This window comes from Rhea pennata, chromosome 23 (genome assembly GCF_028389875.1).
Source record: "Rhea pennata isolate bPtePen1 chromosome 23, bPtePen1.pri, whole genome shotgun sequence".
In the NCBI taxonomy this organism is placed as follows: domain Eukaryota; kingdom Metazoa; phylum Chordata; class Aves; order Rheiformes; family Rheidae; genus Rhea; species Rhea pennata.
In genome coordinates this window covers 8804080-8926553 of record NC_084685.1, presented here as the reverse complement: position 1 = coordinate 8926553, position 122474 = coordinate 8804080, and the positions used below count along the sequence as shown (strand labels likewise).

General features: G+C 48.9%; 3 protein-coding genes across 3 annotated transcripts; 2 read left to right on the top strand and 1 right to left on the bottom strand.

Annotated features, from left to right (window-relative positions):
• Positions 1–32717: 32717 nt before the first annotated feature.
• EPHA10 (EPH receptor A10) lies at positions 32718–93192 on the top strand. The gene is made up of 17 exons (XM_062594280.1): positions 32718–32802; positions 34711–34775; positions 36288–36957; positions 59713–59868; positions 60780–61121; positions 73373–73497; positions 76371–76533; positions 78315–78423; positions 79543–79598; positions 81971–82096; positions 84598–84783; positions 88101–88162; positions 88297–88500; positions 91026–91175; positions 91451–91635; positions 92224–92379; positions 92931–93192. The coding sequence occupies exons 1-17, from the start codon at positions 32718–32720 to the stop codon at positions 93043–93045; spliced, it is 2955 nt and encodes a 984-aa protein (XP_062450264.1). The 3' UTR covers positions 93046–93192.
• An 18065-nt stretch (positions 93193–111257) lies between these two features.
• On the bottom strand, positions 111258–117212 carry CDCA8 (cell division cycle associated 8). The gene is made up of 10 exons (XM_062593760.1): positions 117131–117212; positions 116802–116930; positions 116517–116557; positions 115918–115993; positions 115451–115590; positions 114711–114790; positions 114312–114410; positions 113477–113603; positions 113137–113223; positions 111258–112816 (listed from the first exon to the last, which is right to left on the bottom strand). Exons 1-10 carry the CDS (start codon positions 117210–117212, stop codon positions 112772–112774), a joined length of 906 nt encoding a protein of 301 aa, XP_062449744.1. The 3' UTR covers positions 111258–112771.
• A 263-nt stretch (positions 117213–117475) lies between these two features.
• On the top strand, positions 117476–118583 carry AIRIM (AFG2 interacting ribosome maturation factor). The gene is made up of 4 exons (XM_062594158.1): positions 117476–117738; positions 117823–118002; positions 118110–118228; positions 118444–118583. The coding sequence occupies exons 1-4, from the start codon at positions 117476–117478 to the stop codon at positions 118482–118484; spliced, it is 603 nt and encodes a 200-aa protein (XP_062450142.1). The 3' UTR covers positions 118485–118583.
• Positions 118584–122474: the final 3891 nt, after the last annotated feature.

Genomic DNA, 122474 nt, shown 5'->3' with positions numbered 1-122474 from the left:
GTCATGGAATTGTTATGTGTCTCTACTGCTCACGAGCAGCTGTCTCAGTCACTGCTAATGAACTGGAATACGCACAGAGCTGACCCCAAAATGATGTCTTTATAGAAACAGCCTGTCTGTGGAGCTTTGCTGTAAAGCCCAGAAGTACCAGGCTGTGTGAATTAGTGCTCTTTGCAAAGCATGTGTGTGAAGGGTCTTTGAGTATTTCCCTTTCCTGAGCCTTTGCTCTTATTTTGTCTTTCCAAATCACATGTCCTGTGCTGCAGAGGCCTCCTGTCTGGAGGACAGAGAGAAAGAAAAGAGAGATCACTTCCTTTTTGTCTGCCTGCTTGGACCCTGTCCCCTCCAGGACTGTCCTTGCCATGCTGATAGGCAGGTTTTTGAGCGTGAGGTGTGAGTTGGTGGAGGAGATGGAGCAGGGCGCAGGAGATGGGTTCTTGTGTCAGCTGTCAGGTGGTGGGTGGGGACATCTGCACTCCAAAAAACCCACTTTGCGGCGATACTAGGTGAAAACAGAACTAACTGTCTCCCAAGGCCTGTCTCCTCCCTCACTTGTGGTATGGATATGAAGGCTCTTCAGGCACTCACTGTAACATCTCACCTTAGTGAGCAATTTCCCTGCTGATTCTGCTGCTTTCTGCATTTGCATAGTGAGTTTGCTGCTCCCCCCGCTCTGTTCCTCAGCTCATCAGCTATTCATTGATCTTTGCCAAGCTCCTCCACCACTCATTCATCACTCTCACACTGCCATCCACTTTCCAAATGTTTCCAGTTTTTCCGGTGATGTATTTCCCTGTTCAGATAAGCTAATCTTGCACCATCAATAACCAAGGTGCAACTGTGCTCCTGACCTCCATACTGGAGCAGGCACAACACAGAGTCTCACAGTCCTGCCACGCTGTGGATGGAGCTGGCCAGAGCAAGCAGAGCCATGGGAACTGCTTGGATGCATGGGAACTGGGTGAGCGGGGCAGCAGCCGGGGCCAGCAGGCTCTTGGGAGCTGCGCCCAGCTGCCTGCTGAATCTCTGGTGCAGGGGTTTCTCTCTCCCCTCGGAGGCTCTGAAACAGCCGCAGACCCACGTGATGCCCTCGTGTCCGGGAAGAGCCGCTGTCCCCGTGCTGCTGGTGGGAGCCCGTGGTCTTTGAGAAGCCGAGGCAATGCCGTGAGGCAGAGCGACCTTGCTTGAATGGGGCTGGCTTTGCCCTCTACTCTTTGGGTGCCTCAGAGCCTCAGTCGTGGCTCCTGTCTCCGGCGCAACGTGGCATGGCCTTTGATAGCAGCCTTGGTGGGCAGAGAACTCGGGCAACATATCAGCATCTCAGCTGGTGCCTCTATTTTTGGCTCACTCCAAGCTGTTGGTGTTCAATGGCCCTGCCTGTGACAGCTTTATTGTGCCACCAGCATGAAGAGGAGGAGCTGTGTGTCAGGCATGGGTGAAGTGGCTGGTGACCTTGTTCCTTTGCAGGAAATGCAGGCGCTGTAAATCAATTCTTTCCTCTGGCTTCTGGTGTCTGCAGGCCACTGTAGCTGTTACAGTGATATACGTGGTACCAGTTAATGTCACGGTGGTTATGTCAGCATTTGGGCACTGTCAGCACTTCTGGAATGCGCCAGCACAGAGCAAACCCGGGTGGATGCAGGGGTGGAGGGGACTGGGGTGTGAGAAAACTGCTCCTCACTGGGGAACAGCTCAGTGCTTTCTGTGAAACCAAAGGGTGCCATTTAATTGCATGTGCTCTAGCCAGGTCTCCAGATAGCTGTTCCGTGGGAGGATGGAGGTCGTTTGATCCCTGGTGGCTACAGAATGCAAGGCATAGGTCACCACTGCATGACACTCCCTCTTCCGTTAAGTCTGAAGTGTCTGAACAGGCAGCAGAGGTGCGAGTCAGCACCAGAAGTGAAATACCCTTGTCTGACCAGAGAAATTTGGCAGCAAAGATCCTCTCATGCAACTCGTGGAAGACTTAATTCCTGTGTGCAAAATGCTTTAAGAGCCTGGGTCAGATGGGATTAAGACGGGAAAGGGGATTACTGTTCCTAGTGTTATTATTTATGCTGTGCTGATTGGACCGAGCAAGCACAGGCTGTGCAGCGAGATGAGCCCGGCAGCAAGTGTCTCTGCTGAGCAGTGCCAGTGCAGCGCGAGTGGCCAGCGAGGCGGATCTGCACGGCAGTGCTGCCCAGCCCCTGGTGCTCCCTGCCCTGCAGGGCCGCGGGCAGCGCTCAGCTGAGCCTTGGAGGTGGGGATGTGCCAGTGCTGCAGGCAGGGACCAGACCTGTGTGCAATCCCGGCTGCATTTCCCTCCTCCTGCTCGTGTGATGCTGCAGCAGGCACGTGGTAATGCTGCCCTGAGCCTGATTCATGCAGGACCTAAGTTCTCACACCGCCACGTCTGTGCAGACGGTCAGGCGTAAGACAGGCACGCTGCAAAGCCAAGAGGTGGTTGCAGACAGCTGTGACCTGTCTTCGTTCTCCTTAGCGCACAGGGCCGAAGCAAGCATCTTACAGCCTGAGGCAAAGAGGAAGGCACAGGACAGAGCTGCCTCCAAACTGGCTCTCTCATCCCGGGCCTTCCTGTCACAGGATGGCTCTGTGCTGAGCTGAGGTGCCTTGTCCTCTGTTGAAGAGCACTGCAATATTGTTCTTGCTGTTTATTCAGGGTGGTGAGTGCCTGAAGGAAAGCACAAGGTTGCCAGCTCCTCTGGGTCAGAGTGGCTCAGAGATACAGCCCAGGCAAGAGCGCTGTGGGGTTGCAGCAGGCCATAGCTTCACTGCTGTATCCAGGTTTCTTTAATGCCAGCGTGACATCTGCCTTTGGGGCTGAAGTACTGTGGATGTCCTGTGTGGCATGGACTTGCTCAGCTGTGGGTAGATTTGTCAATAATTTTTAATGAGAGCTTAAAAGGTGACTTTGAGGAGTGATTGTATCTGGTTGCCTCTTTCACAAATGGCAAAGGAGTGCAGACCAATGTTTCATCCCTTTTATGAGCCTAAACCACATGAAAATGCATATGATTCCAGCTGCCAATAACACAGAGACCTCAGAGAGGTTCAGCAGTTTTGGGGAAGAGCTGTCCGATCTATGGAGCTGGTGCCCCATCTCATCCATCCAGCTCTCGGGTCATGCGGGGCCATGGAGGCAGGCAGCCCTCTGCTCCGGCTGGCCTCTGCCTTCAGCCGCACTAGTGTTTCCTCTGCTCTAGAGCAGCTGGGCAGTGCTGCCCAGCTCAGCGCGGCGTACGCAGCAGGGAGGAAATGCGAGGAGCAAGTCTGTTTCCAGACAGCACTAAAGCAGCAGCTGCTCTGCGCAGGAACTTGAATGCTGCCCACTCCTTGTGGCTGAACGGTCTGCAAGGGAGCTTCTTCAGAGCAGCAGGTGCCCGCCCCGGCTGCCCCGCGCGTCAGACGTGCTGCCGCTGCTGGAGTGCTTCCCATAGCTGCCGTCGTGGTAGATGGGGAACTGCCCAAGAGGGGGCCCTGCTGCTGTGCTGAGTGACTCTCTGGAAAGACCCAGTGCCAGGAACTGTTGTGTGTGCAGCAGTCGGCCGGATCTGGAGTCAGGACCGACCACAATAGCCAGCGCAGTGAGTGTTTGAGATGTTGCAAGCTGCCGAGTGTGAAGCTTTGTGAGAATACAGTCATCACCAGTTAGCACACGCTGATCAGGCAAATAGATTCTGCTGGAGTGCAGAGATGCCTATTTAGATCTTGTAGGTGGAACTACACGCCCTTTCATAAACCACTTCTTCACAGGAGCAGCACGCATTCAGGGTGACTCTTCTGTTTGCAACCCTTGTTGAAATCACATTGGTGTGAGCACTCAGAGCAGGAAAGACATGGTTTGCATTTTAATTAGTGCTTGACCTCCAAATCAAAATGCGTCTTTAGAGCCTCATTAGCAGAGCAGTTCAAACCCACATAGCAATGATCTGAACAAGTAACGACAGGCCTGGGCTTAGGCAGGCTTAGTCTGTGCTGATGCTGGAGGTGAAGCTGCTGAGTGCCTGACCCTTTGCATCCCTGTTGAAGCTTTTGTGAAAAAATATTGTCAGGAGCTTGTGTCCAGAAGTCTTGACTGAGTAATCAGTTCTTCTGGCAGTCAGGAAGTTTCTGAGTAACCCTTGCTTCTTGCCTGTGATCTTATCTAGTGATGTTTATTGAGTGCTTCCTTGTGGCAATACAATGTGATTCTTACTGTTGCAGTTGGAGGTTTGAGGCCTGTGGCTTTTCATAACCTTTTTATCTTCTGCAGCTGTTACATGGCAGCAGTGGGTGTACTGAGCATTTGTTACAGCAGAAGTAGTTGGAGCATTGTGGCGTTTTGGCTGTGCTTTGGAGTGCTGTGGGAAGCAGGGTGCAAATTAGAGCAGCCTGGGAATGACTCCTGTTACTGCCAGGTGCCTTAGGGAATGTATTTAATTATTTTAGAAAAGTGTGTTTTTAAATAGCATTTTTAATATTTTGAATGTATTTCTGGCCATCTGCAGTTATAACTGGGACTAGATTCACTGTGTCCTTCCTCAGGCTCCACAGGCCTGAGTGAACGTGTGTGGCTTCCCAGTGCAGGCACGGTCTACCGGGGCAGACGTACCCCGAGTCCTGTCTTTGATGGGGTGGTCTGGAAGTCTCTGGCAAAACTGAGCTGTGCATTTGTTCACAGAACAGGATAGGAAGCTGCTCTGCCCTTCGTGGCCCTGTCTGGAAGAGCCCTGTAGTAGAAAGGAGGTGCTTTCCCTGGGAGCATGCTTGTACTCCCTTCAAGGGGAGTAGAGGTAGTAGAGGCACAAGCAACAGCCCCTAAGATCTTGGCTTGAGAGAGGAGAGCTGCATCTGCTGCAGGCCAGAGCTGGGAGTTGCAGAGCCGCTCGGGCACGGCTGCAGCTGCGAGCAGCACCCGTGCGGTTCCCGGTGCCTTCCTTGCCTGTGTGCAGTTCAGTACTGTTAGACGCTTCTTTCCTCCAGCTGCAGAAAATGCAGATAAACGGAAGGGAGGTTCATTGCTGCTTGGTAGAAAACTGTATCAGCCTCCAGATCATCCTCCTTGTGTTTCCCGTGGCCACTGTTGGTCCACGGTGCCATCGCTTACGGGTTGGTAGTGACAACGGCTGAGCAGAGCAGGCCATGCCGTGGAAGGCTGCTTGGAGCGCAGCTCAGAAGCAATGTGACAGTGAGCTCCAACAGCAGAATGCTGCGTGCTGTCTGTGTAAATTATTTGAAGTCCTTAAATGATGCAAAACCAACTGGCTGGATGGACTCTGCAGCTGTGTTACATTATGTATCCCTGCTTATCGCAGGGAAAAGAGCTAATAGGTGCAGACCCGTTAGTTGTGAGCACGTATTAACAGGTAGGAAAGGCAAAGCCTGTCTCTGTGCCAGCAGCACAGGTACGGCAGCGGCACCGGTAGGGGCTGGTGGGTCCGACTGTAGTTGTGGCAAGTCTGGGACTGCTGCGTGCAGGTGTTTGCTGGCAGAGATCTAAGCAGTGCCGTTTGCTCACCTCCGCTGGCTAGAAGGGATGGTTTTGTCCACATTACACGTTTCAAACCAGGCTGGAGGTGGTTAGCAAACAGTCCTGGCTCAAAGCACCTCTTTGGGTATGCTGGCCATCTGGCTCCATCTGGCTGTTGCTACAGCCCTGAAAACGTGGGTGATGCTTTAGCAAGAGGTAGCTCTGCCCCAGGAGAGAAGGGCCGAGCCAAGGCCTGGGCAGAGGTGAGGGTCTGTGTCTGGCAGAGGCTCACAAGTGCCACCTGTGTGCCACAAGGGCTCTTTGCCTCTTGAGACGCTGATGCTGGTGAAGGCAAAACAAACTTCTGCTACCGGATGTAGCAGGAATGTGCCTGAGAGGCTCGAGCCTCCTCCTTGTCCCAAGGTCCTACAGGAAGCTGCTGAAGCACCACTCTCCCAGCCCAAAGCAGCCTCTCCCTGGGAGCCAAGCTTCTGCCAGCACCAGCTGGGAAGAGGTTTCCTCCATCTTCACCCACTTGCAATGCTGCTGCTAATGCCCTCACTCTACTCCATAATACAGAGCAAAGACAACTAGGCTTGGGCTAATTAAGCTGGAAACATAACATTACAATTTGTAGCTGATTAAGTCTTTCAAACAATATTTATGTTAATCTCCTCCTGATTTATTTTCTCATAATGCCTTGACTAGGAGATCGTCCAGTGCATGGGGAAATGGTTCCAGATGGAGCGCAGTCCGCCTTGCCAGATGCTTGAGGTTCAGCATGAGGATTTTTCACTGACTGTGGTTACAGCCAAGAGAGTTAGTCCTGTCCATTTAGGCCATTTTTGTAGATAAAGAGAGATGCTGAGCTGTGGCCCTTGTGTTTCCTGCTTGTACCAGGAAACGACTGTGAACCGGCACAGAGAGGGGGCGTCCATGAGACTGCCTGAGGCTCTTCTCAGCATGTTCTCCCTCTCTCATGCCTGCTTTGCTATCTCAAGAGCAGGCTGCTGTTTAATACTCCTCTGAGTATGTCTCTGGAGATTACAGAGGGCTTTTCCAGAATCCAGCTTCCTCTTAACCTGCAGCGTGTGCATATCCATTTACACTGTAATTGCTGCCTTCTTGCTAGTTGGCAGCTTACAGAATGCATGTTCCTTGCTGCCTTTTACTGGTTACACCTCTTTTTGCCTGACCTTTCTGAGAAGCAGCAAACAAAAGCATAGCCCAAGTGCAGCATGTCTTTGTGCTAAGCTGAAAAGCGCGCAGCAAAGCGAGTGTCTGCGAGCGGCTCTGGGGTTGACGATCAGATAAAGAATACAAAAGATTGGATTCTCTCGTGAAGGAGCTGCGGTAAAATACCCCCACTGTGGAGCAATGTCATTGCTTATGTGTTGGGATGCGCCACGGGCCAGCACCCCGTGTTCATCCCCTCGATGGAGCTGGACTGCTTCTCCCAGTGCCGCCTGTTGCTGACTGGCACTGCAGCTTGGAGTCTGGTGGCCGCGGGGCTCTCTCCGCTGGCGCTGCCGTGGTCCCTTCCCAGGCAGGAGCATGCAGCGTGTTCCCCGAGCCATGCTCTGCGCAGAAACGTCCCTCAGCCAGGAGGGCACGCTCAGCACAGATAACGGATAGCTCCAATCAGCCGGCGGCTCAGATGACCTGGAGAAAGGGAGAGCTGCCGCAGATAAATTCCCTGCCAAGCGGGAGCACCAGACAGTTCAGTTTTATGACTTGGGGAGAGCAATTGCTCATCTACTTTGATGGAATAATAGCCCGCTCAGGTGGATGGCACGGTCTTTGCATAGGGAAGCGATTTTAACCTTTTCCACGCTGCAGAAAAGTCCTGTCCCTCTTCCCTCCCCTCTTGTCTTTGCAGACTGTTTTCCATCAGCTGGGCAACTGATTTGAGGACCTGCTGCCATGAGCTAGCCTCTGCACTGGCATGCTCGTCTACCAGCCTCCCGGCTGGTTTGCAGCAGGGTTAGCGAGCCCAGGCTGCCCCTGCGGCATTCGCGGCATGCCTCTGCTCAGGGACCGTGCTGGTCGCTGCGGGAGCTGTTAGCTGGGGAGCAGAGTCCAGCATGACCGGAGAGGCCTTGGGATGCCGCTGCCGCGTCATGCGGGAAGAAGTGGTGGAGATACGAGCCTGTCTGCTTGGGCAAGGGCAGGGCCCCTGCAGCGCAGACGTGCCGAGGGCTTGGGAAGAGGGTGCTGTGGGGTGCCCACAGAGGTGCTCTACGGAGGAGCTTCAGCGAGGCACAGCCGGTGCTTGCAGGGAAGATAGCTCCAGAGGTCAAGGGGGTTACACGCGGAACTGCTAAATTAACTATTCATTTAATTATATTTTGATTAAATTAGGTCTGCTTTTTTTTTTTTTTTTTAATTTCACCAGCAAATGATTCTCTGCATAATTAATGCTGGCTGATTCTGATAATTCACTTACTGCTGCCGAGGGGATGGAGGCATCGCTTGCAGGCGATCTGAACCCTGTGCTGGTTTCTAGGGGTTGGTGCTTTTCTGAGTTGTGCCGTGCTCTCTGTGGAGCAGCCCAGCAGGAAGCTCTAAGTTTGCATGGCCACTCAGTGGCTTTGGGGGTTCGCGAGGAAGTGTGCTTGTTCCGGGGGTGTCTGCAGGACAGGGAAAGCACGGAATCAGACCCATCTTTGCATTGAAGCTATTGGTTTTTATTCATGAGCCAGCTCTCCCCTGGGTCCGTAATGATGCTCTCCATTAACTCTGCCCACAAGTAGCTAGCAAGTGGGCTGGCTACAGCTCTGTCAAGTGCAATTACTTCCTTATGCCATGACACAAACTGTCATTAGCCAAAGCCTGTTTTGACAAGATTTCGAGGGAAGTGAGAACTTGCGGCTATGTCTGGTGTGGCAGCGAGGTCCCGCGGCAGCATCCGTCCTGGCCCCGTCATGTGCAGAGTGTGGGAATTGCTGCGTGAGCTTGGTGACTCGTGGGGCTTAAACAGACGACTTTCTAATGGGCAGAGATGAGAAGGCAGGTTCATGAAGTGCACCTTGGACCTGGTGCCACTTGGTGAGGTCTGAGATGGTCCCCAGCTCCCATGGGGGCAGGTGGCTATCAGGTAGCTAGTCACAGAAATGACTCTACTTTGAAGTTCCTGTCTGGCTGAATTATTTGTAAGATGTTAGTGGCATTTGCTGCCCCTTCTGCAATGTCGTGGTGCTGATGCATAGGTCAGATAACCTGAGCTCTGGTGCTGGGTCGGGCCACAGCCATCTTCCATGACACCTCTGTCCCAAGGTTTTCTGGTTCCCCCAGGCTGACCCAAGTGAAGCAGCTCTGCACTGTCTTGCAAACAATCTCATCTCCCGCGGGAGCTCTGGTAGAGAGGCAGAGTCTGGCACAACTTCATCCTGCTATATTGCAGAAGCCTCCTCTTGGGGACAAAAAATAAGAAGAGCCACTTTCCTCTCAGGGACTCACAAGAGCTTGCGTAGCTGTCATCGTGGGCTGAGCTGATGAGCTGTCTCCTGGTGAGAAACAAATTTAGTTAACCTCAAATTAGTTAGGAGAATATGAGACTTCTTTGAAACGATGTCATTCAAACCGTTGCACCTGAAATTATCCCCACTAGAAATGCAGCTGGAGGTATTAATTAATTCACTCTGCTCCCATATTAATTCTGCAGCCATTCTTCTGCACTGTGACTTTGACAAGCCGTGCCCAGCAGAAGTACTGGGCAAAGCGCCCTGCGATGGGCAGCAAGGGTCCCTGCTCATTTCTGTGTAGCTGACCATCAAGAGATAATTTTCTTTTTCTTTTTTTCGCTTGGTCTAAGTTGTGTCCTTTAAATATCCTTCAGACCCTAATAAGCTTCCTGAGGGGGAAAGAGACCATTTTCCTGCCTCCAGGTGTCTGAAGTGTTGGGTCCATGGAGACTTTTGGTTTTGATCATTAAAGATCATCTTTTAAAGACCACAGTGGGAGCAGGAACAATTGGTTTAATTATTCTGTGGCTGTTTGGCCCAAATCCTTTATTGTTACAAGATGCATCTTCCGCTCCCTGCTCGGGGCAGAGAGGAGAGCACGTGTTAGTGCCGGTACCGGGGAGGTCTGCCCTGGAGCCCGGGGAGCTCTTGTGTCTCCCTGGCCTCAGGGTTGTCCCCAGCAGCCGGGAGGGAGGAGACGGCTGCTGGGGACGTGACGGGAGAGGTCGGGCTGCAGGAGGGTCCTGCAGCGGGGGCTGCTGGCGGCCGTGCTGTCGGGCTGGCTGTCGTGAGCTCCCGTGCCGTCTGGCACCCGGGCTTTCCTTCTGCCCGCCCTTGGCGGGGCTGGGAGCGGCTGGGCTGCTCCGTCGGTCCGGGCAGTGCCTGCCCCGATGGAGGCTCATTTGCAGTTGGAAGATTATGATAATCAGTAAAATTAAGATCGGCATCCCGCGTGTTCCTCAGAGAGAACGTCACGAGGTCGGCGCAGCAGCCTGCTGGGCGCCCGTTCCCGTGTGCCGCTCGCCGGGCCAGCGGCCACGGCGCTGGAGCGGCTGGGGGAGGTGAGCGCGCAGCTTGTGCCTTCCACGGTTAACACGTCTGTGAATAACCTTTTAGAAATGATTCCAATTAGTCTAGCACATCTCTTTGTAATCTGCATCCCTGTTGTGCTGTCAGACTCGATTCAAATTTAATTTGCAGAAGGTATATATCTGGCAGCTTTTTTACTTAGCACAAAACTGAGAGGAAGATAACATTGATGGAAAAATAATACAAGTTCATATTCTTTTTACCTTAAGGAAGGAAAAGAGATGCCAGAAAACTTAGCCAAATTTACATTTTAATGGGAAATGTTACGACTGCCTGCTCTGGGAGACACAAATTGCTTTCCGGATTGGACCCTGACTATATACCAAAGTGCATGGAATTAAATCTAGCAGCCTCTGACGAGACGAAGGGGATATTGAGAAACGCGGCCGCTGCCACCAGCCAGCCGCGAGGAGCAGGCCAGGCGCTGGCGGCGCCTCTCCGAGATGCCAGCCCGGTGCCTCGGACCGTCACGCTGGGACGACGGCCGTGCCCAGGCAAAGCTGCCTTTAATTTCTTAACATCTTAAAGCTCTTTGAAGACGAGAACAGAGCGCACTGCTGAGCAGGCTTCTCCCTCCGGCGGCGCTGGTCACCTGCAGCCATTTCGGGCACGTTTGCAAGCACGGCAAACTCTGGTCTCTGCTGGGCCCAGTCTGGGCAGTCGCAGCTGCGTACGTGTCTCGTGTCTTCCTGCAGCTCTCTGGGCTCGGGTGCAGCTGAGGTGCTGTTGTCTGGCCTCTGGCCCAGCCAGGAGCACGTCCCTGTCCTGGAGCAGTCTGTTTCCTCCACTCCTCGCGTTGGCAATAGAATATTTGAGCAGTTCTTAATTTCCCTGGGCCCCTCACTGCTGCCGGGGTCCCATGGGTGCCCCAGCTGTCCCCAGCCCCAGGCACGGCTCCTTCTTGCAGGGTAATTGCCCCATTATGGTGATAATGACCCAGCCTGTGCTATGGATGCGTTGGGGGATTCACCAGCTTCTGAGCTCATTTTTCAAATAATTTCTCTGCACCTGAAGGCAGCTGGTTTAATATACACGTTGGATTCCTTCTCTCGGCAGCACAAATGGCAAAGGGTTTTATTTGCATCAAATATTTTTGGCAGTAATGACCGAGGTGTCTGAACAGTTGAACTGACCATTAATAATTCAAACGGCTGAGCTCTCCAACTATTTATTTACTTCCGAAAGTTGCTGGTAATTGTTTTTTGGGCTCACAGAAGTTAGAGGTTGCAGTTGGCAGCGTGGGCTGGCAGGGTGTTTCTGCAGAGTGCTGGCCTGTACCGTGGCTCCTCGCGGGCTGCCGGGGCTCTCCCAGCATCTCGGTGTGGCCAGATCCAGGGTGGGCAGCAGCGCCAGGGAGGCATGTGTATCCCTCTGGGGAGGGGGATGCTTCCAATCCAATAACATATGCAAAAGCATCTCTGTAAGAGGCTCCACCAGAGCAGATGCTCCAGCACCCAAGTGGCTGCTTCCCTGGGTGAAACAGTGTCACCGTCTGGAATCTGAGGCAGTGATAAATCATAGGTGACCTTCAGTAATTTATCGCTGCCTGTGCGAAACACTGCTGTATCTCTGGGCCAGTTTCTGGGCATCTCCCTGGGATCACAGTAATTCCAATCTTTAGAACTGTAATAGGTTTGTCATGGGTTAGATAATGATAAAAGGCTGGGGACGTGGGCAGGCTGTGCTAGTGCCGGGCTGCTGGAAACAGGGAAGTGCCTGCACAACTGGCAGATGTCAGTAGCGTGTGCTGATGTGTGAACTGCCATCCCGGGCTGCCCTTCTTCTAGGGCCAGGCAGGTGCTCTCCGTGGCACCAGCCACTGCTCTGTGCTGGGACGGAGAGGAGTTGTTTCCAACCTTTGCAGATTGCCAGGCATTAGCAGGCTCCAGACTTCTGCTGCACGCTCTACTCATAGAAGAAAGACTAATGCTATTAGTGATAAGTGATGGGAGAAATGCTGAAAACCCTGCGTTGTTTGTGGCGTGGCAGATGTTCTGCTAATGACGCGGAACAGCTCCAGGAGAGCACTTTGGATTTAGGTTTCACGGTGACATTCGCTCATGCCTCAGTGTCGAGTTGGGCTTGGAGGTGGCCGGGCAGCAGCCCCAGAGCTCGCTGCTTGCAGACACGGGCTGTTCTCTGGGTGAAACTGCAGGCCAGGACTTGCACAGGGCCATTGCAGAGCAGCAGCTGCTTGGTCCTTCGGAAATCTTGGTGGGCACCTACTTATGTCTGAAATACAGATTTAAGTGCCTCAGTTTAGACAAGTTTTAAAATCCTGACCAGCTTTGGAGTGGTTTAGAGCAGATGGATTACAGAAAGGACTTCCAAAGCTGCGGTCTGGATCCCAGGAAGAGAGGTAGAGGTAACAGCACCCACCCACCAGCCAGTTACCCACTATAACAAGCCACCGGAGCGTTGTCCTCTGCAGCCACAGAGAGCCGAGGTCTGACGAAGGGAGCGAGGGCCACCTGGCTGCGGGATCTGGGTGGGCTGGGGGGGACGTTTGCCACCAGAGTGCGGAGCAGCACCTCGAAGTCCTGCCAAGCAGCAGGGATCCGGGGACGCAGCCAGGGCTTGGGACCTTCCTGCCAGCCCTGATCCAAGGAGGGGGCAAGAGTGCTCGTAGTGCTTGTGGTCCGCAGGGGCTTGCTGAGATGCTGCACCAGGCCTTCAGGCCCTCGTCCCATGTTGCACCCTGCTCTCTAGGACGCTCCGTGTCGGCGTTTCTGCTGCTAGGAGGGCTCGGAGGGCTCGCGAGATCTTCTGTTCCAGGCCGTACCCCAGGTCTGGGATCCTGAGTTTTACCAACCTCCTCTGCACCAGTCAGCATAACGTGGGCTTGGCTGGAGTGAATGTCATTTCCCCCTGCCCAAAACCTTGCAAGGAGGGAAAAGCCTTTCTAAAAGCAAAAATTTCCCCTGAAACTTCAATTGTGAGGCAAAATTTACATTTTGATTTTGGAAATCAATAGTAATTCACAAATAATTCTCCTGTGTTGCTACAGGTCATTCATCAGCTTTGATCTCGGCTCGATAGGAGCCATTATTGGGTGTTTGTTTGTTTGCTTGTTCAATATTAGTGGTTTATTCAGCTGTTCTTCAGGTCTGTATTATAATGACAAATTACAGACTCTTGGGCTTTTCTTCCAAGTAATCTTAGAAAATACAGATGGATGACATCGTTAGAGTGCCCCCGAACCAGGACACACTCGGCAGCCGCGGCACCAGCGCCCGGCGTGCCGCGCGGTGGGGGCAGGACGCCGGCCGCGAAGGCGAGGGCCGGGCAGGCGCGTGGCTCGCTGGCCGGGCTGCCGGCGGGCGCGGGCCGGCTCGTCGTGGCCGCCTCTGTTTGCCGGCGGAGGGCTCTTTGCTGCAGTGCGGAGGGCGATAGTTGATCTGTAGCTTTTCCACCCGAGCTTGGGCTTGCCCCTGGACAAATCATCCTGCAGTTTAGTACTGGAGAGAAAATGCGGTGCAAGGAGACGGGAACAATGTTCGTGTGCGTGCCGAGAATCTGCAGACGGCCGGGAGACACCGAGCTCTTTCCTGTTAACGGGCCATGCTTCCTAAGCGGGGCCATGTAAACGCGAGCTGTGCAGAGGTGGCACGTCCTTAACGGTGGGGACGCAAGACCACTCGGGTCTGCCATGACATGTGTGATATTGCTGGTAATGTTTTTAATGGCAGTGGATGTTTAATAAAAATGTTTAATACCGTGGCTGGCCTTCAGTGCAATTGGAAATTGCACTGTGGGGGCTGAATCCTGAGGAGGTTATTATTAGCCTGCACTGCTGGGTTTTGTTTCTGTTTAACAAACCTGTAATTTTGTTCGGTTCTGCTTTAGGCTGAATGTAGTGAAATAAAGACATTTCCACATGTCAAAAGACTTTTAGCCTCTTGTAAATTTGGCAAAGGGGGAATTGGGATAGATTCTGCTCAGAAGCACTGCTGTAACTCTGGAGTCAAGTGAAGCGTTTGCCAGCTGCAGCCGAATGGCCATGCCTGTGCACAGCTGTAGGAGAGCCCAGCAGTAGTAGCAGTCAGACGGACAGCTTGCAAATCAGCCAGTGGCTGTGAAGAAGTTTGGTTGATTTACCCAAGTGAAGGTCGCCTAGATTTTTAAACTATCTCCAGCTTTTGGGTGCAAAAGTCCTGCTTCAGGTATAAAGTGAAAGCAGCCCACTCTAATCATTCTTGGTGTTTCTTTGGTGCCTACAGTTGCTGTGGCCAGCGCTGCAGTGGATGAGTGCCAGGTGGGATCACATCACTCGCACTGGTTCATGCACTTGGAAGAGAGGACGAAGAGCGCGGTGAGCGCTGCGGGGGCACGTCTTGAGGGAAAGACAGCCCTGCCTGGAGAGCGAGGGAGCAGATGTGCCGAGCTTGTGTGCGCTGTTTTTCCTCCTCTGGGTACCACGGAGTTAATCCTAACCTGCGGTGATGTCTCGGGGAGCAGAGCGGGGCCGAGAGGCGCCGGGGAGGCCGAGCACTTTGGGCTGGCGGGTGGCATCGCGGCGGCCGCGCTCGCGGGGCGATACCGGCGCAGAGCCCGGCGCTGGGTCTTGGGGATCACTTCTGGGAGCATCTGTGAGCGCAGACCTGCAACCGCAGAGATCCTCTGGAGTCTGTAGACCGGCGGTGGTTTGTCAGTCCTGGCCCCATGCTATTAAGGGCAAATTACCTGTGGAACTTCTTTTTAATAGTGGAAGAAATAACTTGATTAGTAATTATTGGTGCAGAACGCTTGGGGAGTCTCTGCAAAGTGCGAGGACAGGCTGCTTCATTGGCACTGCCTGTCAGTTTTGTCATCTAATTATAAAACTGTGCAATGCCAAGGCTCTGGACAGAAAGAGGATAAAAAAGCTCGGTGTAATTGTATTGGTTATATTTTGTAGCCACTAATTACTTGCTTAGCAATTAATGTTCCCACGGCTGAGTAAGGAGCTGTCGCGGTCCTGGCTCGGGACACGCGGCTCTGCCTCTGCTCGCTGTCCGGAGGTGGTTCGGGGCCGGGCGGGCGGGAAGGGGAGCGACCCCTCTGCGCCGTGCCGTGCCGGGGTGCCGTGGTGGGGTGCCGCAGCGGGGTGCCGTGCCGGGGGTGCCGTGCCAGGGTGCCGCGCCGGGGTGCCGCGCCGGGGTGCCGTGCCGGGGGTGCCGTGCCAGGGTGCCGCGCCGGGGTGCCGCGCCGGGGTGCCGTGCCGGGGGTGCCGCGCTGGGGTGCCGCGACGGGGTGCCGTGCCGGGGTGCCGCAGCAGGGTGCCGTGCCGGGGTGCCGTGCCGGGGTGCCGTGCCAGGGTGCCGCGCCGGGGTGCCGTGCCGGGGGTGCCGTACCGGGGTGCCGCAGCGGGGTGCCGTGCCGGGGGTGCCGCGCTGGGGTGCCACAGCGGGGTGCCGCGCCGGGGGTGCCACGCCGAGGTGCTGCGCCGGGGTGCCGCCGCGGGGTGCCGTGCCAGGGTGCTGTGCTGGGGGTGCCGCACGCCGCCGCGGCGGAGCGGGGCACGGCGTTCGAGGGCCGGGCGCCCCGCGGGGAGCGCGGCGGGACCCCCGGCGCGGCACGGCGCGGCGCGGCACGGCCCAGACAGCGCGGCAGGCCGTCCCTGCGGTGCTGGAGGAAACCAGCCCGGCCTCTGCTTCGCCTTCAAGCTCCCAGGAGGCGAAAGGCTGGCGGAGCGCGGTGCGTGGAGGGCGGCGCGCCCGGCGCGCTCAGCCGCGGCACGTCCCGGCGCAGCCGGCGAGGGGAGGGCGGCGAGCTGCCTCGCGAGCCTGCTCCTCTCCCGAGGTGAGAGGTGTTCGTGAGCCCTCCCCGCGCTGGGCGGGCAGGGCCTCCCCCGCCCTCGGCTTAGCAATTGTGGCGGAACCTGAAATGGGTAAAAATTGGCTCGGACCGCACCGCCTAGGCGGCCACACGGGCAAGGGCCTGCGTTACGCTCTCTAACCAGGCATGGTAACTTTTCCCTTCACGTACTGTTTTACACCAGCTTAATTCCAACAGTAAACTGAAATCAAATGAAATGCAGCTTGCCAGCCCAACAGGCCTTTCTGGCACGTGTGCGGGCGAACAGCGTCCCTGCCCGGGAGATTGTCCCGAAGCGCCGGGAATCGTGAACGGGAGAACGGAGCCGCCGGGCGGGCTGGCAGCGGGGTGCTGCCTGCGCCTGCGCCTGCGCCTGCTTGGTTGCCTTGTCTGAGCGAGCTCATGGCAGAGCTGCTGCTGTCGTCCTGCGTGGGGCTATTTCAACGTAAGACCGTCTCTGACTTCGCAGATGGCTGAGTCATTTTTCTGTCTCTTTTGGCCTTGTTCGCCCCATGTCCTCTCATTTCTCAGCCTTCCTCGTCTGCCTCTTCTTCCTCCAGCCGCTCCAGTTTAGCCTGGGAGCTTTCCACAGCCTGCCTGTGCCAGTTCGGTGTCCTGAGTTCTGCTAATGCTCAGACAGACCTGCCGCCTGTCCACCCACACACCCTCGTGGGAGCTGAGAATAGGTGTTTGCTGATCAAGTCAAGAGAATTAGACAGACCAGGAGAAGCATAAACTGAGAAAGGTGCAGTTTGGACAAGGGGAAGTTATTTTTCACTGTGCAGAAAGAAAATCTCTTGCTGTCCCAGTTGTCTGCAGCGTGGAGGTGAGAGGAAACAGAAGCTGGCAAAGGAGGTGGAAGCCGTTGGAGCTCGGCCCCCCACTGCAGTCCGCTGGCCCTGGTCCGTGGGGCTCTCCAGCCCTGCCACGCAGGAGGGAGATGTGGGGCTGGCAGCAGCCAGAGTGCAGGAGGAGGCTCAGGTGTCCCAGTCTGGGAGAAGATACTGGACCTGCGGCTGATGGCTCCACCTGAGCTCAGCATATGCATAAATCAAAATCTTGATGTGAACTTTAGCAGCATCCATAAATTCTTCATTTATCATTATTAAAGATATGTCAGCATTCAAAAATTGATTTATAGCTGATAATTTAGATCATGAATTGTTTTTGATACAATACACTATTCATATCCAAAGCCCATCATGCAGTTTTCTGTGTATTAGGAATTAATGACTCATAAAATGGGACCCAGAAGAGACTGTTAGCATGAATGAAAGGAAGACTGGGACTGTTAGTATTTCCCTCCTGAATAAGTATCCAGGAGTCCCTGATAAACAGCTAATTGGCTCAATACAGCCTTTTAAACACGCCCCTGAACGGTGCAGTGCAGTGCTGTGCGTTGGTTCTTGCTCTGCTCAGGGCAGCTGGGGCTGGGGAAGGCTGGCACCTGTGCTGGCCACTGCTTGGTTGTACCACCAGTTGCTCTCCTCTTAAATTTTTACAATATATACATTAAATCTGCAGTTCTTTTCTGCACTGGCAAAGCTTTGAAGTCCTTTATCTTCAGGAAAGACCATCTGCTGCTTCAACACCATGGAAACAGCTTTCTGCAGATAAAAACTTTAGTTTATCATTTTAACTCAGTATCAAGTGCCATAAAGTCAATAATTTATTGTGCAGTTTACAAGATATTTCTCCAAGTGTCTGGTGTGGCTGTTGTATTTTTCTAATGTTGTAGTGATTTTGCATTTATGTAAGTGCTTCAGAATTGACATTATACAGCGAGACAGATTGTCCTGTCTTAAACAGTGTCTCATAGTAAACTAGCAACAGCTGCTAAATTGATATGCTGTGTTGACATACCTTCATAAATAAAATACTAAGTCCTGAGATAAAACATCTTCTTCTAACATCTAAATTAAATGGAATCAAAGCTTAAATCATCAGTTAAATGCACTTACACGCACCAAGCCACAGTGTGGACGGTGGGACGATGGTGCTGGGGTCACCAGTGTGAGAGATGCTGCCCTCAGAGCCAAATGAATCTATGGCTGCAAACAAATGCAAAGGCACCAGTTCATGTGAGATTTACTAGTAAGTCTCATTAAGCAAAGAAGATGATTCCTTGTACATTACTTTCCTTGAATGCCAGGAGAGCTGGGAGGGGTGACATAAACCGTGTTGATGGCCTCACCTCCTTCAGTGGTGCCCAGCGACAGGACAAGAGGCAACGGGCACAAACTGAAACACAGGAAGTTCCACCTGAATATGAGGAAGAACTTCTTTACTGTGAGAGTGATGGAGCACTGGAACAGGTTGCCCAGAGAGGCTGTGGAGTCTCCTTCTCTGGAGATATTCAAAACCCGCCTGGACGCAGCCCTGTCTAACATGCTCTAGGTGACCCTGCTTGAGCAGGGGGGTGGACTAGATGATCTCCAGAGGTCCCTTCCAACCTCAACCCTTCTGGGATCCTTCTGACTGTTTTGTAACAGACGCTTTTTGAAGTCTGCTGGTGGTGAAATGAGGCTCCCAGGAGAGGTGCTGCTCTGAAACTCCCGTCTTTATTCTGGAAGCACAGTGCTGGCAGCCCTGCATGTTTCTAAAAACATCAGCAGGCAAATCTCCTGACTATTTAGAGAAGTGGCATCTGTTGATCATATTTTTGTGTGGCCTGTGTTGGCGATTGCAGGCTCTCAGCAGAAGTGTTGAGTTGTGGGTGCCGTTGTTTGTGTGTGCACAGAATATCTGTCCGTGCATGTGCCTCATCCATGTGTGCAAATGTCCAGATATCTGTCCCCTGCCCCGCAGGCACACGCTGCCCGTGTGCAAGACAGCGGGGAGGTGCAGTGGCAGGAGGTAGCTCCCAAGGGTGTCGCTGGGCGGTCCAGAACAGTTACTAGAACAGTTGGTTCTCTGTAAGCTTGGAAGGAAGGTGGACATGTGTGGATGTTGGAGACCTTAGTCCAGCAGAGGACGAAGGCTTCTGTCCCAGAAGGACAGTGGAAGGCACAGCTGTGGCTGAAGGAGTCTCGAGTGTCCTGTCCCGGTTGGTTTTGAAAGGGTAAATGAGTCGGGGAGAGTGGGTTGGCAGATACAAGCACAGCTCAGTGGTCTGTTTGTTGCTTAATTTTGGCTATGTGGAGGATGTTTTGCATCTCAGTATCTGATTAATAAAACCTCTGCTCACCCACTGTGACATAAACTATTGTATTTTGGTTAAAATATTACAAAGAGATTCTGGTGTTATGGAATGTGCAACATTATCTCTAATAACCAATTATATTTTATAATATGAATTAATTGAAATCTTACACTTAAGCCACGTAGCTAATTACAGACCTTTTAGCTTAATAAAGACAGAATGTGGAAAGGGATAATATATACAGTAATTATTGAGCTCAGCAGAAGGCATTGTGCACCCGGGGCTCACTTAGGATAGTCTTGGTCAATACTTAGTTACTTTGCTGCTCCCTGAAGTCTACGTGGCAGCTGGTTGCTCTGCTCTTGCTCTCTGCTCCCGGGAAGCCGTTGTCACGAGCTGCCTGCGGCTGATGTTCCTGCACGGCCGAGGTGCCCCCGGTGAATGCCGGAGGAGGAGGGAGCGCGTCTCGGGCACCCGCGAGCCGCGGAGCCGGCTCTCACCCCTTCTGCGCGCTGCCGCGGACCCGCTGCCGCGCTCGGCGCAGCCTGTCCGTCCCTAGCAGCACGTAGGTTGCTCTGCCCGGCGGCGGCGCGGCTCTTGGTGCTGGACACGGACCCTGCGTGGAGCTGCTTCCCTGCACCGCCGTCAGCCCGCGTCCTGAGACTGAGTGGGCTGGAAGCAGCTCCTCACCCCCACCCTCCCCGAGGTTCCCGCTGTCGCTTTGTGCTGTGGGGAGGTAAACGTGTGCTGGGCTTTGCGAGGGGCTGTGCTGGGTCCGCCGGGGGACGCGGCTTGCCCACAGCCGCCTGCGTGCTGACGGTGCAGCGTGGCCGCGCGCGTGGCCGCGGAGCCCCGCGCTGCTCTGCCTTGCCTCAGCTGGACCGCGCGCCCCGCGCCACGCAGCCCTCGCGGGAGCACAAATTCTGTTCAGCAAGGCGTAAGGTCCGGTTTGGGAGTTAACGGCTACGCGGCTGGAGAAAAGGGAAAACAAAACATGAAGCAGTTCCAAGGCACCTGCACGAGCCGGACTTCTCCCTGCCGCTTTGGGATTTGTGCGTCGGGGTCCCGGGGCGGGCGGGCGGCCGCGCGCGGCCGGGGCTGGGATGCTCGGAGCAGCGCTGGGGCCCCTGCGGCCCCGTATCAGTTACGCTCGCCTCCCGGGCTGGGGGCAGTGCCCTCGTGCCTTCCTCGGCGGAAGGGCCGGAGGACGCCTGCCTGCCTTCCGGGCGTGTGAATGATCCCGGGGAGCAGTCGACGCTGCGTGCAGGCACCTTGGGGCGACAGCGCGGGACCGAGAGCGGCGCGCGGGCTGCGTGCGGCCTCGCGTCCCTGCTCCGGCCCCGGAGCCTGGAGCGCTCTGCTCCCCTGGGCTCGTTAGCGCTGGCTTGTTGGGAAGAGGCCCCTCGTGCTCGGCAGGACGTGAGCTAGCTGGGCAGGACGAGCTGCCCTGCTGCGGCCTTAGCATTATGTAAGGCTTTATAATTAGCTCAAAAAAAAAAAAAAAAAAAAAAAAAAAAAGAGAGAAACAGTAAATGGAGAATGGGATAAAATATACGGCAGAGTCCTTGGCAGGCGGTTGTGGCTGACTCCTGAGCGCACCCTGTGGCAAGGTAGTTACCGAAGCAGTTACTTCCTAGACGATAGTTGTGGAGGAGATCTAAACTAAGTGCGTTTTAGTAAAATGTGAGATTGAGGAAACTGTTGGCTAAAATTAAGAAAAGTGAGGTTAGAGCTAGAATAGCAAGGAGAGTAAGGAACCGGCCAAAGAAGACAGAGCTGCTGGAGGCTGTGCAGGGGTTGTAGGCAGCTGGCCAGCGTGAGGAAACGCACTGGGGACCCAGGGCTCAGAGGCACAGAGAAAAATGCAGGAATGAGGGAAGTGGGATGCAGTTCCTTAGTACAAAGTGCAATGCCACTCTTCAGGACTGGCAGCAACGATTTCTGCCACAAACAGGGAGTTCATCAGCTGGAAGCAGCTGCACTGGAGGAAGACCTGAGCTGATCAGTGTATCCTAAGAAGATTCCCTCTGGCGTGCAATGTCACATCCTCCCAGGCTGCAGACAGTGGCCCAAGCTCCTTCAGAGGAGAGTTTTCCAGCAGACGGTGGTCCAGTAGGGCTGGGCAGATGGGCCCCGAACATTGTGCTCCTCTTTGCAGGTGACGGTTTACTCTCTAAAGCCGTGGGCTTGCTGGGCTCTGAGCAGAGCGCTCACTCCTGTCCCCCAGAGCACAGGGCAGAGCCGGTGCTGGGGGGGAGCTGGAGAGGAGGGGATGGAGCACGAGCCGCGTCTGCGGCGCCTGGCTGGTCTGCTGCTGCCGGTGGTGTGGGAGAGGGTGGCGTGGGGCTGGGGTCCTGCATGCATCTGCCTCTGCAGCAGGAGCTGTTACTGCAGCAGAAGCTGTAGCCTTCCTAGGGAAAATGCTAACTTCTGTTTGAGAAAGTAGAGCCACTAATTGTATGTAAGGACCTTCCTTGATAATTGGGTTTGTGCTTCAGACAGCACTGCTGCAAAGGGTTTGAACAGGATGAAAGCCCCCTTTTAGGCAGAGAGGTGTATGATTAAGGAGCTCTCTTCCTTTTCATTCGAGTGCTGTGCTGTTTGGCAGCTGGTCTGTGGCTGGGATAATTGTGTCAAAGCCTGGGGTGCCATCAAGGGCCTCTGACCATCTGCAAGTGAAGAGCTGCTTCTTTCCAATTACTAGCACTGGCATCTGATGTTCTCTCTGGTCCGAACTCCTGCTTGCTGAAGGATCTCGGAAGAGTTAGCAGATATATTCCCCTCTAATTCTGTCCCAAGAGACAGAAAAATCAAACTAAAAAGTGGCAGATCATGTGCTGTTGTTTTAGGCAATAACCCAATGGTATTAAAGAAGGTTTTTATCATTCTGGGGGCTGCACTGGTTTAGTGAACAGAATATCCAAGGTAACAGAACCAGATGAATTGAAAGCTTAACAGCTTAAAACCGTATTATAGCACAGCGCATTCTTTGGCACTTGTCTGGGCTCTTCGCTGCCTCTGAGAACGGCGTCCTTGCCCCGGGAGGGCTCGCGTGGCCAGTGGCCAGTGGTGGGATTTCCTCCCTGGAGGAAGGAGGCATCCGGGGAAGGCAGAGCGTGGCGGGGCGGTGCCTGCCCCCTCCTTGCCCGCTGCGGCTGCCGAGCTCCCCGGCGGCGCGGCGCCCTCGGTGCTCCCGGAGCCTTGTCTGACGCGGGGGTTTCGGGCTCTCCGAGAGCCGCCTGCGACGCCGGATCAGTGGCGCGTGCGCGGTGCGCTCGGCAGGAGCGTGGCGTGCTGAGGCTGCGGTGAGGGGGATTCGGAAAGCCAGGAGAGCATTTGTTGCCGTCTGTACTTTGGTTCATATTTGGTGGCATATTTGGTCAAATTCCTGGACTGTATTTTCAAAGGCGATGCTCCTGCTTTTGTAGCTGGGATGAATGAGCAGCACTGGGGAAGAATAACAAGGAAGGGATGCGTCTCAGAATCATTTTCTGCCCTTGCTCTTCTTTCCTGGCAGCATGAGCAAGCACTCGAGCATCTCTGCTCTTTGATCTAATCATTCTGCAGAAGAGAGACCCCCACCAGCAGGTTAAGTACCGGTATATCTTATGGAAATGGCCCAAAGCTCTGCCTGAGCCTTTTAACCTGCAGAGCATCCAGGGCCGGTTCTCCCGCTTGTGCTGCTCCTCCGAACTCCAGAGGCGCTGGCTTTGCGCAGGGCCTGGGCTGGCGGATCTGCAGATACAGAGGGGATATCAACTGGGAGGACCCCGGCACCAGGCCGTCATTACTCCTCGCTTGCGGTGCTTGTAATGACAACTGACACAGCAGCTCTGCAGACATCTCTCTACTGATGCTTGTGTTTGTTTATAAGGGTAAAGGCAAAAAAGCTTTTTATTTCAAAGAGTGTGAACAGCTGCTTGCGATCATAGGCCAATGACTAGAAATACTTGCAGCCTTTGCGGTTAAAAGATGTTGCTTTGACAGTGCTGCTTTGCTCATCCAGGGCTCTGAGCTCTGCGCCGCCCTGGCCGTTGCCCGGATCCCCCTGCCCGGCCCCTGGAGCCCTGCGACTGCCAGCCCTGCTCTGCTCCGGGAGGGCTTTACACTCCCAGGGCACAAACTCATGTGGAGGACGAAATTCACCCCATCTAACACCATCCGTGCGGGCTGCAGATGCCTCTGTCGGAGCTAGTGTGCCAGGCACGATGGGGAGTGGACTCCGGGGCATGCAGGGTAAGTCGGATGAATCAGTCCGGGGGGTGCCAGCCTCTGCCCGGCCTGTGAAGCCGGAGGCAGCAGGTGGGCTGAGCCCGGCTGGCAGCCTGGGACACCTCGCTGCCGGGACGCCTCGCTGCCGGGACGCCTCGCTGCTGGGACGCCTCGCTCCCGGGACGCCTCGCTGCCGGGACGCCTCGCTCCCGGGACGCCTCGCTGCCGGGACACCTTGCTCTCGGGATGCCTTGCTCCTGGGATGCCTCGCTCTCGGGACGCCTCGCTCCCGGGACACCTCGCGGGCGCAGTCGCCCAGCCGCGGGGCACCTGGCTGCGGGGCACCCTGCCCGTGGGGCTGGCCCCAGGCTTTTGCTGGGCTCGGGGCTGCAAATGCCCCCAGCACAGCCCGAGCACCTGCCCTTGCCACGTCCTCCCTGGGCACCCGGCGCTGCGGCGTGGGGCGGCTCAGCCTTGCTGGTGGCCTGGGTGCCCGGTGCCCACCGCCCCGTACAGATGGCCTCTCCCCGCAGCGGGTCTCTGGGGCAGGCTGCCGAGGTGCTGCAGGAGCCAGTCTGCAGTAACGTTCTCCAGGCTGCGGTGCTGGGGTTTTCCAGCTGGGATGCTAGGGGATTTATCGGTCTCCTCAAAGGTTTTCTCCTTTATGATTCCCGATGAGCAGATAAAAGGCCCATTTCTCCTTTTAATGCAGTCTCTGATGTTAATGGCCTCCCTCCAGTCAGATTAAGTTGCTTTGGCCTGTTTTTTTTCAATCACAGATGATGGAGATGCATCTGGCTGGGTTCATAGGTGGCTTCCTAGCATGTCTTGCTGTGCTGCACTGCTGCCCCCATGCCAAGAAGAGGCATCCTGGAAACATGAAAAATAGAAAGGCTGGAAGAGCTTATCCCACCTCCCTGACTCTTTCCTGCTGCAGGCGCATCCCAGGACTGGTCCAAGGGACCGGCACGCAGCAGCTTCTGAAACCAGAGCCTTGTTGTATTAGCAAAGTGCCGTTTCTGCATTTTGAGTGCGGCTCCTTGACGTTGTTCTGCCTCCAAATGGTCCGGGAAACTTATCGGCTATTTAACTAGCTTTTAATTAAAAATCAGGGATATTAGGAAAGAGAAATCAATTCCTGTCACAATTAAGACTTGGTTTGAACAATTGCCGTATGTTTCGGTGAAGGATCCTTGCTGGTTTATTGATCTGCACTGTCATAACGGCTGCCTTATTACCGTGCCTCGGACAGTCTGGAATGAATATTTCATCCGAATTACGCGCGGCGCCTGGCAGCAGGAGGAAGCGGCCCGCTGCCCGCCGTGGCCGGCAGGGTTGACCGGCCTCGTCCCGCGCCGTGTGGGCCCTGTCCGTGCCTGCAAACGCCGCGGGAAATGGAGCCGCGAGCTGGGAGCCTCCAGGCTCACCGCACCACGAGCACCGCCCGGAGCCGCGGCAGCCCCGGCTCGTGTTCGGGAAGAGCCCCCAGGCTGCCGGGCCAAGCTGCCGGGAGCTGGCGCTGGGCCCGAGTCCCGCCCCGGCCAAGAGGCTGCCCGGAGCCCTCCAGCTCTCCCGCCCTGTGCGAGTGGAGGGAGAGTGGGAGCAAAGCAGCTTGATTAATCAAAATCTAAAGCAATGAAGGACTTTTTTTTTTTTTTAAAGGAAAGAGATGTCCCAGTTATGGTTTCTCTGCCCTTTAAAAGTTCTTGAGAACTAGGGGGTCTTGGAGGAGAGAAAATTGATTTCTCTTTGCTTCTTTTGTACCTCGGGGCAGAAAGCAAATTCAAAGAGACCCTAACATGAAAGGTCAAAGTCTCTGTTGCAGAGGCTGATAACAAGATGTCTCAAAGATAAATTGAAGCACCTGGATTCCACCGCAGAGAAGCTACTGGTCTTAGCTGAGGTTTTGGGATGAGAAGGAGGAGAGGCCGAGTGCTAAAATCTCGTCCGCATGGAAGCAGATGGCAGCAGGCGTGCTGCAGGCGCCGGGTAGCCAGGGAGCAGGGCCGTGTCCTGCTGCCCGTGGTGCTCGGCACGTGCAGTGTTTCCCTGCATGCCTCTTCGCACACCTGTAACGGGGCTTGTTTGGCCAAGGGCTCATTTAAAGCCCTCCAAGACATGCTAAAAGCTGGTGTCAGCCAGTACCAACTCACCTCTTGCCCCATCACTGCTCTTGCCCTCGCTGCAGCCTGCTGGCAGCGATTCTTGTAGCTGCTTTTCTTCTCCTCTGCAGCTCTCCGGAGCCTGAAAGCTGCCTGCCAGCCGGGGATGGTGCCACCCAGGCTTACAGGCTGGGGAAAGAGAATCCCTGTGGCCTGGACAGCATTCCCCATAAACTAATGGCCATTGCTCCCAAGGCTCTAGCCTTTTGGATAACATTTACTTTGCAATAAATAGGATTTGCATAATAATTTCTGGCTTTTATTAATGCTTTTAATCTGCAGACCTCAGGGACAGTCAGGCACGGATAGGAGAGCCACAGAAAAGCAGAGTGAGAAAGAGATGCTCAGAAGAAAATGAAAATAAGGGAGCAATGGGAGGAGGATGAACTCTTTACCTCTCTATCCCATTAGCACATTCAGCCCAGACTGCGAAATCCCGTTAGGAGCAGCCGGCGGGAGCTGGACGGCAGCCCGGGCGCGGGGTGCCGCGGGGTGCTGCAGTTCTGCGTGTGCTGCCCGGGGCCGGCTGCAGCCTCGGGGCTGGCTGCAGCCTCGGGAGCCGGCTGGGCTCGGCGTGGGGCAGGAGGCACCTTCCCCTCACGGGAGACGACCTCCGGCTTTGGTCTTTGCTCTTGCTGGTGGGTTAAGCCACTCTCGCGCGTGGCATTCATGCCTCTGGTGGATGACGAATTGGAGAAGTGTCCAGTCTTGTCCTCCACTGATGTTACGTTACGCAGTGTGTGATTAAACATGCTGTCACTCTCTGCTGTTTACAGATAATAATGCCGCTTTCTCTCCATTCCCACACTATCAGTCTCGTTAGGAAGGGTTATGGGTAAATTAGTCAGTGTGGGATGGCAGAATATCTCCACATGCATCCGTTGAGGCTTTGGGATGTCCGGATCTGCACAGGTGACTCTGAACCACCCTGTGTCCATGGAGCTGAGATCCAGTCCTGCAGCAAGGCTGACCCGTGCTGCTCCGCTTAGCCCCTGTTCCCCTGTTGTTTCCCTTTCCAGGCTTTTACTTCCAGATTTTCAGCATTCAGCACAGCAGTAAGTGTCTGGCTAAAAAAAAAAAAAAAAAAAAATCTCTCTAATGCTTTATTATAGCAGAATCTGCAATGCACACAAAAAAAAAATGTTCTTTTTTTCCCCACTCTTCCTGAATGAAACATTCATATACTTCCAGCGAAAGCTCCTGGTACGGGTGGTGCACGGCCTTTCAGATACAGTAGGAACAAATTGCAGCTGCAGATGGGAACAGGTTGTTTCTGCGATTTGTTATTCTCTCCCCTAATTATAATGCAGATTGGACGCTCTCTCCAGCATTTCCTCCCTTTCTGTTTATTTAAGCAGTATTTTTGCAAACCTGCATGGCAATCTCACCCTGGGATGCAAGTGCACCCATATAATCCAAATGACCGGGATTTACTGCAGTGCGCTCCAGGGCTGAAGGCCTTTTCCCCAGCTCTGACGGCTGCCAGCGTCTTCTCTGGGGGAAGCGGCGCGCGGGGGCCGGGGCTGTGCGGGGCCAGGGCCGGGGCTGCGGCGGGCGGCGCTGGCGGGCGGCCGCAGCGCGGCCCCGTCCTCCCGCGGCGGAGGCTGCCGGCGCCTCCCGGCCCGCGTCCGTCCCGGCGCTTGGCGGCGCGGAGGCTCCCTGCCGGCTCCGGACGCCGTCCAGCTTTCCGCCGCGCGCCGGGCGCTCCGTAATTACCAGAGGGCTTTAGTGGAGCTGGACACACCGTGCTGCTGCCTTATTTAGAGTGTGCCCAAGTGCTGCCTCCTGGAGCGCAAGTGCGTCTAGGAATTAGCCCCGGACGGAGTAAATTGCTGATTATCATTTGCAGAGCGTGTTACCCTCCTATATCGTGGACAACCGTAAACGGCTCCTTCTGCGCGACCTCCCTGTCGCCCTCACCCTGTGACTGAGGAGTGACTGGCGGGTGGCTTGCGGCGACTGAGTTACAGAGCGAGGCCCTGATGTCCTTCCTCATTAGCGTGTCACGCAGCTTGCATCCTTGATCGCCTAACGAATAGGAGCCGAAGCGGCGTTCACCCCCAGGAAGTCTGCGGTAGCTCTCTGCTGTAAGTAACTTCAGTGCAGTTGTTAGGAAGGGATGTTTACTTTTGCGTTACTGAGGGGCTAATAAAGTTAGAAATCTTGGTAATTGATTTTAAATGGTGATTTAGTGCAAAGGCTGTAATGTAGAAAGCATTTAACACAGAGGAGAAACATGTGAAACCGAGGGAAATCCGAACACGAGGAGCGTTGGCACTTTGGAGTTCCAGCTTTCAGGCGTGCGCAGGGGAGGCGGGCACGAGCCCCTCGAGGGACACACGTCAAGTTTAGAAATAGTAGGGTTGCAAAATTCAGTGCAACATTGGTTAAAACAGTCTGGGGAGGCCCAGGAAGTGCACAAACGTGGTGGTCAGCGAAGACTCCCGAGACAGGCGCTGGCTGCACCCGTGTCCATGTCCCGCCGTGGGTCGTGGAGCGGAGCGGGCTGAGCCCGGAACGTGTCTGACCGGCAGTGCTGGCCCACATGCTGCAGATTCCCTTGAAAAACATAAACAACCTGCTGTGAAATTATTTTCAGCGACATTGGAAATGAAAATCCTAATGACAGCACTTCAAACAGAACTGCTGCAAATCTCCATAAGTGATTTTAATGAAACCAGCCAGGAATACAAGGAGAGCAAATCAAAGCTAGGACAACTCCTTTGTTCAAATTACATGTAATTGGTAACAAAATTATGATAATGGTTGTCTGCACCATTATACTTGAGGTGTATCATCATTTCCATCACAGACCTTCACTCTCTGGCCCAGATACCCCAGCTCTCAGTCTGAAATACTGCAGCTCAGCCAGAGGGGAAAAAGAAAGGAGGGAGGATGTATTTGCCTACAGAGGAGCCGCCTGTGCAAAAAGTGGGGTGCTGGAGTCCTGGTCCAGGTTCAGCAGCGCTGGCTGGACACAAGGGGCAACGGTGGAGGCGGTGGGACCGACCCAGCCGTTCCTCGGTCCTGCAGGAGATGCTCGATGCTGGAGATGGGCAGCAGCTCCAGCTCTTGGCTCTGGGACTACCAGAGTTGGGTATTTGTGGCACTGCTGGTTCTGAAGTGATCTGAGTTGGTAGAGCAGAATTCAAGCCCAAATTCAATCTATTTACTCTAAGTAATTGGACATTAAGTAGAACTAAATTACAACTGGGCTGCTCTGCAGTTCTAAATTACTTTTCTATTAGCACTAAATGATTTCCTCTTGATTAATGTCACCAGGGTGAGCGTCAGAGCCATCGTGAACGACTGGGTGGCTGCAGGGACCCCCCGGGGACATCCCCGGCGCTGGGCAGGGCTCTGCCGCGGTGGCCGCGTGCTCTGCTGGGAGGCAGCCCGCTCCCCGCCGGTGCGGACCACGGCGCGGCTGGTCCTTGCCCCGGGGATGGGCCGGATTTCACGCCGGTGACCACAGGGAGGCCTATTCCTTACACAAGTACAATGCTCTTGTGCTGCCTGGAGCTGTGGATTTTCTCAGTATGTGACAAATGTGAGGCATTTAAAAAAAATTAGACACTTTTACTTACTATATTTTACATTATCTTCTGGAACATGTATCCCTGTGGGCTGCCTAGAAATCCATTAGCAAGAAATGTAAAGATGCTTAAAGGCATTTACCCAGATTAGCTGCCTTTATGTAGTCAAGGATCTTTTACGCGATTACCTTAAAAGCTAAGGAACTGCTGCAAAACATTTATAATGCAGAGGTTCTACAGCAAAGAGCGCACATCTGACAGAAAAATTAAGCCATTAGAAACAAACGCATTGCTCTGCTTGCTTTTATTTTCAGACAAATAACACAGAAGGCGAAAGCAGTTGATGCGTGCCGAGCACTTTCCGCTCGCAGCCCACGGTGCAGAGCTCCCCGTGCGCCGCGCTGCAGCCTTCCCGGCGCCCGGCCCCGCTTTCTGCCGCAGCAGCTCCCGCGCGGCAGCTCCCGTCCCCGCCGCCTGCCTCCTGCCTCCTTTGCCCCGAGCATAAAAAGCCATTAGTCAGCAAAAGAAACAAAGTTTTGGTTCTCACTCCAGCTCTGTCCGTCCTCCCGCTGCGACTCTCCACTCTCCACCTCGGGGATCGATGGTCTTGGAGTCCGCTCCCCTTTCCTTGCTGCTCGTATCGATTTTCTTTTTCCAGGAGGGTTATTTTCACTGTGGTTTCTAAACTATCTTTCTGTCTCTACTTATGGCAGGTAATAGCTCAGCTTGCAGACGTACGCGTTTTCTGGGCCCGGCTGGCCCCAGCTCTCTGCAGACGTTGGAGCTGGAGCCTGCATCGCCGGGCGGCTTTGCCGTCCCGCGGCCGCTCTGCGCTGTCCCGTGGCTCTGGCAGCGCCCAGGAGCTGTGACGCTGCCCTGCGGGGACCGTCCCCGCCGTGGTGCTGCTCTGCTCCAGGGGACCGTCCCCCACGCTGCCGCCCCGCGGGGACCGTCCCCGCCGTGGTGCTGCTCTGCTCCGGGGGACCGTCCCCGCCGTGGTGCTGCTCTGCTCCAGGGGACCGTCCCCCACGCTGCCGCCCCGCGGGGACCGTCCCCGCCGTGGTGCTGCTCTGCTCCAGGGGACCGTCCCCGCCGTGGAGCTGCTCTGCTCCGGGGGACCGTCCCCCACGCTGCCGCCCCGCGGGGACCGTCCCCACCGTGGTGCTGCTCTGCTCCGGGGGACCGTCCCCGCCGTGGTGCTGCTCTGCTCCGGGGGACCGTCCCCCACGCTGCCGCCCCGCGGGGACCGTCCCCACCGTGGTGCTGCTCTGCTCCGGGGGACCGTCCCCGCCGTGGTGCTGCTCTGCTCCAGGGGACCGTCCCCCACGCTGCCGCCCCGCGGGGACCGTCCCCGCCGTGGAGCTGCTCTGCTCCGTGGGCTGCCCCACGTGCCCACGTGCTCCCGATGCCGCTTGCTGGGCTGTGCTGTGCTGTGCTGAGGGGCTCTCCCTGGTGATAGCTGGTACCGATAATGAATAAATCCCATAGACTCAGTCTGAAAAGCTGCTCCCTTTCCTTCACCTCAGCAGTAGCTTTGTAGTCATTGCATCTTGCCAAAGAGAAGATCATGAGATCATTTTCCCCCCAAAACATGATACTTCAGAATCATTGTTAAAATATCTTTGGCTGTTCTAATATTGAGTGTTTGTAAGTGCTTGGAATAATATTTTAGATAAATGGAAATGCTTTGTACTCTTAGTGTGTCTTCCCTTCTTCCAGGGAGATATCTCCCTAACACCGAGTCCTGCACCTGCGTTGAAAATACTCTTCCCTGTTAGTTCTTTTGATGAAATAAACGTGTGTGTCTCCCTCGGGCCTTGCGACTGCGACTGGACGGGTCCCAGGGGTCATATCGATTTGGTTAGTGACATTAATACCTTCCAGTGCACCTGCGCAGGCTCCCGTGCGTGAACGCTAAACGGGAGGCTGCTGGGCCCGGGGTGCTAAGCAGCATCCCATATATCACACCACGTGAGCTGTGTGTCATATTAGAGCAATCTAGTTTTAAAGGGCATCTTTCAAGCACAAACTAGCTTTTTCCCACACTTGACTGATCACACAAATAACTGTGATTAAAGGTCAAGTGCCTGGGTTTTTCTGTTTTACTCCTTAAAAAATTTTATGCAAAAAAACCCTCCTAGAAGTTAACATAGCATGAAATTGTTATGCATTTATGAGTCTTTAATGACAACTAAATATCACTTTTCTTCCTGGGTGGCTTGAAAAACCGCCAGTTATAACGGGTCGCTTCTGCTGGTTTCCACTTCAGGAGGGTCGTAAATAAACCCCGTCGTTTGCTTCTCCGACCTGCGAGGTGATGGAAGGAGAGTTTTAATGGTGGGAACTCGTGGTCCCAGGCGTGAGAGCCACGGGGCTGCGGGCAGGAAGCGGTGGAGGCCCCGGCACAGCGCTCCGGCCCCGGTGCAACGCTCCGGCCCCGGCACAGCGCTCCGGCTCCGGCACAGCGCTCCAGCCCCGGCACAGTGCTCCGGCCCTGGTGCAATGCTCTGGCTCCAGCCCTCCGGCAGAGTGCTCCAGCCCCGGCACAGCGCTCCGGCCCTGGTGCAATGCTCTGGCTCCAGCCCTCCAGCAGAGCGCTCCGGCCCCGGCACAGCACTCCGGCCCTGGCACAGCGCTCCGGCCCTGGTGCAATGCTCTGGCTCCAGCCCTCCGGCACAGCGCTCCAGCCCCGGCACAGCACTCCGGCCCTGGCACAGCGCTCCGGCCCTGGTGCAATGCTCTGGCTCCAGCCCTCCAGCAGAGCGCTCCGGCCCTGGCCCAAGCACAGTGCTCTGCTCCAGCCCCGGCACAGCATTCCAGCTCCGGCTCCATCCCTGCGGAGCCCTGCCATGGAGCAGACGGGGCCGAGCGGGGCATCCGCAGGGGGACGCCACTCCGGGGCACTCTGTGACTGACCCAGGTCCCTGGGGTCTGGCAGCTTCGCGCTCGGGCTCCTCTGCCGCCTCCTGCGAGCCAGCTCGCCTCGGCCGCTGCACGGCCGGGAGAGCCCGGGCTCCCTGCGCGGAGCAGGTTCGGTGTTTTCCACCGCGCCCCTGGCGCCCGCTGCTGCTCCACCGCCGCCGTGCTGGGGCTTGGTGTCGTGGACTCTGCCGGTGTGAGCAGGGCCCCTCTGGCCCTGGCCCCCGTTCTCCCGGCATGGACGCACCGCCGCTCTGGGCGCTCCTCGCGCCTGCCAAGCAGCCCTTGAGGCCTTCCCCTCCTCCCCCGTTTCCGGACCGCTGTTCGAGGCAGCACAGCTGCAGCCAGGTGGGGAGGGCTGGTCTCTTCCCTGGGGAGCAGCGGGCTCTGAGCTGCTGCCCTGACTGCGCACCGTGGCTGCTATGGGTACCCTTGCCCGTCCAGACTGCGTTAGCTGCAGATGAAGGGTCAGTGCCTGCCCGCGAACTGCGGCAGGCAGGGAGCAAACGTCACCCGTTAGGGTTGGCCAGCAGTGCCATTAACTAGGCCTGTGACCACACGGCTGTCTACGCCCAGTCCATCCTTTGGTCTCCACCCGGCAGAGCAGCCTCTGCCCTTCCCCTGCCATCGGTAGGGTTCAGAGTGAACGACCCGGCGGCGGGGGTGGTGCCCAGCGTGCCGACGCCCCGCCCCCGCGCTCTGACTGGCTGGCCTCCCTCCCCGGCCACGCCCCCTGGAGCGGAGTGGCCCCGGCGCCCCGCCCCGGGAGGCCCGCTGCGGATTGGCCGTCCCGCCGCGCGGCCCCGCCCCGCCGCCGGCCGCCGCTGGCGCTGAGTGGCCGGCGCGGGGCCGCGCGCTGGGCGCTGGTTGGCGGCGGCGGGCGGCGGGCGGGGCGCGGCGGGACGAGCGCGGCGGCGGCGCGGGGCGCGCGGAGTCGGCGGCGCCATGGCGACGGCGCGCGGCGGCGGCAGCTTCCCGCTGGCGCTGCTGCTCCTGGGCGCGCTGCGGCCCCGCGCCGCCGCCGAGCAGGGTGAGCCGCGGCCGGGCGGGGCGGTGCCGGTGCCGGTGCCGGGCCCGCGGCGGGTCCCGGGGCCGCGGGAAGCGCGGGAGCCGGGGTGGGCGCGGCGGCTCCCCGGCGCCCCCCGTGCCCGGCGCTCCGGGCGCCGCCCGCCCGCGGCGCCCCCCGTGCCAGCCCCGGCGCCGGGCGGCCGCGGCGCCCCCCGTGCCAGCCCCGGCGCCGGGCGGCCGCGGCGCCCCCCGTGCCAGCCCCGGCGCCGGGCGGCCGCGGCGCCCCCCGTGCCAGCCCCGGCGCCGGGCGGCCGCGGCGCCCCCCGTGCCAGCCCCGGCGCCGGGCGGCCGCGGCGCCCCCCGTGCCAGCCCCGGCGCCGGGCGGCCGCGGCGCCCCCCGTGCCAGCCCCGGCGCCGGGCGGCCGCGGCGCCCCCCGTGCCAGCCCCGGCGCCGGGCGGCCGCGGCGCCCCCCGTGCCAGCCCCGGCGCCGGGCGGCCGCGGCGCCCCCCGTGCCAGCCCCGGCGCCGGGCGGCCGCGGCGCCCCCCGTGCCAGCCCCGGCGCCGCCCGCCCGCGGCGCCCCCCGTGCCAGCCCCGGCGCCGGGCGGCCGCGGCGCCCCCCGTGCCAGCCCCGGCGCCGGGCGGCCGCCGGGCGGAAGCGGCTGTTGGAGGCGGCGGCGGCGGCGCCCCCCCCGCGGGCGGGTCGGTCCTGCCGCGGGCGCGCGCGGCCCCGCTGCTCGGGAAGCCGCGTCGAGGCCCGCGTGGGCCCGGCCGAGCCCCGGAGCTCCGTCCGGGCCGAGCTCCGCCTCGCTTGCGGCGGCTCGAGGGGCGCTTTCGCTTGCGGCGCGGGAAGGTGGTAAAAATCCTGAAGCCGGTGCGCGGGGAGGGTGCGGCAGGGAGGGGCGCGGGGCTGCCCGTGCGCGGGGCTCCCCGTGTGCGGGCCGGGCGCGGGGCTGCCCGTGTGCGGGGCTCCCCGGGTGCGGGCCGGGTGCGGGCCGGGCCGGGCGCGGGGCTCCCCGTGTGCGGGGCTCCCCGGGTGCGGGCCGGGCCGGGTGCGGGGCTCCCCGTGTGCGGGGCTCCCCGTGTGCGGGCCGGGTGCGGGGCTCCCCGTGTGCGGGCCGGGTGCGGGCCGGGCCGGGCGCGGGGCTCCCCGTGTGCGGGGCTCCCCGTGTGCGGGCCGGGTGCGGGCCGGGCCGGGCGCGGGGCTCCCCGTGTGCGGGGCTCTCTGTGTGCGGGGCGCTGCGGGCCGGGCCGGGCGCGGGGCTCCCCGTGTGCGGGGCGCTGCGGGCCGGGCGCGGGGCTCTCCGTCCGCTCCGACGCCGGCGGGTTGCTGGGGCGTCGGGTCCGGGACGCGGCTCGCCGGTTATCGGGTGCTTCGCTTCGCTGGCTGCATGAGATCCTGAAACCGGGAACTCGAGGAAAACCCGCCTCCCTCCTGAGCGGGGAACGCGCTGTCCTGTAGCAAATTACTTACTTATAAGCTAGGACACCGGCGCTCCAAGGAACTTCTTGTCTGCAGCTGGAGCTGAAGGATGCGGGAGACGCCGCAGGGTCGCGGCACTCGCGGTGCTGGCGGGGTGCCCTGCGCGGGGCTCGGGCAGCGCCCGCCCGTCCCGGGAGGCCGCCCGCGTTCGGGTGGGCCGATGACCGCCTGAGCGCTGGGTCTGACTCCTGTTAAATATTCTTCGAGCTTGCAGGTTAACTCTAAGGGAGTGATCACCGGCGAAGCTGTGCAGGGTGTCGGCTGGCTCACGGCGGGACGCGACCTCTCGCTCAGAGGGTGCTAGGGAGGGTTGTCCTGTGAGGCGCTAAGCCTCCTTGATGATAGGCCAGGGGGTTGTGTCAGGTGAATGTTTGCTGTGGATGCTACAGATGTTGAGATGGACCCCAGGTCAATTAATTTGTTTTCTAATGTGTTGTCTTCCCTGCAGTTGTCTTGCTAGATTCAAAGGAATCGCAAGCGGAGCTGGGTTGGACCTCGCATCCATCCAACGGGGTAAGAGCAAACACAGGACTATCCTTTCCTGTTCTGGATCTCCAATCTCTCCCTTACCCTTTGCCACCACAGCTTGTGGTGGAGCAGACGAAAATTGCTGTGAGCCATGCAGTGCCACGAGGCTGGCTGCGTGTGCAGGAAGGTCCTCAGGAGGTCTATAGCTGTGGAGGTGTGTGGTGGGATTGAGACACCTGGGACCTTTGGGGCATGTCTGGCATGCTGGATGCTGGGAGAGCTGCAGTCTCATCTACGTTGCTAGTCTAAAGAGTGTCTGCCTTTCAATGCTTAGCAGTATTAAAAAGTTGCACAAATGAAAATCCTGCTTGCACTGAAATGTAGAGGGGGCTGGGAAGCCACAGTGCATCTCCTTGATTCAGATGTGGGCTGACAGCCTGACACAACAGTGCTGCTGTGACACAAGCAGTTGTGTTAATCAGAGCCAGGCACCCAGGGGAGCAGAGTGAGGAGGTGAAGTATTGATTGTTAGCAATACAACAAATGTTGAACACCTTCTCAAAATGAATTTTATTCCTGATAAGCAAACAAACACCAGTCAATTAAGGCTTTATTTTGTAGTTTGCACACCAGCTTTATCTCTTTGGGGATTTGTTAGGCTCTCTGAAGAGCCCTATGACTAGGATGGAATCATCAGAAGCTAAGAAGAAGAGTACCCTCGCTGTACCTCACATAGAATTATTTGGTTTGGTCCTTGCATTGCTGTGATTGGTCTTTATATATTCTTTTTTTTTTTCTCTTTTTTTCCTCCAAAGGAGTAGTTTGGAAAAATTGGAGCTATATTCTTTGCTGCTTTGGGTTTATTTTCCAGAAAGGAAAAAAAGCATTTAGAGGGAAGGAAAGTGATATATCCTGGAGTCATCTGTATTTCCCAGCTGCAGGACAGACTCTGTTTCGGGTGTGTTTGGCAATCTTGCATAAATTTACCCCTGAAAGAATTGCTTTGGGAAATTTTCAGGTCATCCTTAGTGAAATGATGATTCAAGCCTCATAGCCTTAAGATGTTTGTCCTTGTTGATGGTGTGCCTGGCCTCACGTGTCCTCAGCCATCTTCTACTTTTCTGAGTGGCCCAGACCCATCCAGCAGTATGACCTCCACTATGCCATAGTGCTGTGCAAATGTTCCTTCCCTGGGAAGGAAGATCTGTGGCACATCTGGTTATAATGGACTCGTTCATCAGCAGATGCTGTCTCTGGCTTATAGTATTAGAGCTTGTTCTAGAAGGTCTAATGTTAGTTCCTTCTTTCTAGTTGCATCTTCCTATATTCACCTCTGCAAAGAGCTTAGCTGTTAGATGATACTTCAGCACAGCTGTGTTATGATTTGTGGTTTTGGTGGATTAAGGACTTCTAGTGTCTATGATATAATGGCCTGTAGGTAGAGAGGCTTTTAGTGGTGGTATTTATATCTGAGTACTATGAGTTCCTGCTTGGAAGGCTGGTTCTTGCTAAATGGTAGCTCTTGAGATGTTACAGTCCTTTGTGTTCTTTTCACAGTGGGAAGAAATCAGCGGAGTGGATGAGAATTACAAACCAATACGTACGTACCAAGTCTGCAATGTCATGGAGTCGAACCAGAACAACTGGCTGCAGACAGGCTGGATTGCCAGGCGTGATGGCCAAAGAATCTTTATTGAGCTGAAATTCACCCTGAGGGACTGCAATAGCATCCCTGGTGTGATGGGCACCTGCAAGGAGACTTTCAATCTCTACTATGTTGAATCTGACTCTGACCTCGGCCACAGTGTCCATGAAAGTAAGCACACAAAAATTGACACCATTGCTGCTGATGAGAGCTTTACGCAGGGGGACTTGGGTGAACGTAAGATGAAGCTGAACACAGAGCTAAGGGAGATTGGACACTTGAGCAAGAAAGGCTTCCACCTCGGTTTCCAGGATGTGGGTGCCTGTGTGGCTCTGGTTTCTGTGCGGGTCTATTACAAGGTGTGCCTTGCCACAGTACAGAACCTGGCATTGTTTCCAGACACCGTGGCAGAAACAGCCTTTGCGACTTTGGTGGAAGTTAAGGGCACCTGTGTCAATCACTCTGAAGTGGACTTGGATAATCCTCCTCGGATGCACTGCAGTGCGGAGGGAGAGTGGCTGGTCCCTATAGGGAAATGCACATGCAGTCCTGGCTTTGAAGAGAGGAATGGGGCATGCAAAGGTAAAAATGGCCATTAATGTGCTGTTGCAATTTTTGTCTGTTTTAGTTTGTGCTACTACTAGATTGCTTCTGCCTCCCTGCTGCTGGTTCAGACAAGTGGAATTGCCTTTCGTCAGCCATATGATTCTGTTGGTTGCAATTTTTTCACCTAACAGCCAAAGCTTAATTTGAAGGGTGGCAGTTGGGTAAATGGGCTGCCTCACCAGTTTTGTCTCTCTAGCCTAGTGTTGACTAGGAAACATGCCAAAGCTCAGGACACCATCAGGCATTTCTCACAGCTTTATCTAAAACTATAAAATTACTCTAGAACATTAATATCCCCGTTGTCATGCTTTAGACACAACTTAATAATTCAATGACTTTACAGCTTGCAAGGTTACATTTAATGACAGCTGTAAAAATGAATATAACCTCTACCTTAACTGGTATCACTTTAATGAATCTGGTTCTGTGACCATTTCAGTCTTGCTTTCAAATGAAGGCATGAACCAAGGGTGATAGCAGTGAGAGTGCAGGAAACGGGACTAGCTTGCTCCTGACAATCAATGTTTGCAAGCCTTTGAAATAAGAGAGTACGTGCTGGGTTAATGCTTCCTCCCTAGGCACCCTCTCCTGTTCAGATTTTGGTCAATATCTAATCCCAGCTCAGCATGATTCTAAATGCCTCTGTGTGGAGTTAGATGTCAGAATGACCTAGCTGCTTTTCTCTGATCGAGCAGAGACTGCTCTCCATGCGGTACCGAAGAAAGCTTGCGTACCTGTCCGCTGTGTCCCTACCCCAGGAGCAGTCATTACTTCCTACTATGAGCATGAAATGACTTTTTTTTTTTTTAATATAATTTGTTGTTAATTCTTTAACCGTGGCAAAATACACTTGGCAGGTGTTGCATTACTGACTTAGCAGTGTGTGTGGAGGAAGGTGTCTGTGTTACTGCCGCAGTAAGAAAGCTGCTCTAGGGTAAGGAAACTTCAGATCACAAACTGCAATGTGTTTGAGGGCTATTTTTTTTCTTGCTTTTTTCCCCCTCTCTTATGAAGTTAGTCATGCCTGGAAACACTTTTTGCTACTTGTGGTGCAATTAATATCTTGTACATTTGCAAATAGGCTAGTTTGACTGCAGCAGCTTTAACTGTATTGTTGTAAATACTTTGGGGGGGGGGAATATCCTATTTATATCTTGGTTAAAGAGGGCTTGGGGGATCAGTAAGACTGTTCTTTGTGAGATTGGTCTGTGTTCACTCACTATGCTGGGTATTCGCAGTGTGGAGAACGAAGCTGGTGAGATGGCTGTCACTTCAGGCAGCAGCCAGTCTGTTGGTGTGATCCACATGCACTCTCCCAAAACCACAACTGTGCTCTGGAAGGCCACACAGGGTGGCAGGAGTTTGGGTTATTGGAAGATCTATTGAGGAAACTAGCTAAATAAGTTCCAACCAGCTACAGTTCCTTTAAGATGCATTTACACACTATAACAGTGAGCTTTTCCTGGGGAAACAGGTCTGTTTTTTTAAGGAGCTGCTTGAGGCTTTACACACTGAAATTGTACTAACTGTATTACCTTCTTCTAGAAATCTGGAAAACCTTTAGTAAGGCTGTGGGTAGTGGTTATTCACTTAGTGCCCTCTTAAGAAGACCTTATTGAAACTATCGAATTGAAATCTCTGTATTGTTCATTGCTTCAGTGGTTGCATGGCAGCTTGCCATGCTTTCCCCATCTGTTTGGAGTGAGAATTTACATAGTGAGTCCCAGAAGGCTTTTGCTAATGTTTCAGGTTTCTCTGTGTTGAGTTTAATTCATATTCTCTAAGGAAAAATATTTGAAGTAATTTAATGGACATAATTAAGTTCCGTTCTTCCCCCTCATGCCCCTCACCAAAAGCAGGTCATTAGTTACTCTCTGTGGAGCAGTGTCTGATATCTGGTCAAATATCAGAAAATATTTTTTAAGAGCTGAAAGAAAAAATTATAGCCTCACATTACCATAGCACTAAGTGAATAACTTTAAAAGATTTCTCATGAAAGCATGCAAGGCTGCAAAAAGTTTTCAAAGAGGACAAAAGCCCTTGATTTGGAGGCAAGTATATATGGTGGGGTTTTGAGGATGGCACAGTAAATCTGACTCTAGTGCTGTGGTCCTGTGACTGGTGCGTAGCAAAGCTCAGGCGAGTTTGCGAGTCTGCTCGATCCTCCTCGTCGGTGAAGCTCTGTGATCGTAGTGTCTGATGGCAAGTCTCGTGGCCGTTGGAGAGTGGGAGATGCTGGCACCCACCAAAGCCAGAGCTGCGCTGCTGCTGCAACCCGCGGCTTCGCCCCGAGCGCCTGGCGGCCCTCGAGGCTGGAGGGTCTCCGCCTCGGCGGCCGAGCTGCCGCAGCCCGCTCCGCCGCTGCTCCGAGAGCCCGGGAAGGGCTTGGCCTGCGCAGCGCCCTGCCCTGCCAGGGCCTCGCTGGCCCTGCCAGGGCCTCGCTGGCTCCCGGCTGCTCCCCGGGGAGCCGCCGCCACCAGCCTGCCCGGGCCGTGCTGCTCCTGCCCCCCGCCTCCCACCCTGGCCTTGGCCGAGATGGCCGAGGACGGATTGCTCCGGAGCCGTGTTTGTCTCTGGGTGTCACTGCCTGTCGTGGTGCTGTCTGGTCGCTCCGTGCATCTGAGCAGGGCCCTTCTCTGAGGTGGTGACAGCTGTGTAACCAAACCTTAGTGGGTTTCTTTCCACTCCCTGTGAGATGACCCTTTTTACTGGCAACTAGAGGCATCTGTTTACTTTTACCTTCCTTGCAGTTTGTGTTCAAGGATGGTTTTTGGTGAGAGCAGGATACGCCTGGGGAGCAAACCGTTTAGCAGGCACCCTGGGATGTCTGAGCATTCTCCAGATTGTAGCTCAGGCCCTGCTTTGTAGGTGCTTGCCCCCTTTCTTATCCTTTGAGCTTCTCCTTGACACCTTTTGGCTGAACTTGCAGCATGGGACATGCTGATCTTTAGGTTTGCCCTGTCAGCTGCCTGGGTGGGTTGCTGTGTGTTGAGGGAGCTCTCTAGAATTTGACCGTGTGTTGAGACAGGGGAAGTGCTGGGCTGAGGCTGGACTCTCGGGAGTTCAGTATAGCCAGGAGATTACCTGCCCCTTGCACCAGGAACCAGAAGATGCTACCACACAGATAAGGACCAGCCTGCTGTGGGCTCAGAGGCAAGGATTATTGCAATAAGATGTTGATTGAGGTTCCCCTAAATGTACATTGCCCATGGAGCATCTTCAGTACAAGTACCCATTGGCATTCATTCTGCTGTGGAGCCTGGAACCTCTGGAGTGGCCTCCAGAGATAAAGTGTAGTTTTCTCATGTGTTTCTTCCAGATGTGGAAGGCTGCTGAGCTGCTGACACCTTCCACCAAACCAGTATTTCTTTTGGAAAAATATCCTGCCACATTCTCAAATCCTCAGGAAGAGTGAAGAACTGATAATGCTGTATTTAGGCTTTGTAACTTTGCATGATTGAGTGGTGCTTAGAGCTATGTGCATTTCATGGCTGGAGACCATCGTTTGTGGTTCTGCTCTAAAGCCACTAAGCTTGCATGCTGATGCCCCCCTCTGCAAGGATAAGCTACTGCCCCTTGCTGAAGGTCATGTTAACCAGATAGAGAAAGCATTTGAGGCATTTGGCCAATTTGAATCCATGCCTAACTGATCAAAACTATGTTGTTGTTGGATGCTTTTATAAATAAGCACTGCTGCTGGAGTCCTTGTCATAATGAAGGAGACGAGGATCAAAGTTTGAGAAGGGGAGGTTAGCAGACAGGGTTGTGCTCAATTTTGAGCTGTTGTGGCAGAAGCAGAACTTAATCACAAAGTGGAGGATATGCAAGTCTTGTGGGTTTTTTTTTCTTTCTTTCCTTTTTTTTTTTTTTTTTAAAAGGGGGCATTATTTCTTCCTGAGCTTATGAATCTGAGTTTGAATTAAATCACAAAGCTAGCTTCCCTACAAGAGTGATTTAAGCATTGAGATCATCCTGCTACTGAGAACATTTGTGTCCTCACACTGAAATTAGGAGAGATGTAAAAAAGACTGATAGGATTTACAACATTGCTAATTACTGCTCCAATAAAGCCAAGCCTTTTTACTGTCCGTCTTTCTATATAGCATTATTTCTCTGGAGAAATCCCAGAGTACCTGACAGACATTCATGAATTTGCATGTTTCTGATGAATCATTTCACCAGTCATTGAAATGCAGCCATCTCCAGGGTGGAACTGAACAGCTTTAGCATCTGTTTAACATCTTCCCTCAAATAAGAGGAGAGTTTCTGTCACTGTGAATACATTTATACTGCTTTTCTTGTCTAATGTATATCTGTAGCCAGGTGCTGGTTTATGCTTACTGTGATCTTAAAACCTATTTCAGCGGATGCATAGTGGACAAGTGAAAGGTCCTATTGCACTCTGGACGATCACCTGTCCATCCCTATTTTATTTTCAGTGGGCTTTTCAGCATTGATATGCTTTAACCCTTAATTTTACAAGACATGAACTGTGGCCCTTTCATTCCATTTACATTGCAGTGTATTCCAATAGCTTCTGTGTAAATGAAACCCTAATGTGGAGGATCTGCCTGACATTTGCGGTAAAGTTGTCTCTTCTGCTTTGTCTTCTCCATCCAATCCCTTGTAATATCTGCAAGGAGAATTTCAGCAAAGCCCAAGGTTAATATTTACCAGCCAGATCTGCTGCAAATGAGACAACTTCAACCAGACATTGGATTAATATGATGGAGACCATTTCCAAAAATAGCTGTCAGCCACTTTTGTTTGACAGAAACGTAAATTTGTGCTGTAGCTAAGTTTCCTTTTCAATTTATTTCCCTGTGGTTTTGACAGCAGCGTGGGAGCGGGCTGCACGTCCGCGTGCTGCTGGGCTGCGCCGATGCCCCCGCGCTGCTCTCGCCGGGCCGGGGTCGGCGGCTGCTTGGCAGCTCTCTTCCTCCGGCGGACTGATCTAATTAGTGGGCCGCATCCCTCGCCTATGCGGGGATATTGCCGAAACCTATTTTAGGAAGGAAGCACAGTTTCTAATGCTTCGTCAGGATTTTTAAATTTTGTTTTAAAGTGGGTTTAGTGTTGGTAGAGGCACGTTAGGCTGGACACCCCGGGTGGCTCCTTCCTGCTGTGTGCTTCCAGGAGGGTGGGACCGCCAGCATTAAGTGGAGCTGCCTGGGAGAGAAGATGCAGCGTAAACAGGCCGGGTGAAGCAGGCAGTGAGCTCGTCCACGAGCAGCATCCTGCCAGTCATCGCTCCTTGTCCCGTTTGCTAGCAATGGAAAATGAAGGTGAGAGCTGCCCGGGGGGGAGAGCCGAGCCTTGCTCCTGCTGCCGCCTGGCCCGCGGTGCGGGTCGGCACCTCCCGGCCAGAGGGCCGGAGGCTGCCTGGGTCAGAGATGCTGAAGAGCACTCGCGTTAAATCAAGTGCTTGAACAAACGTTGCAGGCGACAGTCCCTAGAACGAGATCCCTGACACGAAGACCGAGCCGAACACAGGAGCGCACTGTTGTGGCAAGGGGCACCAGTGTCTGTTAATGACGTGAAAACCAAACGCGCTCTGATGTCAGTATGGAAATGGACCTAACATTAGCATAACGGGGAAGCAGGTGAAGCTCTGATTGACTTGCGTGGCACTAAAACCTTTGAAATGACGGCGTGTGATGGGGGGTGTTTGTCTGTGTTGTCTAAGTCAAGCCTGGCAGCAGAGGTTGGGCAGAAGCTCTGTGGGGGGATACCAGCTGTGTGAGCACTAGCTCAGATGGAAGGGTTCCCATCACAGAGCAGTCTTTGGAATGCGTCGCTGTCCACAAACATGCTTTGCGGGGCAGAGTGGTACTCAGGCTTTCCCAAGGATGGGTGTTATTCTTCCGAAGATACTTGCAGCTTTTAAAAATGTGCTCTTGCCTACCTTGGCCTCAGAGCACCTGCTAAGGGCTTTTGGTGGGGAGCTGCTAAACTATCTGAGCAAGAGAGTCCCCAATTTCCTTCCTGTATTTGTTTAACTTTTTCAGTGAGCTACTGTGCCAGCCTTGCACTTTCTCACTGAACAGGGTCTGGCTTTAGGGGTGTTTCTTCAAATGGACACGAATGCTCAGGTCTGCCCTTGGCTTGCACTGGTTCCATTTTACGATCCAGATGATAGTTCAGAGGAGTAAGTGCATGCATCTTTATTATCTTGCACTAAGCACTGAGTTTTGCTGCTTTTCAGGGAAGGAGATCCTCACAAAAGAAGTCGCATCAGCAACTTGTTTGTGGCAACCTCTAGACACGAAGAGAGCTGCCAATGCCATTATAAGGAAACTCCTTGGTAATGTTAGCAACCATTGATACCAAATCTAATGCATGCCCAAAGCTGTGCAGTGGGCAATAAATAACTTCTTTGATCTATTATTGGATTCATCAGTAGCCTGCCGAAAAACAGAGGAAACTGGATCCTAAGTCTGCTCAGCTGATTAGGCTAGGATGTATTATTAATGGCTGTAATTGCCTGATGAATCTAACAGTGTGCATAGTATAATTACGTTTTATGACAGCTTATAATTGTTGCTGTTAATGATGAGACAAGATCCATGACAACACAGTCTGGATCCTGATGTAGCCCTTCACTGTTGCAGTTTTATTAACCCATTTTCAGGTCTCCCCTCACTTGTAATTTCTTACAGAAATGTGCCAGTGCAAAGAGAAACTCAACCAGTCTGTTTCCTTCTCTTCTGTCATCTCTTAGGCATGGCTTAGGTCTCACTTGGATGCCGCCGCTGTCCCTAGACCCTGCGGAAATCCAGTGCCCAGGGCCCTGTGCTGGGACCACAGCTCTCCAACATGCCCCCCTTTTGCCAAAGGACAGGACTTCAGTTTGCGTGGCCTCTCAGTCACCTCTGTTGCTGTTCAGCCTGCTCAGAGCTTGCTGCAACATGGGGCGTGTTAGGGAGAGACAAAGTGATTAAGTTGAGTGAGGCTCCCTCATGCTGTCGTGTGTAAAGAAGGTCTAAAATGCAATCACTGGAGAGCACAGGAAGGGCCTGGTGAGGTTATGCAGTGCCTCTCTCCACCCTGATGCAAGATCAGTCCTCCTTGAAATTGCTTCTGACAGGTGTTTGTTTATCCTCTTCTTAAAGCCCTCCAATGATGGAGATTTTGCTGCCTTTTCAGGCAGTCTGTTCCAGCACCTTACTTTCCTCTTTGTTTGAAAGGTTCTCCTAATGTCTAACGTAAATCTCCCATGTAGTAATTTAAGCTGATAACTTCTTGTCCTAGCCTCAATGAACAATAAGAACATTTCTCTCTTGGTGGATTGTGCCTTACTACAGATACCTCAGGAAAGTCAATATCTTTCCTGTGTTTCGCTTCTTCAATAGTGGGTGAACAAATGGATAAGCAAAGCCTTCAAAAAGATCATCCCACCTATTGTGAGTAATAGCTTTACTGAGAAAAACACAGCTTTAAATACTTTGAAATAAGAGCAGTTTCTTCTTTGCTGGCAGGCATTCCTTAGGTGTAAACTTGGTCAGCATTTTGAGCAAATTAAAAATGAGCTTTTTCTGTGAAAGATTTCAATCAAAATCCTTGATTTTTTAATTTCCAAAGGGAAGTGCTAAACTAGGGAAAGTGCTTTTTTAAAAAAAGCAGTCTTTTCATTTGTGTCCCATTGTACCTTCCCTTTTTCTGCTTACCTTTTGTTACAGAGCATCACAAGATGAATGTGAGGAAAGAGATCGTTCTGATGTCTGACCTCCTAGCTTTACAGTTGTCTATCAAGACTTCCAAGAATGAGTGGGTTTAACACCTAATTTGCTTGCATCAGAAGGCAACATTTATGTCTCTTTCCTCCTTTGGGAAATAGAAATTATATCTTCCAGTCCCTCCATCCACTGCAAAGAGATAAATAGTTAGAGATGGAGAGTGGGCTGTGCCAAAGGTAGGAGCTGGGGAGGAGGCAGTGATCAGGTAGTCCAGCCGCTTTGGCTTTGAGATTCTGAGCACTGGATCACAAAAGCTGTGGGCTGGTGATGCAAAGCAGGCAGTCACTCTTCTGGATCAAATAACTTTGGAAAGGTAATTTTTATTGGTAACAGTGCTGGTGGACTTTGTATGAGAGCAGGTACTGTTTGTCCATGTACCATGACTTGGTTAGGGATTGCTGTGCCCCAGCAGACACAAAGCTGGCACAAACTCTGTATGGTCCTTTTTGGCCCGTGCCTGGTCTCGATCACATTTCATTGCTTGGTGGTGCAGTTGTGCACAGACCCGGTGTTAGTGGTGAGACCACAGGCTGGGTGCAGGCGGACCGGGCAAGGACAGCGCTGTGCTGATGGCCCCTTCCCTGGTCAGGCGAGGGGACGCTCCTGCTCGAGGAGCAGCAGTAAATCACAAAACTCTCCCTTCCAGGATGTTACCATCCAGGCTTGATCGGCACCCGCTGAGGCAAGAGTGTTTCCTTGTACAAATTACATGCAAAGGTGAATTTAAAAAGCACAAAGCAATGGCCTGGCCCTGAGAGCTACTGATACCTTCTTTCTCTTGATGACAGGGGACTGTAAGCCAGGCTTGTGCCCTTGTAACTCTCAAGGGCTGTTTTGTTGGCCTTGCACATCAGCAGTTCTCCGCTGTTAAGAATGTGCAGTCAGGGATGCTGCTTCTGTGGCTGGAGGCTTACAGGTGCCTGCAAGTACAGCCCCTAGGTACAGATGAAGGTCCTGCTTACTGCAGCGTGGGAGGCATCTTTTGGGTAGCAATGCAAAGCATTAAGCTGGCCTGGGGTCCATCACCTTGTTCTAGGAATAGGTCACTTTAATTTGCTTGGTGACAGAAAGGAATAAAGGAAAACATCTGAAGACTATTTGAGCTGGAAACTTTGAGCAAGTTTTCTCCTTCTGGAAGGTATTCTTAGAGATTGAGAGCTCCACTAGTAGATGCTAGCTGAAAGTACTGTGGGCATTAAAATGGCAAATAGCAGCAAAAACCCCCCTCTAATGGCAGAAACAGCACACAGACTGCTGGTATGAAGTGGAGGCTAGATTGGGTTACACTTTAATCCAGCATGCCTTGACCCACAGCTATAAAGGGGAGCATGTGTTTTGGGGGATAGGAAGGGCGCAGATCATTTCTTGGCTGTCTGGTCTTGGGAAAAAGCTAGAGAGCCAGAGATTTCAGCTGGAAGGGACTTTGATACCTCTTTCTCTTTCTTTGTTGTCATCTTCCCCAGAGTATTGCCACTGCCATGGTGTTTACTGCCTTTATCTGGAAGTTTTACCATCAGTGCACCAGTTCTTCTTGGTTGAATGCCTGTACTTGCTGCATCCTGGGACAGGGAATAGGACTCTCAGGTCCCTGTGAAGTGAGTCATTCAGGGCAAATGATTGCTAAGTCCCTACTGTCACATCTTTTTACATGCTTCCTGATGTAAAAAAGCATCCAGACCTTGATATAGCATAGCGTTTGACATATCTGTCTTCCAGCTCATGCATATGTGCTTTGCATGGTCAGGACTTGCTCTTTTTGAGCATAAGCTCAGGAAGTGGGAAGTGGTTTGTGCAAAATGCTTTCCTGTGTGTTACGTGTGTTCCATCAAGGCATCATGCCACTACAGTATCTAGAGATGGAATATAAATATTTCAATTGAAAATTAGAAATTTAGACTAATAATATTTTGTCATTTAGTGCAAAGATAGCTCCTGAAACCTCCGTTCTGCTTTTCCATTTAAATACAGAAAAAGGGGATCTGAACGTGTGGTGCTTGGGGCTTTTGATTTCTTTCATCTTTTATACATTATTTTACAAATCTGCATGTGCTTCTGGAGTTTATTTTATCTTCTGACTGATGCTGGAGTATTATGTATAATAAATTTATTTTTTCTCCTGGGATCCTTTGAGTTGCATAAAACGCTAGATTTTACTTCCATTCTTGATGCAGTTACTGGCATCCTGTGCTGATATGCATGACCCTCATGGGGATAGTGCTGATGGATGGTTTTAGTAGCACTTGTTGGGGCTGGAGCCAAGCATACTGTGCCTGTAGCTGGGGGCGCACAGTTGGAAGGGGGTGCAAAACAAGGGCCACCCATCAGGTGGAAGGGTTGAGGAAGAGGTTACCATTTTCCACTCCCCTCAGTAAATCTACGCCTGTTGCTGAAGGAATAACTGGTGAGAATTCATACTTCAGCTTCCTTTCTGAATTGTATTTGGTCTTTGTTTAGACATGCAGACCATGTCACTTTCTACTTCTGGATCTTGTCTTTCAGCAGAATATAGTTGCAGCGTTCTTGTGACCTGAGCAAAGTACAATTTATAAGACCTGGAGGGATTTGTTCTGAATGAATTTTGAATATCCCCCTCCATCTTCCCATTAGCAGCCTCCCTGGAACCTATAATGCATTATGGTAACTGCCTCTTTCCATCAACCATACATACAAAATACTCTCATAAAATATGCTTTCTCTTTTTTTTTGAGTAATGATCAGACTTGGTGATATGTATTATTCTGGATTGCATATTATATTACTGTATTACAGTGTGTCTGAAATAATTATGACTATGGAAATTGTGGCAGAGCCAGACACAAATTACCTTATGACACTTAATTTTAGAACAAACTACTTAGAAAATTACAAGCATCATAGTTTGTTTGCAAAATTCTTGTCAGGCTTAAGGTTATAGATACCTGGCTTCTAGATGGCCATATTGGTTATTCTGCTGAAATACAGGAGGAGGAAATACCTTGCACACAAGCAAGGGAGCTTTGCATGGTATAGTGCACTTGGCAGGAGTAGAGTATATTCAAGATACAAGTCAGTCAGTTCTTTGCATAGGAATAATTTGGTAGATGTACTAGGGAACTGAAAAAGACAACAGTAAATTGCAGTTGGCTCTGTTGATGTATCTGCTTTTGTCTGTCCTTGAGGAAAATTCCCGCATAAATAGAAATGGGTTTCTTTTCAGTAATGCTGTTGCACTGAATTTGAGCAAATGTGTTCTTCTAGATATTTGAAGACTACCGTACTAAATATGCTTGGGTATTTAATTTTCTTCTAGGCTAAATCATTCAATTTAATTTCCACTATTAAGAGGTCATTGTTGGAGATGCACAAAGATCTAGCCTCTGGACATAGGTTTTCATTTCAGTGCTCTTCGAATTATTTAACAAGGGCAAAAATTATAGAGTAGCATTATCCTAAAGGTTTCAGAGATGCTGGGAACATCTTGGACTATAAACTGTTGAAAAGTATTATTGAAAAACGGTTATTAAAAGAAAACTTTATTGTAGAAGAAAAACTACTTTTGAATTCTCTCCAGTGGCACAGACAGAAATATCCATTTTGACTCTTAAGGCACTGAGATAAGGGGAGCTGGAGATCCAGCACTCATATTGATCTCTCTTACATGACTTTGTCCCTCTTACACAGGCACAGAGATTGAACAAGATTTCTTTCTCTTCCTCACAGTGGGGCTCTGTAGCAATATTTTGCACTGCCTGCAAAATATTGATTACAGTTTTTGCAGTAAGACAAGGCAAGATTGCAAACCCAGCATGTAAGGGGAAGACAGGAGAGCCTGTGTTACCCAAGGACATTTGTTGACAAGGCGCTCTCACCAGCTCAGGATAGACACCATTGAAGCTATTTTTTTTTTTTTTTTTTTTTTTTTTTTTTTTTTGTGTGTGTGTGTATGTGCGCTTTTGGGGCAACTTGTCCTTGTCTGCATGCTGTTCTTGACCGCTCCCCTTCCAGGGACCTACACTACAACTGATCTTTCTGTTCAGAAAAGCAAGCAATAGCAGAGCATCAGGGAATGATGCTTGCTGCAGTGACGAACCAGGTCTGAGGTAAGAGAGGCTCCGAAGTCTGTAACTGGGGTTTAATTTAACTATATGCTAAATGAAAAAGTGAGTTTCGTTGTTGCAAGCTTGCTGCTTGATAATTGCATTAGCTACACCCTCATCCTTGTATTTTTGTGAAACAGTGAAGGAAAGGCTCTTTCTTCTCCACACTGTTAGTGATTTTATGTATTTCATCATATCTTTTCCAAACTTAAGACATGATCTTATGGATCATGTCTTTTCCAAACTGAGCAGCCCTAGTCTTCCAGGACCAACTCTGCATCTTCTGACAAAATACCTAGGTCATGCCCTGGCTCGAGCAGATCTTTTGCTGCTGTTTTGTACTGGGAGATGATCAAGAGCTGGTCAGGGAGGGGGGAGCACCCTCAGTCCTGTGAGCAGGCTGCCCATGGTGGGCAATGCTGCCAGCATCTCACAACAGTGAACTCCAAGGAAGAGAGCAGGCATCACCCACCTGTCTTGCACCCACCCTGCTCCCCAGGGAATGGGTGCTGCCACAGTAGCTGCTTAATCATCTTGTAAAGAAAGCACTTTAAATGATGTGCTTATCTGAGCAGAAAAGATGGTTCTGCAGAGGCTGGTAGTGTCCTTGAATATCTGAGCACTCAAGTTACTGCCTTTTTCCTTCACCTTCCTTGAGAAGACTTCAGAAGCTAGTTATTTAGCGATGCGTGGACCGGTGGTATTTCATGACTGGTACCAGGGTTAATGAGGAGCAGCTCAGCTCTTAGCTGTGGGTCAGGGCAAGAGCCTGGAAGATGAGTCAGAGTCCAGAAGATGACTTCTTTGGAAGCAAATTGATCTCTTATGGCTTTCCTCCTAGCCCAATTTGTTCTTCAAAGAATTTGAACCTTGTGGAAATTGCCTCAGCAGCAGTAGTTGTTAATCGAGTTCGAGAGTTCGGTGTAACAGTTGCCCCTGTGGAGCTTGGGATGGGCAGTGCTGAGAAGAGGTGAACCAGCTCCCGTGAACCTGTGCCTGCACTTCCAGATCCTTGCTAGAGTAGTCAGTACAATTGCTGGTAGCTGGTAGCCAAACTATATATGAAATAGCTCCTAGGAGAAATGACAGTGAGAACAATTTTGTATTTTATATGACTGATGATAAACTGAATTTGTAAAGACACAAGAAACTGATGTTGATACAGTGCTATTTACTAGTGACCTGTGTAGTCATGACCAAAGGACTTCTGTAGTGCTTGGAAAGGGCTGGTGTGCACCTTTAATGTGGCCTAATGTTACACTCTTCTCGGGAGGAGACACATCTATTCTTTGTGCTCCTGGAAATAAGGTCTGTGCACGTCATGCACAAAGGGCTCCTCATAGAGACCTGTGCTTTCAGATGGGAATGAGATGGCTTTTTAGTGTTTACTCTTGCTGTTGTGCACTGCTGCTTTGTTCTGTGAAGCAACCATTTCTTTCCACCTCTGGGGTGGCTGCGTGTTTCATTGCTGAGTAAAAGCTTTCTGGTAAGTGATAAGCAAAGTATTGCACAGCGTGTGAAGAGCTGCTTGACCTTCCCAGTGAAAGCTACTGTAGTGACAGTCAAGGAGACTGAGCCAGTGCTTTGGGTGTCCCATACGGGGTCAAGGAAACCAGCCATGGGGCATTTGAGGACTTGTGGATTCAGTGGTTGGTTTTGAGAAAACTAGCATATTCATGAAAGTCTGCTACAAAGGAAAATGATTCACAATTGCAGTATCACTAGGAGAAGTGAAGATAGGCTTTCACACATGAAAAAGCATTTAATATCTTTCCTTTTGTCTGTGATTTACGTCTCTTCTTGCGCTTTGTCAAGGGCTGGTCAGAGCAGTTAATCCTGGGGTCTTTCTGATGGGTGAGCAGCCCCTCCCTTTCCCGGTCAGTGCTGTAGGGGAGCAAATTGCACCCACCCTTGTGCTCTCTGCATGCACGGTGCCATCAAAACACCCCTGCTGGTGACAGAAATGGGTATGGTCCTATCAGACAGGTACGAAGCTCTGCATAGGGCAGGAGAAAGGAGTCAAAAGCTGTGGAGAAGTGTTTTAATGTCCTGGAAGTCTTTTAGGTTCCAGCTGCTCTGCCTTGTATGGCCAGAGGAGCACGGCAAGGAGAAGCTCTGGGGACCAGCCAGGCTCTGCCCAGCCCTTAGAGACCCAGTAAGATGGAGGGAACAGAGAGGAGCATTTTTAAGGCTAAGTTGGTCTTTTCTGCTGTTCATGTATCAGGTGCAAACTCCATGTATTGCTCACAGAGGGATGAAAGTAATGACTCTAGTTAGCTGGGTGTACGATTAATACTTCCCATGACATATGGTTTGTAAACTTTAACTACAGCGTTGTAAGTAAAAATAAAAGCCTGGGAAAAGTGAGCCCTGAGGCCTGCAGAGAGATTCCAGCAAGGCGTGCGGGTGAAGCGTGAGCTGAGAGCGGCAAGGACAGAAGTGCCTGGGCGGGGGAGCGCTCCGGGCGCCTTCCCCGTGCGTTGCGCTGTCGCGCTGCGGGAGGGGAGCTCCGGAGGAAGAGCCCTGCTCAGGCCGCTGGGCGAGAGGGGCGGGTTGCGTGGTGGCCGCACGCGGCCTTGGCGCGCGCCGGGGCGCGGGGGTCTGCCGGGGCGCGGGCGCTGCCGCGCGGAGCTGGCGCCCGGCCTGCTTGCGGGCACGGCCCCGCCGCTGCTTGCGGGCACGGCCCCGCCGCTGCTTGCGGGCACGGCCCCGCCGCTGCTTGCGGGCACGGCCCCGCCGCTCCGGCGGCTCGGCTCCCGCGGCCGCGGCCGCCGCCTCTTCCTCGAGGCCTCTCCTATGAGAGCTCCTGTCCGCAGAGAAAATTAACGCGCGGTGAAAGCAGATGAACGTGGTCAAGTGCGATTTCGTGAGAAAAAGGAATTGATTTTGGAAGGCAACTGCGTTGTGGTATTAATTATAAATGATTGTATAGGTGTTTTGGGGTGAAACTGCAGGCGTTACTGATTTGTGGTAGGAAGCCTGTGGCTCTTCTGCTGTTGCTGGGAATTCTGGTGGCCAGCACGGGAGACGGTTTGGCTCTGAGTGACATGGCCAGCTCGCTGAGAACAGGAACAGAAAAATACCCAAAAGGAGAAAGATTTATCACTGGAGTTCTGTTGGAACAGAAAGAGAAAAGAGCCAGCTGAAACAGCCTTTTTTTTTTTTCTTTTCTCTCCTTTTTTTTTTTTTTTTCCCCACTGGTCTGAGGATCGGGACAGTGTCCTCAAGCTATTATGTTAACAGGATTAGGAGGAAAGCAATCTGTTTTCTTCTCTGAACCATATTAAAGAATCCTCCTAGATTTAATGCATGTGAGACTTGCAAAGAGCAAATAAGTGGGGGAGAGTAGGAAAAAAACAGGAAAACATTATATAATTATACACCCAGGTCCCATTATACTGTTTATGTTTAAAGCTATACCCTTGGATCTGAAATGAATCATATTAGTAAGCAGCTTTTCTGTTGTGCAGAAAGTGAAATAGGCATTTTTAGCTTTGAGTAGAAAAACTAAAACTTCTAGTTCAAAGCGAAGTTTTCTTATGGTCTGACCTTGTCAAAATGGGATTTATTTCACCTCGCTGCAGCGATACAACAGTTTCATCCTCAGTGAGGCTGATTTGAAAAGCAGCTTTTGGGACCTTTCTGGTCAGACTCTGAATTCAATGTTATAGCTTGAACTCATATCCTGAGAGCTCCCTGAGAATGGAAATGTCTCTAATGGGAATCCAGGAGTGGGTCCCAAAGCACAACGGCGTTCATGAGAAACCTGTCAAAGCGAATGTGCTGATCTGATTACATCTCAGAGCACGTGCAAGGAATGAATGAGCAATGAAGATGCAAAGGTCGGATGCTGTGCCACCCCCATATAGTTTTTTGTAGTAAAGTGTGTTGATACATACAGGAAATGTTAGTAGTATTTTCATTAGAAAGTGACGTCTCAGTGCTGTGAGGCAGATCTGGAGCCTTGGGACAGAGTAATTAGACTCTAATCTTCCAGATTTGAGGAAGAGAAGGAAGGAACTACTGGCGAAGGTGAGAGGAGATGGTTTTGGCTTTTGTTACTTTTGTGTAGGCAGGGTAAGAAATCCCAACGTGATCTTTAGAACATTTGTCCTGAAGTGCACCCCCAGGTAGGATCTTCTCCCTACAGAAAATGTTGATTCCGTTGCAGACTACAGGGCAGTCATTTTCTATGCGTGGCAGAGCATAGCATGACTAAAGCAGTGACAAAATAAGCATGTGTGTACATGCACACGTGTTCCAGCTACAGAGACGCGCAGGAAGTATATTTGATGCACTTTGATTTTTATATTAAAGTAGATCTGAAATTGTCTGAGTTAAGTGACTTTACCCCTAAACCCATGATATGAAGCAATTTCCACCTAGTATTTAATCTTCCATCTAGGTTCACTCTCTTAATAATTTATGCTAAGCTTCAGTATTTACTTAGATCTCAGCCCTCTCCTCAGAAAAATGATGAATGCTTTTTAATTAGAAGGCTCATAAGCTACTGGAAATGGGTTTTTTGTTTCACTAGACTCTATTGATTTGTCTGGGGCAGTGTCAGTGAACATTCCCATGCTTCTGCTCACATTTATCTGATAAAAACCCACTGCATAAATTACAAAACATTTTGAAGCTGATCCTGCTACAATATGCAGAGCCAGTCAGGCACTTGCACAAACGTGGAAAAGGGTGGAAGGTTTTACTGCTTCAGCAGAGAGTGGACCTGACACATCAACACGCCGTACAGGTGCAATAAAGTTATACGAAGAGGTGTGGTGGCTGAGTGGCCAGGGGCTGCATAGATGGGACAAACTTGCAGAGTGCCTGATCTGCCTCCCACTGTGGAAATAAAATTTGCTACTGCAATGTGTCTCTGTGCACAGACATTTTAACCTAGTGGACATGTGGTAGATCCAGGTCTTCCTCCTGCTATTCTATCTGCAGTATTTCTGCTGTTACCTCAGTGAGACAGCAACAGCAAAACAGCTGTGTGGCATCTTCTCCTTCCTCCAGATGTGCACTATCCTCGTGACAAGTGGCAGAGGTGGAATTTCCTTCAAACGTGCTGAGTTACAAGATGCCACTTCTGTTAGCTCACCTAGGCTTTCCACTCTTTTAAAGAAGATTGTCTTTTTCCTAGGAGACAAATTACTGCCAATGCAATTACATCCAGAGATGTGCTGCTTGGCTCTGCACTTGATAGGATTGCAAGCAGAAGCCTTGGATCTGCAGGAAGAATAAAGCAGGATGCTCTATGAACAGTAGCTTTACTTTATGCCTTAACCATTTCATGGCAGAACACTAATAACAGCAGTACCTGTACTTGATAGGCTTCTGCAATAGGATCAAGCCCTTTGTTTTCACTTAATTGAGAGCCAACTTTGCCTCCCAGGTCACTCATGCAGGGAGGTGGCATTGAGCTTTGAGGGCTAACCACTGGCACTGGATGTGAAGAGATGGGGAAGAAGCATTGCTCTCCAGTGCTTCACACTGCAGAGCCTTGGGTTTGCAGGCCCTACATACCTGTGGATTGTATATAACTTTGGCTGTGCTTGTGTGTGTTGGTTTTTTTAATGTGTGTGTTCAAATCAATAAGCAGGACATTTGCAGCAGAAAACTGGGAATCCTTAAGGGTCAACTTCTGTCTTTGATCAGTCAACATGCTGACTGGACCTCCAGAGACTTAGTCCAATTCTTGGTCCTACTTGACTTGTACGACTTTGTGCAAATAGTGTAGCTGTTCTGTCTCAGTATTCCTTCTTGCTAAGTGTGGTTAATGTTTCCATACTTCAGAAAGAAAACTGATGTTAAATTAATTGTTTGAAGTAGTCAGCTGTTGCAATGATGGGTATTGCATGTGTGCAACATAAAAAGCTGCTCACCAGCTGGTAAATACAGCAAAGGGTGATTAATTACTTTATTTTACTGCTGCATGCAAAATTTTGGCCATGCTTCATTTGAACAGCAACTATGATCAACTCTGAGCCTATATCTTGCAGTCAGGTTGTCCTGCTTGATGCACTTACAGTGAGTCACTTTTAATGACTGTTCATTGATTAACAAGATAAACCTGCTCAAACTCTGCCTTTTTACCAATAAATCAGGATTTCAGCCAGGGATCTCACTTGCCGTTTTTTTTAGGCAAAACTTGTACACTCAGCAAACTGCAGCCTAGAAAATATTTTGCTCCTTCCTGATGAAGGAGCAACTTTATCCCACCCCTTGGAGTTGTGACTCAGAGACCAGAAGTGTTATGCCTAGGAGACATTGGTGGAAGAATCTAGCTGGCAGGCTTCATGGTGCTGTGAGATGAAGATGTCAGTGTTGTTGGGGAGGGAAAATTAAAGATATCCCGTGACAGTCTGACTAGGCTACCATGCATTTTTCAGCTCCGCTTCCTTAATTGCTCCTACTTTCCCTATGGAAAAGGTTAGACATGAAAGTGGATGTTGTTTTCTTCTTTTGATAGAATCATCCTCTGTTGTCCAAAGAACTGCAGCAGATGTGTATGTAAGAGAAGAAACTTCCCACGGGTGCATCATGCCAGGTTGTCTGCGGAGCTGCAGCACAAATCAATGTTGCTTGTTCTGCTACTGGTTTGATTGTGTGCTTATGGTGTTATTACAAGAAGGGAACATGTGCTCTCCCTGTCAGTGAAATGAATAAGAAATGTGTGATGAACAGGTAGTAGCTTGTATGAACACATGTGATGGAGCTGGAGAGGCAGTTAATGTGATCTGACCTGCCCAGCTGTTTTTCTTTGGCTCTAGAATCATGTATCATTGAATTTTATTTAGTGAGTTGTGGTAGTATCAGAGGGCAAGAAATAGAATGGAGAATAGAGTACAAAAAAGTGTACAAAAAAGATTTTCATTCTATAAATTGATAGACTGATTTTGAGAGCTGTCATTCCTACTGGAAAAATTGGCATTGCAGAATAATAGGGATACCTAAAACAGCTGGGGACCAAGAAAAACGCTTCTAGGATGAGATGGAAATGTGGGAGTTTATCTGAGAAAAGAACTTGAGATATGCATATGATCTATCAAATGTTCCCTCACCTGAGTCCTGGAGCTGTTATGAAGCACAGTCAAGGATTAGACTGAGCAGCAGACGCCCTACAGGCCTCTCACCTTGGACAGCGTCGTGGTGCCTGTGTTTCTGGTAAATGCAAACAGAGGCATTTCATGCAGTTATTAACTGACATACGTTCTCTCAGACACTTTTGCAAATGTCCAGTTATTAGAAAACAGGGAGGAACAGCCTGAAAGATGCTTCTGTTTGAAAATGTGCAGTTTCCTACCACGAGATATCAAATTTGTGTAACTATCAGACTCGCCTTTAAATCGGAGGTATGGCAGCAGTATATTTTCTGATTTTATTGCTCAGGTCCCATCAAGTTTGTAAACAAGATTGATTTTTCTGTTCTGCCTGATGAAGGATATAAGCGGGAATCTCGCACCAGTGTTCAGATTTTGATGCCGTAACGAGATAGGTTTCTCCCCATGGGGATGGATAGGCTTTAACGGAAACTGCAGCAGACGGGAGGCTGGAATCGACGTGCGGTACCAAGGCTCATGAGACCTCAGCCTGTCTCGGGGCTGTATTGCAAGGAGACCAGACCTGCACTGGATTTCTCGGCAGGCAGCAATTCTCCTGGCTGCCTTTGGCTTCATGGATAAGCGCGTGTTCTCTGGCAACACGAGTCCGAGCCTGTGGCGTCCCGTCTCTAGCTGCAGAGCCTGCTACAGAATGCAGTGTCTACAGCTGCGGTCCTTGCCCGACAGCGAGGTTGGCCGCGTGCGGTGTCACAGCTCTGTGTGCGTTCTTGTCACCTCCCCGCAGAGTCTGAAGGAAATGCTTAATTACTCAAGGAAGTTTGTGTCCCTCCCAGCACATCTAGAGGCCTGCTGATTCTCTTCCTCTCCAAAATGGACACAATAAGTATTCAGCTTGCTGTATGCGACTCTTCATATGAGACCTTGAGGGCCTAAAATCTTGTGCTGGGTTTCTGCGTTGAAATTTGGCTTCCTTCCCCACTGCTGTGGGACGTGCTGTGAGGTGCTCATGCTGTTCTCCCCAGAAGTGATGGTGCATTGTGCACCACGTGCTTTGGGATCTCCAGCATGCTACTGGTGATATTTCTGTAGGGTGTTGTGGTCAGTACTGCCTAGCTGAAGAAAAAGCAAGCCAAATATGTCCCTATTGTATTAACTTAATACTATTTTTTTCCTCGTTTCTCAAATATAAAGATGGAAATGTTGGAAGTAATTTAAACACTTGCTGCTTTTTTGTTTCCTCCAGCCCCTCTAAGTAGGGGATGACATTTGCTATACATAGTGGAACACTGTCTTAATCTTACTTCTCTGTAGCATTTGTCAAGCCAGTGCTTTTAAAGGTCAGCTTCATTTGGGACTTGAGGCATGCAGCCTCTAAAATGGGAGAGGTGAATATAAACCTGCTGGCTGTCCAGTCCCACACTGGCCACAGCTGCTGCTAAGAGTTCGCATGATTCAGGAGGAGATCTAGATTCTTTCTAGAGCTATGTAGCTTCCTGGCAATACCTGCTCCAGCACTGGCTGGGAGAGGGGCCGGGCAGCCAGCTCCAGCTGTACCGGGGTGTTGACAGCTGCCGAAGGTGTCTGGGTCCCACCTGCGGCCAGAGAGTGATGGGAGCTTCTGGGATTGGGTTCATCTCACCCAGCACAAACGTCCCAAATGGGTCAGGCATCCTGCGCCCTGGAAGTGCTGCGCAGCTCCAGCACTGCCTGGGGTGCCAGTGCCCAGCTTGGTCACCATTCCCTGCGCTGTCGCTGCTGAAATGCAGTCCTTGCCCTCTCCAGCAGCACTAGGAACCACAGCCAAGAGGAACCTAGGGAACAATCTGCTGATTTTGATTTTCCCATTTTTAAAAGTTGTCTTAATTCTGTTTTAACAGTTAAGTGTTCTATTTTACTATAGAAATGTAACATGGAGTCTACATCTGTTGGGAGATAGCATTGTTTCTATCCCAGATACAAAGAAGTCTCTTTTTACTCCTTGTACATGACTGAAATAGGCTTGTGGAGGCCAAATGTTTTGCTTTTTACCAGCTTTGTCTGTATTTGGTGCTCTTTAAAGTCATGTGGCATGTTCCCAGGGGCTAATCCATCTCTACTGCTGAGGAGCGTTTTCCTCCCCACCCTCTCTGCCCATGTACCTAGCATCAGGGATCCTGTGTGGCAAGAAACGAGGCTTTTAGGTAACTGTTGAAAGGATGTATCCAAAATATAAAAAACCAGAAATCTCCAGAATGCTTGGCTGTTCTCAACTCTGCCAAGCAGCTGTGCATCTGTGTGCCAGCTGCCAGGGGGCAAAGGGGCCACCGGAGAGTGCGGACCTCAGGGACAGTGCTGTGTTCCCTCTCCATGTGTAGTTACAGGGCACTGAGAATCTCCAAAGGCCTTGTGGTAGGTAAAATAATGTCTCTAAATGTTTGCCGTTTTCAGCATCCCATGCAAGAATCCTATCCACCACTGAGGCTATACATCTGGTACTTTGTCCTAAGATCACAACTGTAGCTGCCAGTTTTATATCGTGCTAAAAATTCATGAACTGGTGTGCACTGGAATAATCTGTAAAAGGAACAGGCTGAGCAGCCAATTCCTTAAAAATGAAAAAGGAGCGGGCTGCTTTAGTGGAGCTGTTCATCTAGGAAATTGAGAAGTGATTAAGTTTAAATATTCAGGGAGCTGATTAAGGGCTGATGAAGGGGTAGCAGTCAGCAGCACCACATCAAGAAGATGAAGCAGCCAAGCAACACATGAATACTTCTGTAGGGCTTGAAATCCAGCTGAGACAAGCGCGGTGCTTCTCCTGTTGGCTCTCCTGGGAGTAAATGGAGCTGCCCAGCCCCAGAAGCAGCGCTGGCTTGAGACTGCTGTGCAGGCAAGGCAGGAAGTGCGTGGGGCATGTCTGCCCCAGCTCTTACGGGAACATCTAGCAATGACAGGCACATGTTTGTTTGCAAGCTGCTTTTTTTTTTTTTTTTTTTTTTTTTTTTTTTTTTTTCCCACATCTTTTAGGGTCAAACTGAAGCTATTGCAAACTGCTTTTTAGAGTTTTACAGCCTCTTTTTGCTTTTGCAAAATGATGTGGCTTTCCTTCAGAATTAGCTTCTGGGTATTGTGCTAGCGGGATTGCTGTTAGGCTATGTGCTGCTTGTGGTAAAGATCAAGCAAATCCTTGACAAGACTGTGAATTACTTGTTTGTTTGAATATCAAAGACACTTTTCAAAGGATAAAGGAAGACAGCATGTCACCTATAAAAGCAAATTTATGCTACTATTGTTTGACTTCAGTATGCTACCTCACTGCTTCTGCTCTGTCATCTGCACTGATAAAGCCACAGCTGCCAGTGACACAGCCTTGTGGCTTGGGTCCATATGTGAAACTCTAGTGACTGGTGAGGTCTTTTACTTCTCCTTTTTCAATATTCCTTTCCTTTTTTTGGTTGTTGCTGAGTCTTGTGGCTGTTCCCACTGAACCATGTGTTTTCCATTTCCTGCATCTTTCTGCAGCCACTTCTTCCTCCATGTCCTTCCGTGTCCTCCAGCTACCTCTTGTGTTGCTGCACGTGGTAGTTGATGTCTAACCATTCTCTCCAGCACCTCCCCAGGCCCTGGAAAGTCATAGAGCCTGTAACTCAGTGCAAAACTGCAGCATTAAAATGTCCTTTCTGAGTCAGACTGGAGGGCCACCTTTCTTGGTGCTAGGATCACAGAGATGCTCAGACAAGATAGCTTGGAAGGTGATATCCTTTGCCTGTCATTGGCTGGCAGATATCCCAGGAAACAAGGAGGTGAAGTCATTAAACATATCCTCCAGTCTGTTTGTGATGTTATTTCCATAACTCCCTCTTTCTGTCTTTTCAGCTTGCCTTCCTGGATTTTACAAGCTTTCCCTCCGTCTCCCTCTCTGCTCTCCTTGCCCTGCGCACAGCTTCACACATGAAGAAGCCTCCACATTCTGTTCATGCCAGAAGAACTACTCCAGATCCCCATCAGACCCACCATCTGCCTCCTGCACACGTATGTCTTGCTGAAATGCCAGTTCTTTGTAACAAGCAAGAAAATGGGGATGCAGACAGTACTGCTGTCCTGCATGAGTCCTGCAGTGCAGAATGGAGCGAGGTGCCTGGGAGGTTGTTAGCCCAGGCACAGGTACATGGGCCACTACTATTAGAATATGCTAGCCCATGGAAGCCTGTGCATGCTTGTCCTTGGGAGGTCCTACCTGCACAAGGACAGTACCACAGTAAGGAAAGGATGGAGGGATGGTCCTTATTCTGCAGAGCTCGCAGCCTGAGATTATAATGCTGAAATCTGATGAGATGAACATGCCACGAGGCTTGCAGGCACTCCCCAGTAAAACTAGGGCACAGTCACTTAGTCAATATGGGAATTCACTGATTTTAATTAAATGGCTTCTAGTTAATTAGATTGGACCCTGGCTACTGTAGTGATGGATACCACAGAACTGCCTGCACAACAATAGGAAAATCTTCTGATTTGCCTGAGAGCGTCATGGCTGAGAAGTGTCTGAGCAAGAGGCTTGGCTCCAGGCTGTTTTGTAGCCAAATCTCAGCTTGAGCTGAGAATGTGGCTGGCAGAAGCGAGGACTGTATGGAGCAGCTACCAGGACAGACTAGATACTTCTCAAGCTTTAATGCAGGTTGCTTGTTTTTATGTATATAATGTTTTTTTCAGTGTGGATCCTCCATTCTGTATTCCTAGCCCATGCTGCATGCCTCAGAGCATGTTTGTGTCTCTTTGTGCTCCCATGTGCTTTGTCGTTGCCTGAGCATTAGTCTCTCTTGCTCCATCATCTGTGTCTGTGTTCTGCTCTTCTAGCTGCAAAAGGCCTATTTGCCCTGCCTTCCTCACACAGTATTTGGCAGTTCCCAACACCCATACAGTGATGCTGCCTCTTCTGGTTCCAGGTCCACCATCTGCTCCAAGGAACCTGGTCTACAGCCTCAAGCAATCGACTCTGGTTCTGGAGTGGAGTGCCCCCGCGGACTTGGGTGGTCGGAGCGATGTCACGTACAGCCTGTGGTGCAGCCGGTGCTTGGAGGCACTGCAGGGGCGGTGTGAGCAGTGCGGCAGCAGTGTGGGTTTTGTGCCACAGCAGACAGGACTTGTGGACCGGACTGTCACCCTGGTGAACTTGCTGCCGCATGTTAACTACACCATCCGAGTGGCAGCCATCAATGGTGTCTCGGACGTCAGCCCATTACTGAAGCAGCAGTATGCTGAAGTAAACATCTCCACTGGCCTTACAGGTATGGGCTACCTCAACTGCGCTTCCTTAGCTATCCTCTGCCTTTTCTGTTCCTGTGGTATCAGGCTCTGTACTTATGAGACTTGGAAGTATGGTGAGGGGTGGGTAGGGAGCATGTATGGCTTTGAATTACCTGAAACTACTGCAGTGAGCAGCTTGTGTGACCCTACAAAGTGCAGGTGCAGTCAGTGCAAATCAGCCGCCAAACCCACTCTCCAAAATATAGCAGGAAGCTTCATCTTCTGCTTTTCTATGAGTCCCAACAAACGCCCTGTTGGTTGCCTGGATGTGTACAGCTGAGCAGCAGGCTGCAGAGGTGAGCACTGCTTTCTAGACAGCTGCTATTTAATACAAGTGGCTGTTGAAATTAGACCAATGCCTCACACCCATTTTACCAAGAAAATGTGCTCGTGTCACGTTTTTGGTGTATTAGTCTGTTCTGGTGTGAGTTTTGTGGCTTTGCTGAAAGGATGTGGTTTATAAAGCATGTGTGACCATAGTCTTGGGACTCTACCTGCCCAGAGTCCTGGAAGTATCCTAGTATGTCTCCTTTTGCACCTGTGTTAGATTCTTGGCTGCTCAGTGACGAGGATCAATTACAGATAGAAGGGAAGAGGTGGAGACCCATCTACAACATTCTCAAAGTGGTTTTAATTGGTCCTACGGAGAAAATAGGAGTTTGGTGTGTTTGGAAAAGCCTGTGGCTCGGTTTTCTGTGTGGCACTTGCTCCCTGTTATGTGAACCTGTTAACTCTCATTGTATTGTGCTGGCTTAAAGCTATTCAACAATTGGACGGCAGTGGAGTATTGTGGCAGTGATGCTCTAAGAAACACAACTTCTGGTAAAGAGATGATCAGATTACAGTTTGGATATATACATCACAAAAAAACATCTTCAAAGAAACAGCATTTTTAGCCCATTCATAAGAAAAACTCCTAAAAATAGAATGATTCAGATATTGATTATCCTTTGGAAATGGAAACTTTGATTTCATCTTTTTCTGTGCTGTTCTGTGACACAATTTCATACTGTAAGTGTCTGTTTCTATTTTAGGCATCATGTTTCTATTTTCTTACCATGGGGAGAAGCAGGCATCCACGCTGTGTGCACAGGCAGAGCCCTTGGCAGGCTGGAGAGGGGTTTGTTCTCTATTCAGTTGTTAGCTATGCCTAAGGAAAATCAGCTCTGGCTTGTTGTGTCCTTGTCTATTCCTCTGTGGTTACATTATTAATTTGCATGAAAACCCTTTGCCAAGCCACAGTTAATGGAGACAGATGATCCTCACGTACCTCTTGGCAGGAATTGGCCAACAGTTTCATCTGAAGAGATTAAACTTTGATCTTGTTATAAATAATATTCCCACCACATGATCAAATGTTTTTGTGTGTGTTGCTTTCTCTTTCCTCGTATAGTAATTTTTATGAATCTGTTCTGTGGATGCTGTGCCACAGACTGCTCTTCAGTGGAGGTGTCACTCCTAATTAGGATCTTTGCTGTTCGTGGATAGATACCACTCTGGGAAGATCTTCTATTTCCTGAGCTCAGGTTAATCCTTATCCCAAGTCAGGCAGGTGAATGACTCAATCCTGAAATGGAAGAAGTCAGATTAGTCCCTTCTGGGAGCTGCTGTGGATGCACATGGTGCTACAAAGGTAACAAGGACTGTGTGTCCTAGCCCCTCTCAGGGCACTGCATGAGCAAGTTCTCTTTACCATCAGAAATAAACCTTTCTTGGCTCTGCAGAAGAGATTTGTTCCCTGTGCTGCGCTGCCTCTCCCGGGCTGGTAAGACACCCTTCCACAGCTGACAGCTTGCCAAGTGCAGCAGCACCGATCTGCTTGCAGAGTCAGTGTACAAGCTAGGATGGGGTGGGCTTTTGCTCAGAGACTGCATCCTTGCCTGGGGAGCTTCAGTGCTGTTTCTGTAGCCTTGGACAGAGTAAGGGCAGCAAGTGCTTGGCCTGTTCTATAGGGGCTGAAGCAACAAGTCCATAATATCGACACATGCCTTAACTGTAAGTGTATTTAATACAGCTTTTCTTCTGGGTATATGGGGATCTCAGCCCCTTACTCAACACTGTATACTCCTAAAGGAATTGAAATGCACATAAAGAATATGGCATAATTAATTTTGTAATCTGCTCAAAATCAATGTCTCTTGTCAAGCTGACAAGTTTCTGGATGCAGATGGTGATACAGAATTAGCTGAGCAGCTGAGGTTCCAGCACAGTTTGGGAAGTTTCTTGAAATACTTAAATATTTTACATCTGGGATTGTGTCTTATCAAGTGGATGGAGTGAGTGGAATTGCTGGGCTGGAACTGCTGCTTTTGTTCTTTTGCTCTTTCTGCAGATTCTAAGGTGACGTAATCTCTCTTACTTTGATACAATGTGTAAAAAATGACAGTGATAATTAACTTGTGCCTATCAGCAAAGAGGGAATAAAGGTCATCTCTTTAGTGTGTGGTGTCTCAGTCTGATGTGCCTGTAATACCCCTCTAAGGCAAGAGACTCACCTCCATCTGTGAGGGAGCCTGTCCATGGGCAGGAGTAAGCAAAAGCAAAGCTCGACTGTGAAGTGCAACGGTCAGAGGACCTGGTGGTTCGGTTCTACTTAAAGAGCTTGTTTGTCTGTGCAAGCCTGGATTCCTCTGCATTGGGGGGACATTTGTGCTGCCTGTTGGACTGGGAGGCCTGTGCTGTGGTAGGGTCTGTCAGAGCTCAGGGAGGCTCACCAGGGAGCTGGCAGCCTCCTGTGCAGGAGGCAAGCCTCCACAACCTCCCCATCCCCTTGCCTTCACAGACACCCCTTCCTGTTCTTTGGCACACAGTCCCTGGCAGCAATGGTGGCTGAAGTGCTTGGGCAGGGCAGGACATTGCTGCTGCAAGGGCTTGGGAACTTCTGGCAGGTTCCTGCGTCTATCTTGGGCATGGTCTGCACCACTGTATCTCTGCCCAGAGCTGTTCCAAAAGCTGGATGAAGGAGAGATGAAGGCCCTGTGCATGTGGAGAGCTGTATAGACTGGATCTGGAAGCAAGGCTGACATAGACAGCTTGCTGGACTGGTGTCTGAAAATGCTGCCCAGACTAGTACCTTTGGCCATTTAGCTAGGTGTCTACTGCCACTGACCCCTGGGGAGAAGGGCAAGGGGATGCTTTTAGGATGCTGCAGCCATCACTTCCCCAGTCCCTGATTTGCAGATGAAAAATGTTCTTTGTAGTGGGAATAAATGGAGCATTCATTCCCTCTGTGCACCAGCACGTGGCAATCCCGGAAGGATCTCTGAGCTATTCATGGCATTGTCCCCAGCTTGGCACAAGCCAGTTGGTCAGAGGTTAGAAAGACTCTTCAAAGCATGCTGTCTTCTAGCGGAGTCCTAAGTCGTGGGAGCCAGAGTGATTCCCCTTTTCTTTAAAGCCCATCACAGAAGTGCTGGATGGGGCTGGAGATAAGAGGAAAGTGAGACTAGGGATGACTGAAGCAGGTATAACTTCATTCACGGCTGTGGTATGATGGTCTAAGGGATGGCATGTGCAGCAGCAGGCAAGCTTTGGCTGCAGATATGCAGATTCAGAGGAAAAATTAAACAAAGAAACAAGACCTTATTTAGCTGTCAGATCCCAGCTTCTCTAAATATAGCTCTGAGTACAGCTTTCACACTGTCCTTCCCTTTCAGTGCTCACAAGAGGGAATTAGCAGTTGTTCGTTGTATTTGCAGGGGAAAAGAAAAGATGCTATTTAGTCTGCATGAGGCAAAATTAATACTGTGGCTTTTTTCTAATCTGGCCCCAGCATGGGACTAAGTAAAAGTGTTTGAGGAGAGAACAGAGCTGTTTACCTGCAGGAGTGGAGCTGCATTAGCTATGTAAATGTACACTGTGGGACAATGTCGTTTATATTCTTGGCAGGGATTGGCTCCTATCTTAAAGAGCTTTTAAATCTGTTGCAGATTAATAATGCAGCAGCTATTGAAATGCACTCTTGTTTCTAAGACTGTGGAGATGTGGTTTGTGCTATATTAGGGCCTCTGAAATAGGCCTTTCTGTGCCTGTCTGTTGCTGGTGAGCTCTGAGCTGCCTCACTGACGAGAGCGGGTTGGGACCCCAGAACAAGCCATCTTCTGGAACTAGAACATATGCTTGTGGGCCCTCTGCTTGCCACTCAGCAAGAACAGGACCTGGAAGAGTTGCATAGCAACTGATGGGACTTCTTTCCTAGTCTGGAAGAAGGGACCCTGGGGCGGAGTTGCCTGGGACAGTGCCAAGGGCATTCTCTGTTCGGGTGTTCATAATCAGTAATGGAGGGGGAATGGCTCGCTCTCGCCAGCGAGAGTAGCACCATGGTGCTAGGTGGCAGAACCGTGTGAGAGTTGATAGTTTTGTCTATCAGATTGTGTCTCATTCCATATGGGACTGTCATGCCATGTGGGGATCATCAAACCTGGTGGACAGGTTCTTGCTCACTGTCCTCTCAGTTCCTGTATCACTACTCTCCTGCCTCTGGGTCTGACAAGGGGTAAAGAGACCATTCTTGGAAACAACTGCTTGCGGGAACTCTGACAAGGCACTAAAGAGCCTTTTATCTGCTATGTAGCCTGCAGGTACTCCAGGTTCTAGTCCATCTTTTTGTGGCCCCCAGAGCTGCCAGGTGATGGCTGCACCATGGTCTGGTCTGCAGTTTGACCCTGCACATGTCTGTTGTGGACTTATCGTCTTCAAAGATTGCTCTAGCAGCCTTGAAACTGCTACTGTGGGTTAAAGATGGGAAAAGGGAGAGCTAGAATGATGTAGGGAGATGTCCTCGCTGATGGGAGGAACGGGCTGAGGGATGGATGCCCTGCATACTCAGGCAGGCTGTTCTTTGCAATGTGCAAATTATTTTGCTGGGTTCCTTGACATTCTCCCACTTTGCAGTCTTCAGCAGTGGAGTGCTGGCATCTGAGCCTTGTGCCAGCCTGAACACATGCTCCCTTGGAGTTTCCTCACTTCCCTAGAAGTTGCTTTGTGGCTTGCCATATGCTCTCCTTTTTTGTGGTTTGCATGTTGATGTCAATGGTGGCAAGGAGAGGCATCTGGAATGTATTAACAAGAGAGACTCCCTCCTGGATTAGCTTAAAAATGAGGTTTTGAACTCTAATTACACAGCTCTGTCTTCACCAGCCAGTGACCGCTGAGAGCAGCGTCTATTAACAAGCAAATTCAAATGCCCTGGAGATGAGCGCTAGGTACGTGGCCAGAGCTGGGACTGGGTCTCAGAACAGCTAAGGGTTAGCAAGCAGAAGGGAGCAGCAGCCCTGGAGAGTTTGAAGCTGAAGTTTACAGTTTGCTGGCAGGTGCTACTGAGGCTTGCAGCCTGGGCTGGTGCTGGTGCTCCCCAACATCTGCAGCATCAGCTGGGCCCTCTGAGTGGCTACTGAGTTTAGCAGGGAGGCTTGGTATAGCCCAGGGCACCCAGAGACGAGGAGGCTGCTGGGTTCAACCCCATCCAGTGCAGACTGCACCTGAGAGCCAGTTTCTCTCTGATAATGCTATAGGGTGCAGTGGGGTGGGGTGGGGTGGCTGGAACAGGACTTCCTTGTCTACCTCCAGCATGGTGCAGCTCTTACGTCTTGGTTCCCCGTCTTTTCTTACTACCACCCTTATGCCAGGTGAGGGTGCTGTGCGGGTGCTGGGCAGGAGCCATGGCTAGCCGGGGCTCCCCTTTCCAGGGTGACTTTGGGAAAACAGAGCTCTTTTGCATGCCTGTACCGAGTGTGGGGACAGCGGTGTGCCCTCCCTGACGGATGGCAGTCTCCTGAGGCTCCCCAGCGCCTCCTCTTCGCTGGAGGTACTGCCCTGTCTTGGGCCAGGACCTGGTGTCCCCCGCCCTGCAGAGCAGAGTGTGTGTCACTCCTGGTGACTGTGCCTCTCTGTTCCTGATCAGGGGCTTCACGAGCATTTCAGGGGCACGGGATGCGTAGCTCACAGGGTGCATTTAATGACATGGCCAGGGTTATCTGGTGCCAGTTCATACAAATCAGCAGGTGTGAATTATCTGTTTGTGGTCTGCTGTGTGTTCCTTTGGTCATTTAGGCTTTGTCAGCAGCTGGTTACACTAAACTCCTGAACTAACTGATTACACTAAACTCCTACACTAAACTAAAGCTGATTACACTTTACTCCTGTAAAGCACTTTGTAAGACAGAATTGACTTGCTCCCCATGTCCACCATCCTGTGGGCCTTGCAGACTTGCAGCACCTTGGGCACGATAGAAAAAATGAGCTTTCATTGGTATTCCTAATCTCAGTCCTGTTCCCAGGAAGGGAGGAACTGCATTGCATTTCTGAGTCGGTGCTCTTGTCCTTCCATGCTGTGCTCAGCTGGCTGGTTGTGTTCCTTCAGCATCCTCTGTGCCTGACTTCCCAGGGTAGTTGCCTGCAAGCACAAGAGGCAGGAACAGTCATCCCAGCGTGCTGTCAGGGCCCACTTCTCTGATCCTTCTGGAAACAGCTTGGAGGTGCTTATTGCAATGCATGCAAGTCCCATCCTGTCCTCGGGACAGCTGGGCAAACACCATATGGACCGTTAATGTTTGTAAGGGCATCGCCACGTCCCCGCCAGACATCCCCATTTCAGATACAGCATTTTGTTCAGTGGAGGGACACAGTGCGCACGCCTGGTTTTATGCTGTATGTATGCATACAGTGGAACAGAGTTTATAAAATTGGGCAGAATGGTGAATAATTTAAAGCTTGCCTTTTCAGAGTAGAGCCATTGTTAGGAGAATTTAAAATATTGATGGGAGACACTTTATAAAGCAGTTCACACTGTGAAAAGTCTGTGTGATTTTCTTTAATCCTCTTTAAATATGTTTGAGGCTAGTGCCTTCTTTTCTGGCATGTAAGATAGTATGAGTTTTGCTGTGCAGCAAGTTACAAGCTGAGTGTGATTTTTATTATTTTTATTTTTTTATTTTTACCTGATGACTTTGTTAACAGTCAGGTCTACTTGTTCAGTTTTTATTGGTCTGTCCTTAACGATACCTGTTACTTATATATCCTACTTACTGCTAATCAAAGTCCTTTTGAATTTTCTCAGTCCTCCTGGATAGGAGGAGAACCGGGACCAAGTAATGTTTGTTAGATTATGAAAAACGGGAGGCATTTCTGTGATATTTTATTGATGGAATCATACAAAACAGCAAGGAGCACTTAGATTACAGGAGCAAAATTTAAGCTGAAGCCAGCCTGCTGCTTAACAGGCTGTATCACTTGACATTTTGTAAGACATAGTTATGTGCACTCACTGAGACACCAAAGGCTTGTGGTGGGGATTAGCTTTGCTCTTTCTGTTCCCAGAGCGGGAAGCATGCACGTGTGCGTTTATGTGCATGGGTCAGTGTTCATTTGCAAGCCTGACAAAGGCTAACCTGTACCACTGGGAAGGTGCCACCTTCCTGGCTGCCTGACAGGGTGAAGACTTGAGGGTTTTTTGCAGCCCAGTGACTCACCTTTGTCCTAAAGGATGAGAACATTCCTCTTTTTTCCCATCTTGATAAAATGTTTCTTGTATATAAATATCATTCTCCCCACTACTCCCCAACAGCAAGTGCCGTATTATGGCCTGTACTCTCCCAAAAGTGGCTCTGTGGAAATAAAGTGTGATTTGCAAAGCTTAGAGAAAAATTGTGCAGAACAGGTGCAAATTTGTTCATACTAATTATTGGTCTTTGAACTACCAGAAGAGGTTGTAGGGCTTCCTGCCATTGCTGTTAGCATTTAGGTCTTTCGTATAGGGAAGGGAGTGTTCCTGACTCAAAGTTGCTGCTGACACTAGCAGTTTCATGTGCACTCTGTAATAAAGACTCACGTAAAGAAAGTGACAGCAAAATATGCATTGTGGAATTGCTATGCTAGAAGAATGATAGACCTCACCTTGTAGTACTTTGTCTTGTACTTGGCATTATGAATTTATAATTGAATTTCTTGCATTAGCAGCAAGAGTTTGTTAACATTTTCAACAAAGCAGAACTCTCCCAAACAACCAAAAGGGCTGCCATGTAGGAGGAGAGTGTTGACAAAACAAAGAGGTTTGGAAAGTACAAGGTGTTTGATAAGTTGCCATGTGTGCTATGGGAGTCACTGGTGTTATGAAAAGGTTTACCTGATGAATGCCTATGAAAATCCCTGTAGTTCAACCTTTTAATTTTGGTCTTTGAAAATGATCCAGACTTCTGCATTCATTTGTTCTGCAGCTTTATGATGCAGCCACCTGGGGAATTACTCCTGTTCTGCTTAGTCTGTTTGGAACAGTAATAACCTTTTTATCTCACTTCACGCTGCTGGAGTGAACTTGTTCCACTCTCTCCACATATGGACAATTGGATATCCTCTTAAAGGTCAACCCTGGGACCAGTGTGTTTACTTGGAGAATAACTTTTAAAAATGCCAAATAGTATTTAGCAAAATTGAAATGAGGAGGAAGCAATGTATAAGGGGTGCGAGTTCATGCAAATGCACAGATGCATACAGTGCTCCCTGCCTTACTTCTGCTCTTCATGTGTCTTGGGCTGCTGTTCAGATCCTTTTCTGCTCTTTCAGTAGAAACTGAAAGGACTTAGAATCAAGGAGCAAATCATTGTGAATAAAACATCAGGAGAACATTTTTCTTCAGCAGAGATGAATGAGCTAAGTAAAAAATAAAATTTCACAGGTACTTAAGTTTACTTTCCAGGAACTTGTTTCTCTCCACAGGAGTTTGTCTGGGATAGTTAGGGTCTAGCAAATGTCCTGATTTTGATGGAGAAGCAGGAAGCTAGAACCAGCTAATTTTCCCATGCAGTTTCCCCTGTGCCTGCTGCAGACAAGCTGTTAGCTTGGTGCTGCCAGCCCTTCGGCCAGGTAATGGAAGGAGGTGGAGATACTCTTACCCTGACCTGCCAAACCCTCCTCTGCACCAGAGGCCAGACATAAGTGAGCCAATTGAACAAGCATTGCAGTGGTCCTGTAAACTACAGAATATTTCCACTCTTTTTTAGACAAGAAGACTGAGTATTAAAGGTGAAACCACTTGCAAAGAGCCACTTGGCAAACAAGTGTCACAGAGCCTGCCTAAGTTATAACTCTGAGTTGCAGAGCAGTGGCACTGACAGGACATATAGTTGGACAGGAGCAAAGCAGGGCAGGGAGAAGGAGACATCAAGGACTTTGGAACTGGAATTTGAGTTACTGTTTCTGCTGCAGGAAGCACACCCCAGCCAGGAGCAGGCTTACAGACAGAATCCAGAAAAGGGGATTTCTTTCAAGCAGCTAGTGTATGTGGGTAAGTCGGTCAATACTGACTCTTTAATGTGTTCTTACCTCTCTTGCTTAACAGAGTGATATAGGGAGCATCATTCCACGTACCAGATTCTGGACTTCCACAATGGACAGGCTGATGAATGGTGAGGTCAGGCTTGAGAGCCCAAGAATCACAGGACCTGGTTAAAATGCCCATGCTGGCCAACTATGTGAAACTTTTATGCTGTTCACCATTCCCTCCTCATCCGAAGAGGAGATTTTCTGCTGATCTTACTGGGATAGTTTGTTGTGCTTCCGCAGGAGAGGTGTGCAGGCTTTACTAATGATTGCCGTATTGATTCACTAGGATATCAGTTTTTCTCATTAATCCAGAGCAGAACAGGGGTCTCTAATAGCAGCATTTATTAATGTACCAGCTATAGGTTTTATCTTCCCTGCTAAAATATTTAGTGTCTTCCATGAGTAGTGTGCCTTGCAGCAAAGGGGCTGGCACTGTAGCACATCCCAAGCAGTGCCTTCCTCCCTGCTCTTGCTGAGCTTGTGATGAACGTGTTGGCTATGGGCAAATCTTCATGTCTGAACTCTTATTGCCTTGCTCTGGGGAGTCTGGGAGGATGTCATATCCTTGGCCTAGCTCCTAGGATGCTGCAGACAGTTTGACAGGTCCATCTGGCTTTTTGCTCCTACAGGAGGCAGAAACTTTGGAAGTGCTACTGAGATGTTGCATACAGCAGAAGTATCCAGTACAGGCCATACCACTACCTGTGTGTTGCAAGACTTACACATGAGTGCAGCTGAGATACTTGAAGGTATGGAAAGGTGGTCAGAGAAAGACAAGATGTGGAAGAGTTGGATGAGTCTGGGAAAGTAGGAATCAGTGCAGCAGAACAGAGCAGAAAAACCCTTCTCTTCTCTGCTGTGACAAGCAGCAAAGGCTTCACCTTCAGCCAGAGAGCCTGAGGATGGCAAACTGTCTGCTTTTATACTAGAGAAGTCAATTTGTTTTGAGCCAAACCTGGTTAAAATGAGAATAGTTGGCAAGTGCATCTTGCATAGTGAGATGAACCAAATAGGAGCACAAATGCCAGGGAGGAAGATTCAGCATGAAGCATGTGCTAACTAGAAATAAACAGCCAGCTTCTCTGGGCCACAGCCTGTGTGTTCAGCAGTGTGTAGGACGGTCAGCTCTCCTATCTTCCCAGTTGCCTTAGAGGGCAAACAGGATGGTGTGTGGGAGAGCCTGTGCTAGGGGACTGTAGGAGGTTGGAGAAGGCTTAGTGTGTCATACAAGCCCTGCTGCTCAAAGACTGTATTTCACGTTTTCCAGAAATTATTAGTAGCAGGTACAGACTACTGAAGCATTGGCCAGTGCTCTGACCTCTCCACAGCGCCACAGATGGAGGGTGCAATGACTCTACACAGTGTTTTTTGCTTGGTTTTGGTCAGAGCATTACTAGGTGCCCACAGGTTACAAAGGGGCACCACCTCTTCCTGTTGGAGGATCACCAGCCTGGAGTTTGCCCAGTTTCTGTTCCTCAAAGAGTGTGAACTGGAATCCACAAAAGATGCATGCAGTTCAACTATCTAAAGTATTAAAGTTTTTACTGTGGTAGCATAGGCCAGAAGTAGAAAGAAAGTAACCATAACTGAACGTGTTCATGTTGAAGTGGGACTGACAGCTGAGATGGATGTAAGGATAGAGATGGTACTCCTTCTACCTTGATATCCTTGTCGCACTTTCTATTTTGGCTGTTCAGAACCTTTGAGCACTGGGAACTGAAACCACCTCTAGATTTGGGATGTGTCCTCTTCTATAACCGTTAGCTGTGAAAACCGATCCCCTCTGCCCAAAGCTCTCCATCTGGTCAGCTGTGTTTGAATCTGAATTGAGGTGCTCTCCAAATAATGGCTTGTTCTGCCTGGGCTTGTGCATGTCTGGAGTGGTCCTCGTTCCAGTCTTGCTGGAGCCAATGTCAGATTTGTTCCTGATTTACCAGCAGTGCAGTTCAAAGTAACTGCACTGTGTAATGGTGCTCTCTGCTAGCTCTACCAGGGATTTTTAGGATCTCCTTTCTCTCGCTCTGCTAGGCTGCTCTTCACAGGTTTCAGATACTAGAATGGGAACTCTGCAAACAAGTAAAATATTAAGATGTCACAGGCAGACCTCACTTCTTTCCTTTCTTCCAAATATATTAAAAGCACACAATTGATTTCTGTCTATTTTATCAGAGCTTGAATTATGGGGTTTGGACTTCCTAGTGCTCAGCTTTCAAGCAAAACAGTAGCTATGATAAGTATCTTAAACTGAAGGGAACAATATGTCTGAATGAGGAGATTTTCAGGTTTATTCTCTAAATCCTGGGTATTCCTGTGCATTTTGTGCATGGCAGGCCTCCGTGTTTTCTCTCCTACCTGATTATACCTTTATATTGAAGAAAAGATAAAGGCAAGGTGATTAAGGTTAGATACATTTAGGTTTATGATTTGATTTTCAAGCATGTTGAGAATTATCTTTTTTTTTTTTTTTTTTTTTTCCTTTCCTCCTAGAAGTGTTGGTGCTCTGACCTCTCTTCTTGCTCCAGTTGTCGGTGGCCTCTGGTACCCAGAGCAACAAGCATGCTGCACAGCTGGGGCAGCTTAGGCACAGCCACTAGGCTGGGCAGAGGGGCCTTACAACCAAGAGTTAATTTTCCCCAGGTCTTCTCTTCCCTCTTTTAAGCTGAAGTGCTCCCAGCATGTGCCATGTGCATGCTGCCATTTCTACAAGCCGCTCTCAATGCAACGTAGGCTGGGGAGCATGCGATGGCACCTATGTGTCTGCAAGGCTCGGGGCTGCCCCAGCCCCCTCAGCTCTTTGCTCTGCAAGCATCGGTGGAGAGGGGCTGCGTGGGGTGGTTTGTGTGCTAGTGCGGGCCACGGGGAGGGCTCGGCAGAGGGGTGCGTGGTGATGTGCTGCTTCTCTCTGCTTTTTCAGCTCCAACTCCTGTCACTGGCATCCGCACTGATAAAATTGAACAGAAGAGCATTTCCTTGTCATGGCAGGAGCCAGGCTTTCCAGCCACCAATAACACTGAATATGAAATCAAGTACTATGAAAAGGTAGATCCTTTTTCTATATTTTCGGTTTTACCTTAACTCCCAAAGAGAAGTTCCCTGCTGCTTCCCTTGTAAGCCAGCCAGACTGGTCACTTGTAGAGCAGTTGTTACTGATGTTTCTGCTTCTGTTTGCAGTGAACCACTTGCTTTTATGTATTTGGTAGTGGAAAATGGATGTATGTGTGTGTGCGCATGCATGGACTGTGGAACGGAAGATTTTTTTGGCACCTGTAAGTAACAGGAGCACTTCAAATGAGTGCCAATGAAATCTTTTCCTCTTGAAGAGTGTTATGTAATTTGCTTGTATAGGTTTTAGGAAATCCATATTATTTTTAGAGTTTATTTTAATTAGCATTTTTTCTTTCTCTCCTTTGTGGAGCAAGATTTTATCCACATTTGGAGTCCTAATGTTTACATTACCCTGAGTGAAAGAGTAAAGCTGCTAATTTTTATTCAGCAATTGCATTGGATGACTTTTCTCAAGGATATTAGAAACTTCAGGTATGGGTGCTTGCCATTAACCAGCTGGGCAGGATCGACTAAACCATGCAGTACTTCTGGATCTGTGATGAGGTGACAATATATTTCTATCCTGTTCTCTGAGAAATTATTGGGCATTATGGACCTCATTGGTTTAGGACTGAATGCCACCAAACCTGGGACTTCAGTAATTTGTGAGTGATCTTCCACACTGGGGGGATACAAGCAAACATTTTTGACAGTCTCTTAATTTAAAAAATAGCTGTTATTTGACAGACGCTGTGGGTTGAGAATTTTAGAAGAAATACCAGTGGGCAGAGAGCAGGAAAGATATTCTAAATCAAAATAAATGCAGTTTATGACACAGTTCTGCAAATTACCTTATCTGCGTGTGCTCAGGCTCGTTATGAAACTGATTACGTGTCAAGCAAACGGTGCAGGTGACATGTTGACGTTCTGTATTTAGAAACAAGCCACCTTGAAGCTGATTCATGTTAATATGATCCTCAATATCTGATAGATTTGAAGGGAGGAATCTGTGGGTGAGGGCAAATGCTGAAGCATAATACAGTAATTCCTTTGGAAATGGGCTGCAGCAACAAGAATCACAGTGTACGTGAAGTAACAAAACATCCTGCTGCCCTAAGCTTGGATAGGGAACTTAAACTATGACTTAACGATTATTCACTGAAATGAGGCTCTTGATGCTGACATGAAAATCAACTTAGTTCCTAATCTTTGCTTTTAAAGCCGTACTTTCACCATGGAGATTCAAGGGGAAAAGCATATCAAATAGAAAATACATTTCACAGTGACATCTCCAGCTCTGGGAGAAGCATAATGAACTGCTTTTGAGTTGTCGCATTAATGCCAGAAAGCAGGACTCGCAAAACTTGTCAAGGCTGATCATCGAACGTAATGACTGTTCAGTGTGCACGAGTGCGAGAAGCCGGGAGAGACTGACGTTAAATCAGTGACATATGGCCCTGCTGTATTAACCCGGGGAGCTACCCACTCCGGTAGTGGGTACTTGGCCTGAGATAACCTGTTTGTGGGACTTGGATGAAACCAGACCAATCTTGTTGCTTCTTGCCAAAGAATTTGTTTCTAAGTATCTTTTTTTTTTTTAACCTCCTGTAATATATACACAGAATACAAGTTTTTTTCTTCAGTACAGAGTTTTCATCAATACAGCCTGGCAGAGGCAGAGCACAGCCTTTCTTTATGATGTTCAGCAATTGCTGCACGAAAGGATCTGGCTGTCTCTCTCTCTCTTAGTCAAAAACAGAATTCTGTAGGCAGCTGGACAAGTGAACGAAATTCCAGGGAATACAACTGATAGCAAATGCACCTGCCAACTTTGATTACTCAGTGTGTGCTAATATGCATTTATTTAGTCTCAGGAGAGAGTCCCTGCTGACGCTCAGAGCAGCTTCTGTCCCCGGAGGCATCCCGCCCTGTGTTTCACGGCTGTTTTGTGCGCTCTCCAGCAGGGCTTCTCTTTTCACATGTGCCGGTGAAGTGTAGTGAGTTTAATAAAATCTCCCCATAGCTTCCCTCCTTTATTAAACAACCCAAGCCAGAGTGTTTGCAAACATTCAGTGTGGCACCTTCTCCTGAGCCATGGCAGGCACAATTAACTGGTGAAGCTGCTTTCCCTGCTGCATGCAAGGAGCATGCAGCTCTTTACCTGCTGAGAGCATCTGACTGTTCTTGGCATGCTGAGGGTAGGAGGAATTGTGTGAAGCTCCAGGCCAGTGGAAGTAAGAAATTGCTAATATCTTTATATGCTTGATAGATAGACAATATCCCATTGTGCAGAGATAGCGCTAACACTGCGATACAGCATTCTTTCCAGGAGAGTCTCTGCAAGTGTGCAGTGAGGGGATTGCTGTCAGCGTGCGTGTGAGTGTGCCTGTGTCCATGCCTCGTCCTCTGCGGGACGGAGTGTGCCGGTCGGGTCGTGTGCCGTGCTGCCGGTGGAGCAGCCGTTGTGAGTGGTGCCTGTGGGGATCGTGTGCTGTGCAGTATACTCCAGCAGCGCAGCAGAGGCAGCCCACTGTGCCAGCAGGTAAGTGTCAGTGTGTGGGGCAGCATGAGGGGGATGCAACGGAAGGAGAGGAGCCCTGCTGTGTGGTACAGCTGCTCCCCATCACCCTTTCCTCAGCCTATCTTCATAATGCATCATCTGGTCCATCTGCCATTTCATGTGACCTTTCGGTGTAATTTCTGTTAATGAGACATCTAGTAAATGTGCCCTTTTTATTGAAGGCTTCATGTTTAGGTAGACTGTCCTGATGGGAACTAGAGGCAAAGGGAAGATACAGCTGCGCTCTGCCTGTTCTGTGGCACAGCTGTCAGTCCAGTTAGATCTCTGGTATTTCATTATTTCACAGGATCAAAGAGATCAGAGTTACTCAACTGTGAAAACCACATCAACAGCTGTGACGGTCAATAACCTGAAGCCTGGCACCCTCTATATTTTCCAAATCCGGACATCATCTTCACAGGACTACGGAAATGACAGCCCTAGTATTGAAGTGGAAACCTTAGGAGAGTGTAAGTGTTAACAAAACTGCTTATATCTGCTTTATGCATGCAGAAGCAGATACTAGATGCTTTCAGCTGAGTCGTGGGGACACACCTTGCTCGCTGTTCCTGCCTGAAACTCTGTTGGTTTTGTGGAGCAGTATCTGTTCTCAATTCTGTCCTTCCCCTTTGAGTGAGAGTGGTTTTGCTGTTCAGGATCTAAGAGCAGGTGCTTCCTAGGGACTTATTTTTGACTACATATTCCTTTTCTGTTTTAACAAGATTGCTAATGCTGGCCTGCCTGTCTGGGAGATTTCTACCCATATTCTTCTCAGTACAGCATCAGTGAGGGCAGTGTGGATTGCTGGCTCATCAGCTTTGCTCGTGCTCTAGTATGGAGAGAGGATGTGGTCTCCGTGTTTTCTATGGAGATTGCCTAAGAAACTGCTTAGTAGAGCCAGAGTGACTGTGGTTTTGCTTTACATTGGTGTGATGTTGATACAGAACAGATCTTGCCACGTGCATGTCGTGAGGCCATCAGATAGATATTGAAAGGGAATGTCTGTCAGTCACTGCCAACAGAACTACAGAAGGCACGTTCCTTGCTCTTCGGTCTGCTAAGCCGTGCAGCCTCCAAACAGTGCTTCAGGGAAAGGGTTAGCTGGCTGCATAGTCTGCAGCAGAGAAGACAAAGATCAACTTGGGAATTCAGCTGGCCTTGAATGAACATCCCAGATATGTGGTGACTATTTTGAACCCCCCTATACATCCTGGTTCATAAGGCGGTTAGTTTGTTAGATACTCTGCTCAATAAGGTCAGCCAACATCAGTATCACTTGCTGGGGCTTTTACTTTTCACAGTTTCCATTCATAACTATAGTCCAGAAGCATCTTATTTCACTGACTAAAAGAGGGCTTGGAGAGATCATAGGGTTTCGTTTAATAACCCACCCTGACTGGAAATGAAAGCCCTGAGATGGCTGGCTCAGTACGACTCTCACAGATTGTGTTTAACAGGGCTTTAAATTGCATCCATTTACCACACAGAAGACATTTTCAGAATGAATTGAATCCAATAAAAATTTTATATAGAATGTAGCTTTCTAATACCCCTGTTTGCAAAAGCAGGAAAGGAAAGGATTAGTGTGATGAAGGAAAACCATTTGTAAGCCATAAATTTTAATATGTCTCCCCCCTAAACAGGAACGTTTCCTTAGAGCTGACTAACAAAATGGGGAGCCTGGCGTGGCAGGCATCTGAAGGTTGCTCTGTTTACGTGTTCAGCACTGTCCCACACGTTAATCTGATTGCACCAGCTTGATCTTTTAGAGCTGAACCAGAATGTAAATTGTTAAAAAGGGTGATAAAAGGTGTCTTGGCACCTGTGGGGAAATTCTTCAAGTCTTGGGGGAGAACACCAGCTGTCTTTGCAGGCTGAGCACTGTCCTCTTGTGCAGAGGACTCTAGAGTCTATCGCTCAATTTTGGTGCACTTGAATCCTGAGCCCTAATACGGTGTTTTCTCTGGCAAGGAGCAGGTCATGAAATCTTCAGGAGCAAGAGGAGATCTGCTGCTGGGGCCCATTTCCCCCTCCTCCCTTTAGCGCTTGCCTGGGTACTTGTGGTCTCCATTTGTGTGGCGAGCTTGGAGCAGGTCTCTGTCAGTGACCACCTCCCCAGTTCTGTTCCTTGGTGCAGGCAGGAGCGAGCTTGAAGTTAGTCTCCCACTCTGTGCATTCGCTTAGGTTTTGGGACCAGAGACTTTGTCTTGGGGCATGTGGTGCTGACCGTCTGCTCTTTGCTCCCCAGCAGTGACGGTGGCCTCTAGTGAGCAGAACCCTGTCCTGATCATCATCGTCGTCGCCATCGCTGGGCTGACGGTGCTGGTCTCCATGGTGATTGGCATGATGATCTGGAGAAGGTGAGCATTGGCCATGCTGTGGTCACACTGAGGCATCGTGGCTGTCCCCGTACCCAGCATGTGTGCTGCTGTGGGGCCCAAGGTGGCAGAGGTCCCACCAGCCCTGCTGCCACACACTAGATAATTGCATTAGTCCCTGTTCTCTTTCCCACTTACAGAATGGAGTGTGCAGTTGAGAATAAAGACTCCTGCAGAACGGAAAACATTACTTTTTTTTATATATATATATATATATATATATATATATATACACACACATATATATTTATATTTATATATTTATATATATACATATATATATATATAAATTTTAATGACTATATTAATTCTCCTAAGATGAGAGTTGGGATTTCATGTGTAGTTTTTTTCCTCTTCTAAGAGAGTGTATTTGTGTTTGTTTCCGGCTGGATCCAGCTAAGGGTGCATGGAGCCCAGACGGCTGGAGTGCTGCCCTGCGCAGGGAGTCCATGAAGCGGATAATTGTACTCTCTCCTAAGCTACTCATCCTGTTTCCGTTCCTCTTGTCAGGGCAGCAAGAACGTGTGAAATGGTTCAAAGAGGTGTTTGTGACAGGTGTTTTAGTTTAACAACCTGTAATTTTTAACTCAGAAGACCAAATTGGGCGCAAAATGAGGAAGATGACTTATGATGGATAACACTGAGAAATTGGAAGGGCAAATTAGCAACTCTCTAACTTTGTGTCCAGAGCAGGAGTGAGCTGCTTGCTTTCGCTGAAAGGGCTGGTGCTCGGGTGATGCTGACCTCCCTCAGCCTGGCCCTGAGCAGTGAGGAGGCCGGCCTGACAGGCTGGTACCTGCAGCTCCAGCTCCTGCTCTGATATATCTGGGGTTAGGCACGAGGCTGGCAGAGTTCGTGATTCACCCCAACCACCACTGCTCTCTCTGGAGCTCTGGGTTTTGTGTCAAAGCAGCTACAGGGAAGCAGAGAGCGTTTAATGCAAGTAAGGCTGCAGAGTACACAACTGGAGCCCATATGAAGGTCCCAAGGCTGTCTTCAGAGGGACTGATTATGTACAACAAGCCTCTTCCAGCCCTCTCTAGTGGAGAGAAAAGACAGCAGCTGCCTAGATAGTAATATGAATGTTAATTTTCATTGCAGACAGTGTGGGTACAGCAAAACCAGCCAGGATGGAGATGAGGAGCTGTACTTCCATTGTAAGTGAAGTCTGGCCACTATGGTCTGTATAATTGTGTGGGGGATCTCTATTTATTGTTGTTAATAACCCAGCTCTCAGCAAAGCAGCTCTGAATCCTTGCTTTTGAAGTGTTGTCATCCCATGTTATCCCAGAGAAGGCCAGTTCAGCACAGCAAGGCTCTCTGGAGACAGCTGGCTTGACAACTTCATAAGCCAGTGTCTGTCCTTCCTGCACACAGGTTACTGGCATGCCAAAGGGAGTGGAGATACTTTCAGCCTTCCACAGGGCATATGAATTATTCTGTCAACTTTTTACAAACAGGCACATGAGAATATAGGTTTGTTTTCTGGGGTTAGTCTTGATTATCGAACAACAATGATTTTGCAGACAACAGTTGTCAAAGGATATTCAAATGTCAAAATTGATGAGTCTGATTCCTGGCATATGCCCATTAAGCGCGCACATGCTCTTCTACTCCTTGGAACGTTTCAGAAGCAGCAGAGCCTGGGTGCTTTTCAGATGAAGCTTTGCTGTTTCATCTGCTTTTGAAGGGCCTTAAGTGTTGTTGATCTGCCCTCAAAAGTTTGCAGATTTTTTGCACAAAGCAGAGTGAGGGGAAGTACAGTACAGCAGCTGTTTCTCAGGCTACCTGCAAATGACACACAAGGTAGAAGAGAAACCTTATGTGGTGTGGCCCCTTCCAGGAGTGATTTGGCAGTCACAACACCGGAGAGCTCTGTGGTTTGCCTTTTATGCTAGTCCTGGGCAGGTGAAGCAGCCCATATGAAACATTTAGCTCTCCCATCAGTCGTCATCTTTGTCTTGTGCAAGGAGATACCACATCATTTTAGCTGAGACTTTGTGAATGGCAAAGCTGATGTGCTTTGACCTTTATTTTGTTTGTTTGTTTTCAGGAAATGTAAGTTAGAATTTTGAAGAAACTCCAGCAAGCAGGCAGGCATTTCCCCTCCAGAGCTCTGCAATAGCCTTCTCTAAATGGGTCAGTCTCATTATGTGTAGTTAGTTCTCCTGGACACGCTCCCAGGCAATGTCACTCACCATTTAGAAGATGGTAACAGCCCCTGGGAGATATTTTGCTGTACAGAGCCCTAATCAAGGGGACCTAGAACATGGCCTTTTGTTCATGAGTATGTTTATACTTCCTAGAGGTTTGGGAACAGAAATAAATTGTATACTCAAGAATTAGCATGAGTGGCAGATACGCTCAGTCGGAGAAAAAACTGCACTAGAATGAAAGAACTGCAGCCCTTTAACCTAGGGGTTACAGTAACGGAGGAGAATGATTAGGTTCATTTAATCTCACAAAGAATTTCTTAGTAACTTCAAGTCTTCTGCTTTGCTTGCAAAAAAGTGGCAAGTTAGTCCTGCTGGAAGACCTCAAGATAGATAGCCTACTGAGAGTGTTTCCAGAGACAGCCAAATGGGATCTCTTAACAAGCCTGTCTGTGTCCCCAGTGTGCCTAGCCTCGGAGAGAGGCCGGGACTGAAAGCAAGAGGAGAGGAGGAGTATTCTGAGCTGTGGTGCCACTTGAATTATTATTCAGAGGGGTGCCCATAATGTGTAGTAGCTGGGGACCTAATAACATAACGTGTCTAGGAGAGATACGTTTGGCCTTTTGTACTCAGAGCAGTTGCACACATGAAGAATCCCAGCCTGCTGCGTTTTATATCATTAACGCTGAGGAGAGGGACAGGGCAGTGTTTGCCATGTGCAACTCAGTGCTGCAGGATTAAGAGCAGTATTCAGTATCTCACCAGTGCAGGCTGTAGCAAAGAGCAACCTAAATCAGCTTCATTTCATCGTCGCTTTGCCTGGGAGAGCAAAAGAGAAGGGACCTCCTGAGTCATAGGTGGGAGTATGGGGAGTGACTGGCTTGTTTCAGGCTGCTTTTACCCTCTTTAGGCATTTTAAATATTAAATTAGATTTTTTTTGAAAGAGTCTTGCTCTAGCAGTGAACCTAGCTGTGCACTGGCCACCTCGGCAAATCTGGGCACAGTGAAACAGCCAGTGTTTACCTGGGGATTCAGTGTGCTCAGATGAAAGTTGTGATGGTGAAGGGCTTTTAGCTATGAGCCAGAGTGAAATCCCTTGGAAGGGGATATCTCGTCCCAGAGACAAGCTTTAGGCTCACTCTGAGAGACTACAGGATCCACTCTGCCCCCAGGGGCATTGGTGAAAGCCCATGGGAATAGGGGAGCAGCAGGTGTGCTCTGTGCAGGGCATGAAGCCCAGAGGTGAAGTGTGTTGAGACATCAGTGTTGGAATCTCATCCCATCTCAGGGTAGAGCTGGCTGGGTAGAGCCTTAGGAAACTGTCCTGGCACACATTTCTCATGCCTTCCTTGTATATTTCCCCACTTTCCTGCAGTTAAAATACCAACTAGGAGGATGTACATCAACCCTGATGCTTGTGAAGACCCCGTGCAGGCGGTGCACCTCTTTGCCAAAGAACTGGATAACTCTAATATTAAAATAGAGAGGATCATCGGGACAGGCAAGTTCCACATCACTAGCCCTCCAGGGAGGGCCCCAGGCCCCTCTCCTGAGGGGTGTTGCTGTTACACTGTAGTGCTGGTGGCTACAGGCTGTGTTCCTAACAGGGACATTCCCTAGCTCACCCTCTAGCATGCTGCTGAATTCCTTGCAGTATTCCCGGGGCCGCAGGGAAGATGCAGAGGCCAGCGGCCGGAGAGAAAGGCGATGTGCAGCAGCACTGACACTTGATGGGATGGAGCCAGCCCAGCCTCCAGTGTGTCTATTGTACCTGTGAATCTGATGCCTGGCTTGAGGCTGGTCGCTGGGTAGAAGCTCTGAACAGAGTGTCATGTTGGCAAAAGAGGTCCCACTGAGACAGTTGCCTGGTGCCCTTTCCAGAGGAAGGTGCGAAAGCGGCACGGAACGTGAAATGTTTGCAAAAATTCAAGGAAGTTGGAGGCTCAGCCTGTTTCATCATTGGGCTTCCAGAGCTGCCCTTTCTTCTAGCTGAGGAGACAACAGGGTATTACTACCAAATCTGTTTGTATATACTTGGAGGGGCCCAATTTCAGATGTGCATTAACAATGGGATAGGAAGTGTCCGTATCACTTTCTATGTGTTCTTTGCTATTCCTTGATGACCCAAACACAGTTTAAAGTAAGACTTTTGCTCTGCAGACATTTCAGGTGCTGATCATCTAGCTAATGGTTTAGTTAGATCACCATACAATATTCATACCATGCTTAATTCAAAATTCTCTAGCCTCCCTGAAAGAAAGAGATATCAGACATTGTCCTTTTGAAGCCTTGTAATTGCTGCTATGGCCTTGCCTGAGCAGAAGTGGCATGAGAATGTGCCTGTCCTACTGTCACTACTTATGGGCTTCTGGTCACCTTGCTGGGGTCTTTAAAGGCATCTCTTTATTCTCTGCTACCATCAGCACTATGGATATTTGCTCTTGCCCTTTAAGATAAGGGTTTTATATGCGTATAGCAGGGAGACGAGAATAGGGTTGGCTGATGTTTTGTACAGAAACTTGATATAGCTTTCCTGATTGTTTTTCTGAGGCACTAAGTACATCCAATAGAGTGAACAGCATACCAGAAAGCATCAGCAATTATCTGCATCTGGGCAGTTTGACAGCAGCACAAAAACTATTTATAAATATGTGAACTTAATGATTTATTGATTTTCATCAACCTCACTGCCTAAAACTTAAAAGCAAATTAAAATCCCCTCACTGGGCCCTGGAGCTTTAATCACTAATATGCACCAGAAGATGGAAAACATGATTATTCTTTTTTTTTTTTTTTTTTTTTAACCTAAAGATAAATTCAGCTGGAGAAAAAGAAGAGGTGGAGGCAGGGAAGAAGGAAGAGTTTGCCTGCCAGCTTAAAGGACAATGTTGAGCAGAAGAGGCTATCTTTTTAGCTACTAAGTAGAGCAACTGAGACAGTAATCCCAGATATATTTCAGAAGCAAATTGGTGTTTGAAAAATCAAGAAATAAATTAGTCAGGAAGACATTTAAATACAGAGAGTTTAGGAGGACATTAGTCTCACTGCTCATCTAATAGGTACCTGGCTTTCAAATTAATAAAGCTTTTCAAATCTGCATTTTTTTCCTGTAAAGGCAATGCTGGCCTCTTATGAGTTTGGCAGCTTCTGTGGTCAAGCGTGTGATTGTAAAGAGTGGGATCCTCTGCTTAAACACTACAGAAACACTTATGACCTTAACTATGCTTTGTTGCCATGAAAAGCAGATTTTGTGTTTGTCATAATCTTGAAGGCAGAGTGGTTCAGACCCAGTGAGCGCAAATTTGGTATTTGGGAAATAATTTTTTAATGGCAAGTATGAACTTGCCCAAAGCATGGAGGGGTATGGCTTATAGAGCTGGGAAGAGGGAGAATTATCACACACATTTTTTTTAGTGTCACGTGCTGATACTAAACTTGTGTCAAGGTCTGTGTGTTCAACAAAAGTGTGAAAGATGGTGAACAGATTCTAGAGAAGCATTTATGGGTGGCTGCAGCTGCACAGGGCTCTGTTCTTCTGAGTTTGTGGATTGGCAAAACCTCTGATTCGCTGTTGGAAAGTCTTGCTTGTGTACACAGCAAAACATCAGTGGTGCTACAGAAATGCACTGTGTTTCCAGAACAAAAGAAATATCCCCTGAAGAGAAACTGTCAGGGGACTGTTTCCCAAAGAGGACTGCTGCCCTTTGCTTTGTAGCAGATGTTATAACCGGTCTTTATAGTGCATTGCAACAACTCTGTAAAACATTGTCCTTACACAATGATACTGAGAGCTTTGTGGAAGCCATAAGTAAAATCAGCTAGCAAAATAGCTCATTTTTCATGGTCTGAAAATGACAGAGTGGTCTACTACAGCATATAAAGGGATGATCAGGAAACAATTGCATGGGGGGTTCTCTCAGAACGCAAGGTGTTTAGTAACAGGATATGAGGGACATGTACTGCAGCCACAGATGCTTGTTAACTCATCTCTCTGCTGCACAGGAGAGTTTGGAGAAATCTGCCGGGGATGTTTGAAGTTGCCCAGTAAAAGAGAGCTCCCGGTTGCAATCCAGACCCTTCGGGTTGGGTGCTCGGAGAAGCAGAAGCGCACCTTCCTGGCAGAGGCCTGCACTCTGGGCCAGTTTGACCACTCCAATATCATTCGCCTGGAGGGAGTCATCACCAGAGGTAAAGGTGGTCTGTTGTGTTGTATGAAAGGTGTTAGTCAGTGACGCACAGTGCAGAAGAGCCTTTGCACAGGTTTCACGGAGGGTGAGGTAAAACCCACCTCTGCATTACAGTGTTGTTATGCTGTTGTTATCTCTTGGTAAGTTCTGGCTGTTACAGTGCATTCTTACAGGATGGTTGCTCTGTGTGGGATATTTTGTTTATTTTTGATATCTTTGATATGTCCAGCCTAATGTGTTAGGTTTATGGTGCTGGTATGTTTACCTCATAATTTTTAGCCTGAAAACTCTCGTTTTCTTGCTCTGCATTTCTGAGGGCAAGGTTGTGCGGTTGCAGAGAGCCCTGATTTCGCTTATTGCTCTGGCTGGTGTAACAGCGTACAAGTGTTGGAGGGAGTGCAGTAAACCCAAATACTTTGCACACCTGCAGTCACCTTCACGCAAGATATTTTTAAAGCATCCCCACGAAAGGCAGAATGTGTCAGCTCTGAGGATGACCTGACATGTAAACAGGACCACAGTTTTCCAAAATGGACAGTTTATACAGCCATCTCTCCCTTCCCGTCCCCCCATCCTCCCCCAGTGACTTTTCTGTTTGGCAGAACTGATCATCACTGGTGGCAGCCATGCTGCTGACACTTTTATCACCAAAGACAGCCCTGCGCAGCGCAGTGGTGAGACTGTTGGTGAGCTCTGGGACTTCACGGATATGGAAATGTGGGAGTTAGGCAGTAGTACTCTGTATTCAAGAAATACATAACATGGCTGCAGAAACACTGAAATCATCAAAACGGCACACAGCAGTAATGACCTGTTTGCTTCAGGTTAGCAGCAATTCTAAGCAAGTGAAAGTTGGGGCATGTAGAGCGCTGATGGTGGTGATGGGTGGGCAGGGTAAGGGAGCGGTGATTAGACAGTCGGTGTGTGATCGTATGGTGCTTGTACTGTTCAGTGGATACAAAGTGATTTCAGAATTATTATGTGATTATTAGTGCCCAGCAAAGTGAGGTGATGTGTTTCCTGCCTGATTCTGTGCCAACAGTGCCTACTTTACTTGATGATTTAAAGGTGAGTGTAAGTAATTGTCCTAGGTGAAAGCTGGAAGAATACTGATTATTCTAGTTATTCACCATGGCTTTTGGTCCCCAACATGGAAACCTTGCCTTAGCAACAATCCTAGAATGTGCTTAAGTTCTTGGTTTGGAAGGCAATGATCTAGAGCTGGAGCCATGGTATTCTTGTTCTCTGGAAATCAAGTGTTTCCTCATGTATTAGCTATTTAGTATCCTAATGGTTAGTAAAATGCTTGCAGCTAGGTTAGTAAAGCCAGGGAGTAGAACTGGCTTAGCAGCAAAACAGTGCACTTGATAAAAGTGAAGTGAGGTTCTGTCTATAAAACAGGTGCCTATGAATGGTGTCATCTGTCATGGGAGCGTGTGTTGCAAACTAGCCTGTGGATGCCATAGTTGAACAGATATTCACATAAACCCAGAGAAATGTGAGCACATATTGTGGTTTTAACCAGCCCTTTTATTAGATAAGGAAATAGATCTGTTCGTAAGTCTTGGGCTGAGCTGGTCGATTTTGCTTTTGCTGAGTAATACCTTCCTCCTTTGCTGTGTGATTCAATGTCCTGATAAAAAGAATATCAGATACTGGGATCCTGGTAGAACCATAGGAAAGCCTTGGACTCAGGGATCATTGCTAACTTTCTGAGATGAAACCCTTTCTCCTTTAATACCCAGCTAAGCAGTCAGATAATACAGGGTGACCACACTGGAAGTTAGTGTCCAGATTTTTTGGTGCCTGTTGAAATACTGCAATCAGACTGGTGTCCCAACAGTAAAATAATCACTTGAGCGCTACTCACAGCTGCCCAACTGACACATCCACAAATCACAGAAGTGCTTTCTGCCACCAGCATTGCAGCAGGAACCTCAAGCTGTGTTATCCATTTGTGGTGACACCAAAGATAATCCCTTTGGAGCTGCTCTTTCCAAAGTTGCTCTTTTTTGTTCTTAGATATAAAGATTTTCATCTAGCAAATTAATAATATAATTTGTCTAACTGAGCTCTGCTTAGCAAGAGACTTTGTTTTAAGTGTCTTTTATAGATATTTGGTAAGTCCATGTGTCATCTGCAAGCTAGATTAGCAGTGAGTTTATATCTATTTCATGATCTTTGAGGAAAATGGCAGACTGAGTACCAATCTTTCCAGAACAGCTCTAGAAACACTTAATGAGGATTTTCTATTTGTGACTACTTTTCAGTTTCTGTTAGCCAGATCTTCCTCCATTTATCACATTACTTAAGGCTGATAGTGCTTGCTCTTTGAGTATCTTGTATACAGAAAGTCTAACATGTGGCAGAAGTAGTTACCTTTTCAGCAAATCTAAACTCATAAATTACTCTCAGCCTGTTCTCTGGTCTTCTGCCAGGCCCCTTCTCCCTCGGCTTTATTAGCATATTGATCCTGATATAGCTCTCAGGATCCCATTGTTCTGAGTTATCAATAATTCTGAAAGAGGTAATAGTGGCTTTAATGTGAAGTACTTTTCACCTGCCACCATTAGCTCCTCCCAAGCAAGCTATAGCAATGATTTTGGCATTCCAACCACAAGAGTCATTGCACTAGGTTTCAGCAGCGCCAAGTATGTCAAATTCCTTTTTCATCAATAGGATTTCAAATTCCTCACTCTCATTATCCATACTCTATCACCAGCAGATAAGCATGTCTCTTGTCATGCATATTGACTCATCAGTACAGTTTGTGATGTGCCCAGATTGCATCTGTACCATATTCATCTCCTCCTTGTTCTCTGTTTGCACCATTAGCTCAGTATCCATCCTCTTGGCTGCTCAAGCTAATCTATAGTTAAGGGGATTAATGCCCTGCCCTGTGTGAGATAGGTAAAAGTCCTGTATGGACAGGATAGCCTACTGCAGAGTGGCAAAGGAGTCCACAGGATCCAGGCCTTTAACATCACTTCTAGTATTCCTCCAGGTGCAATTAATAGAATAAATCTTAATAGGAAAATATCTTCATCTTAAAAGTGAGGGGGAATCCTTTCTTTTGTTGACTCAAATTACACATTTTTGGAATGTGCCTAGTTCATCTTCCTTTCATAGTTCCCTGGAATAGTAGGTTATGATGGATGAAAACTCTCATATTGAAAATTTGACAAATTGAATCTTTAGAAGAGGGAAGATTGGATGGCTGAAAGGTTCACTCTGCATTTATGTTTATATCAGCACTGAGCTGCCTGCAGCAATAAGCGGAAATCATGAAATACTCCTTTTCTGTCTGTCTCTGTCCAGGGAACATCATGATGATTGTGATGGAGTACATGGGGAATGGAGTGCTAGATACTTTTCTCAGGGTGAGTGCTGTGGGACCTGGTGTTAACTGCTGGGACCTGTCACCCACTCAGGCACAGCTGGTGGTGCCCCATTTCTCCAGCTCCTTGAATTGGGAGTGACTGATTTGTGGCTTTTACTCCCTCCTTTCTTACAGAAACATGAGGGACAGTTCACAGCAACCCAGCTCATTGGCATGTTGCATGGCATTGCCTCTGGCATGAAGTACCTAGCAGAGATGGGATATGTACATAAAAGTCTTGCTGCCCACAAAGTTCTTGTAAACAGCAACCTGGCTTGCAAAATAACTGGTTTCAGACAGCCGCAAGAAGACAAAATGGAGACCATCTTCACCACTATGGTAAGCTGTAGGTGTCTGGTAGCGATCAAGGTGCTGCACTGAGCAGAGGTGTGGAAGATTGAAGTCTTCCACTAAATGTACTGTGGTGCTGAACCATCAGCTTTTTATACGGTATGAGGAGAAAGTGTGTGTTCTGAAGGTGCATAGGATTGACAGTGAACCCAACTATTAAGGAATACTAAAGTGAGCAATTTAAATAATAAGCGAGCAGGGACTTTCAATTTTCTTCTAAATCTGTAAATAAAGATTTAGAAAATCACTATGCTCTTTTTTTTTTTTTTAACTCAGAAGTTGGACAACAAATTCTTTTGTTGGTAGTATAAAAATCATGGATATCTTTTGCTTAAGGTATAAGGCTGAAGAAATCTCCCACACAGAGTGGTAGCAGACCCTGTTTTCCCCATCCTAACCAGATTTAGAGGAAGAAGAAAGAAATATTTGATCCAGATGGTAATCTGAAGTCTGCTTCCAAGCCTGAGCCCATAGACAAAGGAGCACACTCAGAGATTTGGACCTGACATGGACTAACTGTTAGACTTCAGCCCTCTCCTATTGCCTCCAAGACAGGTGTAAATAGAGAGCAACCAGGGTGAGCACTGATGTCCTGGACATCTCTACCTATGCTTGGTGTTACTTTGCAGAAACCTTCCTTTTTCTTTGACAATCCTGCATTTCTAAATTCTGCTTTCAATGCTTTCAAAAAGCAAAATGCTGACAGAATGGCTACAAAGTCTTTGCAGAACTGGATCCTCCCTGGTTACAATGCACAGCCATGGTGAGGATCACTTCGACTGGGGCTTAGCATAACTGGAGAGGTTTGCAGGCCTGCTCTGAATGTTGAATAGGGATCAAATCCAAAGCCAGCCAACTCCCACAGCTGGAGTTAATATATGCAACAGTTCTACTCCAGAAACAGTATTTTTCCTAGGCTCTCATTTTCTCTTCCTCATGTATGAATGCAGTCTTTGCATCTTAACGGTTTCTTTCTCAGCTAGAAATTCAAATGCATTTAACTATGGAACTCTACAGCTTTCCATGTAACACCACTTTCTCCTCTTACTTACAATCCTCTGTGCATGTGTGAATTGGCAGAGAGAAGGCAGGAGGCTGAAGGCAGCTTTGGCAGCCTCAGGGTTTGTTATGTCTATTTTATCACTTGTGATGAAATTCATGGTTTTCAATTAAGAATTAAGTCCTATTCGATTCATACTCACGCGTTTTCAGCTCTACTAGCCAATACATCTCAAGTGCTCACACACACACTTGGAGAAGCTGCCTGAGAATCCCCACGCGTGGATCTGGCGTGACTGCATCCAGTTGCACAAATTTCAGCCGAGGTGCAATGGCTGTGCAGTCACGCTGCAGTACCCTAGAGAAAATGCAGCCCCCACTCTGTATTTGCTGTCTGTGGAAAGTTGCTCTCCCCAGTGCTTTCATAGTTCAATTTAGCACATTTCAGTTGACAGTGAAGAAATCAAGGCATAATATTTTTAACTGAAAAATAACGAAATATTTCATTTGATACCCCATAACCTTCCTATGTCAGCTAAACCTATTACAGCATCACATTAACCAGACATTATTTTTTTAAAAAAGATTGATTTTTCTAATCCAATGAGCATTTATTGTTTGTGGGTGTATTTGGATGGTGCTAAGAAGGCAGCACCTGATGTGTTACTGGCTTCAGGTCCCCTGGTGCCTGTGTCCTGATGCAGGATTTTTGTGTCCCAGAGAGAACCTGTCTGCAGGGTTTGACTCAGTCTGTCAGGAGTGCAGTTGTGTACCAGCTCAGATCTGTGCTCCTTAAGGAAAGTCCCACCATCCTGCAGAATCCCTGACAAAACATGACCACATTGTGCCATCTGGAATGGATGACATTGCATGCAGAGCCATAGCATGGACTATGGCAGTACTGCCTGTAAAGCTCCAGAGAAGAATTTCCTTGGCACTGGCATGCTGCTGGGTACAACATGTGCCTGGCTGAGCTAAGGGGAATGGAAAGACCATTAGCAGCTCTGGCTTTTCTCCCCTGCTGTGGAGTGGGGCCCTGGCTCTGGGGTCCAGATGTCCCTGCTGTTAAGTAGAATTAGCTGCAGTGTCTATCACTTGCTTCCCCAGTGCATCCAGAAGGGTTCTGCAGACACCGGGAGTGCTAGTTACAGGAGAGCAAGCCAGGATGCAGGGATGGATGGAGGGACCGTGTTTGCAGAGCTCTGAGATGATTTTCATTAAATATTAACATAAAAAATGCCATCAGCTCTTCCCTGAGACTTTCTCTCTCCCATTAATATTTCAGGACCTGTGCTCCTGTGTACCATACTGTTGCATGTCCATTTTAAAACAAATTGAAGCAAAAGTTTTCTCTTAGGAGTAAAACTGCATGTGGTATGTAGGCCTGTTCTGTGTCTGCCCTGTGATGCAAGTGAGAGGCACATTGAATGGCAGCCATGAGAATTGCTTGTCTATTATTGCCTAGTTCTTTTTTGTGTGAGAACATCATTTCTTCCCTTTTTATGCCTGGCCAGAGTGGGAAGAGCCTTGTGCTGTGGTCAGCCCCTGAAGCTATCCAGTATCACCACTTCAGTCCTGCCAGTGATGTGTGGAGCTTCGGCATTGTCATGTGGGAAGTCATGTCCTATGGAGAGAGACCCTACTGGGACATGTCCAACCAGGATGTGAGTCCCACAGCAGTCTACATGGTAGTTTAGGATGTTGCTGTTGCTAATAGTGTGCACATGGTTTGAATGGACTCATTGTAGTCTCTGGAGTCCAAAAAGGAGCTGCTGTTGTTTGCTAGTGCAGGGTGGGGAAGAGGGAGGTTTGTCAAGGTGCTTTTTTTTTTTCCCTCTGGTTTTGCATACAATGTGTATTGTGGTGTCTCTTTTTGACTCCTACAGCTTGGAGACTATTCCTCACGTCTCTCTTGCCCTGCCCTTCTCTGCCCTTGCAGGTGATAAAGGCCATCGAAGATGGATTTCGCCTCCCTGCCCCAATGAACTGCCAGCCTCCTCTTCACCAGCTCATGCTGGACTGCTGGCAGAAGGATCGCAACAAGAGACCCAAGTTCTCACACATCCATAACATCCTGGGCAAGATGGTGCAGAGCCCAGAGGCCCCCAAGTGCCCCAACTCCACGTGCACCAGGTGACTGCCTTTCTACTTTGCTCCTTTTTGTACTGCACTGCAGGACAGTCTGAGCCTTTGCCTGCAGGTTCGTACTTCAACTACAGGATGACACAAGGCTCAGAACCATTTTGAACTGGTGCAGTCCAGAGTGCTTACACCTAAATCACTGCATTAGCCCTGAGATGTGCACTATATAACAGAGATCAAGTTTGGGTCCTCCGGGCTTTGGGGTAGAGGAATCAGGAAATGGCTATACTCACTGCAGCACTAGCTGTGTTGACTCTGCTAAGATCACAGAAAATTGCTTTGCTTTCAACTCTGCTGACACCAGTGATGCAAAGCTATTTGGGAAAATTCCCAGATATCCATCCTGGAGAGCACATAGGCCTTGAGACACATGTCTGTATCCAAGCACTGTCTTCTCTTACATGGGATTTGGGGTGGAGTTCAAAGTTGTTGTGCCCAGATCACCCCTTTTCCCCAAGTCCTCCCATGCATCATCAATGAGGCAACCTGTAGGCCGTTCCTTAGACATGAGTATAAATCACCCTGTGCTCATTTGCTCATATGTTCCATTTATGTTGGCAGGTCCCACAGCACATCCATTCCCCTCACTGAACGTACTTTCTCAGCCTTCCCATCTTTCAGCTCTGTGGGCGAGTGGCTGGAAGCAATAGAAATGGGTAGATACAAAGATAACTTCACAGCTGCAGGCTACTGCTACCTGGAATCTGTGGCCAGGATGACAATCCAGTAAGTCAAAAGGTTTCCTGACTATAAACCCATGTGGATGGATGCAGTGTGAGCAAGCTCTGCTTTTAAATTGCAGTCAGTTATCAGAGAGTAAGAACACAGGTCTTCCAAAACATGTCTGTAAGTTCTTACTGGAGTGGATTGGGTGGCATATGTTGTCATCTCAATTGCTGTTTCTGAGCTAAGATTTAAACCTGTAACTTTTGACAGGAATAGTGAGTTACTGTCCCTTCCAGAAAACAATGTCAAAACAAGGTGCAACTTGTTGATAATCTTTTTTTTCCCTGGTAGTACAGGGCCCTCCTAGTCTTGCAGTGGGATAGGGAACTGTCATGCGAATGGCATGCTGAAGGTATGCAATACCCCTGGATTTCTTGTCAAACCACACGTTGTTTTTGACTGGGGAGTTTGGGGAGTTGTTATTCCTACAGGTCCACAATAGTCTGATAGTCTGAAATCTGCACTGCCTATTCCTGGAAAGCAAATGGAGTCAGGGGCATTGCACAGTTATGACTTTTTTCCTGCTGATGTGGGTGGGACTTGTTTTCCAGAGATGTCCTAAGCCTGGGGATCACGCTGGTGGAGCATCAGAAGACCATCCTCAGTGGGATCCAGACTCTCCGTGCCCAGGTGATACAAATGCATGGCCGAGGTGTGCAGGTGTGAAGGAACCCCAACAGACTGTGCGGAGCACTCACCTAACACTCCCTGGGGAGAAGACAGCCAGCTGTGTACTGGCCCAAACTGGACCAAATCTCTGAAATCTTACTGAGAGCTGTTGAGCAGGTGGGATGTAGGAAACACTGGGCTGCTCCCAAACAAGTCATCCCATGTGGCAAGAGAGCAGGGCTGCCCTTCCCCTGTGCCAGGGAGGCCAAGTATTCCTAGGACATGTGTGGTGATGCAGTGTGCCTGGGTGGATGTGGTTTTCCCTAGCAGTGTTTTGTAAGATGAGTCGAACTATGATGGTGCCATTTCATATGGTACTTAGGTTAACAGGGTGGATGGACATTCATGCACTGTTTTAATCCAGAGCTTACAGCATTTTGGTATCTACCATTCTTCTGGTATAATCCATGGGGTATTTTTCATACAAGTTGACATGTTCTACTGACTCCATAAGGAGTTTTTGTTGCTTTTATTTTTAGAGACTGGAGCACACCTCACACTCAGCACCCAACTTCTGGAAGGTGACTTTGCTCATCTGGTATGCTGAAAGGGAACTCTTTTTCCAGTCATGTCCCTTTCACTCCAAGAGTTACCTCACTGAGTCTTGACATCACTGTTGGTGAACAAAAACAAACATTCTCCACTAAAATGCAGAGCAAATGGTGATGAATGGTCTTTTGACAAGACGGTTTCAGGGGAAGAAATCAAAAGCTTTGACTGAGAGAGCTATTGTCAGAAGAGGGAAGCAGTGGCACCCCTTGGGCTGCCACCATGCTGATGTTCTTAGCCTTCACTACTTTCTATGGTGGTCCTGGCACCATCATTTTATGTCTTGAGGAGCCTAGAAAAGTGGAGGGATCTGATTACTCTTTGCACTGATACAGACCACTGTAACTTCCCCAGCAGTAGGGCTTCCTTCTTAATGTAATGCTCAGCCTTATTGGAAAGAGCTGCAGATCCTGTGGATCAGGACAGCAGTATACAAATAGACCACAGCCAGGTAAATGCCGAGGAAAGAGGGTAGTTTTGAGTAAAGAGAACGAGTGATGCCTGGGCAGCATCCAACAGAACTAGATAGGTTTGAGGCCAAGCAAAGCGGGCAGAGCATCAGTGTACTCTCACAGCTGTGCGCCAAGCAGAGCAGGTAGAGGCCAGAGCCTGGGGAAGTTAAGTTAGAGCATCCCACTTAGAAGCGTTCGCTCTACTTTGGAGCGGTAAATGAACAAACGTTCTCCCCTCTATAGGTCTGGAGGTTTGTACAGGAGAGAGAGATTTTATAAACAGAACTCATTCAAACCACAGTGGCAGAAAAGAACCTACCAATTCAGCTAGAAATAGGATGAAAACCTTGGAATTGCTTTGATGTTAGAGAGACAGAAAGCATGGCTGTTTGGTGTTTGCTGGATGTACCCACAGCCACATGAAGAATCACTTCAGCTGCAGGTGAGTAACCTTCGCTTTCCCCTCCAGTGGCCAGACTGCACAGTGCCTTGTCCAAAACGGGGAAGGAAAAGGCTTTTTGTAGTATCATCCTTAGCTGTTGCAGAATGTCAGTTTTGCACCACTGATTAACAGCCCTGTGAGGGGCTGTGTGTCAGAAACAGTAGTGCCAGCACATCCCACAGCATATGTAACTTTTGTAACAGAGAGCACTCCAAATTGTCTGATTATCTGAGGTTGCTTCGGGGCCTGGGATGCTGGGATAACACATACTGGCCAAATGCTGAGATTTGGGCAGAACTGCCTATTGCATCCATGGGATTCTTGAAATTCTGCCATGGAATTTGGGCAAACCAAGGCACAGCAGCACTTTATTTTGTTGCCAATAGTAACTTAATACTGCATTCCTTGCACATGTCTTTTCCCATTGGTTCAGGCCTGATCCATGACTGAAGTTAATTAAATGGGTCTTTGCAGCCTTGTACAGAGCTTTGTGGGCCTTTTATTATCATCTGTAAGTATTACAAGTGAATTATTGATGATAGAAGACAAAGATTTACAAAGGCAATGAATGCTGTAGAAGCTGTTCGCAGTGCAGTTAGAAGTTTGTTTGCACTTGGAGCCAGATATTCCTATTAGACTGCACCATTGCGATAAAGATCTAAATTGCAATTAAATGAAGGGCCCTAGCTCCTCAGTCTGCTTGCAGGGCTGGCATGGCACCTACTTGCTGCCCAGGCATCTTCCTTCTGTTCTAGTAGAGCAATTAAGCAAAGAGGCGATCATATATGTGAATGTCTGTTTGGCCTGGTGGCCCTTGCTGAAGAAGATATTTTAAGGATTAAACTTTTATTTAGTAAAGCCTCATTTGTGGTGAATTCTTTTTTAAGCTGACATGCACCCGAGTAATATAACCCTCAACTTTTCTGGCTTGACTGCTGTGACCAGTTTAGGTTCAGAAGCATCAGACTGACATGATTTCACTTTATTCAGATATGTTAACTTGATTACATCAGAGATCAGAGCTTTTTATCTGAATTTCACCAATAAGTGGTATCAAGAAAGTCCTAGCTAATATTTGTGTATACATTTTCTGCCTTGTGTTCACATTTCCAGGCAATGTCATGGAGAAATACCATAAACTCTTTTCAGTAGATCTAAAATCCCTGCTGTTAAGGAGGTGCCAGCTGACTTTGAGAAAGTTGTCTTCTTTCTTTGCAAATTTCTGAACCCAGTTTCAGAACTCCCAGTAAAAAACGCTAAGAGCAATGTGAATAAGCACAGCACAACTGTGTGCAAAACTAGCGATTAGAAATCTTGCCCCTGTGGAGAACTAGACTACAAAACCAGACAGAGCAAGCTGAGATGAGCGTGCCTTTCACAAGTGAGTTCTGGGTGCACTCTAGGGAGTTTGCTTCTCTCTGAGGTAAACAAACTCTCTCCTTCCTGCTGCTTGTTCAGTTTAGACAGTGTTCCCCTATGTCATTTGGTTAGTTTTTTAAAGGAAATTATTTATCTTCAGATTTCATCTTTGTCAGTCCAATTAGTCAATCTACATCCTACTATTTCATACTGAGAAGAGTAATAATTACAAACAGAAACCTTTATTTGGTAGGAATGCCAGATCCCAAGGATCAAGTGCAATTTGTATGCTCTTTATGTTTACATTTTATCTATAGAAAAGGTATATTATAGTTCTCTAGGCAGGGAGTTGAACCAACTTGATTCCTGAGCACCTCTTCCACATTTTCCTGCTTTTGTCCCGTTTGCTGTGATCTGTTTCCAGGCGCCCCCTCTGTTCTGGGTGCTAGGAGCCACCCTGAGGAGATTGCTGCTGCAAGGACTGTCTGGTTTGATGCATGTGATGTGTTGGAAAATCAAGGACCCAGTGACAAGGCAACAGTATGCTTCAGGATTTGGAAAACACAGCTGGTAATGAGCCTGGCGGTGATAACTCAGCCTGTTCAGTGCAGAAAATGTTAGCAGGGAATGTGTGAGAAGATGGCTAAGGGCTTTCTTAGCATTTCGGGATCCTGTTGGGAAGAATTGTAGTCAGCAAAGAGGAACTAAATTGCAGAAATAGTGATGGTAATCAACCACTGAATAGATCAAGGGGAGGTGTCAAATGCTCCAATCACCTGGACTCTTTAAATAATGGTTGGATATCATTCTGGCTGCATGAGAGTATAACCTCTTCAGGCAGTTTGAGGAACTGCTGGGTGAAGCCTCTGGACTTAGCTGTGCAGAGGATCAGTGCACATCATCAAGGCAGTGCATCAGGCTGCAACGTCTGATCCTTTCCAAGGAGAGCTCTTAGAACCAGCTGGAAGACAAATGTTTAGTAGCAGGACTCTCTTGGGCTGGGCACTGCTTGTACTTGTGCAGTGCTAAAGGCTGTATGGGTTAACTAGATGCCTGGTAAAGGAGATCAGATGAAGAGAGAGCATATACTGCTTCACAGAAGTGTTCAAGATTAATGAAATTTCAGTAAAAATTAGACTAGAATGTGAATTTCTTTCTGACAGATTAAAGGTTATTCCTAGGAATATTCCTGGGTTTTTTTTAGGTTGTTCAAGAGTGTTACAGCTGAAGGCAGCACTGGCAAAAGTGACAGGCTTCATAAGCTCTGCATTTTTTCTCCAGCCCCTGCAGAGGTAACAGGGCATTGTTTGTAGAGAAGGAGGTAAAGTTGGGGAGATGAAGGAGAGATCTAATTTAATTATGAACTGTCTCAACCTTTGTGTGTAGGAGTGACTGTGATGGAGGTTTGTGGGCAAGGACTAGTTCCTTGTGAGCCACTTTGCTGATGAAACGTGTTACGTGAACGCAGAGGAGGAAGGCAGAGGCACAGCCGCAAATGCAGAGATCACGAGGACTGTGAACGAGAGCAGTAGGAGGTAGGTGATGGCTAGAGGGTGGGAAGTCTTCCTTAAAATCCCAGCCTTGGGGGAGGCAGTGACCCTCACCCACGTTTAGCTTCAGGAGAGATGGGCTCAGTGACGTTTCTCTTGAACCACTCAGAATAGATTCTGTCTCCAAAGCTACTGATGTGAGAAGGGGCCAGCTCTGGCTGGTGCAGAGTACTGCCACTCTATTGACTTCAGTAGAGTTGTGGCAGTTTAATTTAGCCAAGGATTTGTTCCTTGATCTGTCTAAACATTGCCTAGCTGGAAAGAGGAAAAACCTCAACGCAGTTCGTCTGTATTCATGGCAATTTCTTGTAGGGCTCTGGTAACCGGTGGCTTTGCAGTAAGCAGTGAGTATACTTGGGAGTTGGTATGGCCGTGCAAGTACAGATTCTTTATTTGTCGTTGTCCTTTCATAATAGTTAACCTCTAAACAGAATTAATATAAAATTAACAAAGCCCTATTGCCTTCTGTTGTTTGGTTCTCTCCCTTATAGTGTTCGCTCTATGCTAGAGTACTCTAAAAATGAGACCATTTTTCAATAATTTCTTAAGCGTTTCCCCCCACTGGATTAGACTCCTCCACTGTATCCTCTAATATAATCAGAATTGAGTGTACTGTTTCTTCATCTGAGTCTCCCTAGCTGTTCCCTCCAAAAACTTCAGTATTTAATTCCTTTTTTTGACTTACTGTGGTGATGGACTCAGATGTAGCATTGCAGAAAGCTGTTTCTTTTGGACAGTATAATTTTGTGGATGGAATTGTGTTCTAATCTAGCAGACATTAGGTATATTTGCTTTCCCAGTCTCCTAGAAAAAAGGTACGTAATAGACCCATGCTCTCTAGCCTAGCTTGTTGGAACAATAAAGACCTTTTAATTGGGCTCCTCATCAACACTGAAGATAACAAACAAGATGAACAGATTAGTTTATGGATTGTCATTGTTTTTAAAATTAATTTGCATCCTATTGGCACCTCCTCTTTGGGGAAGTATTCAATACCTTGTAATTAAATTAATTAGCAACACTGTTTTGCAGCTGCTTGACCAAGGGGAAACATCTCGAAACAATTTCATTCCTTTTGCCTATCCAGTCTTTGACACAGTGCAAATTCCTTCCTCTTCCATTAGCTATGGGAAAGCCCTGATCACACCAGTGCTGCTAAGGGCTCAGTACCTTTGCCAGAGCATGCTAACCTTCTCTGCAGGAGCATCAACTCGTGTTTAGAGAAGAATAAAGAATGAGGGTTTTGTAATCTGCAGGCTTTGCTGGAGCTAATAAATACAGTTACAAGGGGATTAGATTTTAGGTATTCACAGAATTTAGGCAAGCTGTGAATTCAAGGAACACAGCAAGTGAACGTATTGAGCTCATGTGGGGATAGGCTTGTTTGGCGTAGCTGCATGGAGGAGAAGCTGCTGCGAGGAGCCAGACATCCCTTAGCTCGGCCTGTGACCACTGCTGCCTTGCAGCTGTGCCGCGCGATGCTCTTTCCATCTCACGTTCTCTGCAAACAGAGCACAGCTGCCCTGTATGGCATCGGCCGAAAGGTGGGTGCTTTTCCTCCGTAAGGCCTCTGGCTGAGCCAGCACCGCGATCTGGGTGTCCAGCGTCTCGCCGTCGGTGTGGGGGTGTGGGATGCGCGGCGGTGCCGGGCGGCGCGAGGCCCAGCAGAGGAGGGCTGCGGGAACAGCCGCCTGCGAGGCCGGCAGCCCGCCCTGCGCGGGAGCCCGTCCCTGCCGGGCGAGCCTCGCCGCCGTGCCTCCGGAACGCGCGCTCCCGGGGGGAGCGCTGCCCCCGACGTGCTCCTGCTTTAGCAGCCTTAATTTCCAGAGCAACTAGAAGAGACTGTGGCCTTGCAAGCTGTGTGTTTGTAACGCGGCGAGCTGGCAGCGAGCAGGCGCCGTGGCCCTTCTCCAGGGGCCTCTCAGGCACATTGCTCCCTCCGTCGCACGGTGTCCAGCAAAGACTCTTCTCTTGGAGGCTGCTCCTGCCTGCCCAGCATCCAGCCTCCCTGTTTGCGCTCACCCAAAGCCCCATCACTTTCCTGTAGCTCCATCTGCTAACACCTGATAGATGGATTGTTTTGGATGATTAGGATCTTAACAAAAGTACTGGTACAACTATTGCTTGACAGGCAAAGCTGTTATGCTGCTAATGCACAGCAATACTATCAGGGTTGGGGGAGGGCGGCTTAATTCTTCCACAGTAAGAAAGGATTAACTTCCTCTGAGCATGAATGTGAGCAGAACAGAACCAGCTGCTCGTTACTTGGCTATTATTCTGAACGTTGGGTTTGGGTGTATTTAGGTTTCTGCTCTGTTCTTGCACGAGGTTCCTAGAGCTCATGCTCTGGTGTCAGGTGCCAAGTGCCCTTCTCCAGAATCACAGGGAGCATCAGCCTCATGCAGCAAAGTCTTTGGGGGCTTTGCTCTCCTCAGGCTGTGCTGCTTGTGCATTTGACCCAGTGTGTTTCGTTCTCTAGCTATCACTGATGCACTAGTGGAAAACCTCATCTTTCTGGGCTTTTCTTCATGTTCCTGATGTGGATGTCTGCATTTGTTCAACTCGGCCAGTGAAAAAAGGCACAGCACAACTTCTCAGGTGTCTGGCTTTGCCTTTGCTAGAGAATAATTCTGATTACTGCTTGGTTCTGCTGAGGAGACTCTTGCAAGAAAGTGCCCTTTCCCATTAGCTCTCTAATGTACTGTGTCTTAATCCTCCCTCCTGCGTGGTGTCCTGTTCTCCTGGAGGGTGGAAGGACAGGTCCTCGCAGCATGGCTGGACTCTGCAGTATTGCGGCACGAGCCGTCCCCGGGCCTGGGAGATGCTTCCCTGAGCCAGGCATTAGCTTATCCCACTTGCTTGCACACTGCTGTAGCGCAGTGGTCTCTGGCAGTGTCCGGCTCAGGGATGCGTATCTCAGCCCCAGGACTGGTCAAAGACCCGAAGAAACATTGAAGTAGGAGCAAAGATTTTATTTATTGGAGCCAAAATCCAGGAAAACTGTGAACAGAGGCTGAAGTGACAATGCAAGGAGCAAGAGCACAGGTGCTCTGTGCAAAAAGAGCATCTGGCTTCAGGATAGCTGGCACACTATAACATTCCTCCTTTCATGAAAAACCAAAACTGGCATCAAGTTGGTTCATCTCTAGATGCTTTTTGATATTCATTAACCACATGTTATATATTGTAAATACATACTTTAAAAGTGAATATATATATTTTTATAAGCTTGAAACAACTGTCATGTAAGATCACAAGGGACACCTTGTATGTTTCATATTTAAACTATACTCACGTATCTCCAGGGAATCACCATGATTTGGAATAACAATAATAAATGATAATAAAGACCTATTGACATTTTTGTTAATTTTTTATTTATTGGACCATATTTGAAGGTTGCAATAAAGAGATACCTAAACACCTAAGTAAAAGCAAACATTAATTCTGCTGTGATTTGTGTTTATTTCAGGTGTTTTGATGAAAAGTGCCACTTAACAAGTGTAACAGTTACAAGTAATGAATAGTTTAAGCATGAGCAAGGTGTGAAATAATGCATTAATGTTTCATTAAATAGTGCATGAGCTGCAATGAGAACCTTTGCTCCTTCCACAGAGGTGGCAGCAACAGCGCAAATAAGCTACGGTTGTGTCTTGCTATTGACATTTTGTTAGGGAAAAAAAATCCCATTACTTAATGATTACAGCTGTGTGTTTTTTGGAGGCAGAGGTCTGCTGCTTGGCCAGATGTGGTTCAGAGGAGCAGGAATCCCTTCCTGGCCCCCTGAGGAGCGGGTAACCTTGGAAGTGCTCGCAGCGGGGAGCTGTCCGTGCGAGTGCGAACTGTCAGCCTAATCGACGCGTCGTGTGTACGTGCGGGGATGCTGCTGAGCAGAGGGAAAACACTGCAGAGCTACTGTGCTCAAGGCGTGTAATTAATTGTTTAATTGAGTAAATGAAAGCAGAGTATGGCCAGCATGTTAAATGCGAACACTGCACAAACAGTAATACTTAGAAATAATTCAATGTGACTCTTTCATCAGTTCCCATTTCTTCTCTGTTTCTTAGGTAGTTTAATGGCAAAGAACATGTACAAAAGCCTCGTTTTGGTGTGCTGACACCAGTGACAGCTGCTAAGGAGAAGGGACTGGAGGGTGCTTAAAATGGGCGAAGTCTATTTGCCTTCTGTCGATCAATTAGTCCAGGCAGTCTTCGCTAGGACCTGGCCAGGACTATGCTGGCACTACAAAGAAATAATTAGCGCTCTAAAGCAGGGGTACGAATGGCGGGTTGCCAGCCGCAGCCGAGCACGTTTGTCTTTTGCCCGGGTTTAGCTGCAGCGACGCCTCCTGAGGTCCCGCGGGGTTTTGCGTGGGGCAGGGGCCGGGCCAGGGCCGCCTGCGGCGCTCGCTTGGGAAGGTGTTGGCCCGCGAAGCGCGGAAAGTGCTCGGAGCAGGGGCAGCACCGGCCCCGGCCCCAGCGCGGGACCCGAGCTGGGTGCACTCTTAGGGCAGCAAAACGCCAGGCGCAGCCACCGGGCCAGGAAGGGCTCAGCTCTGCGGGAGGCAGATCCAGGGTTCCCTCGGGAGATGGGAGCCTGCAATCCCGGGGCGTCGCGTGAGACAGGGGCCGGTGGCCGAGCGCGGCGGCGTGGGCTGCAGCGGGGCGCGGGGTGCTCCCTGTGCCGGACCAGCTGCCGAGCCGCGGGGCCCCTGCGCTGCAAAGCACCGGGCGAGCTGGAGCGCAGCCCTGAGAGCGTCCCGCACATTGCTGCGCCGCGGCGGTGAAACTTTCCTTAGAGGAGAGAAACTCCGTAAAGTGCCAGGACCTGACAACAGCTGAGCCAGCTCATCTGCGGGTGCTGTGTCCATGGGTGCTGCGTCCGCGGCGCTGCCTCTGCTCCTGGCACAGTGGCCTCCCCACGCGGGCGCTCAGGGTGTCTCATGTCACAGGTGGGCGATGAAATGCTGAGCCGGCGCCTGCTCGGAGCGGTCTCCCCCTCGCAGGCCTTTAATTTTAACAGGCGATTCAACTGCAGGGCTTGCATCCAGTCACTTACTTACTTATGGCACTAATTTTCTGCTGACACATACTGCACCATGGTCTCCTTCTCTCCAAGGCAAGTTAAACACTAAATTTCTCTTTAAAATACCTGTGTTTTTGCTGGAAAACACAGGGGCAGTTCTGCCGGGGAGGGAATTAAGCGGAGCAGCCCCCAGGCAGGGACCAGCTCAGGCTCCAGTGGCATGGGGCGGGTGCAGACATCTATGCGTGGGGCAGGCGGCTCTGTCCTTGCAACTGTGCTGCGTGAAAGCAGCACCGGTTGGATGCAAGCTAACACCAGAGTAGCTTAAAGGTTTTAAAATAGGCATTACTACAACTGATATTTGATGAAGGCATTATACACTGTGGCTGCCCGCAGCCATCACATCACAAATGCAGACAGCTCTTGCACTGAGCCAGTATGTCGCTCTGCTGCGGTGTGCACGGAAGGTCTTTGCTGCTGCCCAGGTCTCCTCGGGATGTGCAGCAATTCAAACGCAGCTCTGACCCCTGCCGCTCCCTGCGCGTGTGCACGGTGCTCGCGTGGCTACCAAGGGCAAGGCACTCTGACCTGTTTTCTGTAACATGCACAATTACTGCTTTTCATATCCTTGCCCCATTTTTGTCTGGTGGATAACAGCATCTCCCTTTTTTTTAATCTGGAGAAGGGCTGCTGGTGGGACTCACTCAGAGCTGGCACCACCTGACAGGCAGTTTGGTTGTCTGGCAGGGTCCTGTGGCGATGCATCTCCCGTCAGCTTTGTGTGTAACAACTGAACAACAGAAAGAGCAAGCAGAAGTGTCTGGGTGTGCAGGTGCGTGTAGTCAGTGCTGCCCCAGCCGAGCTTTCCTCCAGGCTACACGCTCCGGGTAGAAAGCATTTGTAATTGCCCTTTCCATCTGACATCATTAATTCCTGGCCAGGCGGAGGCTGAGGCTGAGGGAGAAGGGCTCCGCCGAGCCCCTCAGTCCAGCGCCACCAGGATTCGGCATCCCCGGCTGCAGGCCACCGGGTCTCCCTCAGCGGGGACGATTTCCAGGTGCAGCAGCCCTTCCTCGGCCCCTGTGCTGCCGCGCGTGCTGTGCTTGCACGCCTGCTCCGGGGCTGCCCCAGCTGCGCTTTGCTCAGCTCGTGCCGCGAAAGGAAACTGTCTTGGCTGATTACAGCCCTTCCTGGTAAAGCCTGTGTCTGCTCAGAAAGGCCTGGCTTGATGATACACTTGGGAAGTATGAACCCTGGGGGCAACCTGGATCTGGCTTTGTGCGGGCAAGTCAAAGCCGCCGACACGGGCTTGCTCAGGCCGCCCGGCAGCTTTTCCCTAATTGCATGGTCAGGATGGCTGAAGTGAACGAAAGGCGCTTCCACCTCTAATGCACACTGCAGCAATGGAAAGCAATCCACTTACTGCTCACGGAGGGTATCATCTGCTGATGTTCATCATACCAAATTGCTCTGCAATTAGTGTTCCTCACGAGGGTGCAGGGAGGCCCTTCGCAGAAGGGAAGGCAGCGCTGGGACGCACCAAGCCTGTGGCAGAGCTCTGCTCCGGCTGCTCCGCCGCTTGCGCCCTCCCGCAGGAGGAGCAGTGCTTATCGAGGCGTTTCTCCTGCTAAGTCCTTGCTTGCCGGGCAGTACGGCTTGCCCAGCTCCTGAGGCCCTCCTAGGAGCTGCCCGCCTGCTCGTCCTTCCTCCGTTTCAGCCCCGCAGCCACACTGGCAGATGCTGCCTGCAATCTGCAAAGTTGGCTGTGATAAACTGCAATTAGTGCTTAAACCCCCTTGATGCTATTTTTATGAGTGATGCAGGACAAGGATAAATTGTCCTATTCTTTCACACCTGCTTTGTGCTGTGACAGCAAGACGCAGACGCATTTAAGGCTCTGACTCACTTCCCCAACCCTGATCTCCTAGCCTGGGGGAAGCCGTTTTTCCGCTCCATGCTGTGGGCTGCAGCAGGACCCCAGGCACGCTCTGAGCAAAGAGGGGTCACAACGGCAGCTGAGATCTGATTAACACTTCCTGTTACTACCTCATAGCAAAGGAATTAATTTCAAATTGCACATGAGATGTGTCAGCTTCCCTGCTCAGCGTAGCATGGAGCTGTGCAAAATCAGCAGGGTTTGTTCTTTATAAGGAACATTGACCCATAACTAGTAAATATTGATTTGTCCCTTGAAAGCTGCTCTCAGCCAGTTGCTGCAGGGTTACACGACACACAGCAATACAAAAGACGACAACAGACTATTAGCACATCGGCTCGCAGGAGTGTGTTTTCTCTCCGTGGACATAAACACGAGTTACGATTGAGGTGCCGTCTCAGGGAGCAGGTCGGCAGTGATGCTCGCTGCTCTACATTTTTTAACATCTCGCCTCCCTGTTCTCTTTCAAAGGTGTGCGTGCATAATTAGGCCCATGCAGACTTGGCTGGTGAACACGCTGGCAGCCTGGGCAGAGGAGGGGGCACAGCCACCCCACGAGAGAAGTCATGGTGCCGCGACAGGGCAGCGGAGAAATCGCGCCCTTCCGTTCATCCCCTCCCAGGGTGACTTCTGGCTCAGCAGCTCAGCTTAGGGGAATGAAGCTAAGGGTACAGTTTTGCAGCTTTAGCTTGTTTATGTGTAAAAACCCCTTGCTACCATGGCTTTGTGCTGGGCAGAAGAACCTGCAGCGATGAACCCAACGCCAAGCCAGCTCCCCTGTGAGACATTTACGTGCATTTTTCTGGTCCTTCCAAGGTAAAGCTGAGCTGTGATGGAGCAGGAAGCATTTGCCCCCAGCACCGGGAGCATCCCGAGGGCAGGGTGCCGGCCTGGCTTGGGTCCCCGCGCTCCCCATCGGCACGGATTGCAGGACATGACTTTCCTATTAGCTGTCTCTCCCTTATTAAGGGACATTAGATTAATTACATTGTAGGAGGCAATAAATCTTTCCCTGGAGAGACAAGGAGGGTGCCTGGGATTTGGTCTCTCTGTGTTATATTAAAATTAGGGATTCTGTCTAATCCCATTTTTCAGTGTGATAATGCTGCTGGGCTGGGGCAGTGTAAAGCCCCACAGCTTAAGGGCACTAATTTTCTGAGAAAAATAGAGAATTTCCTCCCTGCTTTCATCAGAGTGAGGGATGAAATGACTTTGAAGTCCACACACCGTAAGCTCTGTTTCCCATTGCTGTATTTTAAGAGGACATTTATGTGGCAGCTGAGCAGTGGCACCCTGCAATTCCACAGCGAGGTCCAGCCACATCAGTTTTCATATTATCTTGCTGTAAATGAGATTCACTGGACAATATGGATCTGATTTGCAGCACAGCTGTGAAAGGACTCCTGCCTTTAAGAAACCTACCATCTATGAATAAATTGGATATACTTATTTTAGACTCCCAACGGGCACAAACTTTGTGTGAGGTTGCAAAAGGAAAGACCCAGCCTGTCCTGTGATCACCTCTCTGAGAAGAAAATGCTTGATCTACCTGTTGAGAAAGGGCCCGCAATACAGCACTTGCATGCATGTGCGTGGCTGGAAGGCACAGGAGTGAGGCTGGCCCCAGCACACCTGGCTCATTGCCGTGCACGAGGTGGCCTTTCTGCCCAGCCTGGGGGCAAAGGAGAAGCTGGAGTCAAACAACTCCCTTTTGGGGGATCTTGACCATTTGGGCAATCCAGGTTTTCCCTTTGTCCTTCGAAGCGTCAAACCCTGCGAGCCACGCGGTTCATTCAGGACGGCGAGGCTTGGCGCTGCAGCAGGGAGGGCAAAGCCCTTGTTGTATTGCCCCTCGGCTGCTGCCAGGATGGGCCCACAAAGACAGGCTGGAAGGGGCAGGAGGACAGCAAGTACCGCATGCACAGCGACCACTTCTCCTAGGACCTCGAAGAGCCATACAGCCTTCCAGGAGCTCATCTGTGATTATCAGAGTCCTTCCTACCTGGAAACTAAACTACAGCCCCTCTGTTTTCATAAAAAGTCCCTCAAAACTGGATCTTGGCTGTCATCCCGAAATAGAGCTGCAGTACAGAACTGCTCCTCTCATATGATTTTTTGACTTCCTCAGTGCCAGGTGGCTAAAAGCTCCCAGAAGGGGTAAGCAGAGCCCTTGAGGTCATCCACTGCATGCTTGTTCTACAAGAAAGATGGAAAAATGCATCTCTCCTGAATGATTCCCCCCCTCCCTGCTCAGCCATCTGCACACGCCATAACCCATCACCCATCGTGCTCCTGAGCGTACTCGCACGCAGGAAGACAAGCATGCGTTGCAACAAGGCAATTTTCTTACCCAACTCATCCATTATTCATTCAGAGTCCTGTAGTACAATCAATTAAAGGAAAACAAGCTGTAGCTAAGTCCATGGCAAACACTGTTTGATTTGTTTTCTGGAAGCCCTGTCACCTGTGACACATGATACGGGATCGGCTCAAAGGCTGTAAGGCCTCACAGGGAACACCAGGTTATGGCAAGTGGTAACTGGCAGAGCCTGGCTCTCCAGCCCAGCCTGTCCGCAGCAGTCCGGACATCATTAATCACCACGTAACGCGGCATCAACGCAGCGAGACACCAGCCTGGAAAAGCCACCACCAGTCATGTCTTCTAATTAATACATTTTACCTAATTGAGTGTCCAATTGCTAAATGATGTCAGTTAGGTTAATTAAATGTTAAATCCTTCTCAGTTAGCAAAAAATGGAAAGTTACAGAAGCTTAAATTGCAAAATACTTGCAAGCCTGTTAATTAGAATAATTGTTTTCACCTCTCACCCTCCAGCCCTTCTCCTGCCCCCAACATTAAATACCATACTCAAGAATCAGCTTTCAGACCCCTTAGTAAGTTGAAACATTCGGGTTAATGCTTTGTCCTTAGACTATCACCACCTCTGCAATGAACACTAACTCAATTGAGTACAAGAAATTGGTTGAATTTAATTTTAAGTATTTCAGGACATCCAGTGAACTGCTGGAAGCTGATGCTGCATGCAGGCTGAGAACTTCCAGCAGCACTGCACCTTAGCTGAAGACCTGGCCTGGAAGTAGGCAGAGACTGAACACACAAGTGATGCCAGGTTTAGGCTTCAACAGCAGGGTTATAACAGCTGAGCTGGAGGAGTCTCATATTCCTGAGGTTAGGACAAGGCCATTCCCTCCTGCCATAGCACAAGATGCAGAGTCCGACAAGGGTCCAGACAACGCAGCTTTGTTCTAAGCACAGCCTACGTCTGCCAACTGTGAGATGATCTGCTACACAGCCACTTCAGGGGCATCCTGAACTTCACTCCTAGAAAGGAAGACTATATCAGTTTTAGGATAAAGGAGATATAGATAAAGAAAAACCTTTTCACCGTTCCCTAGACAGCCCTTTCTGATTCACTGAGATATGGGAACGCATATTAAGCAAGTGGCTTTATGAACTCTAACTAGGACAATTTGTCCTGTTGGTTAGAATTGAGCAAAATCTTTTGTGAAAATGTCTTTTTTTTTTTTTCCTTGCTATTTTCCTGGACTACTGATCCCTATGGTGGTTATCTGTGTGCTAATTTTTCAAAATGACTCACAAATATCATAAATGGTTTAATTTTTGGTCTGCAGAATATCTTAACTGCTAACTGCAGACACTGCAATTGAATATAAAATTTGGAAAGTCAGTTTATGCACCTAAACTTATAAAAATGCCAGGAGTTTCCAGCCATGCATTCCACTTGTGAATTTGCAATTCTTAAAATCTCCTAGTTAGAGAAGAGAAACAAGTCATGTCTACTGCTTCTTCATACTACTTGCCTTTTTTCACACCTTTAGCTGATCCAAGAAACATGCTTTTGAGGTGGAATTATACAGGTCAGCTGAAGGAGTTGCATATACGCTGTCCCACACCTTCAAATCAAGAACTCCTGCTTGAAAAGATTGCCTAGAAACAGCTCTAATTTGTTCTAAACTATCACTCCTATCAGCAAGCAGGGAATTGTTATCTATTTATTTCTTACAATGTCACCAAATCAGTGACCACCTGCAAGGTGTCCATGATGATAAACGCTTGCTTTGTATATGGAGCTATTTCTGACAATGCTTGATAGTGCACATCTATCAAATTGCCTGAAAGAGCCATCTATTAGGATCATTATCTGCCACAGTCCCGTTGTGGGAGTTCAATGTCAGCACATCCTGGGGAAGGTACCTCACTGGGTGCCTATTCTGCTGTTGTTTCTCTAGATAGTATTTCATGTTTTCATTATAAATTTGGACTGAACTTTGGAGTTACGATACTCAGAACAAGGCTTTAGTGCAAGCACCGCAACTCAGAGAAAGCCTTCCAGAGCACAGCTTACTGCTGCACCCGCTTGGTGCAAGTGTGAACTTGTGTCCTGAGGGCTGGCGGAGCTCTGCAGGCTCAGCCCAGAAGCAGAAGGCACGAGATGGTTTCTCCTAGGAAGCTGTTGCTTTCCAGCCCTATATAGACCCTGGTGAAACATGGCAGCTCCCTACTGCTTACTGCTCCCTGCTGAGTCCGTGCTACTGAAAGTACCATAAGTTCTCCTAGTTCAGCTGGTTCTGTCACAAGCAAAACTTATTTCAGAAGAGCACTGGTTCAGTTTGAGGAGGCTTTGATCTTAAAAAGTTAGCTTTCCGCAATCTTTTAGCAAACTTTCAGCAAAAAAAAGTTATCTCCCAAATAACCCTTCCTACAAGAAACCCACAGATCTCAGCTATGAGCAATATTCTTCATAACAGAAATTACAACTAGAAAAAAGCGCTCATCTTTTTGTGTGGAACCACCTGCACACTTCCTTCAGCAGAGCCTCCCCTAGAAACAGAGGAGGTCCCTGCAAGTCATGTTACTTGGTTCGTGGGAAGATCTGCAAAAGTGATATTCTGGGAAAGCACCTCAGTAGCATCCAGCTTTCCCCTGAAGACTCACTCTACTTAGAATAGTCACTAAAACCATGCCCATGGTGTCTCAGACCTAGCAGGAGCTGACGCAGCATAGCCAATATCTGTCTTTCTGTGGGCTGAACTTGAACTGTTCCTGCCAGTGACAGATGCAGCCTCTTTCAACCTAACAGAATGGTTGTTTCACTGCAGTACTTTATTTCCTATCACTTAGTTCAAAGAGCAGTTTAGGCTACAGCCAGACTAGCATGCAAATAATGCACAAACAAAATGGAAAGAAAAAAAAAAAAAAAAAGCAGCTAGCTTCCTTCGTGTCCCGGTAGTCCCTGCCCCGAATAAAAAGGGATGTTGTACATTTGGTTTAACAAAATGCATCTGCCATGTAATGTGCAAAAGGGCAAGGAGTGAACCTAATGATTTACATGAGCAATAAACTAGGAGAAAAAAAAATGAACTACTGCCTATTCATGTTCCAGAGGAGCACATGGTGCAGGCAGCATGGGAAATGGACTTGGGTGATGAATATGTTTAGCTGCCAGGTAGCTTTAATTCATGTCAGATACAATTAACTCACCGTGACAACTAGAAAAGGTAGCTTGAATTTTAATAGCATTGTTTGTTATGTTGTGCTAATAATGTCATGCTTCAGAGGTCCCACACCTGCAAAAAGGGAGGCTTGAACTATGCTGCTCCACACTTTGCAGAATAAATTTGCCACATACAGACAACACAGACAGATACAAATGGAATTTGGAATCTGAAAACACGTTCATAAAAAACACACTCAAATTCTATAGTACAGTCAGTACAGTACAGCCAACAGTAATAGAGGAATATATTCTCTAGGTTAGACAGTGTTTTAGCTCATTTTTCTTTCTGGTCAAGGCATATTTAAGGCAAAGTTTAGATTAAGGAACGTGTATACAAGTGGAAGTTTTATATTTTTATCTACAGTTTAACTAATTACCATATTTTTAATTTATATGTTAACAGAATTCAAAGACAGCAAAGTAAACTTATTCCAGAGTTAGTTTACAAGATTGCCATCTACAGCTTCGAAGTTGCTACTTCCACCTAGAAGCTGCCAAAACCTGTTAAACAGTGATCTGCAAATAGACGTAGAGAGTTGATGCTTGCACTTCAGTGATGTGCTTGTTTTTTTTAAAATGAAATAAATTATGAATGATGCTCTACAAACTTTTGCTCACCTCAAGGGTTGAATTACAGACTTGCATCAAAACATAAGTTCCTTCTTACAGCATGTTTTTCCAATCTCCTTGCTAATCACACTGCAGCCTTGGCTTTTGGAAAAAGCAGAACTTCCCAAGCCTAGAACAATCCCAAAAGATACAACATCCTTGTTTGACTCTATAGCCCCTCCAAAGAGGCTTGAATCAAGGAAGAAAGGCATCCTTGTGTGTAGCAAGAACCTCTGCAGGAGATCTGGTGAGGCGCTAGGTGATTGGCAGGGTAGCTGATAGCCCCAGCATGTGCTCACTACACACTGACCCAAAGGAGCCAGTGCCAGACTTGCACATTCCATTTTGTCAAAAATGTCCAGCTGCTTCGCAGTCTGTAACTATTCAAGCTTAGCATAGCTGAGATATGGAAATAGATCAAGTAGATAAAAGGGGCCTTTAGGATACATAAAGTCAGTCCTTTGTGGGCATCCAATCCATGCATCCAACAGTGTCCCATCAGCAGCTCCTCCACTTGGTTCCCAGGGCTCCCTATACAGTTTGGGGTGCAAGTCCTTCATGAAATCTACTTTATTTAACCTCTCACATGCCTTGAATGCCTCTCTACACTAGTATCTGACCTGCCCTTTCCTGCCTTACAGTCAGTAAGGGACAGAGGAGCAGCAGCCGATAAAGAAACAGGCTTATTTATAGAAAAAAAAGAAATCTTGGAAAGAGTTAGAAAAGCAAAATTCTTTATTCTGAATATACTCTTAACACGCCATTTAAAATGTCCTTGTCTTAACTTCCCCTGCTGAAATCAGGGAAGCATGTCAGGTTGTCTCTTGCAGATGACATTTTGCATATCTGATTTTCTATGATTCATATCAAATAACACTTCAGGAATCAAAGTTAACAACACCTTAAAGGATTCCATACATAGTTTAACAGTGAAGGGAAGTATCCTCTCATAACTATACCAGCCACAAAGATTAACAGTAAAATGAAACCCTTGGTATTAAGAGTAATCTTCTACATTACAAGACTTTAAACTACATTCTCACAGACACCTTAAGCTTCAGAGAGCTCTGCTTTTCCAAGCTCTTAAAAAAATAAGACTGATTTTTAGAAAAGCAAATACAAGATTTCTCCCCTGCTTCATTTTGCAAGGTTTAAACCAAATGAATGCTTCTATGTATAGTTTTTAAACACATCAACCCTTTCTGAAGAGGTTACATAGAAGTTGAGTTTTCCTGAATTTAAATAATCTCTGAACACATAGAGCACAATTTCCTCTGTGTTTTCTGTAAACAATGGAAAGAATATTAATGCCTGAGGAAGGAATCTTATTCTGTTTAAACAGTATGTATTAGATAGGGTTCTTTGTCAAGAAAATGTATTGAATCCAGTTCAATTCAGATCAGCAGATAGAGCTAAATATTGTTCTACTATGCCTGGCTTTCTTCTTCTCTGCCCATACTCAACTCCATGAGTACTGCTTCTCCTAATGATTTTGAAAGTGGTGTTGGAAAAGCAAAGTTCCCTTACATTAGAGACATTCCAGTAGCTCTAAGGTGACTCACGGGAATCCAGTTAATCAGAGGTCTAGTTGACAGGTCTGTAAAATTAAACTACCTGTGATCTTTTATTTCCTTAAAAACAATAAAATGCACAAGTTTATCTGTAGTATGCTTTGAGGTTTTACAGAGAACAGCTTCAGTAAGAACAACAGAATTTACTGTACCCCACCCCTCTCTCCCTTACTATTTATGGCAGTATCATGAACTACAAGAAGCTTTACATCTAGTGCCAGCCATCAGTAACTTGCCTTTAGGTATCTCAGCTACCATACTGAGATAGTCATCACATTTTAAACACATCAGCAGAGAAAGGACATGTCTGGAAAGAAGCGCAACAAACCTGATCTGTTGCTTTCTCTTCCCAGACAGATACAAACTTCAGTCACTTGTATCTACCACTCTGTCTTTTGCAAAATGCCAGAACAACCTCTCTACTCAGCTCGCTGGTCTGCAAGTCCAAGATAACTGTACCTTGGTCTCAGCCTTAGAAGAAAAAAGTATTTTTCTCTTGGATTAAAAAAAAAAAAAAAAAAAAAAGCAAGCTATTCTAATACCATTACATATTATAGGTAGAAAAATCAGTTCCTAACTTCTATTCTGTAAGTTAATGGAAAGAAGAAACAAATCAGTTGTTGCTCTAAAGTTAGCAGTCCTGAATGCAATGTTCCATATTTACAGAGGGATGTCAATATTCATTAAGTTTCATCTATGCGTCTTTGCACCACTGCATGCTTGTGCGAGACGAACCTAGAAGGAAAGAGAAATTAATCAGTACCCACAACTGCTTACCACTTCTGCCAGAAGTGGCAGAAGCATTCAGTTTGAATTCATTTTCTCAAAATACTGACAATAGCTCTCTTCCAACAAGTGTATCATTTAGCCACGGTTTGGATCGAGCCATATGTGAGGCAAAGCTATTCCCCTCTTCCTTTCCCAGTACATGCTTTTTCTTGACCAGCAACATGAGCCAAGATGCAAGACATGGGGAGCTCAACAGTCCAGTAACTAATTAAAGAGTGAAAACACAGCATTACAACTGCAGCTCATGACTGAAAATAAATACTTACTGATAGCTTTTTCATAATTCCTTGGGCCTCTGGATTCAGATGAAGAAGATTCTTCTTGGTCAAATCACTTGCTGTTAAACAAATACTCTGTGAAGAAAACAGATCTCAGTGATTTAAACATACAGCAAAACAGTAATCTACATTCTACTCAGTCAGAAGTGGAAGCGGTTCTGTCAAATAACTTTATTTTATCAATCCCTGATCAACTATGATAGCACAACTGAAAAAATCAAGAACAGATGACTGGGAATGGCTTGAAACATATATGCTCCTCTTTCCCCTCCCCTGTTCCAAGAAAGTACAAACATAAGATTTTTGCAGATTCATATTTCTAATTTACCTCCCCTCCTCCAACAGGAACTGTAATGAAGATATCATTGCTGCCAGCAAGTGGGCTGCCATTGGCAGAGATGGTATAAACACGCTCATTTAGTGCAGGTGTGCGCAAACCTGGTGTCTTGAAAATTCTGAAACATTCCAAAGTTGTAGAAAACTAATTTTACTGCAGTTGATTAAAGTGATCACAAGTTCAATAAAATTCTCTGATGGGAAGAGTTTTAAACTATTTTCTGTGTGAAACAAAGACAACAGAAAGAAAGGCTCCATCTACAACTTGTTTCTGATAATCCCAAACAGAGAAATATAAAGCTCTCCCTCCCTCTAATAGATTATATATCTATAAAAGAGCTAAAATGATAAGTAGAAAAGTCTGACTGCCTATGAGGCCTGAACAGATTCAGAGAAGGTTTACTGAACAAGCGAAAGAGGAATTACAATTTAGATACAATTTTACACATGCTCAAAATTGGGGAAAAAGTAATTCACATAAAAGGAAAATAAATATGGAGTCAGGACTATCTAATCCTAACTCCACAGATGACTCCTTACGGGTGCCAGTCAAAAAATCTTATATCTGCTTCCATGATCCCATTCTAACGTGAAAAATTCAGATAATACTATGTACACACTCTCTCCCCCACTCAAAAAAAAAAACCAAAACAAACAAAAAAAGCAAAAAAACAGGCAACACTGATAAAGCACTTAGATTGAAAGTCTTTCATTTCACAGATTCAAACAGCCACCAACGACTCTTTTGCAAATAGATGACAGATAAATAAAGCTAACAGTAAGACCATCCTCTATATTAGACATTAACAGAGAAATAGATCACAAACCTGGAATCAAACTTGGGTGTGACAATGGAAGTACCCCCCTGAGCACAGATATCAACAATTCTAGCAGTAGCTGGAGTGATAAAATTGTTTCTGCTCGATCTGCTGAAGAAAAAAAAAAAAAATCCTGCTCTGAAGAATCATGTTAACAGATGTACAAACTCTGTCTGAAGGTTCTTACTGATTAAGGGTAAACCCCAAAGCTAGGGATAGCTGGTCCTCAGAGGAGGAGTTGCCCATCTTTCATTAACTGTCAAATCACTGATTGTTTCTACAACACGACATGCTTGTGTATCAACCAGCCTACTAAAACTTACTCCATTCCATTTCAGAGTTTTATTAGTCATACACTTACTCTCCCCTTCTCTGAAGGCCAGTGAAAAGATGTATATCTCCTAATACCTTTTACTCATGCGTTTCACTCTTGCCGAAGGAGCTCTTCTGCTCTTGGACACTGGTACTTTTTTAATGGATGCCTTCACCTGAAATACATGACTCAACAAATTAGTTACTTCATTATCATGTAACAGCAGAGACCAGTACAAACAAAGGCTTCCATACAAAAAGCTTGATTCAATAGCTTCTTTTTTAATGCACAAAAGCCTGAACCAAATGACATACAGCCTTCTGTAAACTTTCCCATTTTAATATCATTCTTATGTTTTCCCCCCTCTCAGCTTTGCTGTAGAATATTAGAAGGGCACAATTACATGAACTTTTACCTTGACCTAGTACTGTCCATATATTCATTACTGGCCAGAGTAAAAGAAGCAGAAATTAGCATTGGTAAAGAATTTTCAACACAGTTAAAAGTGTCTCTATTATGGGGAATATCACATACAAAAATGAATGCATTATCTTAGAGGAAAAGGATGGGAAGTAAGACCTTGCAGATGTATAAAAGCAATAGAAGCAGGGATCAATGAGGCAGGGATAAAGAATTTGCACCAAGCTAAGTGATTTGTACTCTCTAAGAGCAAACAAAAAAACAAGATTCTTATCACTAGGCATTACAGGAGACATTAGCCTTTTTTTTTTTTTTTTTTAGTCCCCTTCAAAGTGTCTTGGACAGGCATCATCTCAGTGAAATAGTTTAAGTTTACATCATGAGAAGAGAGTCATCATAAGGTGTAGCTCTTTACCTTTCCAGTTCTTGGATTAATATTTTCAGCTTCTAGTTCTGCAAGAGATTGTTTATCATGTTTTGTTTTCTTTGCTTGAGGAAGTAAAGGAGACGCTGCTTCTTCTTCAATAGCTTCAATATCCTGTTTAGATTTTTCAGCTAAAAGGAGATGATGTTATTCAAGTTGAAAAGAATAAATTGTTAGGTAGCAGTTGGGGTAAAAAATAAATAACTACGAGTATTTTTGGCAACAATTTGCTCGTGAAATCCAAACTCCAATAGGAGTGGTTGATACAGCATTTATTTTCAGAGTTTTTAAAAAACAAGTATAACTACTTCTGGTAACAAGAATAAAGGAAAAATCATTTTCTTGTATTCAAACATGTTGAAGACTGCATATAATAGTTGAATTACCATTTACAGAACATAGACCATTGCAAGCTTTCATCTTACTGAACTCATCATAACACTTAAAAGCAAACTGACCTTTCTTGATGATTTTTAAAGGAGTCTGGATAACTTCTGCTGTTAATTTGTTTATTTCTTTTATTTCCAAGTCTGCCTACAATTAAAAACAGTCATGCTACTATTAGGATCATCAGTAAAGCATAGCTGCGATGCATCAAAGTTGAGGAGTAAATCCCTAATAGTTTTATAACAAAAATATATCTATATTCATCTGTCGTGCTGAAACAAGGAACTTTCATGTTATTCTGAAAGCAACAATGACTTAGCAGACCTGCATACCACCAGTACTAACATGCCTTTTCTGGCAGCTACAAGTATGCTTTCACCTCTTCCCTGCTGCTCAGTTCAGAGATGCTTTAACTCACAAAAAGTATATATTCTCTCAGGTATCTAGGAGAGAAGTTAAGCAGGTCAGGAAGACTAGCAATGCATCATTAGTAAAGCCTAGTCGTAACAAAATAAAAGACATTTATTACATTTAGAGCTTAACACAATAATTGTGAAAGTGTTTTTGTAACCTGTAAAAGAAGCCTTCTTACAGAAGGAAGAAGCCTTTCCTCTGCTACAGGGACAAAAAAGGCCCTCAGAAAAATTTACTATTTATGCTAGACACCTACCGTTGCTGCCTCTTCTAAGACCTTTTTGCTTCCTCCTTTAGCTAAAAAGAAAATATTTTAAAAATCAATTTATATCTAGGGCAGTTTATTAAACATTTTAGTATTTCACCAGAGTGGTCTCAGCTTAAGACTGAGAAACCAGTGCTTCTAAGAGTGCCCATAGGCTTTTTGCTCGTGGAACATGAGACACACGGGATTCAGCTTTCTTTTATAGTGTTTTCTTCCTTCCCTCCCTCCCTCCACCCCGGTCAAGGAAGACCAGCGCCCGCCGCCCCCGCTCCGTACCGAGGTAGTCGAGCCAGTTCATCTCGCGGAGCGCCAGCGGCAGCCGCAGGATCTCGATGTCGTACAGGTCCTCCACCTCCTTGACGAGGCGCTCCCCGTTCGTCCGCAGCTGCTCGAGCCGGCTCCTCACTGCGGGGACGCGCACGGCCTCACGCCGCCGCTCCCCGGGGCGCCGCCAGCCCCCGGGGCCTCCCCCCAGGGCCCCGCCGCTCCCCCGGGCCCGGCCCGGCCGCCCCAGCGCCCGCCGGGCCCTGCTCCGACCCGACCCGACCCGCGCCCAGGCCCAGGCCCAGGCCCGGCCCCGCCAGGCCCGGCCCAGCCCGGCCTACCCTCGCGGTCGAAGTCCTTGAGGAAGGCCGCGAGTTTCCTGGCGCGCGCGGTCGTGCCCGCCTTCCTCCGCGCGGGGGCCATGGCGGCCGGGCCGGGCCGGGTCAGGCCGCGCCGAGCCGGGCCTGCCGCCGGTGAGATCTAGCGCGAGCGCGGCCTAGTGCCACCGCCGCCCGCCCGAGGCACGTTCAAACCCAACCGCCGCCCCGGGCGCGGCCAATCGGAGCGCGGCGCGGGCGGGCGGCGCGCTGACGCCGCACGTCGCGCTGACGCCGCACGTCGCGCTGACGCCGCACGTCGCGGCGGCGCGCTGACGCAGCGGCTGACGCAGCGGGGCGCGGCGCGGCATGGCGGCGGCGGCGGCGGTGTCGGCGGCGCTGCGGGCCGGCGCGGCGGCCGTGGCGCGGCAGGACGCGGCGGGGCGGGCGGCGCTGGCCGCCTGGGCGCCGCTGCTGGGCGCGCTGGGCGGGCTGGCGGCGCAGATGCGCGCGGCGCGGCGCCTGGCCTGGGCCGGCTCGCCGCTGGGCGCCTTCGGCGGGCTGCGGGCGCGGCTGTGGCGGAAGCAGCGCGGCGCGGCCGAGGCGGCGCTGGAGCAGCTCGGCGGGCGGCGGTGAGGCGGCGGCGGCGGGCCGGGGCGGCGCGCCGGGCCGGGCCGGGGCCGCGCTGAGCCGCCCTGCGGTCCCGTCCCGCGCAGGGCGGAGCTGCGCGCCGTGCGCGACGCCGTGGCGGCCGCCGTGGCCGCCGTGCTGCGGCTCTACGAGGAGCGGGCGGCGGAGCTGGGCCTGGCGGCGGCGCTGCGCCGCGGGCCGCGCTGCCCCTCGCTGGCCGAGGCGCTGGAGGGGCTGCAGGACGTGGAGCGGCACTACCGGCACTTGTATCCTTCCGCGGCGGGGCCGCCCCCCCCCCCCGGCTGTGGGGTCTCCTTCCCCCCTCCCCCCGGCGCGGGTGCCCCCTCCGTGTCGGCCCTTATCGAGCCCAAAGGTACCTGGAGAGCAAGCTGCTGCTCCTGCGCATCAGCTGCGACCGCCTGGAGGACATGGAGGCCCTGCCGCAGTCCTGGGAGAGGATCCTGGAGCGCCACAAGCCGGACGTGGTCCAAGGTAGCTGCAGGCCCCACTGCACGAGGGCCGGCTCTCCCTGCCCACGCCTCCCGCGCCTGCGCTGAGATCCTGTGTGTGACCTGGCTGGTACATGGAGTGGCATTGTTTTACTTGATCTGCCAAGATAATGTCAGGTTTTTTATGGCTTTTAGAGATAAGTTAATTTTTTGTGGATATAGAGTACAAATAAAATGCACTAAACTTTTTTTTTCCAGATGCACTTCTTAAGATCTCTCTCTTTCTCGACAATCAGTGAGAGTTGTGTTACTAACCACGCTCCTGAGGGAGAACAGGATACAGTGATGCTGATCAGCTTCTGTAAGTGTCTAGCACGTGACTCTTCAGACATATTCATGAAGAGGAAGAAGAGCTGGATAATCCTTCCTTACGCCTTTTGGAAGCTGAGTAAGCTGGATACTTGACCTAGGAAATGCTTGGGCTGTCCAGAGAAGACAGCAGGTAGTGAGTCGTCATCTGCAGCTATAGAAACTGGCCTTTCTCTTGTGTGCGTTGGATATTTTGCATACTGAAAGAAATGTTGAGATTCATTTAGTTGCAAATAAATGGTAACGATCATGTTCAGAAGTGTCCTGCAAATAAATAAATAAATAAATAAATAAATAAATAAATGTAACATAATGTCCTGCACTTTGATATCATATTGAAGAGATTTTTAAGTACAGTCCTTGCCAATAAATAAAAGATGCTAATTCAGATCTTAGAAACTTCTTGTGCCTTATGCCTGTGAGCAGTGTGTTTTCTTTCATCGCATCTTCCACAGAGCCCTATAACTTCCCTCCCTCATCTGTGTGGTGAAGAGGAAAGCTAATTTGGTTTGAAAATGTGTTCATGGAGGTATACAGATAAAGCACAGATACCTGAATTCTGACAAGGGCAGTTTTCGAGTGAGAAGAGTGTGCTTCATAGCATTAGTAAGGGAAATTTTGTTACTATGCTGCCTTCAGAGCTGTAGCATGATGTTTTCATGGCAATCCTAGATGAAATTAAAGATCGAATTTCTTCATATAAAGATGGAAGGACATAAACTGTTTGTAGTTGGTCAGAAGTTAGGTTCACTACCCCTGTCAAAATAAATGACGATTTATCAAACATCCTTATGTAAAGAGATGAATGTAAGGTTTTCACCTTCCTCGGGGGGGCAGTACAGCATTTCTTTTAAGTCATTGTTTCCAGGTGTCATTCATTTTTTAACCTATTATCGAGGAAAGTGGGTTGTGCAGTCAGAAAATGAGAAACAGTTACTGCACCTCTTTTTACAGCTTTCTCTTGTATCTCGCCCTGTACAGGGGCGAGTGCTATGGGAGATGTCAGTGTTTCAGATTCCCTTTTTATGTCACACACGCATCTTATAAGCAAGTGTCCTGTAAATGTCCTGTCTTCGAGCACTGAGACAGTGTGGTGAAATTCACAGTAATTACTTCATTTTGCATCTTTCTGATAGCATCTGTCTGATACTGTAAGTATGATACAAAAAGTCTTAAACATGGAGAATGAATTTGACCACCTGAGGGCATTGCTCTACCTGCAGAGAGACACGTTCAGGGGAGCCCTTGAGCACTGCTAGCTGTGCAGGGCTGGTGTTACTAATGCTCCCTATCAGCTGACAGGTCTTTGTGGAACGGTCCTTCCTATGCAGTTTTAATTACAAAATAAAGTGATGTCATCCTCTTGGCTTTTGTATGGCTTCAAGGTGACAAGCTGATGGAATTGGCCTTTGCCAGAAGAAAGGCATTAAGCAGAAGGGAAGTGAGACAGCTTCTGTTCGGTACTTGCAGAGGACAGGTGTTCTAGGCTGTTGCTGGGCACAGAGGCTGGTGGAGATTTTCAGCTGGTTGGTGGCAGTGCTCTGCAGCTGTAAGTAGTTCCTATTTGTACTTGTGCTTTCCACACCACCTCAGTACCTTGGAGTGCTCGCTGGTGCTGATCCTGTCCTCCAGCTTGCTGTGAGAGCGGGACTCTCGTGACTAGACAAGTGGCTCCTGTTCTGTGTGTCCGCTATGAAGCTTGTGCAAGTGTACGATGTAATTGTGTGCATCACAGTATGAATATTCTGGAGCTTTACGTTTGGCCATTTCCTTCAAAGGGAAGTGAGAAAGGAAGTCCTCTTCCTACTGCTTCAGTTTAAGATAAAGCAGATGATGTAGCGAAGATGCTGGTTTGGCAGATCTGCCAAGAATGCAGTTTCTTTAGCAAATGTTTGTACAGCAGTCTCAATGCAGATACTTCGCATGCAAAGTGTTTCCTGTCCCTCTAGCGTGGCTCTTTCTCGCCTGTGACCTGATGTCACTGACTCATTCTGATAGAGTGCTTCTGATGCAGTGTGTTGCATCACAGATTCAGCTCAACGTAAGGCATTTATTTTTCTGTCCACAGCACTGCGAGTAATTTCATCTAGTTTCCTTTTCCAGGGCTTTGCCCCAAGGCACACACACCTGTCAATTTTAGGAATTCAATTTATACTTTTGTTGGATTATTTACATTCAAAATCAATTTGGCTCTATTGAGGTACCAGTCAGTGACATTCACTGGGTAAAATTTATTAGCTGTTGTCTGCTGTTCAACTTGTGTATCCTCCCAGGGGTGTTGCTGACTTCTAATTTTGAGGGAAGGACAAGTGTATGCTATGGGATGACAGAGATTGCAAGAGATTATGTAATTACCTTTTAGCTGTCAGTGTGACAGCTGATTGCAACTGTCTGCAGAGTCTGTCAATCCACCTGACAAATGGAAGTTAAATACTATGATACAGTAGAAAACAAGGATAATACCAGTGTCTTTCACTTGCCTGGCTGTCCCTAATTCTGATACAATTTTGAATCTGGGGCAGACATGCAGATATATTGCCTGTGTCAGGAACGTGCTGCCAAGCTATGTGATTTGCTGCTTTATGAGAAGCATTCTGGTGGGGAGGAGGAAACTTACTTCAGTTTTTGTATGTCTGTTGACATTCTTTTAGTATGTGCTGCTGCGTTTTTCTCCTTGCCTCTGTTCTGCACATCTGCGCCAGGAGCAGACAGGAGCAGGGGTGCTACTTGTTGCCTTAACACCATGTACAGCTGGAGGCGGTGTGTGTGGCTAATGCATACCGTTACTGGATTCATCACTACACTTAAACACTTAAGGTCCATCTTTGGTTTGCTGTCTAAAGGTTCTCTGAGCTTGTGACTGCCACCCATAAACACCTTATGTTTTTAAATAACAGAAGGACAGGCCACAGTCATCTCTTCTCACTACAAGCCTGTGCCAAATTGCCAGACAACAAATTAGACACTGTTAAGAGGAATGGTACCAAAATCTGTAAAATGGTCTGAGGAGCAGGTCTGAAATTCCATTAGAGATGTGCATACCATAGTATGCATTTGTTATTGTCATTCCGGAAGAGCAATGACATATTCTGAATTTAGTCCCTTTGCCCTATTTGGGCCTTTGGCTAAATCCTATGTTGCTACGCTTAAATGAACGTAGGGAATACAAAAACTCTCTCTCCTGTATGATGGCAGAATTTAAAGCCAGCCTTTTTCCTGAGGTCCATTTACTTACTTTGGACCTAATTTTCCTTCAGTGTACAGCCTCTCTCCAAAGTATAGGAAGGAATGACTTTGACCTGCCCTGTTCTGATAAGTCTTGATATCTATATACTGCAGATCTACTGCAACAAAGATCTAGTGCAACAAAACAGACACTCAGGAGCCAGAGAGCTGCAGAGAGAAAGCGGGGCAGCTAATGGCAAACATGCATGTTTCCCCTGCGCCCCTTAACAGTGCTTATTGCTGGTTTCTTAAAATGTCATTTGGCAACAAGTGACCAGCACCATTCTGGTTTTTGAGGGATGGGGGATGAGGGAGGACAGCAAGGCTAATAAAGAACAGCTGCGTGGTCTTGTATTGATTATACATGGCATGAAGTGGATAAAGACAGATGGTTGTAGGGTAAGTTTTGGGGTGTCACTTTTGGTCAGGCCTTGAGGTATCATCCTATCATCAGTGAACAATAAATCGTGGTGTTCATAGAGGCAGAATAGTATTTAGTGATGCACAGACAATAGAGCCCTTCAACACCCCTCTCCTCTAGCGGTATGTCTTTAGTACAGCTGCATAAAGAACCAACAGCATCAGAGGGCAGGTTGAATTCAGCACCAAGCTGCATCACTTGCTTCTGAGACAGCTGAGTACCAGGAGCCTGTGAGCAGTGTGCTAGTAATTGTCCTTCACTGTTGGAAACTGTC

What these genes read in the sequence shown, in the direction of transcription:
- EPHA10 (XM_062594280.1), top strand. Translation starts at nt 32,718, where the DNA reads ATGGCGACGGCGCGCGGCGGCGGCAGCTTCCCGCTGGCGCTGCTGCTC. An exon ending in CCGCGCCGCCGCCGAGCAGG is followed by an intron (nt 32,803 to 34,710) that starts GTGAGCCGCGGC and finishes TCTTCCCTGCAG; the next exon opens with TTGTCTTGCTAGATTCAAAG. An exon ending in GGAGGGAGTCATCACCAGAG is followed by an intron (nt 84,784 to 88,100) that starts GTAAAGGTGGTC and finishes GTCTCTGTCCAG; the next exon opens with GGAACATCATGATGATTGTG.
- AIRIM (XM_062594158.1), top strand. Translation starts at nt 117,476, where the DNA reads ATGGCGGCGGCGGCGGCGGTGTCGGCGGCGCTGCGGGCCGGCGCGGCG. An exon ending in GAGCAGCTCGGCGGGCGGCG is followed by an intron (nt 117,739 to 117,822) that starts GTGAGGCGGCGG and finishes CGTCCCGCGCAG; the next exon opens with GGCGGAGCTGCGCGCCGTGC. An exon ending in GAGCGGCACTACCGGCACTT is followed by an intron (nt 118,003 to 118,109) that starts GTATCCTTCCGC and finishes TCGAGCCCAAAG; the next exon opens with GTACCTGGAGAGCAAGCTGC.
- CDCA8 (XM_062593760.1), bottom strand. Translation starts at nt 117,212, where the DNA reads ATGGCCCCCGCGCGGAGGAAGGCGGGCACGACCGCGCGCGCCAGGAAA. An exon ending in GTGAAACGCATGAGTAAAAG is followed by an intron (nt 114,411 to 114,710) that starts GTATTAGGAGAT and finishes TTTCTTCAGCAG; the next exon opens with ATCGAGCAGAAACAATTTTA. An exon ending in TTCCTGTTGGAGGAGGGGAG is followed by an intron (nt 113,224 to 113,476) that starts GTAAATTAGAAA and finishes TTTTCTTCACAG; the next exon opens with AGTATTTGTTTAACAGCAAG.